Source organism: Patagioenas fasciata, chromosome 5 (genome assembly GCF_037038585.1).
Source record: "Patagioenas fasciata isolate bPatFas1 chromosome 5, bPatFas1.hap1, whole genome shotgun sequence".
Classification (NCBI taxonomy): Eukaryota; Metazoa; Chordata; class Aves; order Columbiformes; family Columbidae; genus Patagioenas; species Patagioenas fasciata.
The window spans coordinates 7,109,204-7,253,382 of record NC_092524.1 but is presented as its reverse complement, the minus strand read 5'-3'; the positions used below and the strand labels follow the sequence as shown (position 1 = coordinate 7,253,382).

General features: G+C 40.9%; 1 protein-coding gene and 1 long non-coding RNA gene across 4 annotated transcripts; both read left to right on the top strand.

Annotated features, from left to right (window-relative positions):
* Positions 1-24,181: 24,181 nt before the first annotated feature.
* Positions 24,182-30,646, top strand: LOC139828002 (uncharacterized). Its single transcript, XR_011739158.1, has 3 exons — positions 24,182-24,250; positions 28,295-28,396; positions 30,532-30,646. It is a non-coding gene; the product is annotated as an uncharacterized lncRNA (long non-coding RNA).
* Positions 30,647-32,010: 1,364 nt separating this feature from the next.
* On the top strand, positions 32,011-138,804 carry MPPED2 (metallophosphoesterase domain containing 2). 3 transcript variants are annotated; one of them, XM_065839244.2, is made up of 7 exons: positions 32,011-32,315; positions 37,121-37,364; positions 71,647-71,828; positions 92,184-92,409; positions 132,548-132,663; positions 135,264-135,377; positions 138,587-138,804. In XM_065839244.2, the coding sequence occupies exons 2-7, from the start codon at positions 37,237-37,239 to the stop codon at positions 138,703-138,705; spliced, it is 885 nt and encodes a 294-aa protein (XP_065695316.1). In that variant the 5' UTR covers positions 32,011-32,315; positions 37,121-37,236; the 3' UTR covers positions 138,706-138,804. The 3 variants fall into 3 exon arrangements, with proteins under 3 accessions (XP_065695316.1, XP_065695317.1, XP_065695318.1); XM_065839245.2 differs by lacking the exon at positions 32,011-32,315 and adding an exon at positions 33,320-33,455; XM_065839246.2 differs by lacking the exon at positions 32,011-32,315 and adding an exon at positions 33,739-34,480.
* Positions 138,805-144,179: the final 5,375 nt, after the last annotated feature.

The following is a 144,179-nucleotide window of genomic DNA, read 5'->3' as shown; positions in this document are numbered from 1 at the left end:
AATAGGTATTAATTGGGATTCCAGTGCGAATTTCTGATTGATGCTTTTGTTTGTGGTGCATGTTGAACTGCATTTTGTCAAGAGCAAAACTGTACTTCCAGAGAAACCACCTAAAATCACACAATCTATAGGAATTCTTTTCATTAAATACTTGTTTCATCTCATCTAAAGATTTTGGTCAAAGCTGTATTAGCAGTTTACACCTATTCAGATCAGTGCATGCAGGGGGATGACAATACTCCTTTGGATTGCAGGGATATGCAACAACCTAAGTTTTCAATGTGATCTGGATTTAGCTATTCATCTCAAATTCTTTCATATTTTGGTTACTTGCAGGAAGTAGCGTAACTAATGACACTTGATATCATATTGTAGAGTTAAGGCAATATTTCATTTGGAGAACACATTCTGGGAGCTTTCATGAATGTTTTGAAGAGAATTTATTCTTTTCTGTGCCTGCAGGTTCTATGAGGGTGCCCCCCTAGCCCATGGGGGTGGAAGGTTTGCATTGCATTTTTTTGCTCAGTACAGGTATTCTGCTAAATTAAAACCTTCTCTTCTTAGTGCTTCTCTCTCATTCTGACAAGATGTTAACTTTCAGAAAATGACTATTACTGAAAAACTACACCAATAGTATCTTCTATAAATTGTAGTAACTCTCTCAGGGTCAAGCTTCTTTAACTTTCAAACAATTCTCAGACAAAGAATAATAGAAAATAAACCACCCTCAGTGGATGTTCAATAAAAAAGTTTACTGTCCTCAGCCAGTCTGGGTCTCTTTGTGCTCAATTTTTATATGTGCAAATATGGGCATTAGAGAGGGAGCATATTACACTTGGAATAAATATTTAGGATTCTGAAAGGGATTCACATAGAGGAAAGTCTGACACATGCAATTCCTTCATATCTGTGACCACTTATAAGCAAATGAGACATCTCTGCTCTACCAGTCAAGCCCTGGTATCTGCAGTGTGGTGCTGCTACGTTGGAATAACACTGTCAGAAAATTCATCAGTACCCTAAAAATGACAGTGGTAGACACTGAGCATCACACTAAAGCACAACTTTTCTGAGATAATAACAAAACCAGCAATATGGGCTGAAGAAGGTAGTGTAAGCAATCTTCTGGCCATTTAGCACAATGCAATGAATTTTAGGAATGCATTCCAGAACCTGACTCTTCCTGATGGAAAAATAATCCCTTCTGCTGCTGGGAAGGGAGAGGGCAGCAAAGCATTTTAACACAATGTTTTGGGGAGGCAGCAACCATATTTCTTCAACATATTTTATTTGCTACAGGCTTGCAGTGGTGTTTTCAATCTATGGCATCTTGGTTCTATACAGCTAATGTGAGACATGACATTAAATGCAAAATAGGTAGGAAGACTTGCAACTGCTTGCAGATGAGATATGTATCCATGTATAATCACACTAAGTCAGTATTACCAGGGCTTTGGCTAGCATTTCAGACCCCTTGGTGTTTTGATTTTCTTTTTTCCCTATTGCCAGGTGGTTCCTGCTCCCTAATTGCATTTACATGTACTGTGTTCTTATGTGACCTACCAGGCAGCCTCTATTGATGGTCAGGATTGAGCGTATTTCCCATTGCACTGCAAAGGGAATAATTTTACACTCAGGGTGTTGTCTTATGAATGAGGCTTAAAGCTGACCAGAGCTTTAAGTCCAGACCTATATTCTTTCTGTATTACTTAATTTCTTTTTTGGGGCAACTAGATTCTTTTTCATTTCTCTCTGCAGTTTCAGAGAGCTGTTTGTCAAACAATTACTCTTCTAAGCTGCAGAAAATGTGAGCAATGGGTGAAATTATATCTGTGTGCTTTTGAAAGTGTATATAGTAATCCATAGAGACAGAAGACTCTTTATAGAACAGAAATTAGAATTTAAAATCAACCTTTGAAATAATGCAGAATTTTTAATTACTCTTAATTTAATTCTCTTATTTTCATTACTTGTCAAATGTTACCTTAATTTCTGTCAGGTAGCCTTTTTGATGTAGGTTGGAGTCAGCTAGAAATACAGTGGGGTCAGAGCAGAACAAAGCAGGAAGCTGCTGTGTCTCTTCCCACGCTTTTTTGTGTGTAGGTTTTGTACATGAGGATGAACACCTGTCACATGGCAGAACTGTAAATATCGCAGACTTTTCTCTCTTAAATCTGAATGGTTTCAAATATATTATTTTGTTTGAGAAGGTGAAGGATAAGAGGACTATGTCTTTCTAATGAGACTTCCTTTTAACACCTCTGCTCATCTCCAGAAACACTAGTCCCAAAGTAGCAGATTTTATTTTGTTTTTAATCTGGAGATACAATAGCTTCCTCAAAGGCGTGCAGCCTGCAATTAACTTTTTTCTTTACCTTTTTTTTTTTGAAGAATCAAACTTTCTAATATACTCTTGACAGCCTGAGTCATTTGATGGGGTCCTTCAAGGTAAAAGGGTCATGAAACATCACAGAAAAAAAGGAGACTTCTTCAAAAACCCCAGCCCTTAGCCTTTGCTATAACTGTACTTCTTTTACTTCCCAAAAAGAAACACTGTGTTTCAAAATGAAGTATTTCTATCATATAGTAATAAACTAGTGTTGAATAGGGAACAGGTATATAATTGCTCATCAGTTCTGTTCTTTTTTATATTAACGTCTGCATTGGGATAGATGATTAGTATAAGAGCTGTAACAAAAAATTATTTATTTATTTTCCATACCCTATTCTTTGGCCCAGTCTCTTCTTCGCAAATCAATTTTATGAGACACTATTTGGGACTTCTGTTTAAGTAATATCCACAATACCAAGAGAATTTGCAAAAGTGGACTTCATAGTACGATTATTAGGATCCACCAGATGCCAACCGAACTCATAATAATGCGTTTGATCTCCAACATCAAACCTGGCAATAAGTCTAATGCTCAACTGTACCGCCAGTGGGAATGGAATCTTGACGCCATTGCCATGAGCGGGGATCGAGTGCATTGCTGTCAATGCTCAGACTCCGAGCTGATCATTATTAGCCATACTGTCTGCTTTTTTCAAGCAAGAGAGTGACAATTATAGAAGTTCTTTTATTAAAAGAGAAATGATATAAAGAAAATCTCTATGACAACTGTGGCAGCTTACCTGAGTGTGCTAATATAGATATAAAGAACTATTGATAATTGTGTAAAATAATTTTACCCTTTAAATGGAAACTAAGGACATGAAAAGTATACTAATCTATCATTAAAAGAAAATGAAACTTCAGAAGAATTTATGACAATTTCCCTGGCTCACTGTAGCCCTGTGGCACTTGTTATGAACATTAATCAGGAAAGGGGCATTGGTGATAACAGCAGTCAGGTGTGTGGCGAGGTCATTGAGGGAACCGTCTCATCTGATTAGAAAACTGGCAGATGCCACGAGGAACATTTGAAATGTTTATGGGCTGAGCAATGCCAAGGACCTCGACAGCAAGATGAATGGACAAACTTAACCTGGGGTGGACACCAAACGCTAGGGAGAGTCTGAAAGCAAAGGTGGGTAAATGGTGGTGTCTGAAACACGAAAAATAGAAATTAAACTAATAATTCATCAATTAGTTAATTAATCCTTAATTAATGAAATCAGTAGAAATTAAATGTTCTGTGCTAACAAATCTGTAAAGTAATACAAAATAACAGAAAAACTAAAACAAGAGGCTTGGAACTAAAATGGTTCAGTGTCAGCTGAACAATGATCTAACGGAAAAGTATCAGCAGAGAGCTATGCGCTACCAGAATAAGTTTTGGTTGTGAGTAAAGAACTTTGTTTGACAGAGCACTGTGAGAACTGCGTTGTGGTGAAAAGGTTTGATGTTTCACATAAAAATGGGTGATAAATTGAGAAATAGGTGGTGGGAACCAATTTTAATTCAGTGTGGGAGTTATGAGGTTTTTTTATCAAGTTGTTACAGGAGAAATAAAAGGTGATACTATGCTGTGGTAAGCAGTGAGTACGTAACAAGAAGCTGTTCACAGAGAAAAGTCTTAGCTTCGTTGATCCTTTGATTAATTTCAAATTAAGCAGAGAGATAGCTCAGACTGTTTTTGAAGAAATGACTTAAAGAAATCAAAGAAAAAATCTATGCAGTGGAGTCACTTGGACTGTGGAACTCAGGACCTGGAATTCCTCTCTACTTTTTGTTTAAAAAAAAGTTTGAAATTTGCATCCTAAGCAAGAGACAATAAACTTGCAAGGAAGGTTTTGAGGTCCAGTTTTGTGATGTTAAGCTGGGTAACCATCTAAAAGATTATTAAGAGTGAAAATCCTACTAGAAATTAGGAAAGAAGCTGATGAACAGAGGAAGAGATCTGGCATGGGTAGGAAAACTGTTTAGTAAGTATGATATGACAAATGGTAAAGTCAAGATGTCTTGGTCTTGGGAAAGAAATTGAATGTAAATCAATGGTAAATAGTTCCTCATCTATATTTTTAAAGAAAAGAGGGTGGTGAGAGAAAGCGAGACTTGCATTTAATGTAAAAGAGGTGTAGACAGAAGGTAATCTGGTTTTGGCTGAACTAGTTGGATTGGGGGCATGGAGTGTATCAAGGACACAACATCTTCCTAATGAGAATACAAAGTATGAAAACACAATATTAGTAAAGCCAAAATAAAATGAAAACTTGGAAAGTGTAATATACAAATTTGGGATGGAGAAGGTAGGAGAGAAAAAAAATTTAATAACTCTTACCAAAAAAGTAGAATGTGAAACTGTGGTTTCTGCAGTTCCTTTTTACTTTTAAAAGATTGGTAAAATCATATATGGTGCCAAAAAATAGGCAAATAAAAGTTTTGTTTAAGTGTATGCATGGTGGTGAGGATGGTCCTTCATAAATGTCTTTTGTTCTAGTTTTAATAACATGCAGAATTTTGGAGAAGTTAAAATAAGATAAACCAGAAAGTTCTGGAAATTGTTTTAAAATGGAATAGCACACACTGGATTTACCAAAGATAAATTATACCACATCTCTCTTTGATAAATTAAATTCTTCATGGAAAGGATTTTTTGATTAATCCTGGCTTCAATAAACTGTCCTGTATGGATCATGTGGGAAAAAACATGAAGGATGGGGTAGAGGGAAATAAGAGAAAAACTGTAAGGTAGCTGAAAAACTCTACAAAAATCTGTTCTAAAAATAGAAAATTTTGAATGAATGGAATTTTTTTTAAAGGTCACCTTTGAATCATTGTTGTATAATGACATTGGAATAAAAAGCAGGTACAGAATAATTAAATTATTGCAAAGCCCCAAATTATGAAGTCATTGTTATTGAGAAATGAACTCCATAAAGGAAGAATTTGGAGACTGAGAATAATGGAAATAGGGAGCCATTTAATACTACAAAGGATGATGCTATGCTTTTGAAAACTAGTCATGAGGCTTTCTTTTGCAAGATCTGAGCTAATCAATTGGAAATGACAATAAAAAGAAGAACTTAAATATATTAGCAGATTACAGGATGAGGATGAGCTACCCATTGTGATGTGGGTTGTTGAAAAAAGAAATCATTTGACACCCCTGGAGAAGTGTCCCCAGAAGGCACAGCAAACTGCTAAGGTCATATATGTAACAGTGTTCAATGTAATTTAAATTATTGCATGCTGTTCTTGCCCCTGTTTCAGTAACATGGTTCCAATTGAAACAGGTGTAGGAAAAGGCTGCAGGGATTATTGGTGGGATGGAGAACGTCTCTACTGAGAGGAGACTCAAATAGCCTGGCTTTTTTAGCCTAGCGAAGTGAAGCTGTAAAAGAGCTTGCTTGCTCGTTATAAGTATGTTAAAGCAGCAAACGCCAGACAAAACAGCTGCTTAGGAGAAGGGAAAATATTGGCACAAGAACAAATTGTGTATCGCCTGGTCTTAGAAGCGCAGTTCTGGACTGGAAATGAGGAGATCTCTAAGGAATGGAGAAGGGAGATTTCAGAAATGCTGCCTGACAGTGGAAATGGGAGAAGGATGCCAAGGTACTGTTAAGATGAAGGATGATTAATTTATAAACCAGATTGTAGGATGATGTGACTTGTGATAGCAGGCAATTAATTTTGATTTAGGAGGTTCGTTCCTGCCCTGTGTTTGGTATTCATTAAACGGTCTTCCCACCTGCCTCAGAGCGCACGTTGAGCGCGATGGCACAGCACCGAGGAACACCAACCGTGTCATTTTCAACTCTGTCAGAAAATCAGTGGATAAACCAGTTGAGATTGTTAAAGATCCTGTGATGGTTTTCTTGAATGCTTTCTTACTGTTTATGACCTTGCTAGTTTGCCATTTTCGTACCTACCTTCTGTCTCCTGCAGTTTTGTTGGTCCAATATCGGTCAGAATATTTGGCCAGTTCTAGACTTCCATGTGAAGCACTGAAGGGCAAGGAAGAAACCAGACTTAACCAAGGGGTAGGTCTGAATTCCCCAGCTCTGTTCAGGTTCTGGGTTGCATCCTACAACCCTCGAAATGCCTCTGGCACTGCAGGAGTGGACGTGGGAGTCAGAGGGCCATGACCAAAGTGCCTTTGAGCTTCACTGGTCAATGCAAGGTGGGGCACCCCTTTTGGGAACCACAGCCAGGCAGGTCTCTGGCTCCTTCTGAGCCGTGCTCGGACTCAAGTTTACCATGAAAACTGCTCCCAGAATCAAAAAACTGTTGTGTTTCTGATTCCTTTCCATGGTTTTCTCCCGGTAAGCCTTTGGTTTTTCTGCATTTGCTGCACAATAGGAACCTGGCAAAGCAATAATTCACTTTGTTGTTGTCCATTAGTAAGCCGTGGCTGCATCCCTCTTCTGAAATATATACACTTCGATGAATTAAATTACATTTATACATAAACTGAGAAAAGTATAAATTAATATATCTGAAATAAATTACATTATATTTTTTATTGCATTTAGTAAATTAAAAATGTTTATGCTGATGGTAGGTTGTTAACACAGTGCTTCAGCCTCAAGAAACAGAAAACACAGAAATGAGGTATGAAGAATAATCTGGTTTGGCTTTGTTTGTTTGTTGGCTTTTTTTGTTTATTGTTTCGTTGGGGTTGTGTTGTTTTGTTTTTAGGAGGTAAAATATTAATCATAAGAATTGGATTTACAATGGGATTTGTGAGGTAGGGTAAGAGCTGGATATTGCCTGAAAAAAACATGCAGCTGGACTGTTTACCAACGTATCTTTGTAAGAAATCTTTAAAATAAGGAACCTATCTCCCAGAAAGTCTTTTCATGTTTTTTTCCACTAAATTGTCATGAAGCTTTGACTCTAGATAAGAGAATTATAATGAAATAAAGGAAACATTGTTTAGTTGTCAAAACGAATTTGAAGTGTGACATGTGTGGGAAGAAAGAAACCACAGAAAATTGGATATTGGCTCCTTGAAATTTACGTATGTAATGTGATGACTGTGGATTATCTGAAAAAATCTAGCCCTTCATGGTTGGTAGAATCAACTGTTTTATTGACCTTTCTGTTTTTATGTTTTAAAGAGTATTGATATTAATGACATGTAAACAAATACTGAAAAAAAAACTCAAGAAGTATTTATTTGTAATCAACTTGATATCCACTGTCTGCTTTTTGCAAGTTTTATTATCACGCTTGTTTGAATTCCCTAGTAAATGAAATAGTAGATTTTAACTGAACGTTGTAGAGTGTCCATGAAACAAACCATTTTTTGCATCCTAAACAGAATATTAGGGTTACTTAGATGATTGAGATTTGCTTTTATACAAATAAGAACTAGTTACATGCCCTGCCTGTGAATAAGAAATCAAATATGTTGGTGTAAAGCTATTTCTCCTAATTACAGATCAATAACTTTCACAAGGCAGAATGCAAAAGTATATTCTGCCTCTTTTATGTATGAGGAGAGTCAAATGATGAATGAGCATGTTTTAAAATACAGATACAAATTTAAGGCATTGTGCTTATTTTCTTGTAGCCAACTATTTGCATAATCAACTTCAAAAGACACGTACGGAATCCTGAATTCATCCTTGACATCTATAGTGCAGGGAGCTACCACGGCCTTTTGTTTTTGATGTGCCTTTATGGAGAATACTAGAGTATGCGATAATGAGCCTGCAAATGAGCCGCTGTAAGACAACTTGTTCTCTCAATAATATTAACAATATTTTTCAGTTCTGTATAAACCATCAGGAAATTTTAAAGTTTCTTTAGGCTTCTCTACGGTCTTTATAAAATGGCTCAGGAATATGCATATGATATGTTTATGTTGACAAGGCTAAGAATTTACAGTGAGGTGGGTGAGGGTCTGTGTTATCACAGCACAGAGATGGCACTGCAGACCTGAAGACAACACTACTTGACGCTTGTTTTTCTACCATTTTATGCTCAAAAATTGCTCTTGAAAACTAAGACTAGCAGTCCTTTCCTTTACTAGTTGGAAGTAAAATTTTCCTTTTCCAAAAGAGTTTAGAGGAAAAAATTATGAATATCAACCAATCAGTCTTGGAGGTGGGGGGAAGCCCTGAGTAGTTGGTGATGAGTGATACATCACTAGTTAGAAACTGCTGGTAGCGACTGAAGTATTAATAGTTATTCTATGACGGCTCTTTGATAATTGTGTAAACCATGTTCATGCTTCATTCAACTCTTAGTTGAGAAACGCCTTGAATTTCAGAAACTACTGTGGTGGTTATCACCAACTGCAATGCCTTTCTCAGTAGTTTTGCACTGAAATTCAGGAATGAATGAACTAGAGAGACTTAGATGTTCCTTTGCTACTAAAGGTGCAGTGGCCCTCCTCCCTGCAACTGAAAGAGTCCATATGGATTTGTAAAGACTCGGGGTGGTCGAGCCTTAGCTTGGCTAGGATTATGGCAGTGTCTCTCCCTTTATGCTTGTCTGTGCAATTTTCTTTCTTGTGTTTTATGAATGTAGGCTTCCTGGCCAAAAGGAGACTCTCCATGAGACTCCATGTGGTTGCAGCAGCAGGACCCCAAGCGAGGTATGGGTCAGGCTGGCAGAAGACACTGCCCCCAGCCATGGTCCCAAGGAAGAAGGTCTTTTCCTCTGCTGGACTTACTCGTGGAATATTCTGCTGCTCCCTTAGTAGTCACAGGACCCACCACACGCACATCTTCTCCCTCTGCTGTGAGGTAACTGAAATGTTGAGGAAAAGCTTAAACTCATTGCTTCCAACCAGCCCTGTGCCTTATTTGCATGAGGAAGTGTGAAATTGCGACTGTAATTCCCTCTCTCCAGGTGTGCATTCACACAAAATGAGATGATGATATTCAAGTGCATGGCCTCCGTTGGGGAAGTGTGGGGAACCAACCAGAAAAGAAACAACAGTGTCCTCACAGAAATAACAGAGCACTTACAGTAATACCGCGTGAAATATTTCAGCAGCAGCTATTTGATATTGAAACAACAGTTTACAAAGTCAGTTCAGCAAACCAAAACTCAGTGAAAGGAGGGGTTTAATTAAAAAAAAAAAAAAGCATGATATTTTGAGACAATTTAAACTAATTTGGAACAGAATGTGTTACCAGTGATTGAAGTCTGTTCAGGAAGAACCTATAGTTGCAGTTAGCCAGTGGGTTTGTTTCCCAACACGGCCTTTCACACACCCCATCTTTTACCCCTTCCACTTCCTATGTCTGGATGCAAGACGTGATTTCAGCCCAGGGTGAGACCGGCAGAGGTGCCACTTCTGCTCCTTCTACAAGCTAAAGTAGTTCCACATACTTTAATGGTGTCAATCCTGATTTACTGTGGCACAACTGAGCCTGTAATCTGGCTCTGGAATAACAAATTGATGCACACTTGAGGGGAAAACGATCTTAATATAAAATCGGGAAGATGCTTTTGTTAGAGCAGGACTGTGAGGTTTGGTTTTTTTTTTTTAATCTTTGGTAAATAATTTTTTTCTCAGGCTAGTGTGTTACATCTATATGAAGAATATAGAGTAAATAATACTTTGGGGCTTTGTGGAGCTAAATGCAAACAGTGTGTTGTCGGTATCAGTGAAATCCGTGTCTTTTTCAACATGTCAGGGCACTTCTGATACACTTGTGTTGGCATCATTATACTGTGGCAGGAGGAAGTCATTTATTTATTCCCTTTTGGCATCTGTAGGATTTAGCGATGAGACATTGCCCTTCCAGATACATAATCCAATTCCGATGCTTTTGTTTTTTCCAGTAAAACATCAATAATTTGATATGTTTCTATTGTCTAAAGCAGTTTTGTCTTGATGAAAGACATTTTAAGTGTTTTGGAACAAAATTTCTCTTATGTGGCTTGTCATTATGTGTATAGTATGTAACTAAATCTTATCTATTAAATTAATGAGAATGTAGGGAGAAGGAAATATTTTTGATCAGCGGTAACCAAACTCTGAGAACAGGGAGGAAAAAACACAAGATGGGCAAAAAGCTTCAAAATACAGCACGGCATTGTTTGCAAAAAAGCCTGCTGTTTCCTTTATGTCTAACTGATCCGTGCCAGAAGCCCTCTTGAATTTCTACAAGAATAGAGCTTCAGATCATCTGCATTCAGTGCCAGAGTCATGGCCCTGGAACCGATAATTGCCTCTGACAGGATTTAATTACCTTCTCCAGGACCTTTTCTCTGTTTGATTGGAGACCACCCCCTGCCTCCGATCAAATCAGACAGTAATAACAGGCCGCGGCGCCGGAGCCAACGCTGAGGCCGGCCCGCGCGGTGACCTTGCTGGGCTGGGGGAGGCCGCTGGTGGTGGTGGCCATGGCACAGCAGACCCTCGCCCAAGTGGCCTCGCTGGCGGCCACCGCAGATCAGAGACCAGCAGCGTTAATGCTGATGGGCCCTGTCAGCACGCCAGGGGGTACGGGCAGGCACAAGAGCTGCAGGGCCATCATGGACCCCGGGTACCCCGGTTGCCGTTAGCACAGTCGTTCTCAGGGCACAATCCTCCTGCGCTCCCCTCCCGAAACAAGAGGGGTGGATTTCCCGGGGTGAAACCCACCGGTGTTTTGTTACGTAGATGGAGAACGTTGCTACTTGGTATGCATCACGCAGCCCCTGTTTGTAATATTAACTTGACGCGTGCAGTCACTGTATTATTTATGGTCGTTTTAATGCAGAGTCTAAATGTACCCTCGGCTTTTTAAACTGCATTCATATAGCAGTCAGCTTTTGGAGACCTAATGTTTTAAGGTGAAATAGCAGAATTAAAGTGAGGTGCTTTTCAGCAAGTATTTTCTCCTTCTCAGAAATTAAGCAAAATCTTTCGCCCGCACCTCATTTAGCAGCTGGGTGTCTTGACAGCATTACGGCCTTGAGAGTTTAATTGGCCGGACTTCAACCGTGAGGTGTGCGTAGCAGCCAGGAGTCAACGGATATTCTTTTGTTTTTCTTCAAAGTTATATTGATCTTGGTGCAGGTAAAGGGCTTGTCCCTGCTCCAGCGGAGCCGATGGCTGAGCTCCAGGTCGAGCAGGGGAAGGTCCAGGCTTATTTCATGTCCTATCTGTTGCTTCATCCATTTTCACCTCGAAGGGAGATGCAAATGCCATGTAGTGAGATGGAGGGAGGGGGTGATTTGATGTCATGGTAACTTCTCCAGCTATCTATACAGCTGTACGTAAAATCCAGAGCTGCTGGAGGCAATGCGTCTTGCAGCACCCCAGACAGCAGCGGGGGATGCTGATGCGATTCTTTCCCTTGCGGCTCCACTAAGAAGAGCAGCAGATACCCCGGTGAATGCCTTGCATCCCAGTACTGCCCCTTCAGATTCAAACAACCTACCGGTACAAACAGCAAAACAGATCCCAAACAGGAAAATGGATCACAAATAAGAAAATGGATCACAAACGGTGCTGCAGAAGCAGCGTTACTCAAAGAAGCAAAAGCACAAAGAGGGTTGGGAAGGTGGGAAGCTTGATCAGTTCTGCGTTATCTAATCCGGTCCTTTGTGTAAATGCCCTCTCTTCATTTTGCCAGTGACTCTGTTTTTCCCTTTTCTTCAGTTTCCCTATAAACGAAGATCCAAGATTTTTCCAAATGCTCTAGACAGGAATTACAGGACTGCAGGGCTCTCCTATCTGAAGGCTAAGAAACTTCCATAGGAAAGTATTGTTCGGTAAAAATAAGTTGTGTTTCTACAAGGCATCAGATAACCATGTATGTGTGGCTCTGGTCTGACCAAATGCCAGTTTAGTGGGGAGTTATTTCAGCCTTTGGTGGGTGGTCTGGCAACACAACGGTCTTCTGAGGTGAAGACATGTTAGAAAGAAAAAGATGCTTTTCTTTTTCCTTTTCCTTTCAAGCCTCTGCTAGCATATAGCAAAGTATACAGACTGCTGGTATGGACTGACACCGCACAAACGCTCGTAACTGCGGTGCAAAAGCTCTTGCCTTTTCTCAAAGCGAAGTACTGACAGATCAAATACACAACGAACCATTCTGAGCGCAGGTCCCTCTGCAAACATGGAGGGAAAATCCACTAGCCCTGACTCTGTAGAATGGATTAAACCACTCATTTTCTTCTTATTTCATTTCAAATAGTAACAGAATAAAACAGAGAATGTGTGTGTTGGGGGAGGGCGGGTGGAATCTGAGGCAAGTAGCATTTTATTTCTTTTTCATTTGCCTAGACAGATTCCACTGCGAACATGTAATGGTTTTTACTGAGGCACTGTGTTATTTTAAGGTAAATCTGCTGACTTCAGAATGCATAATCAGTTTCATGATCGTAATAAATTATATCACAGCCGTCTCTGGTGGGAAAATGGAAGGAAACACACAAAGCAAGAGCACTAGGACAGCTTGCTGGTTAGAATGCTAGCCTAGAACCATTTCTTTGTTGCTTTTTAAGCAAATAATTTTGAAAGCATCTGGGTCAATTGAAAGCTCATTTTGAAAGCACTCAGAATTCAAGTCTCTCTGAAAGATATTTTTGAAAATGTTGCTTTGGTTCAGTTCCATGGCTGTAAATTGGGAATTGTGGCACTTCTTGCAAAGGTGATGTGTGAAGTAATATATTTGAAAGAAATTGGGACAAAACAGCAGCTCTCTAAGGACCTAGGAGAGACAGACAGGCTACATAGGCTGTGGTACTGAGGGCATTTATTCTCTAGCAGCAGTCATAGCTTAAGCAGCTCAGGCATCGATCCCCCTCCTGGCACGTTGTTCCCAGCTCTTGGGTTTGTTGCCACAACTGTTTGCACAGCAGCACAGCGAACTTGATCAAAGAATAGATCCAGCTGGTGAAAGACAAAATATATGCTGACTACATGGCAACACAAATGTCTGTGCCAGCCCAAACACTAGTTGGCACATGGGGTGGAATGAAGGTTGGGAGGAAGGAGGATGGGAGATACTTAAGCACCCTGTCACCAAACGCAAAATCACAGTCTATTCTTATTTTTCAAAGTATATTAAACTAGAACAGTAAAGGTTCTATTCTTATGTGCACAAAGGATTGACCGTGGTCTGATGAGAAAGCTTGGAGATTTTTGTCACTGGTTTCTATACAAGCAAAACTGGCTTTCTGATTTATATATTAAAAAACATAAGTAAAATAAACCACAATTTATTAACAATGGCAGTAGCCCATGAAAGAGATGATTTAGGAGACATACTGTCAAGTGTTATCTTTTGATTTTTCTGAAGGATTTAATAGAAAACACACAAATGGAACACTGCCTTTAAAAAAGACAGCTGTAATTTTTTATAACTTTTCTTAGAAGCTGGTATTGTATGTCTGCTACAGTATTACTTTTTTAATTATTATTGCCTAATTGTGAGATAAATCATTGTTGCATTACCCTTTCATATTTGAGATACGGATACTCATACTTCAGGTTTGTCTTTCCAGGCTTCAGTGGCGGTATACGAAAGATGAATTTCATCTATTCCATGTGACACAGGTTGTTTAACAGGAAAATGTTTTGATTAGAAGAGCTGGGTTAAGGGTCCATCTGGAACCAATTGAATTCTCTAATGGCATAACCTCCTATTTCTGGAGGGAGAGAGGAGAAAAAGCAGCGAGGAAATTCAGGCTGAGTGTAGTTCTGCAATGCGAATTTAAGAACTTTCCTCCTCTGCTCTCTCCAGCCTCTTGTTCCCGCTCTCTTGCTGCAATTTGCCACGTCCTCTGCTGTGTATGTACAGCTACTTCTATGACTTGCTGCAAATTATACTGTTCAAATATCTGCTGTTAAAAGTCATCATCAAAAAAGGATGGAGGAGAGCACTTAAATAGGACAAATGAGGAAAGAGCAATGAGCATGGGTCTGTGAGGGAAGCCCAGGAGCTCCTCAAGCCTTTCCACTGGAGATGCTCATCACGAAAGCCCACGTGCCAAATCACAACAGACTTCAATGACCAACAGCCCACTTTAGATCACCAGGGGATCACTGTGCACCCCCCAGGACTGCGTGCAAAGGCCTTATCAATATAGGAAGTACTAGAAAAATGGAAGGCTCCATATTGCAGCCTGATTCAGTGATGATCCCTGGTGTCTTCCTGTTATTCCCAGTGGCTTTGGCCAGTACCTGTGTGTAGTATTCCCACATTAGACGGGAGGAATTCTGCCCATCGTGCTATGAATCAGGCTGACCTAAAAAAATAATAATAATAAAAAAATATTTGCAGTAATATATCTTTGAAGGACTTTTTCAGATCAAAAAGACATTGAGGCAGCACTTGTCCTCATATTATGTTGTTCAGAAACCCAGAATTTACCTAGCTCCCCCTTTTGTAAACTTATTCTCACAGTCAGGCACAATATTAGGCAATTTCTTTCTCAAATGCAGACAGCCTGTAAGACAGCAGGTGATTGCTGCTTGTCCAGGATGAAAAGGGCTGCAGTACATACATTAATATATGCCATGGGATTCTGAACTTCTTTATTGCATTGCTTGTTTACTTTCAAAGCAGTGTGTAAGAGTCATTATTGATATATCACTGTATTTGTCGCTGCTATTTTAGTAGCATAAAATAAGGTCTCTGCCCCAATCACCTTAAAATCTTGTTAGTAAGCGATAGAGGAAAAAATTCTCCAAAAAGACAATGTTTTCCCTTTTTGAAGTGGACCATTGAAAACATTTTATTTCTAAGTCATGTTGTATCATTAACTCATATCAGGGTGGACAGATAGCAAAATGTAGAAAAATAATATTTTTGCTGTTAATAGGTAAAAAACACCGTAGCTGTGAAGTCTGAAGCTGTGAATTTTGTGTGGCTTGTGTTCCTTAGCACCACACGAATGAATGTAAAAGATGTTGATTGTAAAAGACGTTGATTGTAAAATATTGGTGAATGCATTTGTGCATGTGTTTGGAGAGGAGACAACTGTGCAGTTCACTCCTAACCCCATCTGCTTAAGTGCACCGCACAGTTATTTGAAAAACCTTATAAAAAAAGATAAAATCCTGACTGCAAAGAGCCTAAAAATGCATCTATATTGAGAAACTGTAGCCAATTGATTATTCAGCTGGCAAAATGGAAATTTCAAGTTGCATAGACAGCTAATTGTGGCCTGCCTATAGAATGACAGGTCTATAATTTTTAGTTTTGTGCACATTCAAAGCCAGTCACCTTGACACTTAACAGTCCATTATCTGCCGGCCACCGACCATATGATGATATTCAAAGAGTGACAGGTCTTTTCCATTACAGAATGATAAAACGCGCTATGCTTTATTTGGATAAAGCTGTCTTCACAGACAGAACAAACCAGGTGCGTATCTGATCTTTGCATGCAACAATGACATTGGGACACCTTTTGCTCCACGGGACCAATCTGTCGTTGTTGCTGTTGTTGTTCTTTTGGGATAAAGATGAGTGAAATGAGTGAAATTGGTATCCCAGGGATTGTTTTCTAGAAGAACAGGTAAGCTGGCATTCATATCTATAATTTCTTTTAAGTATTAAATAAGATGGATTGCAGGAAGCATTGAGACCCAGGTCATGCAACAACAAACCACCACAAATCAAGCTGAGGCCTAGCGTTGAATTGGGACTTAGAGGAGAGGCTGAATCCAGCCATGGAGGTGGGAAATGTGTTTGTGGCTCCATCCCTGGGCTGCAGCAGGAACACGAGGCTGGTGACCATCTCTCTTTGTAGGGAAAACACAGCTTGAAGAGGAGCCGGTGCTCGGAGCTGGTTCTTTAGATCAGGGCATCAATTCAGGGATCGTGTAACCCACGGAGCGGTGCTGCTGTAACAAAACTTCAAGTCAAAGTGGATAGAGGGATTCTCTCCCTCGTAATTTGCTGTGCAGGGAAAGCCGAACTTTTGAGCACTACAAACAATTTGAGAACAGGAGCTTGTGGTTTTCAGGAACCTAATGGGAGATGTGCCCGCGCCAAAGTCATAAACACCATTTTGGCCTCAGCACTAGTTTCTCTGCCAAATTGTTCTCAGTGAATTCTATTTATTCATTTCTAGATGTGCAATTTTAGCTGGGAATTCTGAATGTGCCTTTAGAATAACCATTTTTAAATTATTTCTGAAGTTTTAACAAGAGTCAGTATTTTTCTTTGCCAGCAGGGCCTGTTTTGGGTCCCAGTGACATTAGCACAAAGATACTGATTCGTTGCATATTGGAGCAAGCGCTATGTGAGTAACCAAGCAGAACTTCTCAAGAAATAAATTCCATCAACAGTTCATTTTGAAATGATCGTAAAATGATAAAAATCCTGTGAATTACAAATTTACAAAGCAATGTTCTTGAGCATTTAGAGTTAGGAAAAGTAACCTTTGCCACTGGAAAAGGTGATTCGTGGATTTTCCAAATGATACAGAGCTGCCATTTCAGCGTTAAATATTATTCTTTTAGTTCCTTGCTTATTCAGTAATTACCTACAATACTTTCGTGACTTTTTTTTCTATAAGAAACATACTTCATATGCAAACATTCAGTCTCATATGTTGTCATATGTACAGTATATTGCGTGTATTTATAGCTGTGGAGAAAAGGCTAATGAAGAGAGCACACTCTGAAGAGAACAGTCATGAGACTTCATTTTGTTCCCTACATGCTGCAATAATACTAATACACCTTTTACTCTACAGAACGGCTTGTACTTGGGGAATTGTGTTTCATCCAATTTTCTTGCAAATAATGAACAAGTTCCCCCAGGTTTATTGGCACTATCTTGTGCACACTTTTTTGGTGTAAATTATTTATTCTACTAATTTAACTGCAAACAGCCTGGGATAGTGAGCTTAGTGAGGCAATTTCATACATATTGGTTGTAGGTTAATTATTTAGGGGTTGAGATATCTCTGGTAATGCCAAATAAGTACAGACCTAATCAGAGAAAGCAATTGAATGCATCTAGGTTTTCCAAATCTCAGATCATGCAACCATTATTTGATGGTCATTAAGTTTGGTGTGTTATTGCAAAAGAACACAAATGTGTTTGGAGGTAGCCCAGAAGTTAACCCTTATAGTTCCCATCATTTCCCAGGCGATCGACACTTTGTTCACTATGAGCCAACTAACCAGAATGTTCAGATCCACATATTCTATTGTTCTGGAAATGGAGACGGTTAAGGATGTTTTTCGGATATGCATCTCATGGGATAGCTGAACAGTTTCAAAGCTGTTGAAATATGAATGCTGAACAATCAACAGATAAATCATATTTAGAATTAAAATAAACATCCTCTGCTGATTCTTTCAAAGGCGGTGTGCAGTCATACAGAGGCAATAGTTTAACTGTTAGAATTGTCACTATTTTTACATAGAGATTTTGATGCTGATCATTGGAAAAACATGAAACATCTCAAGCCCTATGTAGCATCACTCTCCACCGTCAGTTTAGTGGGAATGGGTATTGTGTATTTTTTTTAATTCAACGAGGAAAAAATTATTCTTAACTTGTATGAATCTTTTTCAGATGACATGAGTTGGGGAATTCATTGAGGAGAAGTGTAAGTAAGTGCAGAGCAGAGCCTGGGAAGACAGTCAATGAAAAGCAGTGTAGGGAGAAATCTGTAAGCAATGCTCAGGCAGAGTTGTTTTCATTCTGCCACCTTTATTTCTACAACAAAAATACTTCTCTATGCTGTGCTTGATTCCTTAAATGGCACTCAAATCAGTCTTTTGGAAAAGCTAGAAACTCTCTATCTTATGTCCATGTCCATTCAATAGTGGCTGGCAGCAGGGATGCTTTATTTTTTGAAGATCCCCAGTGGCATAATCTGTTCTGTTTTCTTTTTTGGTAGGTTTTTTTTTTTTTTTTTTTTAATTTTCCCTTTCTGTTTGTTTGTTTTAAATATACATGTGGATTCCTTTCTAATGTTAAATTTACAGCAAGTTCCTAAAATGTGCCTTGAAGTTGGAGCAGATGGTGGGGAAGATTGGAGATGATCCTTTTTTTCAAAGGCAGTTCATTCCAGAGTTTAGGTCAGCCTCCACAGAAGTGCTTGCTCCCTTCCAGATGAGCCTGACCTTCTTGCTTAAGAATCTGTTTTGCCAGAGGAGTAGGTCATCGCAAAGCTTTAGGATTCACAGGCTTTCCAGTGTAGAGCGTAGAGGATATGATGATGAAAACAGGATAGTTTGCATCGTCGAGGGGATGTACTGAAGCATTCTGCACTAATTGGATTTTTTTAGCACACAAGCTTTGGTGCCAGATGTGTTGCACTGGTAAGAGAGATGAATAACTGAAGCCAGATCATTAACAAGCAGGACAGGATGGAGTGACTTAGCGGCAGATTGAAGGAACCCCCGTTCATTGCCACATTCTGCTAGCAAGGATTTCAAGAGTACAACTAAATATGTTTCCCATTTCATATTCAACTGATCTGGGATGGATCATGACAATATATTATTTTTCTCTATTTCACTACGTAAAAATAAATGCAGTCCTTCAATGAGGATGAAAAGCTCTCATACACCAACTGTTCTCTGGTAGGAAGACGCACTCATCTACTAAATTCTCCTGTTGCTGTGGGGTTTTTGCATTTCTAAGGAAAGTGCTAATAAAACTCAGTATTGGTGGAATAAGATAAGAGAACCTCGGGTAGTGCTTTAATGATGAAGTGCTTGAGGGAAGCAAGGAGGAGACCTGGGGCTTGAGTCTAATGGCCAGCTTCTGAAAAGAAGCCCAAAAAGGTGGGTGGTAAAGTCTGTCCAAAGTTCTATGTAGCTATAGGGTGGAATAAAGAGGTACTTCCAGCCATGAGCTTAGAGATCATTCAGCAACTTATGTTTTATGGAACCATGGAAACTGAAAATTAAAAACATGAAAGGAAGACTGTAATAGTTGGAAGAGTATATGAGGAATCTTGGCAAAAGTATGAAATAAAATATATACAGCTGTGTAAAGAAAAATATTTAACTCAATTTTAAATGTCATGAGTCATCAGGATGTGTTAAGAGGCAAAAAGCAGCATGGTATGGTTTTCCAGCAGAAATGAAGAAGGAAAGCTGCATCTCACTTAATTGTAAAATGTTTTAATTACAGGAGCGTGCTGCACTTCTGTTTAGGTGCAGTCCCTGTGCTCTTAAATCCACCTGCTTAGTATTGTGCAATTACAGGTGGAAATGGGAACACAGATAAGCAAAGGCTTCAGGGCTAATATAGGAAGGATTGAACGGGTTATGTGGAGGATTTGGAGTGATTGGACACGTGCTAGTTCTTGTTATTTTAGAATCTTATTTTGTTAAGACAAGGTGCCAATGACAAGGAAGAAAAATGACTCTTTCATAATTCAAGAATTATACGACCTGGCAGGCTGGAAGAAAAGAAAGAATCTCTTAATATTTGGCTGCTGTGCACCATTCATGTAGTACAGCTATTTTTCCTACAAAGTTGAGAACGTGTGAGAAATTGAGCTGTGTGGTGTAATTAGAATTGAGGAATAGTGCATCTAATTTGGTGATTCTAGTTGGGACAGTGAAAGAAAGCAACAAATGAGAGTCACAACTTCATAAGAGGAATGAGATGAATAAGATGAATGGCTGATAAACCACTTGTTCATTCAGTACAAGGAAGAAAAATGGATATGGACTTAGCAGTGATGGACCAGTCTTTAAAAGCCTCCTACTTTAGGGGAAAAACTTAAATATTTATTGTACTAACCTAGATGAGGACACTTTAGCTAGTCCAGTGTTTAAGGTTATGCCTGTGTTACACATCTTAGAGTTCTGTAAAGAGCTACCTGAACTAGAGGTAAAGGAGCACGCCAGGTACTGGAAACAATCTGATTTCTAAAAGTAGGGAGATCAACAAGCTCTATTTTATCCTGTTTAAGAAAACACTGGCTTTAAGTTCCTCAGTTTTTCTTTCCTGCTTATACATTTTAAATCCTCAGCACAGGATGCAGTCAAATTAACAGGCTATGAAGTTGTAATTTTTTTGGTTGCACTACTTCCTCTGGATGAGTACTCGGTAAGAAAACTCTGGGTCCCTCTCTGCCAGGTTCCTTGCTTTGGCTTTGCTGATCTGAGCCCAGACACGGTTGCCGTAATATGACATGAGATCCAGCACGGTGTTTCTAGTGACAGATTTCCTTGAGTTCCCCCTTCTCTTCGTGACATTGACTTGAAATTTTGCAGAGAGGATATTGTAGACGGGCACAGCAGTAAGGATTTTCAGTCCTTTTCATAACAAAACTCAATGAAAATCTGCAGAAACTCAGCACACCTTGTCTGCTCGGCTTTGTGCACTAGTTGCTTTTTTATTTCTGCTGAGAAGCAGTTCTTGAACAGAGAGGAATGACTGTACAAAAGGTGCGATGCTTTCCATTGTGTTACTGAGCTGCTTCCCAGTTTACTCCCTGGCATCCCTGCTGGCATGGAGACAAAGCTCACAGCCTGTCGACATGAAAAGGAGGGCACAGGCCTGATTTGGATACAGCCAAACTGATCAGGGAGACTTGGAATAAGAACACCTGACAGATTCAGGGGTTTCTGGGCGGAATACAGCCTTTAAAAGTCTCAGGAGAATAACACGTTGCCTTTCAATGACATGTCTTTCAATGAGCCCTCTCATTTTCACATTGTTCTTTACTATGAAATGTTAAATGGAGACTCCACCTGCCTGTTCCACAAGTAGGTCAGCATTTGATAACTGCATTAAAATTGGCATTTCCTAAATCCTCTCTCTCTCTGTAATCCTTCCTGTCCCTCTCAATTTTCCTATGTTCTAATACTCCATTATGGAGAAAATGTTGAGTCTTTTTTTTCAGATTATTTTCAAACTGTCACCCACAATAGGGCTGTTTTGGGTTTGGTTTGGATTACATTTTTCCCCCAAAAGCTTTCAATGATAGACATCGCAGATATGATGCCACATGGGAAAGAACTTTTTTTATGCTTGTGCAAATTTCTGTATCTTTTTCTATTCTCCTGAAAAACAAAACAAAACAAAGATCCAAAAAAAACTGTTTGGGGCTTGTGAAAATGTCTTAAAGAATATATTCAGAATATTTAAATATATTTTGTAATTTAATTCTCAAGCCTAACACCCAGTTCATTTTCAACGTGGCCTATCACTTCTGGTGTGACATTACTGAAAACCTTCTGATTAAAGCCAGCTCTCTTATGCATACTTTGCCTCTGTGACCTATGAGTAGCTTGAAACCATTTGAACTCCATCTAAATTGGATCCCCCTGGTTGTAAGTGTTACTGCATGTCAGTTCTATGTCAGTTGGATGGAAATCTTGCTGCAGAGGATGAAAGTTCACAGCTCAGTATTAATCTACTGGGCAAGCTACATCTAACGCCTCCAGTTTTCTTGAAATACAGCTTCTGATGACCTCTGACAGGTAAAATATAATATAGGATTTTCTAATATTCATTTTTAGTGTAGATATTTTAAATGTAGCATGTATTGTCCTTCTGTACCAAACAGATGCTATGAGAGACAAAATTTAAACGGTGACAAGTGGGTTATTGGATGTGGAGACTTTTGTTAATAAAACACGTCTAGGTCCACTATTTCACAATTGTCTTGTTCTCAAACCAGAAAATGCAAATCCTGGTGTCAGAAAAGGAGGCTGTGTACAGGTGAACTGCTGGCTGGGATTCCCTTGATATCTGTTGGATGAGGCATTCAACATGGGTCTGAAGAGGAGTTTAACAATAAGTTCCTGAAGTTGCACGGACTCGAGAGTGGGCAACATAAATCAGTCAATGCTGGTAGAGTCTGTCTTTAACTCATGAAGCACTTCAGATTTAGCACCAGCTACTGTTTAAAAGAGAATCTGTGTAGATTGGTGTGGCCTAGATGACACCATTATCAGCATCCTCTGTTCCTGAGTGGCACCTTTCCTCTGGTCTGTTGGTGTTGGGGAGTCTTAAATTGCAAATACATTACATTTGGGTTTGCTTTTAAAGGGACACATAACATTCCAAGCTAAATAAATAAATGAAGTCTAACAGGTGCAGGTTTTCAATGTGCAACTTCATCTCACTTCTGTTTAATGAGATAAAACTCAGACTTCTTTCAGTAGGAGCAAGACTGGCTTTAAAAAACTGACCCTACGTTCCTTGCAAATCTGAAATTGTCTCTGAAAACTTCAGCCTATAGGTTGTGTACCTATTAGAGTTGACAGTATCTTTTGAGCCCTTACAACTCCTCTTATTCCGTAACTGCAGTTCGTCATTACAAAACGTTGCCATTTCATAAGTCAGATGAAATATCTGATGACTCTCACCCTGTCATTCCTCTCAGGGAAGTACAAAACAATAGTAATAAATCAGTATTGGTATGGCCAGAGGTATTTTAAGACAGTGGCTATTCAATCAGTTCTTGGACAGTTCAGCAGCATATTTTCCTGTTGTTTCAATTTTTAAACCCAGATTTCTAAAATCCTATGAATCATACAAAGAAATAAATTTTAGATTACAACACGTTCAGAACCAGAGTCCAAAACCTTGGAGTTCTCTTCTGTCACAGGCCCCAACACCTCTTATCCAAGATATATATGCATATATAGATATATATAAAGTCAGTTAGGGGTCCCTGCAGGTGCAATGTTCAGATCTCCCTGATCTCTGGGAGACAGGAACTCGTTCAGCAGCAATACCACAATTTTCTATAAGCACACATGCTGTATGTACACACATTCTAATATGAATACAGAACAAAAGCATAGGGATTCTTACAACAGTGTAACAAGAATAAAGTATTAAAAAGAAAAAAATCAAGCAACTTGCAGACTACGGCAATCCTGTGGCTTGCGGGCTTTAATAATTGATTTTTGCTTGGTTAATTTGGCTGTATTGAACATAGGTAACTGTAGCGTTCTGATGCAACAAATATGTGCAAAAGAGCAAACTGATGAAAATCAATCAGAAGATAAATGAATGATTCAAAGTAACATGAGTGTGCATAGTCAGATTCTGAACTGAAAGTACTAAAGCGTGGACTGACAGCTGTGATCTCTTCCTTTACTGTATGTTGGCTCAGACTATTTGTTTTAATAGAGACCCCCAGATATGGAGAAGTTTTCTTTTTAAGCTTACAGAGTGCTTTGCGATAGACTGAACTTGAAAGAATAGAAAGAAATAAAAAGCAATGGATGAAATAGTATGGTTTAATAGTTCTTGCAAATGAAATAGCTGCTAAAAATCATGTATACTTCAAAAAAAAAAAAAGGAAAAACAGCTATTATATCAACAGCTAATGTCTTATCTCAAATATAAGGATCTGATCTCAAGGCAGAGCAGAATATCTGTTCTTTTCAATTTTATCAGTTTAGGTAGAAATGAAGCCGAGGATTTCAGCGGGATGAAGGTGATTCTGTAGTTTCTGCTCTCTGACCCAACAACATAAAGTGTAGCCTTTAGTCTGAAGCCTGGGCAGAAGCTTAAATATACATTTGTCCAGGTTTAGTCTAGATTTTGACCTTTGTAAGTTTAACAGCATGTTCTAAGTGTGAGTCATTGTCAAACTGTTAGTTTGTCTTGCATCTGGGTAGAGACCTCAGCTAATCTGCAGGAGCTTTGCGTCTGGATTTGGTTTAGAAGCTTTAAGCTTTGTAGGCACACTGGATATGCCACTGGGCCCGTGGAAAGTTGGGAATCTGAACCCCTACTTTTTCCTTTGTCTTTTGCGTTGCCATTTTTGTAATGGTTTTTTTCCCCTTTTCACTTCTCCTTTCCAGAGGTGAGGGATCTCAATGGATGGGTCACCGTGACAATGAGGGTGTTGCAAACAGACACCGTCACTCTGCTCCTCTCTGCTCCGGTCAAAGGCTGCGCTGTGTGTGAACGTGAAGCACAACAGGAATCCACGGGAGCCCCATGTACCTGAAAGGTACCCTGGTTAAATTCAAACTGAGATTCACAAACTGATTTGCTTTTAAAAGGTGGTTGTTTGTTTGTTTGCAATAAGATCACCATTTTGAGCTTGTAATAACATCACAAAAGACGGAATAGTGGTCAGTAGGTCTGATAGGGGCAGAGAAACACTGATTAAGGAAGACCCCTCAAGTGCATAGTTTAGGTTCAGGATAACAGACAGAGAAAATGACTTTTTAACACATAGGGTTTGAAACCACCTCATGGGAAAAGATGATACCAAAACCCATGGAAATCATGGCTAGATTAGTTTAAAAACTTGAATGTATTATCAGAAAATCCTCTCAAGATTCCACTTACCCTTTTTCTACTAAGCCTCCTATCTGTTTATTCCCTAATAGAAAGAAGTCTTCTAGATATTTGTTAGCACAACTTTCTAATTAGGCTTATTGATAATTAATCTGGATAATTCCATGTGCAGAAATTTCTCATTATCATTCTTTTAAAGCATTAGACAGGACCTTCAAGAGATGTTTGTTTATAGATATTTTCCATTTAATGCTTGCCGCTATGTGCTCGCCATGCTGAGATTGTGGGTATAGTTCAGTTAAATTTCCAAATCAGACTAGACTTTAAAGAAATTAATGCTTAGTATCCACTGCTTGATCTTGATTGCCTTTTGTATGTGAAAATGTTGATGTGACTGTAATAAATATCCGGACATAAATATTTTCAGTTACAATAGCACGCTTCCTAAAATTTCTGTGTCTTTTTGTTTGGTTTTGCTTTTGGCTGGTTGGTTGTTTCTTTCTGGTTTTTGGGGATTTTTTGTTACTTCCCGGTTCTTGTTCAGCGCTACAAACACACAGCTAAGTGGCAGGAGGAATAACATATAGCTTGCAGTCCATCATCTGCATTCCCTTTGCATTAGGTGTAACACTGGCATGAAAATCGGAGCCCCTGCTCCAATTTTTCCAGCTGTCTCAGTCTCCCTGTGATCTTTTAGTACAAATTTTCTGGCAAGTCTTTGATTATGCAAGCTTATATTCCTTATATACACATGTTGCTATATCAAAACAGGAGTATAACTGAATAGAATCATTAACGGGGTTTTTTTTGGAGTAATTTGAGTGTGTTTACTGATGCAGGCAAATCCTTAAAACATACAATATCTTCTTCCTTTGTCCTCTTGCTCTCAGATCTCTATGTGAGTTTGTTTTGTTTTCATTCAAAATGTATGAATAAAGCAATATCAGGATCTTTTCACTGCCATCTTCAGGTCTTATTTATAGAGTACTTTTACAGCTTCAGGAATTGTTAACTTTTAGGCAATAAGTGCCATCTTGCTTCTGAGGTTGCATTTGTTTTATTTTCCTCAGCAATATTATTGCTTTAAAACCGTAATATGTTTTCTATTTGGGTCTTTTTCTATTGCCCCGGGGGACCTGAGCTCTAACTGGGATTTGCATTGGCCACGGTGCTGATCTTATTCTGCACATGGTCATGGGTAGACAGGCACGAGTGCCAGGGCCAAACGTGGTATTCTATGGGGAGAGCTCGTGCCAAGATTCGGGCTTGAACAATTTGAAGGAGACATGATGTCACTGTCTCCGTAAAGCGAATTTGGACAGCAACGTTGTATTGTACGTTGGGCATGTGTTTCAAAAATAGCGATTAAAATAGTATCTTGTGTGTTTCCTTATTTTTTGCGTTTCCTCTCTGGTTTCACAGCCCTCGCCCTGCATTTCTCGTGTCCTGGTAGTATTTCTGTTTCATTATTTTTCAAGCAGAGTTTGATGACACTGATTTAGCAGTTTCTCACAGTTCACTGCTTCAGTTTTCATCAAATTATACTTCCAGTTATACTAGACGCTTTCATCATCAATTTCCATATGCCTCAAAGACATGCAAGGACCAGTTTGCCAACACTGAACTCAAATGCTAGACAATAACTGGAATACAGGATTTTTTTCCTAGGGTGTCTGAGACAAAGAGTGTAGAATCCTTCGGTTCTTAGCAAGTGTTTTCAGCCTGGATGCATTAAAAGTCTAGACAATAACTGCAACGGAATATTGATTTCAAAACGTCAAAGCAAGGGATAAAAATTAACATTATCCAGAAATTATACCGTAAGATCTCATCCATTTCTTTCCAGAAGCCTTACAGTAGAGAGCAATGCATGTGAATTGGAGCTTCGTTCTTTTGCCACAAAATGATAGGATTCATAAGCATCCTGAACTATATTTTCTGTACAACACAGTTTGATAATTATGATAGTTAACACATAATAAAGGTTTTGGCTTCAGGCTCTAGGTTCACATGTACGTTCAGATCAGCAGTGTCACTGGGAACATTCAAAGTGACAAGATTCCTGAGAATGACTGTGAAAGCCTTTTCCTTTCTTTAGGGAGTCTTGTTCTTAACTTCACGCTCAAATTGGAGAGATCACCATGTTGGAATGCCTGACCCTTTTAAAGGCTTTTCATTATGTTCACCTTACAATTCCCTACAATTTTCTATAAAGGGACCACACTCCTGACCCAAAGGTAATTTGGGACTGGGCGTAGATAAGCCGGAGACCATGGTTCTTACGTCTGTCAAAAGTGGAAAGTTAATTATGCAAGGCATGAAGTGAAGCTCTGGTGTCTATTTGTTTAGATGTAAAGAGGTTAACTGAGTAACTGTTGACAACGGTCATCATCATCAGATGAATTTGCTGTTAAATCTGCAACCTTCAAAAAAAAATATTTCAGCTAGCATAGAAGGAATATTCTCTCTTCTGCACCGCCATGTAAATTGCTTTACTTGCGCTGTGTGCTAAGGTCCATTTCAGTTATGCAATTTGCTTTTCATGTGGAATTTTGGCTGATGTTGAGTATTTCATATGTAACTTTCAGTGCAATAGAGGCCTTGTCTCAAGAATAGAGAGAAGAATTTTTCTCCCTGCGCAGAAATTCCCGTTTGTGGAGTCTGCCATTTGCAGGATGTACTCAATGTGATATAAGCCCACTTCACAGAATCTTCTTGCCAAGGTCAGAAGGACATGGGTAGAGGGAAAGCATAGACGGGAAACTGTCTGATATCACTGTGACTTCTCAAAACTCATGGGGACACAGTTCATCTTACGTCCAGGAGCAGAAATGTGGCGTGGACAGAGTCTGCCACAGGATGAGATAATCTATGTGATGAAGAGGGAAGGGAGTTGTTGGATAAGTTAAAGGTCAAGGAGAAGAGAGGTTTGTAATATTCTCTACTGTAGTATTAAATGCCTGTTTCCTGACAGAACTTGAAGTTTGGGATTATTTGGTACAATGAGCTTTGAGCATCAGAGCTGCAGCTGAATTAAACGGAGGTTTTTCTCATGCGTTGGCTTTAATTCAGTGCATTGTAGACCGCTTAAGTGATAAAATGATCACTTAAGAAAAAGGCATCCACCTTCTCCTAAACAGGTAAACTGATACGCAATAAATAGGATGTTCAAGCACCTCGCATTACTTCCACAGTTCTGTATTCCCTGCCACAGCTCATTGACTGCACGGTGACCACCAAAAACCTTTTGTGCCCTGGGCCTTCAGTATCTGGGGGTTCCTACACTAATGTATTTGCAATAACTGGTGCATCAAACAAACCTTGCATCATTATGTACATACAAAACTGAAGTCACTGCCTGCTCTAATATGAAGGAATAAATCTCCCATATGTCATTCTCAGCTTTGAAAAAAATAATGTTTGGTGGAATGCTCAAAACCAAATAAAATTAATAGGCATGGTTGCCTCTCTAGGTACCTCGATGAGCGGTTACACTGGGAGTTTTTAGAAGGGCAAATAATACAACTACAGCTTTTTGCATCTCTCTTTATTTCTACAGAGAGCAAGTAGGAAAGTTCCAATCAAATACTTAATTCCATTTAATAGGAGCAGGGCAGTAGACAACCACTATCCTGTGACAATATTCTGGTCCAACAAATATAAATAGAAGGCCTAGAGGACAACTAGTGATATTTTCTTTGCTAGTCTGATGCTGCATCAGCATTATAATGATGTTCTCCTCTGCCCACAGATTCTGACAGAAGGCTGGAGTTTCACTTGCTTTTGAGAAGCTTCTATGGAGAGGCCATGGATTCTTTGTGAAGATGTAGGGTTTGCCAGAGTGTTGAACCAGGTTAGTGTATGGGCTCATGAGAGAAAAAGTCAGATAAAAATTCGTAATGGTAGAGCTTACAGAAAATAAAAGCCAAGAGGCATTTTTTTTTAAAGTCAGTTTTTAGGACTTAATTAGCTGCTAGTTCCAGTCTGTGATTTTCTTAAGGGAACGAAGCTTTAAGAGCTAAAAAAAAACATTTAGTGTCTTCAAAAATTGAATCCTGTTTATTTCCTGGTTTGGTTTTATGTCTAATACTACGCTTCTCTGTTTTTTTCATGTTGTTGGCCAGCATGCACGCCAAAGGCTCTGTGACTTATGGGATAGTTTTAATCTATTCAACTATATTCTGCAAATTTGGAATGCAGTATCTGCTCAGTGGGGCATGAAGCCTAAACTAAGAGTCTTCTCTGGTTGCCTTCTGTTCCACAGTTACTGCAGAATTTCTACTTTAATGAGGGCAACAAGCCTGTTAAGATAGAGTTTTCGGCAGAATCACAGTGGTCTGTATTGAAATCTGGAGAGTCTGGTGACTTTCAGAGTGAATTGCTACCAGTGGATACCCACTGATATCCAACTCTACTTTGTTAACACATTAACAGTACCTCCTGACCAGGCAGGACCTGTGTCAGGACAGTAACCACAGACCAATGTCATGATAGTTTCAACATTGTGTTTTATTTTTTTCTTTATTATTATTATTTTTATTGTTTTCTATGTAAAAGATCACTCAAAAAATCTTATTATTAAGGAACGAGGCCTCAGAGGTGGATTTTAAATTATACCTTTCTTGCATTGCTCCATAGATACTTAGGGAAGATGCTTCCCAAAGCAAAGAGCAAAGTAAGATGGGTGTCCACGGTTCACTCTGGACCACCCTACGTGTGTCTGAAAAGGTGTGAGCTCTTTCGTGTGCTTGGCAAAAACTGGAGATGGTGATACCTACGAAGTGTATTAGAGATGACATAATAGATTTTGAAGAATCTGTATGCTTTTTGTCATCCTGTAGTGTTTTGTAATTTCTGACACTTGTCTGCTGCATCTGTACATTAGATGATACTCACTTTGGGTAATCCAGAGCAAACTCTGAAGATGACTAAGGTTCCATGCATAACATACACTTTTAACATTATGAATAGGAAATATTAAAGTGAACAAAAGCTGCTTATTCACTGGTTTGCATTTCATCCAACTAGCAAAAGCCGCCCTGCGACACTGTAAACAGTTTGCTTACTTTTTAAATTTTTCTCTGAGATCCTCTTGTCAAGTGTGTATTAGTAGATAACATGTTCCAGCCAAAATAAAGGAGTTTTCTGTACTTACAGGCTTGCATTTTGATGCTGCTCTTGTGAATTTGAGAAGGAAGGCAAGAAAATGAAACTCTTTTCCTCAGAAAACCCTTTAATCAACTTCAGGAAAATGTTTTTTTAGGAACCTCAGGGCCAACATGTTTCTAGAAGTACATCTAGAGTACCAGTTTCTAGAAGTACATCTTTGGAAAGCATATAGTTCTCGAGGAAACAGAAAACAAGTAGTTTGTTAAAAGGAAGAGGTTTGTTATGTGCTCTTGACAGAAAATGCTTCAGAGTTTTCAAGTCATACATTAGAAACAAGGCCCCCAATGACTGTATTACAGCTTTGTGTTGCTGCTGAACACATATAGTGAGAAAGATGTGGCCTTAGAATCAGGTCCCACTCTGGATTCATATGAGCAAAACCCACATACCGCCAGCTTTCAGGCCACATGCCTTGCTTTTTATGAGGAATGGTGAAGTAGGTAAATGCTTATTTTGGCACTAGGACACTGAGTTGCTGTGGTCATGTCTGATTTGTCTGTCACAATACAAGGAATCAGAGAGAAGATCTTTGGATTTTCTAATTCCCAGACCAGTCACCCACCCAGGCTCCTACCCTGTCTCTCCCCCTGTGCTAGAAGCTCATTTTCGCAGTGCTGGGGGCTCCAGATGTGGTATGAGGACACAAATACAGGAAAAGTCCTTCTGCTGCAGCTGCAGAGAAAGGGATGCAGCAGGTTCAGGATAAAACCCTCTCTTCACCCCCCATGTGTTTATATTTAAGCTGGCAGCGGTACCAGTGAAGCTCTCCTGTCCTTTTTGTGTCCCCAGTTGCTCATCCTGCTCCCTGTCTTGTTCCAGCAGGAGCCTTTGTGGAGTTATGGAGCGGATTGGATGGGGAGCCAGACCCACACCAGAACAAACTGCTTTTCCCTGCTGCAAACCCGATCAGTTTCCCGGGTGGGGTTCCCTGTTCTTACACCAGGACTATGCAGGGACAGAATGGGGTAAGTAAGTGGGCTGAATGCTGGATTGCTTATTTTACAGCAGCGCCAGAGTAAGTCAGCTAAAAATATTTGTGCAACTATGGCCTCAGACTCCATTCCAGGCAAAGATTCCCCGGAAATGTTGCTTTGATTTAGTGTGGAGGACGACTCATCTGTGGGCCATTCTGTCTGAAACAGGAATTTGCTGTTGGTAGTTCACAGCGCTTACTTCTATTAAAAGGGAAAATTACAGTAGTAAAAAAATCAGACTGAAAGGTCTAATATCAAATTTGGAAAAAACTTACACTGTTTAGTCTTTTTTCAGTTTTTTTTTTTTTTTTTAAATATTTATTATTTGCCAAGCTTCTAAACGGGACAATCCATCCTAGTGGATTTCTCCTGGTGGATTTCAATCTGGCAATACTGTGGACCCTTCTCATTGTTTTCAACAACAAAGAGAAACCTGCCTGGTTGCCACGCATATCTGAAGGTTGGCCAGAGTCGAAATTACTTATTTAAAATATGTAGGACACTACTTACACTTAGAGGCCTGTTAGAAGCTTTTATTTTCTGTAAGCTCGATTACTGCAAATTATTTAGAATTTTTTCCTTTTTTTCCTTTTTTCCCTCCCCATTGTAAGTGTATGACTGTGGAAGTCTCCCCTTCCGTTTGCAGTCTTGAAAGTAAAAGAACAAACACCTCTAATCTTTACTTTGTTACTGTTCCGGCTGTTGACACAATTGCTGTGGATTTTGGAAAAAGAAAGAAAAGAGAAAAAAAAAACAACAAACAACACAGCAAAAAAAGACAAACAGCAACCTCCCTGATTCCACCTCTCCATAGGAAAGCCCCAATTACCCTAAGATGGTGTTCAGCCTCAAAGGCTGACCCTACAGTAGTGCTCCTTTATGTTTTCTTCTGGTTGCTGCGGTTAGCTTATCTACAGGAGCAGAGCACCGCATTAATACCTAATGATGAAAGGTGCGGGAGATGTGAAATCCTGTTTCGAGGATTTTTTTTGTAATGTTGTTGTTATTTATTTATTATTTATCTAGGCAGAGGAAGCGCCGAGCAGCGATGCGCGGTGCCGGGCTGTGTGTAAGCGCTGCGACCCGGGCGCTGCCCCGCGGCGGCGGGGGGGTCCCGGCGGGTTCCCGGTGCTGCCCTCCCCGCTCCCCCGGGGCTGTGGCAGCCGGTACCCCACCCTGACCCCGGCTGGGCGGCAGAGCCGCTGCTCCTGCCGGCCTTTCCTACCGGCTCGGGGGGGGGGAGGCTGTGCCGCACTTGGGAAATGCAGCAGCGATCGCTCCCTCCCTCCCTGCCCGGGGGGGTGAAGTGCGAGGCAGCGGGAGGAGCTGTGCGTGTGTCTGTGTGTGTGTGTGTGTGTATGTGTGTGTGTGCGCGAACAGCGCTCCGTGGCCGCCGTGTTTCCTGGTGCCTGCTCCCTGACCCCAGTGGCAGTCCCGCTCATTGCACCGCGCCCGCCCTTGCCGCCGCCCCAGACCCGGACCCGGACCCGCACCCAGGCCGCCGGGCACCGCCGCGGGGTCGGGCGCAGGCTCTGCCCCGGCCGCGCCCCCGCAGCCCCATGGAGCAGCCCCGCTGCCCGCGCTGAACGCATCCCCGACCCGCCCGCAGCGGCAGCCGGCGGGGGGAAGGTGAGCGGCCCCGGGTCGGTGTCTGTGTGCCGGGGGAGGGGCGCGGCGGGGGGCAGCGGCGCACAAAGCGGCGGGTTAGAGGTGCCGTGTCATGGACGAGAGCGGAGGGGGGGGGTGCGGGCAGGAGCTCCGGCGGCGGCGCCGGGGCCAGCCTCCTGCGAACAATAATGAGGATAAAACTGGCCGCCTGCTCTCCCTGCCTCCTCCGGCGCGACCGCCCCGAGCCCGCTGGGTCGGGTCGGGTCGCTGCGGCGGCGCTTCCCCGCAGCCGAGGCGGCTTTTTCGGCGGCGCTAAGCCAGCCCGCCCTGCCCTCCTCCCCCAGGCCGTGCCCCCGCTGCCCTCCGCCGCCCTGCTCCCCGGCCGGGGTGGAGGCGGGGGGGGGTTGCAGCTCTGGAAGTGGCCGGGGGGCGGCTCGGGGTCGGGGCGGGGGGCGCCGCGGCGGGGCCGGGAGGGTAGGCCGGGGAGCATTGTGCTGGCTGGGGCCAGCGGCAGCCCCGGCGGGCGCAGCGCCGAGCGGCCGGTGGGGGACGGAGCTCCCGGAGCGGAGGGACCCGGGGTTGGGGTGGAGGGGGGGGGCACTGCAAAAGTAAGGAGGGTAAAGCGCTTTGCTTTGCTTTTCCCCGGCGGAGTTTCCCTTCTCCGTTTCACCGGCGGGAGAACCCGCTTTGAAACCCTGATCCTGGAGGCCTCAAGCACTTGGAAACCTTCCGGGGGTGGGGGCGAGATGCGGGGGACGGCGCGGTTGGCACTGCCGGAATAAAAAGCGGCGGGCATCCCCCCCCGCGGCTCGCCGTGGAGTTTATTGCATCCCTCCCCCGAGCATCCTCCCTTCCCCCAGGAAAAATCATTTCGGTTCTGTGGCAGTTGTGCGTGCGGTGGGGTGATGTGAACTTTGTGCGCCGTGGCACGTACCGCACAGAAATTACAGAAATGCCCCCCTGGGTGGGAAGCCGGGGGGGGGCAGGGCAGGGGGTGCGGGGCGGGGGCTGCGGCACACGCCGGGACGGGGCCGCGCCGGAGCCATTGGCCACCCGGAGCCATCAATCACCGGGGGGGCGAGCCCGGCGCCCCGCGGGGCCGCGGCCGGGGCGGCCCGGGAGCCGGCGGCGGGCGGAGGTGGGGAGCGGCCGGGAGCCCAGGTATGGGGGGGCCGGCGGCGGGGGGAGTCGGGGTCCGGCTCCCCGGTGCCTCCGCCGGGGACTCGGTGGGCAGGCTGGAGCCCGGACTTGTCCGCAAACTGCGGCGCAGCATCGCGGGGGCAGCTGTTAAATGATCCCCGCGGCGCGGGGTGGTGACCTGTGACAAACTGGGGGTGCGGGGGGGCCCCGGCTAACGCGGGGCTGTTGCAGCGGCCGGTGCCCGCGCCCCGGGTGGGTGTAACGTGTTTTGTTGCTGTAGCAGTGTCGGGATAGTGGATGTACCAACAGAAGGTGTTGACACGGAATTAACCCTTTCCCTCTCCTGCCGCTCACAATTTTCTTTGACACCGCGAGAGCAGCCAGAAGGCAGAGCTCTGAAATTCAGATGAGGAAGGCGTAAATATTTTATTTGGGGGAAATGGGTTTTTCGCGTGCCTGTGTGTGCATGTGGAGCTCTCCGTGAAATGTAACGCTGCGTTTTCAAATTACTTATCCGCGCTTACTCCGTGGCAGTTTTTTTGGCACGGCAGTAGCGTGCTGATTTAAAATGAGCTGCGCCTAAGTTTGTGTCAGCCCTTTGAGCGAAAAGTGCCGGTTTGTACCTGTAAAACCGAGCAGATGTGTACAATAGCACATCTGTCTCGCTGTCGGTGCGTATCCACGTGGGAAAAGGATTGTTGCTCCCAGGATAACGGCTGTATTTGGGATGCTAAAAGAAAGAAAGAAAATCTTCATTTAGGTTTTTAATATAGTAATTTTTACTTAAAAATACCACATAAGGTGTGGAAGATATTGTGCATTGTTTTACTTGACAGATGTGAAAAATAACGCAACTTTTGTTCTTCTGGACTCATCTCCTGTGTGTGATCTTCAAAGAGTGATTGTAGTTGGAGAAAGAAGAATTGTAGTGATTCAGAGTAGCTTTTGGTTTTTTTTAATCTTGGGCCTGAAATAAATGTTTTTAAAGTTTTGAAGTGTTCAGCTCCTGTTTGATATTTTTTTCAGAGAAGTTCACAGTAAAGCAGGTAATAATTAGCTACGCCTGGTAGGTGAGCTGTAGTAGTCTACAGAGCACTAAATGGAAATAAGAGGACACGCCAGCTTCGAATGTAATGTTTTTCCAGTCCAGCATTTGTTGTTGAATTTCATTTTAGAAGGATGCTTTGTTCGGCTTTCTCTTAATTTAAGCGTGGAGATTTATTCTTAAGATTAAAGATGGGAACAATGGGAAGCAATTGCAGCTTATATGCTTATAATCTTACTGAAAGTCAACTTTTATGTATTTAATACAGCTATTCGAGTATCCTCTTATAATTTGTTTTATGGTAGTTGTAATTTCTTTCTGTAACATGGATAGTTATAAACCTTGTAAAAAATGCTTATTATCTTTATGTATAATTCACTCTTATGAACAAATTGGATTTTTTTCCATGAGTGAACTATAATACGAAATTTAATGTTCTGACCTTCCTTACTGAAAATAGCATGATTTAGCTTTTCGGAAAACCCAAATGTATTTTTGTTGTTTGTTTAACGTGTTGTTTTATATTGTAGCTTTTAATTACGAAAAAATAACATTAGACATGTAATTTTCACACTGTTTAATTTATGCAGACGCTAAAGTTCTTGCTGTGTAGAAGAAAAACTTAGTTTTTTTCCCTGGGAGCTGTGATGGGTAGCATTCCTGTTAATGACAGTCATTTCTCTAACAGGAAGATGTTTTAATTTGTATTTACTTTTCAGTGCAGGGCAATTATGCTGCTCTGTGTTTCACGCTCTTTCCCAGCTCCCATCTCAAAAGAATTACAGTACTTGGAACAGGACTGCAATTTGAAGCAGGTGTTGTGTTTTACTGTTATGCAAAATAACCCTAAAATATAATTGTAAGGGAAATTAAGGAAACAGCTGCAAACTTGGTCTGGTAACCACTACATTACGATTCGTGAGGAGTTGTTGCACATTTGTGAGGAGTTGTTGCATGTGTCTTACTTCTAACGCAGCAAGGTTTTGGTTTAATCAAGCTCACCTTGCTGATTTTTTACTCCTGAAACTTGCGCTTTTTCTTACAATAGGGGATTAGTGCGAAGACCAGGGTGTTACCGTAGCTATGGAGGTGTGCTGGCTCACTAGTGAGTCAGTTTTAAATAGGAACTTAAGGGGTTAGTTTCATCTTCATTCCTTTTTTCCCCTCCAATAATAAAGAATATGAAGGATAGAATACAATTACTGGAATGAAGGTTGCAGAATGTCTTAACCCAACTAACATATGGAAGCCTACATAGGCCCGAGGTTGTAAAATAGTAAAATAAATGGCCTATAGCAGGCCATCTGCCATTTGCAGGGCATTTTTATCGTGCTTCATGCCAAACTGGAAATTAGTCTTTGTATTAAAAATATATTTTGAATACAAATCAAAGATTCCAAATGTTTAACATTACACATGGCAAACACATTTCTGTCTGGGAGCTAAGAAAAGTCCAGGAATATCACACTAGGAAAATATTGCTAGTTTGATGCTTGGGGCTGAAGTCATTCTCTTTCCTGTCTCTTTGTCTTCCTAGTAAGCGCTGGTTTACTTTTGTAAAGTACACACCAGATATGACAAATCCACTATTGTGTGTGACAGCTAAAGGGGAGGATCAACTGATGCAAAGTGTCGTGATTTCGTGTAAGTCCTTGCAGCTGGGATGGCGTGCCCAGCCGAGGATCTACCTCATAAATAGTGCTTGTAGAGAGTTGCTCATCTCGAAAGTATTCTTCGAGCATCAGCTGATCAATTTTCACAAAGTCCCTCTGAAAGGAAGGCAGGTGAAGTATCCTCAGTGTATTGATTGAAGGAATTGAAGCTCAGATTCTGTGCAGGGAGCTCAGCAGAGATCAGGTTTGGGAAGTTTCTGGCTATTGGGGTTGTGCTCATCTAGAGTGCTTCTGGTCTTAATGCAAAATATGTTTAAGAGCACTTTAAAGAAGTGAAAGATAGCGATGCGGAGAGGGAAGAGCATATTTCTTTCACCTTATGCAGAAATATTTATGTGTAAAATCGCACTTGAACCTGTCAGATAAATCATTACTGTCTGGTAATGCATCCAAACCAGTTTCATTGCTAGTGCACTATAACATGGATATTTTGTTAACATTGTCTAGATTATATTCTCGCCTTTCTCTGCACAGATAAAAACTTGTGTTCAAAGATATTTGGCCATACCTTTTGCCGTGCAATTGTATATTTCCCTGGTTTGCATCAGCTTCTCATAAATCTCTCAGAGGTAGCTTACTTTGTGAAGCTAAAACAAGGCCTTGAAAACAAGCATGTGTATTTGCGGAGAGCCATTTGTCCTTCAGGAAACTGGGTCCACTTGTTAATTTTCTTGGTTGCAATTAGCACGAGATGTTATGTGAAATAAAGACTGGTAAACGTCGAGTATATTTTCCCGAAGAGAAAGCCTTACATTAAGCATTCATGCCTTGGATGTATTTATTGATGTTGGTGTTAAATGATGAGGTAATTAAAAAAATTGTGAATAGCAATGCTTAGAGAGTTAGGTGATGGGTTCATCGAAAAATATAGTTGAATGGAAATGAGGAGAGGATAGAGTGATATGTCTGTGTACATTTCCATCTCCTTTGAGTTCACAGCCAGGTGTGCTGTCTTTCTGTCCTGGCAGAGGCCCGCGGAGTTGATGAGGAGCTGCTTGGCGTCGGGAGCTGCCGGGAACACGATGCCCAACCGCGCTCCTGGCCTTGGGAAGCTGTGAGCTGCTCATGTCCATAAGGAGGAAGGATGGCTCATGGAATTCCTTCACAAGGCAAAGTTACCATCACGGTGGACGAATACAGCTCCAACCCCACGCAGGCGTTCACTCACTACAACATCAATCAGAGCAGGTTCCAGCCTCCGCATGTGCACATGTGAGTATTCCCCGCGTTGCCTTTGTGTGTGTCTGCCTGGAGCTGAGAACTGCTGTGGAAGGAATGGGTTGAAAGCTGGAAAAATTGGTTAGTCGCATTAGCTACTAGGGAAAATGGTTATCATGTTTCTTGCATGTTTGAGAAACCCTGCTCCGTCATCTCCTGGAGGAAACTCCTTCCCGAGGCTCGCTGGGCTTTGGGAAACTTGCCCCAGCCATGACTAATAGGTACATTTTCTGAAACTTGTGTCGCTTGAGGGACCCATTGCTTGATAATCTAAGCTCCCTTCCCCCAGCCCTTAACAATTCGGCTGAGAAATAGGCCTAATTGGGACTAATTGTGCCCCCTGATCACTGACTCCTTTGTCCCGGTGTGTGCTGCGTGCTGCACTCCACTGCACAAAGGGACTGCCCATCACCTCCTCCCAAGTAATACAAATTCTGCCATAAAACCACGTCCCTGGGCTGAACTTAAACCAAGCAAAGCTTGGGCAGCGTGGAGCTGAAGGCTCCTCACCTCACCTCACCTTATTATTCCTGGGGATCCTGTGACCCGCAGGATCATTCTGCTGCCCAGTACCGAGGGACAATGGTTTGTGTTAAGAGCTAAGTACCAGTTTTAACTCTGAACTTCCTTCCCATTGTTTAGTTAGGTTTGATCTTTATCACTTATTTCTGTAAAGGTTCTTTTTTTTTTTTTTCTTTTAACATTACTAGGCTAAAAAGCACGTGAAACTAAAACAAAGACGACATCTCTTGACCTCCTGCCTGCCATTGTTAGTCAGGGTTTTGAACGATGCCACACTATTGAATTTGATAAGGATTTTGCATAATAAGGGGGGAGAAGTTGTATGGTGCTTCATCGCATTTTTGTTATGTAGAACCCTGCCGGAAGAGTCACAATGTAGGAGTTCAGCACCTTCTAATAGGATTTCATGTGGTTACAATCTTAAAAGCAACTTTAGGAAGGATGCTGGACAAGGATGCTGGAGAGTGTCTGTCGTGCATGTGACTTGTCAAGGTGGAAAAAGCTTTCATTAATTACATTTAATTTGTTATTACAACGATCACATAACTCTTCTCATAGAAATATTTCCATTTCTTGAGTCGCTTTTCAGACCTTTTGTCAGCAAATTTCCGTTGCATGTTTTGCACTCCAGGCTGCACTTTTTAGTACTGGTTTGATGCAGAGACTGATTCAGAACAAAGAAATTTAGAAAACAGTTTCAAAGAACCCCTTCTTATTGACATTGATGTCAGTGAGCACTGATTTTAGGACCAACTAGGTGTGGCGTTCTACATTGTAAAAATTACTCAGGCTTTGTTTTGTAAGCATTTTATACAGCTACATCCCTAATAATTTGTGTATGTCTTAAGAAGATATTGACGTGACAGATGTCTTAGAAGGTATTGTTTAGAGAAATTGTATAATTGAAATAAATACTGAAACTGTAAAGTCCAATATAGGGATAGTGTTTTAAAGAATTTTTAATGGAAATACTACGGCTTTCTTAATTTGGTCCTAAGGAAGGGTGTGGTGTACTGAAGGGGAGATCAACATTTAGGAAAAAATGGAAGGGGTTTAGTCTCAGATTTAGGATGGAAGCAAAGAAAGCAATGTTGCAATGCAGGAGGTGAGTTTAGGTGTAGGTCTGGATAGCGAATGATGCGTTTAGAAAACCGGTTGAGAAAAAGAATGACAGGATCCTACCAGGTATCTGGAGTTGTGAATAGAGGAGGGCAAAGAACTGGAGATGGACAATGGCTCTGGGTTTGTGTGATGGGAAGCAATGCAGAGTTATTTCTGAGTAGGAGAGACTAGAGTGTGTAGTAGCTTCTGAGGGGCTCCTTACTTGTCTTGCCGGCGTTTTGTAATGGAAGGAATTTCTGAAAGACGATGTCATCTAGCAAGAAACCTGAGTAGAAAATTGGTCAAAGCAGTATTAACAAAGAAACTGTCATCTTTTTTTACCCTGTTGTATTTTTGCTAGTGCCATATTGCTGCAACTGCCAGGATCATTTGATTTGATATTGCAGTCTGCTTTTCTTTTTTGCTATCTTAATGCATGCTTTTTTTTTTTTTATTGAAAGGGAGCTTGAGGAGGTTTTATTCTCTTGTGAAAAATGTATTTAAAAAAATAGTGGGATGATGAAAAATGAGTAAAGCAACACAGGAACTGAGCATTATGACACGTATGTGAATAGCAGGGCGATATATTGCTACAGGGTCCTGCTGCATGCCATAAATCAGCGGCTGGGTGCAGCTTAAGGACGATGTTCTTTCCTAAAGGAAATTCTTTTAAAGTGCTTTCTTTATGGATGTGCGTTTTCGTGTGCAACGATGAGAGCTGGATTCTTGGTGTGTACTGAGATGTTTCTGGTTCTGGTGTCGTCTGGGCTCGACTCTCAGAGTAAACAGACAGTCAGTGGAACATCCCCAGTGTACACCTGGTTAAGGCACCACTGATGTTGGTGCCTTTCGTGGGACACGTGTCCTGCGCTTTTTCGCCCGCTTTAATTTTGTGCCTTTCACGTGACAGCGTCATATAGTTCAGTCAGCAGGGGTACAGTTCTGTTTCGTCGTCTTTATATGTATTTTTACCCAGCATTTTTGAGTGAATCGATTTACATGTACTATCAGGTAAATAACCATGTGTTAAAGCTCTCTTTGCTTGGGCTGGCTGTGACAGCAGTTTTGTCTGTCTGTTACTTAGGTATGGTATGAATTTTGAGTCAGTTTGTCCAGTCTGCATGTTTTATTTCTCTACTAATTAATGTTTGAACAGGTGTTCTAAAGACAATTTTTACTGCACGGTTATTCTGGATAGAAGGATATCATGTTAAATGAGTCATCTTGGAGCCATGCTCCCCTCACGGCTTTCACTTATTTTCTGGAGATGTTATAAAATGTTTGTATTTGGGTGCTAAGCCACGTTTACTTTCACTCAGTTTTAATTAACTTCATCACCTTAGTTCCCTGCTTTAAAGGGCAGCTGCAAAATAATAACAATTATAATGTGCCTGTCTTTTTTAAGAAAAAGACACTTGTAAGGCTGTTTAGACCCTCGAGATGTGTGTTGTTTGAGACTGTGGTCAGTGATGCCCAGGACAGCGGTGACAGCAGCAGCAGCACCAGGGATGGGAACAGACAGGAGGAGCTGTCGGCTCCAGGGGCTCCATCCTGCGAAACTGCAGCCTCTGAGTAGAGAGGGTAAAAAAGATTTCTCCTGTTGCAAGCAAACAGTAGGAAAAAAGTATAAATTGCTAAAGATAATTGAATTAATCATTTGATTAGGGTGTTCTCCCTTTTTTTGTTAGGCTTTTATATATCTATATATCTACATAGAGAGAGAGAGAGATATATTTATTTATTTATATATTTATTTTATCTCTTCAGCTTTACAGCAGCTACCACAGTGGATCTTTAAACCATTTTAATTTAAATAAGACTCTGTTTTGGGGAGCCTTCCCATCTCACGTGTTCTTTTTCCTCAGTCCAATGGAAAGGAACCGGAAAGAAAATGGAACATTATTTACTTACGTTTGGGTACAACACGTCATTCACTTTCACAGGGTAAAAAAAAGGGGAGAGTGAAATAAACTTTGTGTATTTGTTGTGGAAAATGCCGGTTTGGACAGGCCCAGCTGGTGAGGGAGTTTTGTGGAGGTAAAACTACCTGTACCCTGGGTGGCTGCGGGCTGAGCCTCTTAGAGTTCATTAACTCTCCTCTGGTCTCACCAGAATGACTTGGTGGATTTATTTCCTTTAAGAATACTTGGAGCACACGGTAAAACTTTGGTATGGTTTAAATTCCATAGTAGGGGAGTAAGAAAGGTACAGGTTTCTGTGCCAGAGCAAAAGTCTTCTAAATGAGTTTATGCATACCTGGAGATACATTGAACAATCTGTAACTGTATAATTTTACTGCCTTTCCTGTACTGGAGTAATTCCCCATGTGAATATTCTTATTTTAAAACAGAGTATAAACAGTGTTTTATATTAATAGAACTATATATGTATAGTTGGCTAAAGTATTTAAATGTATGACTATGTGTAAACGTGTATATATAATAATAGTAATATAAGAATATAGCTATATAATCATAGAAGAAAAATCTTTAAACTGTGATGAAACCTTAAATTGTTAAAACCTAGAGATCTTATTAGACTACTAACCTTGAAAAACAGAATCTTACTTTTTTTTTCTTTGCGAAACCATCTTGCGTTTAATAGGTTTTATAAAATCCCACTGAGATTAGTTGGAAATCATGCATTTGATTTGTAAAAATCTAAACTTTTGTTTCATAGAAGATGTGTGATAAATACTTAAGGGGAGGGGGAAGGGAGTTGGCATTAGTAGAATACAAACTCATTTGACGTTTACAGAATGGTGGGGCTTGTATATGTAATAATATTGGTTGAGAGAATAGAGAGATTCAGTCTTAAGCTAGTCAGCTGTACCTGGTGTGGCTGGGCAGGTTGTTTCACTTGATACTGATGTGACAGGCGCCCATAGTTTTGGTGGAAATTGTTGCTCTGTCCGTTAATAACACTTATAAAAGCATACATAGCTCATGAGCACCTAAGTTTGATATTTATTTTTCTAAATTAATTGAAAAAAACAGCACTCCTTGAAACAATCAAGTCACATTTGAGCTCTAGTAGTGAAAACATGAGTACATTGAACAAGCCCCGTTGAAACTCGAGTCCTGCCTTTGGACACGGGGTCTTTTGCTGAGGTCCGGGCTCACGGTGGGTCAGCTCGCAGAGCTCATGCAGGTTTGGTCTCCTGTCCCTCAGTGACACGGGTGGCTACAGAAACACAGCACTTCCCAAACCGGCGGTGAAGTAGAACAAACCAGTTTTTCTGAAGCTCCTGAGCAGCTGCCCCGGAGCAGCTGAGCTCTCCCTGCAGCATCCTGGGGATTCCAGCAGAAAGGAGCTGAGGAGACAGCTGGAGGTGAGAATCCTTACAGCTGTCCCAAATTAAACACAGGGCCATTAACTGATTGTGTTCGCTCGTCCTTCTGATACAAAACAGTGGAAGCTGAGCTGCAAAGGTGCTGGTTTTAGTCTTCCTTAAGAAAACTCCTTTACTGCTGTGCATGTGGCTGTGTGACTTAAGAGCTCTACCAATCTTAATGATTTTCTGTTAAAAGTTACTTATTTTGCAAATATCTAAGCATAAGTTCTAAACTTAATTTTTGCATGTAAAATGAGAGTAAAGACTTTTCCACGAGGATACATTTAGATTTAAAGGCTTTTGAGATGCTGGATTGGAGTATGGTGAAAGTGTTGGTATGGTGGTAATATAAGGCTTTTGGGGTTTGCAGTTTTGTAATTAAAACTCAAATTTAGGCCTCTTGTATTGTGTGTATGCATTGTAGTCATAATATGCTAAACCCTTTGGGAAAATTTATTAAGGTTCTGACCTCTCTTTTTGTCATTGGAAAAAGGAATAATGTCAGCCTACCTTTAAAAAAATGTAGTGATATCTGTGGAAGGCTGATGCTGTAAAACTGCTAATATTATTGTTATTATTATAAATGTAGGACAGGCTTAAAATAATTTCTTGTCACGGTCACCCTATTAGCTACTGTATTTCCAGATTGCCCTGTCCTGAGGTGGAAGGCAGGTCTGGTTTAAATTGGTGATAAACCCCTTTGCCTCTAGTGCTGGTGGGAACAGGCTGCCAGAGCAGTCTCAGTTCCTATCAAAATCAATCTGTCGATCAACCTCACTGTGAGTTACCGGCCTCGTGTGATTACCAGGGGCTGTCTGCATGGAAAGCGGTGCCTGTAGGTTACTCGCAGGGCTGGGAGGGAGGGGGGAAGTTCTGGATGGACAGGCCGACTTTCAGCACCAAACGCGCTGCTCCCCAGCTCCCCGATCCTCTGCCACATGCTTTGCCACCTCCTCAGTAGCGTTGGCTGAGGCTGTGAGGCTGCTGTATTGATCGTACCACTGATGTGCTCTGAGTTTTATGTCCGTTTAGTGGTGTTTTTTTTCCCCAATGAGCTACTTTTGGTGACCTCTTTGTTGTAGCCTCACCAGTGGTGGGTGACAGGGGTGGGCTTATGGACCAGCCAATGGCCAAGGGTAGGAGGAGATGGACATTTCTTTACCTTCTTCATGGATGAAATCATGCTGTTAAAGCAGCACCTTGGAGAGTCAGTCTGGCCCCCGTGGTAAATCCTGACAGGGAGAAAGAAAGAAAACAGGTTGTTTTTTATGCGTCTGCATGTTAATGTTCTTTTATGCTGTGTTAATCATACAAAGACGACTTCAGTTGTAAAGGCCTGTTTCAGTAGCTGAGCTCTGTAAATGGAAATTTTCATTACATGATCTGATTCTGTGTTATAGTATTACCTATGTGTTCCTCTCCTGATCAGTCACCCCAAGGGACACAGGGCTTAGGGTTTAGTGTCTATGTACAATACGCGGTGTGTTCGTATCTTCTGGGAGGTGTGTGGTGGGATCTGACCAGCAATGTTTTCTGCAGCAGTAGTTTGGCCAAAAAAGATGGATACACCTTACAATCAGGATGTTGTACTGTCACTGAAAGATTGTCTTTTTTTTTTTTTGGTATCAGGGTAGTAGAGACATTCTTGTGGAAGCAGCAGATTCTTGCTTTCATGTAATGCTTGAAGGGTGAGAGTGCAATGTATCCTGTGGAACAACTTCTAGAGCACAGATACCCAAACGTGGAGTTAACTCTTTACAAAATTTGCAGGCCCCACACTGGGAATGTCATCGTAGAGTTTTTGGCTTGTGGTTTTCTCTGAGTAGCAGAATGAGGCTGTTCCTCCATGCCAGCAGTGATGAGAGCGTGTTCTTTGGGACGGATGGCTATTCCAAACCCAAGCAAAGTGCTACACCTACCCACCACACATTTTCTCATCTTAATTTACAAATCTTTGTTAGAATATCTTGTTGGACAAATAAGCAAAAGGAAAGCCTTGTAAACAATGCAGATTTTAGGGGTCTATGTTATATGTTAAGCTACTATATGCAACTTATGTTTGATGCAGAACTATTTCAGAAGTGCTGGTGATGAACATTGATTTTGTACTGAATATTGCAGGGTAACTTACTTAGTTTACATTTCTAATCTTGAACTACCAGAGGTGGCTTAATTTCCTAGTCAGTTGTCTAGCATGGATATCCATGGAAAAATGTAGAAATGGAGATCCAGCATGTCTCCTTCCCAGAAGAGCATCTGATAGGTTTTGGCTTTCAATTCTTAAAATGTCCTGGCATAACTTGAGAAAACAAATGTGCTTAGGTGTAACAGAAATACAGCAAGGCAGTGGATTGGGAAGTCTCCTCAGTCGTGCATGATAAAATCATTCACCTCTTAGTTCATGCCAGGTTTTTCCCAGTCCTTATAAGGGATTCCAGCAAGTTGTGAGTTTTTGTCCTTGAAGCGTTGCCTGATTGTTTCCAATGGTTTGAATCATACTTGGCGTCTGTGTTGTAGTTCAATGGAATTCATCATGGTTGTTCCTGCTTGCAAAAGGCCTCATACTGACCTTCTGATTTTTTTCCTGTAATGTTTGCATGCAGATAAGTGGGAAAAATAGAGGAGGGAGGTAACCGTGCTTGCATATAAGTCGTAGAAGATATTTCAGGGGATATAAAGAAGTTGTTCTTTGCTGGGGTTTGGAAATTCAGGTCTTGCCCATTTACTTTTGGTTTTGATGTGGGCCATTATGATTGGAATTTCTAGGTCTTACATTGCAGAGGGTGGGTTTTGTGATATTGTGTGTGATTGATTTTAATTATAAAATGAGGAGGCTGTGGCCAAAATGTGTGTGTTTAAAACACTGAAATCAAAACAATTCTATCCTGTAGTAAATGTGACTAGACTTCATTAAATTATCATTTCAATGCCTTTTTCAAACAAGAAGACAGTGTATTATAATCTTATACTGGTAACAGTACTAAGTGGTTAGAGCAGAAAACGACGAGCCGGAATTCCAAACAATAAATTTTAGGTACCTGGTATTGCAGTCGCTTTATTTATCTCATGAAGAGTTGACCATGAAGCTTGACCTTAACCTCCATACACCTGGAGATTTCTCGCCGTGCCGTATTGTCCTGCAGGGTCTGCTGCGTGAAGGTTGCCTGGAACAAGGTGCTGGTGGATCAGTGTTGCATCTCCCAGCTGGAGCTTTCGGGGTGGGGGCAGAGGAGATGGTTAGAGAGCAGGTCAGCCTGTAGTCCCCAAATACAGTCGTCCTCTTCATCGCTCTGATGGATCAAGTCCATGTTATTTTTTCCCATGTCTTGTAGATCAGAATGCTGTCAACAAGACTTTGCCTGTGTACGCTCCACTGACAGCAAAACGCTTACCCCTGTTTTTATACATCCTATTTTATAATGGGCGTGTTGTCTAAATTTAAATCATCACATTGAGGGGAGAGACAAATAGGAAAATCCCAACTTTTTACCAGAATATTTTTTTAATGGTTATGGTATGTGGTGTCTTGCAAGATTTGTTTTTGTCCCAGGTTGTATTTTGTATTTCCAGACCCTCTCTTCCTTGCATGCTGCTTGGTAGTGGGGCTGCTGAGATTCCACTGGACATAGACAAGGAAAAAACAATACCGGAGGCTTCCTCGCAGCAGAGTCCTCACTTACTATACTGGGCATTAACTTATATCCAGCACATTAGACTTAAAAGCACAAAGCCATTAAGTGTAGCGCTCCCTTCCCAGGAGGGCAGCAGATGGAGGGAGAATGGGGGAGGGCAGGAGAAAGGAGTGTGATAGAGGGACTTCATCTGATGTATTTGTGAGCCAGGAAACTCGCTATTTACCACGTTTACAATTTCTCTGGTGTAAGGAATTGAATGTAGTGACTGTGAGCATCAGGGTCAGCACATTACTCCTAAATGTTTAGCTATTTTATCAGTTTACGGGAAGGAAAAGGCACTAGGCCAGTGTATCTTCCCTCGTGCTCCTTTCATATAGGGAGCACAAAGAAAAAAGTCATTACTTTTTAATTACTCTAGGCTTCTTTGTTTCTTAAAGCGCGTTCACTTTTGGCCAGCAGTGAGAATTACCCAAGGGTTATTTTCTTTCCCATTAACAGTGGGACCGTCGTTTTGGGGAAAAACCATTGTTTAGAATTAAAATTTCATGTGATCCAACATATTTAATAAATAGGAGCCTTGTCCTGTACTTGTTAAATGCAGTGATCAGTGACACACTTACTGGTTCCACTGGGACAGGACCAGTCGCTTAGAGATGCCAGATTAAGTGGCTCCCTCAGTTTTATCTACTATGATTCTTTCAGGGACTCCCATTCTCTGGTTGTTAACAATGTATGTGCAAGATTATGACAATTAACAGATATTAAAGAAGAGGGAAATTTCATCTTTATGGCTTTTTTATTTTGCAGATTTCATGTCAGCCAAGCATTTATGTTTCCCTACTGGTGGAAAGGAGAAAATAAATTAAAACTCTGTAAATACACAATTATAAATTAAAATAGATATAGATAGATAGATATAGATAGATATATATGTAGAGAGCTTGGATGTAATAGTTTAAATTCCTTGAAAGTTTTTAAATAAATTGTTTTCATTTTATTTATTTTGACATTAGTTTGATTTTTTCCATCATCCTTTGTTTTTAAACAATGATCTTTGCCACTTTGAAAGGAAGGCATGTTTATAAGAACAAATAATTTTATTCTGTCATTATTACTCTATACCTTGAAAGTTTCCACTTTGCAAACTGCCTTTGGGCTACTGAGGGGAACTTAGGAGTCGCTGCAACTTCTTAGATCTTTTGGAGATTATTTTAGCTGTTTGCACAGAATTCTTAGTTTTTCTGCTAGAAACATTGCCCATATAATGGGGCTGCACAGACCTAATGCTGTAATATGTGCCTCTTTGAGAGTGCTGCTGTGTTAATGGAAGGATCACACGTACTGTTCCTCTCAGAACCTGATACATCATCTTGGCAACAGAATGAAGACCTTTAACTCTTGGAGTTTTCATCATTTGTTGTTAGTTGTCCATTACCATAAATTTTATGCCTTCAAGAAAACAAGTCATTTTTTAAATGTATTTAAGTAGAGTAGAGCCTTAATTTTCTCTGAGTCAGAGGAGAAAGGAAGTCCTGGTATTGGTTTCAAAGAGTTTAAATGGTCTGTGTTTGGGGGTTTTTGTTTTGTTTTCAGGCTCATTCATTTTAGATGTTATTAATACAGAGCATATTTTCCTGAAAAGGGTCTTTGCATTTGGTCGAGATTGCCAATATTAATTTAAGATGAAAATTAACTTTAGATCTCCTGTCTTCATCGATAGTCTGTTCGTTCCATCATTTAATACTGTGATGTGCAAGAGTCACTGTTTTCAGTCAGTATTTCTCTGGGAAGGTTTTAAAACTGCATCCTACAGAATGGGAAAGACCTTTTATGAATCATTTTATTCAGTGCTATAGAGTTAGAAGTTGTAAACTGAAACACATAGAGTCAGGAAGTTGGTAGATGTTTTTTCTTTAATTAGTTAGTTCAAATTAAATGGGGACCTATAAAATATTTGATACAAGAAGTGGCAATTTTCTGGCTGTCTAGTTATAAAAAGGCAATACAATTTCTTTAGGGTCCAGACACTTGTCCAATAAATGTGAGAGGAATGTGTTGGAGGTGACTTATACAGAATAAATGGAAGATGAAAAAGGGATAAATGATCTCAAATGCCCAGAAATAACCAGAGATAAGATGTTGGCCTGAAGTACAGTTCTTAACACACCTTGCACCCGCAGCTGTATTTCACTTGTTAAGATCCTACCATCTGCATGTGCGTTTAAAGGCAAATCTCGCTCTAGCATGCAGCGTAGCAGGAATACATGGCACATCATTGCTGCAGCAGTAGTATCGGAGTCTGTCTTTTGGGTTTGTATGTGTTTTATTATTTCCCTAACAAAAGCTCTTTTAGATTTTGAGCTTGCAGGCTTGTGCCTTGTAGTTGTCCACCAGGGAATCGGGCAATGCTGACCAAGAGGCTGCACGTTAACGTACCGAGGCAAGGTCATCTGAACCTCTCAGTGCTGTGCCCAGAACCCAGCGCTTAAAAGGCGCTTTTTTTCCTCTTTTTTTTCCCCATTCTTTACAATTTTTTCTTCTTTTGGGCTTAGTGTGCTTGCGAGCAGTGTCAGACAGTGCGCTGGGAACAAATCCTTTCTCCACGTGTGCACGCAGAGCTATTGTAGTTACTGTCAGAGCTTCCCTCATAAGTTCCCACAAATGACTCTCGTCTCTTACCTGTGGGGACTTCAGGTGGAAGCGGGAGGGTCGATTAGTCTCTGCCACCATTCAAACCGAGTTTCTTCAGAGAGCACCAGTTGTAGTGGTCTTTGTTACATTAACGTCTTTATAGCAACTAAAGCAGAGTCCTTTGTGGTTTTTTTAAGGCACTAAACAGCTGTCAAAGGGTAGAATTTCTGTTTGTTTAGGGACAGATTAGACAATGAGCTCTAAATGAAATATCAGGTGTCCTGCTATCTACCCGAAGTCATCTAATCTTAAACAATATACTGTGTGTTCATAGGGCATGAACAGTGCTGGCGAGTATGTTCAAAGAATTTATGGACTTTCTTCATCTCTATTTTCCAAGCAGAAAAAGGCAGAGAACTAAGTTAAAATGTTGACTCACTAGTGGTGTAACTTAAGTATATATGATATATTAGCTACAACATATGGCTGCTGAGGTTGCCATCCCCAACGCTGTTGTTTTTGCACCCTCCTGAAGGCTCTTGTCCTGCAGAGGGGCAGTTGAATGGTGCATGAAAACGTTCCTGAACTGCTGTAATTTTCATGTCGGTGTATTAATCTAAATGGAAATCGACTCTAGTTTACTTGAATACTTTTGACTTGAAACAGGTGATAATCAAGAACCATGTTATGCAGGTTGCTATGTATGGGGAGAAGTATTTCTTCCCAGAAAGGGTTAACAGGCTGCCCAGGTAAATGGTGGAGTCATCATCCCTGGAGGGGTTTAAAAGATGTTCAGATGAGATTCTTAGGGACATGGTTTAGTATCAGAGTTAGGTTATGGTTGGACCTGATGATCTTGAGGGTCTCTTCCAACTGAGATGATTCTATGATTTTAAATGTTTATGTAACTTTTGTGGTCATTTTTGGTCCAGTACTCTGGAAGGCTTGTGTTACTGTACATGTGACTACAGATGTGTCCACCTGTGTTCTTCGAGCATGATGGAGCTGAGGTCTGTTCTCCGTGGACATCATCTGTTTCACCCATTGTCCATTTGCAGCAGTTGTACGACAGGATCTCCAAGTTGTAGCAGGCATTGTGATGACTGCATTAGCTGCAACATGAGATTTCAGTGATGTTGGTTCAATGGTTCTTGCGGATCTCATAACTGGCTTTTAAAAACAAGTGGGTATGGTGTTAAAGCAGTGACTATGTAGGCCATAGGAAAAAAACATTCTGATGGTGTTACTGATGCTCCTGCCTGTGTTTTTGAAATAAAGTCTTCTGATCTGTTATACAGCTACACTTCTTTTTCCTCTGAGCCTCGGACATGTCTTCTGCAATGTGCGATACAGCTGCCAGTGACCTGCTTAATCAAGTTACGAGTTCAACTGTACAAATTAAAGAGAAACCTTATTCATTAACACCCATGTGTCTTTTGGTAATTAGTAAAGGTGGTATGGGTAATTACAAAAAAACACTTCAAGGTAAATTGAGACATTTTAGTAGGTTTTTTTCTCCACTGTGAGAAGCTGACTTTGCAATGGCATGGGCGGACACCAGCCCACATGTGCAATTTAAATAGGTCTGGATTCTGCATTATAAGTATGCACTGGATGCAAGGGAGAAAACCAGCACACTCTCTCAGGATGCTGTTAGGGCCAAGCAGAATCTCATTAGGGACAACTTCAAAGATCAGTTCCTCAAGTCCATAAAAACAAGTGTAAATTATCTTCTGTGAGCCTGCTGTTGGCAGTTGCACTGTTACATTATGCATGATTCCAGACTGCACGTGGTATGAACAAACTGCGCTATGTTAGTGTGTTTCATTTTTATGCAAAACCTGGCAACTTTGCTATTTATTGGTGGTGTTTTGGCTAATATACTATTTGACTTAGAATTTCCTATTAGCTGTTGGTAGTGACACAAGGTCTGAAAAGGACTTCTGAGGTTCTACAGTGCTTATGTTTCTACAGAGGAACAGCATGCAGACAACTCCCTGCATTGACAGCTTGACTTGCTTTCTCATTCTTTTGCTCCCTGCACTTAATAAGAAAGTGTCTGATTCTGACCCTCCTGGAGTGAATCTTGAAGGAGCTTTCTGTGATGCTGCTCTGCTGCACTTGACCTAAATGTTTATGAAAATACTAAGAGGGTAGAACTTGTGTTTTCCGTGAGCTACTTACCCCATCATATACATATATAAGGCCCGTTTGTAATTGTGACCGGGGAAGTGTTTTGAAATAGCCAAGTGCAACCTCTGTGCACGGAAGCTTTGTCACAAGTTTCAGTGGCATCAGGATTTTCGACTGTCTCTTCATTATCCTTGCAGAAGGAGTAAGGTGCTGAGGAGTATTTTCCAAAACTGACCTATATTGCTAAAAAGGGCAAATTATCTTTTAAATTTTTTTTTCTTTTCCCTTGTGGTGTTTCTGCCTTTTTAATTTGGCTTAATCACTGATGTAGCCGAGAGAAGAAAACATTTGCTTGTCCACCTAGCCAAGGTTGACCACAGCCTACAGGTGTGATGTTAAACTCCGGAACGGGTCAGCAATCTGATTTGCACTGTGGTTTCACAAAGAGCTGCAACCTGGGGCTGCTCTAAGCTGCTCGAACTAACATCCCTTCAAACATCCACTGTGGTTTGAGAACTGGTTTAAGCCACTGCTTGTTAAGTTCATCATGACAATGAGTGCGTGAAGCTGTGGTTATATGAGGACTGTTATGCTCTGTTTGTTTTATTTTGGTTTATTTTTTTGCGGAGGGGTGGTGCACTGCCAGTTTGAATAGGCTCTGCTCTTCTGCTCTCCCACATGTATCTGTGTTGTGTATGTGACATATTGGGAATTCAGAATAAACCCTTGGAGTGAGAGGAAGAGAAACTGTAGCCCAGTTTAGTTCTCCAGGCTTTCTGACCATCTGTCCCTGCAGACAGTTGTACTGGCACAACTGGGAGACGGGAACCAGCGACGAGAGGGGACTGGGAGCAGCAGAGGTTGGCACTGGTGCTGAAAGCGAGGTTATCAAACCGTGTACCTGCACTGATTAGTAATGACCTTGTGTTTAATGTATGGCTGACTCTGAAGTTTGTTTGGAGAAGTACTTCACAACACAGATATGAAATTGTTGGTTTATGTGTCTCGTGGTGTCGAATGGTTTAGAGTTCAGTGTTCAGGTGAACTGCAAAGGTAAAATGAACGCACATGGGACTTTTGTGTTATTTCCAAACAAGACTTAAGCAATTTCCCAACATTGTTCAAAGCTGCAAGAATAATCTGAGAGGATTTCTACATCCTGAAGGGCCTGAGTGCATCTGTGACCATCAGTGGGGATTTGACTTTCTGCAGGGCCAGAGTAATGCTTTAGATCCTGGAGGGTGCTGAGCCGCCGACTGTCCTGATCTCTGGACCTTCCCTGATGTGCTGGTTTGGCTGAAAATTAGTTGATTTTCTTCATGCAGTTAGAAACCTTTCTTTTCATAGCTAGCATGGTCATTATTTGGACTTAGTTTGAGAACAAGAGACAACCAACACCCCAGCACAGAGTTAATGTTTTTAATGGCTCTGGTCTGAGAGCCAAAGATGTTCTGCGCTCTACCCACAGGTGTGAGGCATCAGGAAAGGGGGTCATGGATGGGGCAGAGCTTGACTGACATCCAGACTGATCAATGAGAGTGTTCCATCCCATTAGCATCATGCTTCATATTTAAGGAGAGTCAGGATCTTCTAATCTCTCGCTTCTTGCTTTATTCGCTCTTTTTGTTGGAGCTGGGGGAGTTCTGTTTGTGACGTTTAGTTCAGCTTTTTGCCATTTTGCAGAGGCCTCTGGGCCTTTCTGCCTTTTTTAATCCTTTTTTCTCTCTCTGGGATCAGCTGTTCAGGACCAGGTGCTGCTTCCTGAGCAGCCAGTCCCAGTGTGAATGGAGTTTGTGTATAGTCTATTTCTATTATATATATACATATATATGTATATTTACTAGTAGTGTATTAGTAATCTATTATTTTATCAAACTGCGTTTATCCCAATCCAAATTTCTCCCTTCCCTTTTGATTCTCTCCCCTATTTGAGGGGTGGGGAGGGGGTGAGCGAGTGGCTATTGTGGTTGTATTGCCAGCTCGGGTTAAACCACGACACCTGGTCCTGAGGCCCCTGGGAGCCGCGGACAGCCCGCATGGTCCCACTCCATCTGCACTCACGGGCCGGGATGGATGAAGGATGCTCTTTGCCACGTGGAGCCTTGGACAAGATGTTCTGCCCTTGAAACCCCTTAATCCTCATTTAGAGCTCCTACCTGTGGCTCCCCTGGAAGAAAGGGCAGTTAGGCTGAACACAGGCCAAGTCTATTTTAGTGAAGTTTGCTAGTGTAGTTTTAATGTTAATCATGTTAACAGATCCACCTAATGAGGACACAGATTATGCTGGTAAAAAAGGTTATGCTCTTTGACAGCACACAGCCAGATGGAGAACAACTATGGAAGATAAAGTCTTGCTCCTTCCTGGGTTTGGGTTTTTTGTGTTGTTTCATACATACCAGGTCTATTACTGTTACAAAAACATGGCAAAACTAATTTTCTCTAACTGACATCACTTTCTGGTGCAGAGTTGTCTGAATTTTAATGAAATTAAAAAATGTTAAGTTCTTTACTCTGGAAAACTCCCAGCCACTTCAGCTGCCTTTTAAAATCTAATGAGCCAAAAAGCCTACTTTAATTTTTTTTACTGTGTTTAAAAAATGAAGGAATCAAAAAACCCACATGACATATATTAGTTTCTACATGTGTGTATGTATGTACATACGTATAGAGTCGATGCTTACCTGTTGCCCACAGGGGATGTTTACATGCAGTAATAGCTTTACCATTCCCTGGAAGCTTTTGACATTCTTTTGACTTCGATTTCAAAGCCTTTGAAACCCCGACACGGTCTGTTTTCTCACTAAGGAGTGATCAGTGGCATTAGTAGTTCAAGACTGCGTTGGGAGGAAACCTTCGTTTGACATCATTGTTTAGGTCTGGCTCTTTGTCTGACCACAGCGGAGGATGTTTGAAATGGCGATAAGAAGTGGCAGCGATAGCCGTGCTGCAGGGTTACTGGGAGGGCATGGAACAGCGTCTGGCCATTGGGCTTGAGGGGTCTGGTTCGCAGTTGTAATGGGTGATTGAAACCTTCTTCTCGTGGAGTTGGCAGCTAACGTGGCATTCGTGTCAGCCTGTGTCCCTGGGGAAAACACGAAGTGGTTGTAGGAAAACAAAAAAACAGAAGCAAAGTCTGTAAAACTGAGCAGAGCATAACTCTGTTTTTCATATGCTGCGTGGTCACTTGCTGCTTTTAAAGTTCAAGTGAAGGCGTGAGGCCGTGGAAGGCTACAGTTTTGCATATAAAAGTGGAGGAAAAAGCGTGTCTGGTTGGGACTTGAGATGCTGGGAAGGAAAGGTGTGAAGAAGGTTGTGGAATATAGTCCTTTAGCACAATAAAGAAGCTCCAGTCAGGGCTCTTGTGATCTTAATATATTAAGTTAATTGCTTTTCCATTTTTCTTTATTAGTTTTGTTTGTTTGCTTTTAATTTGTATGTTTAGGAAGTCTGTTTCCCAGCCAAGCCTAATACTGTCTCTAACAAAAGCAGTCCTCTAGAAGTCAAAACATACGATGCAAGATCAGACTGTGTCTGGAAATAGAGAAAACTCTCGTTAGACCAAGGAGTTTCTCATTTTTCACTTGCACTGGTGAGCTGAATCTGCCCGTGGAGGGGCCACACAACAGGCAGGGCTAGTCCAGATCAGCACAGGAGAGCAGCTGGGTCTAGGTCTAGGTCTGCATGGCCGTCCTGTGAATGTTCCCTTCTAGGTCGTGATGCCTGAATTGGACGTCTCGAGTTGTAGTACTGGCTCAAGGCGGTTGTTAGCGCAGTTGTGCTGTGAATGGGATTGGGAAGATGTTTGACTGAAAATACACGGGAGAGGAGGAGTGGTTGGGAGTGGCTGTGACCAGCCAAGTGTTTGTAGGCTCCCAGTAGAGGTTCTGGGTTAGTGGGGAGGAAGAAGGCCTCTTCTCCTTTTATTCCTTTTTCCTGATGAGTACCCATTAAATGGCTCATTGCTCACATTTTACACTCTGACTTTTAAGGAGGGCTAAGTCCCTGTTGGTGTATTTTACACTCTTAGCCTACAAGAGTGGCCTTTAACAGATCTGTGAATGGGATGGATGGTAAAGGCAATTGTCTTCATAGTCTTCCTGATACAAGGTGTGATCTCCAGTGGGTCGGAGCTTGGTGTGACACTCATGAAAAAGAGATTCACAGGCTGGACACCATCAGGGAAAATCCAGGAGAGAACAGGTCTTCATGGTTAACAGTTTCCCCTGTTTGCTTAGTGGTATGAAAAATCACAGTGTACTTTATGCAGTCAGCAGCACTTCCCTGCACTGAGTTCAAAACAGAAGAGCGGCCGTACATTGAATTATCGTCAGGGTGCAGCTTTGACATCTCGTTAAACTGCTGGCAGGCCATACTTCATGTCCCAGGGCTGAATTCCCTTTTTACCGTGCCGCGGTTGTCCCTCCACGTAGGACACACTTGGACTGGAATTGCATTTTTGCCGTCGAGTCAGAGACCTTGTTAAATTCCTGGGAGGTTAGATTCCCTTCGGACAGCCGGCTTGTCCCCGGCAAGCACAGCCAGGCCTGGGGCTGCCGTACCGACACCTGGCAGGTCGCCTCGGACCGAGAAATAGTTCAGTGGCAAGTCTGTAATTCAGACTATTCCCTGGACATGGTTATTGAGCAAAGGTCAAGGGCAGAGCGACTCACTGGATTGTGTTTGGGGGGGTGTGTGTGCACAGAGGGAGAGTAGCTTGTAAGGAAGGGTATCGTGACACGGTGAATGTCATTGATCTACGTGGAAAAGTGATTGTCAGCCACTTTAATTAGCTGATGTACACCTGTGCTTGTTCAGCTACATTTTATCTACTGCTGTCTTGGTGACACACTAAAGGATGTGCAGGTATCAAATCATAGCAACAGCAAGGTGAGGAATGGTCTTTGGGGAGATTGTGACGTTTCAGACAAAATGTCATTTGTGTGGGTGAGGTAAGCATAGCACTTTGGAACTGCATGATTTTCTCTTTGTGACTTAATGATCATCATTATTTTAAAAAAAAATCTAACATATTACTTGACAAGGAGAGAAATAGATGTGATCTTTGCTACTATAGGTAATACCAGTGGGAAAAAAGGCAAGATCTAGAGATTTCTTATGCAAAAGTAGATGCCACTGGAAAGACTCTGAGTGTGTTGCCATATGGTTTCTACAGCTGCCTGCAGACAGAGCCATTCCTGAGGACAAGTTTAGAGCAGTTGACTTTCCAGAAGGCAGACTGACCAGAACCCTTTAATTCTAGAAAAAGCCACTTCTGCCCTTTAAAGGGGTGTAGTTAGTCTCAAGTCTTCCCAGTCTGCAGAAGATAAAGGAGCTCCAGGTTTTCTAGGCCAAAGTAAACCAGCAGAGTAGAACTAGATGGAATAATCAATTGCAGGAGGGATTTCTGGCACAGACTGAAGGATCTTGCCAGTTTTGCCCTTTAGGGCAGTATTAGTTATGAAACAGTCTGTAAGCCTGTTCTTGATTGCCAGAAAGTTTGGAGGGAGGAAGGAGGGGAAAGGTTGCAGGAAATTAGTCACTTTAGCCAAAGAGCTGAGAATCTTAACTGCTAATTTTGTTTAATGTAGATGACTGTTTGTCGAGGGTTTTGATTGCAGGGTGACAATAAAACCCTGGCAGATGTATTGTTAACCTCCTCTCCTCCTCCCTCTCCCCCTTTCCCACTAAGGACAGGAGATCGGGAGGGAAAGAAGGACAGAGAGAAGAGAGGTGGAAAAATTAGAAATGTTTTACTAATGCTACTAATAAGAATAGAGAAAATAATACAAAATATACAAAACCAATCTTGAAAGTCTCAGCAACTGCAGAGCCGGCACCCAAAGTCCTGGATTGGACTCTGCAGCCAACCGGAGCTGGATTCAGTCTCGCTCTAGGCCTCAGTTGGCAGGGATGACCAGCAGGGTCCTCTCCTAATGTCGGCCATAAGCAAAAGGGAAAAAAGGGATGAAATCCTCATAATCTCCCACTTTTATATGAAGTATTCATGTGAATGGAATGTTATACACAGTTGATCAGTTTCTTGGTCACCTGTTTCTCGTTGCCCCTCTCGCGAGATGCGAATCTGTCCTTATCAATAACTTTGCATTCCATTGCTATGTTTACCAAAACATGTATCTGGTTCTCCAGGAAAATGCAGCTAATATGAAGCTTTAGCTGACAGGCAAATTCACTAAAAGAGAAACTTGGTTTTTAACAAAACCAGAACACTGTTAAAGAATCGATGTGAACAAACTCGTTTCACTCAGCTCACGTTCCTGGATGCGAAATCCTGGAGATTTCAGTGGCAATGCCAGAATGCAAAAATGGAAAGAAAACCTAAAAACAAATGGATCCAGACGTAAAGGAGAAAAATGGTTAGGACAGCTGTTCCTAGGTTTTACAAGTTGTGGTGTTTTTTTTTGGTCTCCTGGAGCAACTTACTGATTTCGCCTGTTTCCTTCCTTAGAAAATACCCTCATGCTTCCAAGTCTGCCAAAGATGCTGTGAAGTTTTAGTTAATACCTCTTACAGAATGTTTAGTAGTGATTTTTTGTTTTTCTGAAAACTCATAGAAATATATATTTTTTTAAAAAATTGCAGTTCCCCATAGCGTTGCTGAGCTGTTGTGGAATTCCGTTGTTCTCTGTACCTGGAAGGTGTCTTTTCATGCTCCGTAGTGACAGGGAAAAGAACTGGCAGTCCATTTGCATGCTGAGAAAAATTGCAGTGGATGGGTAGGTGGGTGCAATTTTGCACGTTTTCTTAGTCAAAGCAAAAATGGTTTTGATTGTTTAAAAAAAACCCGACAACCCACCCAAGTTAGTATAGCTGAGGGTGAGTGCACCCTGATATTCCATATATTTTGGTTTTGCCAGTTGGTCCGTTTTACTGTGAATTTTGAAGTAGCTGAAGCTTTCCTTAAGTTTTTATTATTGGAATACATACTAAAAGCCTTAAAGTTTCTTTTCCTTTTATGTACTAAGAGGAGTATGAAGATGAAAACCAAGTGTATCCATATAGGGAAAGCACTTCAGTTAGTTCCTGTAGAAAAGGCTGTTGTGCAGCTGCTGCTCTGCAATTCCTCCTGGCGTAGACACTCGTATCCAGAGGAAAAGTGCTTAAACTAAATCAGAAAACAGGACTGTGTCTAATAAATAGACTCCTGGGGGAGTCATAGGAAAACCTATGGTACTTTTAATTCACGCAGCCTGGCTTACTTCAGAGGAACCTCCTCGTATTCTCAGGCTTGAAGAAAACAGAAGATAAATAAATACAATGCAGAATATTATTTTGCATTTAAAAAAGGTGTGGAGTTGTGGGGTTTTTTAAGCGTTGTTTGTTTTTAGTTGTTTAGGTTTTGTGTGTTTTTTTTTTTTTTTAAATTATAGTTCAGGGGAACTGTAGTATGATTAACTTAGTAATGGCAGGTTTTGTGGAATGAATCTCTGTGCATGACACCTTGCGTACTGTTGACTTTAAATACCGCGTTATTCAGTTTGTGCCTTACCAGCACCCACCACAACAGGGTGAATTTCACCCACCTTGATTATTCCCATCTAAATGTAAAATGATGGTTTCTATTTGTTCTGCTGCAGATAGATGTTTCAAAATTTTTACATGTCTAATGCATTGGTTGGAGTAATGAAATTCTGTCTTTCATTTTGAAGTGTAATCAGCGAGATTGCATTTGCATCGCTTGTAACTGAATCACGTAAGTGAAATTACATTGCCCACATCTCATTTTGTATCGTAAAATGTTATGTGCCGCCGCTTATTTTCCTCCTTCCTGGAGCTTTTCAGGGCGATATTCTTTCTCTGAATTTCAAAGCTATAAAACATTTGCTTTTTGGTACTTGGCTTTGCCGTTACTTTCTGCAGTGCCCTTCTACATCTGCCACGTGAACCAGATTTTGATGGTGTGCAACATACGGCTTTGGAAAACAGCTAGTTTTCAAAGCTCTCGAGGTCTTGGGTTCTGTTGCATATTAAGTGATTACTAAGTAGGTTCGTACAATTAGCAACAGCCTCTGAGTCATATGTGATAATACCTTACGGCTGTTCACGTGTACAAACTGCATCTTGAGGGGTTTCAGCTTATTTGGCTTTGGAATTGACTTGTAGATAATACTGAAATCAAAATGATTCTGTTGTTCTTCCGTCTTTTCTCCTGCCTTTGTTACTGGCATAGAAGCGAAAGTAAAAGCATTTTTAAATTGAATTTTCTAAAAGTATCCCTGAGGTAGATTTCTATCTCGACTATAATTCATTTTTGGATTTATTTGATTTTTGAGGATATGTATTTGGAAATAAATGGTTTAACACAGTAAGAATAATTGCTAACTGCAGAAGTCAGTAACAATTCTCATAAATATGAATGTCCCAGATATTCCCACTGAGGACTTTTAAGTCATTAATTTTTATGATAGAAGTATAAACAAAACAAAAATGTTCTTAGATAACCTATAACACTGTGGTTGCCCACAAACCCTCTGCCTATTAACTACATTATTGATAAAACCTCTTGGTCGTATATGCAGCAGTGTTTCTCGTAATATTTTCTGAATGTGATGTGTGTCAACTGCCATAGACAAGTTGTAGTGATGGTGCAGTAAAAGTATTCAGTGCTGGTTTTTATCCGTAAGATTTTTATTATTATTTTCTATAAGAGGGCATTGGTGCTGAGTTCAGCAGTCTCTATCATGTAAATACTCTTTGCTTAGGAGAAAGTTATGAGAGCACCAAATCATGAACAAAACTCAGAGAAGAAAATAAAGGGGGAAAGAAAACAAGCCAGAATGAATTGTGCATTTCTAAAGAGTGTCTCCAGCTGAAGCTACATTCATCCAGTGTTCTGCTAGTGCAGATGTGAGATTTTATTCCCCTCCCTGCTATAGCTTCATCTACCAAGCTTTTTCTCCCTCGAACTAGTGTTTGTATCTTGAAATATTGTGGAATGTATACAATCTGACCTGCGGTTTCCTCGTCGTAAGTTGTTTAATACTGGAGAGAGAGAAAAGAGGGAGAAGGCTATCTGATATAATCTTTTTAGCTAGGAATGTATTTGGCACAATCTTTTACAAATAAAAGCACCTGCTTTCAGTGTCTAAGGTACAGTGCTCCATGGCCCCCTCCAACCCGGTCACTGAGCAATTGCAGCATGTTGTCCATTGAATCCAGTTCTGACTGCAGCTGGGTTTCCTGTTAGGTATGTGTGTCAGGGAGACGACGTTGGCTGTAATTAAGACAATTGCACTGGAAGGATAAAAGATAGAAAGATTAAAGTGCAAAATTTTGTCCAGTAGATGCTCAGAGTCATCTTTAATGTTTCTGTGTCTCCAGCAAACCTGTGTCTCCAAACCAGCCTGTGAAGGGTTGAGAGTGTATCTGAGAACAGAGCTTGATTCTGGTAGTTTTTTTCCCCTACTTCAAAGTAAAATATACAAATACATATTTTTCTGTATATCTGGAGACTGATTCAGATCTCTCACCAGTCTAAATCTAGGATTCAAGTTGAGTTTAAGAGGACTGGTGTCAAAATTTGTGGCAATGGAATTACTAGAGTATAGAATATTAGGCTAGCTGTGTGACTATGTGACATGAAAGCTTACATCATTTCAGTCAACCATTTTAATGTACAGAGCTTTTCAGTAACCTGAGTGCTGGTAGGAACCTGTATTTTGGTGTTGATAGAAGCTACTTAATAATCTCACACAATCACAGAGTGGTTGTGGTTGGAAGGGACCTCTGGAGATCACCCAGTCCAACCCACCTGCTAAAGCAGGTTCACCAGAGCAGATCACAAAGGAAGGTGTCCAGGTGGGTTTGAATGTCTCCAGAGAAGGAGACTCCACAACCTCTCCGGGCAGCCTGGTCCAAGCTCAGGGTAAAGAAGTTTCTCCTCATATTCAGATGGAACCTCCTGTGCTTCAGTCTATGCCTGTTGCCCCTCATCTTGTCATTGGACACCATTGAAGAGAGTCTGGTCCATCCTCTTGACACCCACCCTTTGAGATATTTATGAACGTTGATGAGATTGCCTCTCAACCTGTTCCCGTTAAAAACAAAGACTTAACTTTAAAAGGAGAGCTAAATTGCTGTCTCCATTTTATCATCTTCCCTGCAGAAAGTTTCCTAAACCTTAAGATGGGCTGAAGGCTGAAGCCTTTGACAAGGGCTGATATAATTACTATACATGAGGCTGAGTAGCAAATTGTCTTTTAAGACAGCATAGCTATTATGAAGATTTTAGTGTTAAATGTCTGAATTCCGATGGGAACCGTTTTACTACTAATATCTTCAAAAAGTTTGTTAGAGCTTAGATGCAGTAGAGAATATACATCCTAACAAAGATGGGGTTTGGTACTGGTTCAGATCCACAAATGGATTTTGTAGGTAACATACCGTGTCTGCCCATTTCCTTTCTTAAAAACAATATCTGATGCTGCATGGATGCTAGGAAGTTCCTTTTCGTTTGAGTTCTATGTTCCGCTCAGTTTGTTCACCAATCTTCTAACAGCAGTGACGATTTCACAGGCGTGTTGATGGCACTCTGTGCCCTTAGGAACTTAAAAATGGGAACTGGTGGTGTTTGCCCAGCGTGAATCATCCTTCCTTTGAACAGGGTTTTTGGACTCAATTCCATCACCCCTGTGGAAGTCAAACCATAAGGTAGAGCAGCAGAGATACAGGATTAGCGCTCTGGTTAGGAGAGGGCTGACGCTTTGCTTGCATGGAGATTGAATCGCCCTCATCCCTGGAGAGCGTGGTGCATTCAGGTCAGAAAGCAGAATGATTGAGAAGGCAAAGTGCAGAGTTTCTTACTTGCACTGTATAGTTAACTTGTGGATTAAAGAAGAACACTTATATTTCCTGAGCTGCGAGTCAGTGAAATTTCAAGTAATTACTATGCTTTGGACCAAGTATATATTGGGGGGGAAGAAGAAAAAATCAGAACCAACCTCAGGTGTTTCTCAGCAAACACTCCAGGCTCAGTCCTGTAGGTGTTTGAACACTATTTGTTTCTGAAACATGAAGATAGATTTTAGATCTCATTGCAAATTCTGCAAGATAATCAGTTATCTTCAAAATTTTGTACGACTTCAAGTCCAGTTGCCGTACTATATATCAGTTGTTTATTGCTGAATTTATCACCTCCAAGAAAAAGTATTGAGTTATGCTTATGAATTGTGTACATTTTAGGACACTCCAGATTTCACTCTTAATACAAATGTGCATGAGAAATGGAGTACATTATCTTATAAAATTACTTTTTGACAGAACCCTGTGATTATAAATCCTCTCATTAGTTTGCTGCATCTGTCCCTCTGATCAGAAGTGTCCTGTATTCTGAGAAAGATGGCAGTTTTGATGTGTCAAGTTAGAGTAAAAATAATTACATTTAATATGTCCTGGAGATCTGCTTCTATTTGGTTTGGGTGGGTTGGTGGTTGGTTTGTTTGGGATTTTTTTGTGCGTTTTTGGTTGGGGTTTTTTTTTGTGTGTGTTTGGGAGGGGAGTGTTGTGTGATGTGGTGTGGTTTTTGTTGTTTTGGGGTTTTTTTTGCATTACCATTTGAAAAACTGTTTTACTATTGAAGCAAGAGCTAAAGCTTTCTCTGTGGTTTCCACCCTAGAAATCAGTACCCCCTCTGTTTTCTGACCTGTGAAATTGAAATAATTGGAGGGATACTACACATTAATTTAGCCTCACTCCTGCTGAAATCTAAAAATGTGAATTTTTCAAATCTCATTTTCTTATATTAAAATTGGATCTAAATTATCTTCTCTTTGGGGTTTTGGATGCCAGATCATATTTTGAGTATGTTGAATGAGTAGGTGCTTGTAGAGCTTATAGTAGGGAAATGCAAACGTGCCTTTGGTGTGGAGACCCTATTGACGTACCTTCCTAGTAGGTGCAGTTTCTTCAGCAAATGAGTTCTTTTGGAATGGAAGGAAAGTGAAATTTATAGCAGTCCCCCAAGGACAACACGGAAAGAATGTGGGAAAAGTGCTTCTTAATGACTTTTAATGGAAACCATACCAGCACAAAAAATGGTGATTTGCTGTTTTGTTTAAAGCAGAAACTTGTGCCTGGACCTTAGAGTGATGCTGATACTGGTGTTCGATACTGTTTTCAGTTCTGTTTTGCTTCGCTAACCTTTGAAAAACCACTTAGACCTGAATTTCAGAAGGTATTTCATTGGCTAAGAAGAAGTTTCATCTGCAAAAGGATAATTAATAGGATTTTTGAAAGTGCCCAAGCAATTCAGTTTCTGAATTCCCATTAATATCAAAGGAGGTTGGGAACTGCACAAAAAAAGACCAAGTGACTACTTGCCCCCAAAGAACACCATCGGAAATGTGGATTTTACCTCCTCCTGGTTGTATTACTGACCAGAATCTGGGATTAAGAAAGTTCGGACTCTTAATTAGTTGAGGTTTATATTGGGCTGAGAGGATGTATTATTATAAATTCCTTATAAAGGAGGGTTTTCTTAAGTTTGCTCAGATGATGACAGTGGATAATGTGGGTCTTTTCTGTTTAATCTCATAAATCTCACTGGAAGTAAAACAGCTCCAAAACCTGTAATAAAAAGATCCATCATTTCCCTGCAGCTATAACTGTTGGAAATGTTCTCAGTAAGCTGCTGAATGGCGCATTGAATCCTCCTGTGGGTTTGTAAATGTGATTTTTTGTTTTCATATTGCACCAAGACACAATTAATGCAATTTCTGAAGTAAATATCAGACCTCTGTATTACAGTTTCCAGAACTCCCTCCAAGGTTGTGATGGGTGACACATGTACATGGGGGATCCCAGAAGAAGTGTGGCTTTCTAGCTAATTTGGGATAGTCTGTTCGTAGACACGTGTGCTTGCATAAATAAGATCTACCAGTGGGAGTGTTGAAAGCGATTTGCATCCCTTTAGTCAGAGAAGAAACCAGATGTTTTCTTGGTGTTTGACTGTACTGGAAGATGGAGTCAAGTTAACAAAAGCACTAATATGTATGATTTAAACAATTAATGGCTGGCTGCGGCCAACTAAAGCAGTGCTATGTTTTGACATTCATTGTGTTTATTGAGAGGAAATGAGTATTTGGCTCTGTGTCATTTGGCATGTGTTGTATCACAGAATCAGCTCTGTGCGTGTATACATTTTTCTGGCTGGAGACATCTTGGTATCTACATGTTGCGCTGAATTCATGCTGTAAGAAGTTGCAGACAGTCCACCTTTCATTGGAGGGTACAACATGGTCAGATAATCTGTCTGTCCCCTTCATCCAAGTTTTTATAGTTTCCGTTTCAGAATCAGGAGATCAGTTATGACTAAGAGTAGTTACCTATTTGCCAAACCATTTTATAAAATAGTCACTACAGCTTCAAAAATATTTATAAAAGGCCTGCTCTGTTGGCAGTTTTAAAATTGAAGTTATGGAGTGATGATAGTTCCACCTAGAGGGGGCCACCATGAGGTCTCTGATACAGAACCACAGAATGTCAGGGATTGGAAGGGACCTCGAAAGCTCATCCAGTCCAATCCCCCTGCCGGAGCAGGAACACCCAGATGAGGTTACACAGGAAGGTGTCCAGGTGGGTTTGAATGTCTGCAGAGAAGGAGACTCCACAGCCCCCCTGGGCAGCCTGGGCCAGTGTCTGTCACCCTCACTGAGAAGAAGTTTCTTCTCAAATTTAAGTGGAACCTCCTGTGTTCCAGTTTGAACCCATTACCCCTTGTCCTATCATTGGTTGTCACCGAGAAGAGCCTGGTTCCATGCTCGTGACACTCGCCCTTTATATATTTGTAAACATTAATGAGGTCACCCCTCAGTCTCTTCCAAGCTGTAGAGCCCCAGCTCCCTCAGCCTTTCCTCACACGGGAGATGCTCCACTCCCTTCATCGTCTTTGTTTCCCTGCACTGGACTCTCTCCAGCAGTTCCCTGTCCTTCTGGAACTGAGGGGCCCAGAACTGGACATAATATTCCAGATGTGGAATATTCCACATATGAGGCAGGTGTGCCAAAGGAGCTCCTGGAAGGGCCGTCAGAGGTACCCAGGTGGCCATGTGGACATCATTGCCCTGTGGTCATGGCTGGGTTTTCCTCTCCTCCCCGATGGCGGGTGTTGGGCCACAGCAGCCATTACCACCACTGTGATGTGCTGCTGCTGGAGCATTTGCTCTGCTGGCTTTCCTTCCAGTCCTACCACCCCATGGCTTTTTCCCCAGTTTGGGTGCTGCCCTGTTGGCTGAGGAAAGCCATGGTAAGCTCTGGTGTCTAGCATTACTCATGGGTAGTAGTATTTCACGCAAGAAAATGAAACAGGTGACGGGCATCTGGGTGTGGTATTCTCCTTCACCTCCTCCATCCTTTTCCAGACACACACTTTTTAATTTTGATCAGTTTCTATCACTGGGCGCTCATGTAGAGTCATTTAGGATTGGGAGCTACAGCTCTGCTTGGGAAACCGGCATCTACCCTGTGTTGAAGGACAACCATGGTGAGGTGTCTAGAGATGAGGATGCGAGGCCTGTTGTACTCAGGGAGCAAAGACAGCTGGTGGGAGCACTGGGGAGACACAGCCATCCATGCTGGAGCCATGTTGATCCCAGTGTGGGTGGCTGAGCCTGTGGTGAAGGAGAGAGTGCTGGGCAAAGCACATGGGACCTGGCGAGTCCTTGGAGAAAAGCCAGGGTCTTGGTCACCATCCCAACAGTCTTATAGCCTCCTATAGTATCATTCGCCTGTTTTCTGGATTCTTGTCATGCGAGAGCCTTGGTCTTGACTGTGTGCTGTTGGGTGTGGTGTATGATGGCCCTTTAGGGGTGTTTTGTTGTGGTGAACAAGGATACGTGTTCTGTCACAGCTGGGCAGCATCTGTGCGAGGGCTGTCCTCACACCTGCATCCTGCAGCTGGGGCACCTGGGCAAGGGGAGATGTTGGGTGTGGAGATGGGTGCTGTCATGGTCATAAATGAAAGAAATAAGTGTGCTTAGGTAGAGGAAGAAAGAAAGTGCCTGGGTCTTCCAAGACTCCTTACAGATTTGGAGAACCGCATCCAGAGCCGCTGTGGGAGGTGGAGTTGCAGAGCAACATAGGCATAGAAACTTGGGCCCTGGTAGCTCTGGAGGACCAAGGCAGCTCAAAATATTTTGAGTAAGTTCTAATGAAGAACAAGAGCACTGTGTTCGCTCTGCACTTGATACTGGAGTTTTACTTTTATTCTGATAGTGTATGAAGTCTTTAGTATCGTCTCACATCAGCCTGCTCAAATAAACTAAATGACTCTACATTTTAAAACTTACGTTGACATTATGAGGTGAAGATTTTAAATTCAGGTGTTAAATTTTTGTTACAAAATGTAGACGCACAGTTTGATTTTGATATAGTCCCTCTGGTCTGTTGCATTGATTCTAAAATTATGAATTTCGCCCAGTATTCCTGAGATTTTTTTTTTTTAAGTAAGAACAACTACACATCTTTTATTTTAATTCAATTTTTTCAACATCTGCAGGGCATACAGATGCTTTTCATGCTTTTATCTTCAACTAAGCACCCCGTTGATATATTTTGACAGAAATAATCAAGCCACAGGTCTCACATGATCACCCAATTCCAGGGCTTGGGACTGGCTCTAAGTGGATTAAAAAGTATCACAATATAACAAAGCTGCGAGATTTGGCCGCAGTAACAAATACTTGAAGTACCATAGCAAGGAGTTTTCACAGAAATTCCCATTATTCTCTTCTGTTAAACTTCCCATGCCTGAGGGAGCACGTGTAGAGATATGAATTCTATGAGAGGAAAAAAAACGTATAGAAAATACATTGCTGTTGTTTTCCGGTTTCAACAAAATTGTCTTTTGTTGTCTTAGCTGAGTAGAGGGAACTAACAGCACTCAGAAATAAGCTTTTAAAAGTGTTTTTGAAGAAAAAGTTTGTCTGTTAATCCTAAAATAAATATACCAAGCTAATTGTCTCTTTAAAAGAGTATTTGGTTTACAAATTTTGAAAAAAGGAGTAGCAGGAAGAGTGAAGATTTTGCAAGAGGAAGCTGTAAATAGACTGTAAATAAATACAACTATGACTATCCATAGCAAGTGTGAGTAGGTGTTTTTGTAAAAGCTACTAATATAGATACGCTTTTAATTTAGAATAGTTACTAGATAGGATGTCTCCAAATGACTTGCAAAACAGTAGAGTAAGTGCAACAACACATACAGATTTTATGTGGTACAGAGACTTGAAGTCTGTGCTTAAGTCAGTCTATAGTGGATGGTAATTTAGATGTCATAAAAAGCAAACCCACAAATTCAGTCACAGATACAACCCAATAGAGAAGTTATTAGGAAACGAAAGGACAGCATACGACGTGACAGAAAGCTGGAAAGGACATGGGCCCATATGCCATGGGTCTGTTCAAGTTCACCTGTAGCAGAGCCAACAGAACCAGCTTACAAAGGAGGGGACTGTAAGCAGTAACAGTGCTGGTTGGAGCTGTAGGGTTTTGAGGGGTTAGGAGGGATTTTTAGCATCTGTAAATGTTTTGTCAGGCATAGGTGCTGCATTCGTCTGAGTGATTTATTCGACTTCAGGAACTGGAAATTCTTCCTGGCTTAATGCTTAAGATTTTTATTCCATCTTCATGGATGAATTGGTTTCTTGGGAATTGTCCTGTAAGGGGGGATTTGGGGTCTGCATATCTCAAAACCCAGGAGAGCAGGCAGGTGGGTTCAGCTCTGCAAGCACAAGCGTTCCTGGGGACCGGCTGACCCAGAGCCCTGAGTTTTCAGCATTTGTACTCACCCGTGCAGAATTGTCCTTTGGAATCAAAACTTGTTTTCTTTCAGAAAAATGGTGCTTGTGTCTTCTCTAAATTTTCTTTGAAAACAAAATCCCGGTGTAATTCTGCCTGCAGCGGAGTCTCTTGGAGGACCGCACTGCCCTTTCTGTCTCGGAGGTACCTTCGAACACTGCTGATTTATAAGACATCGCTATGAGTAACTAGCGTAAGTTTGGGCCAAAATACACAGCTAACCTGTCTGTTCATGGTGTGATATCCAAAATCAAGGGCTCCATGCACCTGAGAGGCCCCACATTTTCCTCCTCTGCGGGTTGCTGAATTCAGCCCTCCTACCTTGCTGTCAGAATCCCTTTGATAACGTCTGTATTGCCGATTGTTGTTTTATTTAATCTCAGCTTTTAAAACGTAAAGCCATGACGAAATTTGTGGTCTGATTAGTGAGAGCTGACCAAGGCAAATCAGAGCCTGGTTTATGTTGTTTGATTCAGCTGCAGCAACGTGTGAGGAACTGTGAATGTGAGATTTGTACTTGAGGGACTCTAAATGAGAACAGCTGGTGGTAAGGGCAGTTTAGTAAAGCCAAGTAATAATCTCATTAACAAGGTCCTTATAGAAGTGTATCGAGATAACTTTGTCCCTCCTGACTCCTAAACCCTTGTCATAACTGCATTAAATGTGACAGGTCTTACATTATTGTCATGGTGTTGGAAAGCAGTCATTGCTCAACTGCCTGACGGGATTTCATTCTGGGTCTTACATAAACTTTTGAAGAAACGCCTCAGTGCCTTATTTTCTAAGGTGCACGATATCTTAGGAGAGATAAGTACCTGCTAACAGCTCTCTGGAAAGGAAGTTAAATGCACAAAATCATTTATTAACTAATTTGTCTTGATACTTGGCTATTTTGTTAAGTTGTTTTCCATTTCCTGATTACTATATTAATCCTAATGTATGAATGTTTAAAGTACTCTGGAATAACGTTTATTGCGTCTTTCCATGGTATGCTTTTCCAAATGCAGCGATCACATAATCGGTGAAGTGTTTCAGTCTGCCAGCTCAAGAATAGCGTATTGGTGTTGATGGGGAGTGTTGAAGTGGATGCGCGGTGTTTGCAGCACATGGTGCAGAATATATTGAATTTCTTAGGTATGGGCTCTGATTCAGCAGACACCGGTGGTGGGCTGGGTTGGAATAATTTTGCCCTAGCCTGCGAAAGGGTCGCGCTTCACCTCAGCTGATCTCACAGGGTCGGAGGCCAATCCTCTCGTGATGTAGTGAAAAGGAAAAGCCTTGGATTGCTGTTTGCCATACTGTAGCTGTGGATGAAAAGAAAACTTGAGCCTTTAGGACTGGCGATAACACCACTTTTATTAAGTTTCTGTCAAAGGCCTATTTTGAGTAAGATAAATTGATGGGCTGAACACAATCACCTTCAGTATCTCACTTTCAAATACTTAGTAGGCGAGTGCTACTGAATAAGTGAAGAAATTAAGCTAAGATGTAGGAAAAAGGTTACTTGGCAACATCATAGTGTTTGTAAAGAGGAGAAAGGAGGGTCAGGAACTTAATGAATTTTTATTATAGACTTTTCTGTAAGTAAGTTATTGCGTGAATAGAAAAATCCTAAAGCAGATTTTGGTGTCACACTTTTGATAGGGATTGCCCAAAGCAAAACAGGGTTTGTTTGGAGACAGACTGCAGAGAATATCCAAAACGTAGCTGCTGTGTGTGAAAATTGGACTCCCCAGAGGCAGGTAGTGCTGGCCACGGCTCATGCAGAGACGGTCTGAACAAGGGATGTGGTAGCAGTGTAAGCTGGTGTTCATTTTTTGTGTTGTCTAGAGAGGAAATGTTAATTTGGAAACCCCAGCGTTTCCTGTGTGACATGTTCCTAAGAAGTTTCGATTTATCTTCCGTAACTGGGAGGAAGACACAAAATACAAAAGCACTGTGGCCTGACATTATGGTTCTGCCCAGCTTGCCAGTGTGATTTGAATGGTTAAGTGAGTTTTCCTCTGTAATAATAGCCTTTTTAATTTCTTACCCTTGCAGAGAAGGAAGATCCATTAATTGCTGGCATGCAGGTTTTTGCAGTGGTAGTAGTAACCAGTTTTATGGCTCAACTAATAGTACCTGGTGTTCGTGGTGGAATAGGAGGTGCAATACCAAAACCAATGTCCCTTCCCGTCCTGTCCAGTCTGCAGTAAAATCTGGTTTGAAAGTAAAGACCATATTAAAGTAAACACCATTTTGTAGGGCCTGAATTTTGCAAATTGATTCAGTGGACCATGCCAAACAAACGTGGTACACCTATGGTAAATAGAGTTTGATTGGAAATACTTTGTTATGGTACTGAGGAAAATGCTGTCTAACAAATAATATATCTCCCCCCCACCCCTGTGCTAAAACTTGAGCTTTTAGTAAATATTCTACCCAGTCTAAAAGACTCAGTAAAATATTGCTCTAAGTGTGTTCATGTGGATATAGTTCCATTGCAGACCAGTACATATAGAGTTTGATTTCTGGAGCCACTATAAATTCCCCAGTGTAGGGAGCTGAATTGCTCTCTGAAAGATGCTTTTCATCTTTCTTACCTGTGTTAGGGAGCTGGATTTAAGACACTGGTAGAAGTTTACACACAGTTCAGTGTATAGTAAATACTAATTTAGTTTACTAGAAACAGTAAATACAGTTCAGTAAATGAAGGACTACTTTAAAAGTATATTTTCTTAGGATTTTTGCTTTATTTTATATTACTGGTCTTAAATCCTCATAGTTTTAAGGAGATGTATGAAAAACAGGTTAATAGTGATTTGGCTAGTTACTTGGTTTTCTTTTAATTCAGTATGGAGGGTAAAGCTAATAAAACCTGTTTAATTTTCTTCTTACTTTCAGGCACTGATTTGTGAATGTCTGCTGTTATGCAAGTTTTTCCCATTAAGTCTTAGAACAGCATCATTTTGTGTGTTTTAAAATACTTAGAGCCTGGTTTCACTGCTCTGATGATTTGAGATGTGAGGGGACCATTATTGTGAACATAACTCCTACACACCTCAGGTTTTCTAGCTGAAGCGAAGATCTAACCGTGATCAAAGTGGCACCTCAGTGGAATGGGCTGAAGTTTTGTGGAGTTGGGATGGGATTTTCTGTGGTGTTAATCCAGATGCTGTGCTATTAAAATGCTGAGCAAATCAAATTACGGTAACTCTGCAGAGAAATAATTCCTGTTACAAAGTAGGCCATCGATTGCCTTGTGTGTTTTAAGTTATTCTGTGACAAATTAGAAATTCTAACCACTGAGTATGCGCAAAGCGCTTCCCTTTTCTTTGTTGTGCTTAAATTAAGAAACCAAAAACCAAAACAGGTCAAAACCAAACTTCGCATGTAGTTGATAAGATCAAACTAACAAACGTAGCTTGCAAGGAACCAGTTGAACTACATTTTTAACATCATTGCCTATAGAAAAAAATGTTTTATCTGTAGTTGCTTAGTGGTCTACCACATCAGTTCCTGGCTTGATAGACTTTTGGGAAGATGAGCTCAGGATTTTGTAGGAGAGCAAGAAGTAGTCGTTAGGCTCAGTTTTGTGATTTCCAGGCTTCATTAAAGCGCTCTTGAATGCACCTGATTGTGTGTAAACAAATATTCCTGCTGGGATCTGTAGGTGTGTCTGTGCCCTTGAATGAAATAGATGCTAAGCTGCTCAGCTCACGTGAGAGCGTGTTGCTGGCTCCCCTGCGAGACCTGTTATTAATGGCCCTTGTACCTGTTCATGTAAAAGCAGATGATGGAAAAAAATACATCTGAATTCAAAGTCTCTCAAATCTGTTTTTTTCTGATGTTTAAATTAATTTTGATATCATAAACTGGCCGTATCTTGTGTATTTTTTTTTTTTAATATTCCTTCCTTACCAGGTAAGTATTTAAGAAGCACTGTGGTCCCTTCTGGATTTTTGGCAGTGTTGCATTAGAGTCGTTTCTTTCAGCATGGTGTGTGCAAATGTGTGTGTGTGTGTGCGTGCATGCGCATGTAGAGATGGATCTGTGTTGATGTCTGAAATAATAGACGTGAGGGTTTTAACCTTGTAACTGTTACGAGATCTTTATGTGTCTGCTTTAGGGTCGACCCTATCCCATATGACACTCCAAAACCAGCGGGCCACACGCGATTTGTCTGCGTCTCAGACACACACTCCAGAACAGATGGCATCCAGATGCCTTATGGGGACATCCTTCTCCACACGGGCGATTTCACCGAACTGGGACTGCCCTCAGAGGTTAAGAAGTTTAATGACTGGTTAGGTAAGGAATTACTGCGTTTTGGTGACCCCAATTAACCTCTCCTGTCCAAGTGTCAGTCACTGCCTCCTAATTCAATTAGAGCACTTGAAAATCCCCCCCCCCTACCCTTGCTTCACTTGTCCTCATGTGACGTGCTGTTTCTAGCCTCAGTATGATTCTGTTAATTAAGACAAATGTAGAGACTTTGCTGTATTTCCACATTATCTTGGGTGAATAGACCCCGTAATTTCACAGCATGGACTGTGTAGCCTTCTGTGTGTGCACTGGGGGGTGGTGGAACCTCATACGAACACACACGGCATCCTGTTTGTTGGTGCTGAGGGATTTTATGTCCACAGCCAAAAGTATCACTCACGTATTTTGGGCTTACCATAATTGAAAGCAGAACTGAAAGCTACAACATATTTGGAGACGAGAAAAGTCCTTCTTCCCACAGTATAGGATGGCAAAATCAATACTGTTTGGAAGAGGATAATTTTTTGGGGGTGGTATTCACGTGATTTGAATTAGGGTACTGGCAGTTTAACTTTGAGTGCACGCACTCAACACCTCTTTGGTAGAACACCTTCTGTATTCTGCTGTATTTGACAGCAGTGCCTTGATAGCGTGTTGCCACAGTTGAGGGCAATGAAATTGCAACAGCAGGAAACCAAAATGAAGGAGGGGGACTTGTGTAGGATGCTCCTGATATAAATGTCACTGGTAGGCTGGCTGTGTGCTACCAGGTCACCATTTGCACTTGAAATGCTCCGAGATGAGGGTGTCTCATGCAGGTGATCTTCAAGAAACGTTAGAATGAATTTACAGCATTGTTTAAAAGCCTTTGAAAGCAAGCACTGCTCTCTCCTGCCTGCTGTATGATGGCCACATCTTTACATGCCTTTAATAGCATCATTTTATTCCATTGGAGTTCCTTGGCTTGACCCTTCAAGAGATAAGTGAAGAACATTTGGATTTACAAAAGGATTTTTTTAATACAAGAACTTCCAGATTCTGTGCCTTTTCACCCTCCTTTGCATTTTCTCCGTACTGTTGTTTTATCTTCTGTCTGACCCCCTCTGATTTCCATAGCCCACTGCTAAAGATTGTTTTTCCTTATTATTGCTGGGCATGTGGGATTTGAGCTTCCACATACTGCCATATTACTGTAATTTAGGTTTATCGTTCTTATTTCTAGAAAGCTGTACTAGATTTTATGGGCTCAAAACTAACCTTTCTCTAGGAATAGAGTTGCAGGAGTGAGAAATAAGACGTGGTATGAGAAGTAGATGGGTATGTAGATAGGTTGAGGGAAGAGACACTGTAGGATTCATCTTCCTCAACTTTTGTGTGTTCTTTGTGATAACGTGTAGATGTTTTTGTTGTGGAGGAGGAGCAGGAGCAACCAACAAGGGCAGCGTGAGGCTGCACAGCTCCACTGAGAGTGGGCAGCGTGGTCCTGCCTACCTCAGTCCTGCTCTTCGACCAAGTTCAGTTCTTAGCGGTGCCAGGCAGCTCCAGGAAAGGAGTTGCTTTCTGGAGAGCGTAGACATCCAAAGCCTACCCTGAATACACTGCTAAAAGCGGGTCTGGTTGCCAGATTTCCTCTTTGGACCTTGGGTCATCCCACAAGTATTGTTTTGATACAACCAGAGCTCATGCCCAGTGCTTGGCATTTGAAAACGCTAACTCTGTACTGCTGAAAACCAAAGCAAATAAACTGCTATTGGATTTTCACCCTTTCACAGGGAATCTTGCAGTATCGGCAGCCACTTGGCATTCCTTGTATTTAACAGGTGTTTCATGATGATCTTTAATCACATAGATCCTTGGTTTAATATTCTCAACAGAAGAATTATAACCCTTGGAACAGGTTTTGTTCCAGCCTCAATAATTTACCATGGGGCTTTCTTAGCATATATATAATTCTTGTAGGAGTCAGTGTGGTATTTATTTCAGAAAGCAGATTTTGTGTTCTTTGGCAGTCAGTGTCGTTGAAACTGGAAGCTTTGACTGTGAAGACCTACTGGCATTGGCCTCAGGCCTTTACATTTCAGGTACAAAGAAAATGACTTTTTGTTATTGCATTTTATTTATTTTTTACATGCACAGAGACCACTTGCATTCTCATGTATATGACAATACCCATTATTAGGTTTCTGCCATAAGGTGAAGCAGCAAATTGATTCCCCAGCAGAATCTTGTTGTGTTGGTGAACACTTGCTCTGGTGCTGTCCTCTCCTCATCTGGAATCAAAATGCTGTGAAGTCAGGCGTGCCCTCTTACCACTTTTTTTCAGGCTCTTATCTGCAATTGGGAGTGATCGTGCTTTACTATTTATTATGTATATTCTGCAGATAATAACCTTCAAGGTTTTGAGGTGATGGCGTGTAATTGTTAAAAAAATTTGTACCAGCGGCAGGCAGGATCAAGCAGGATTCCTTCTTCTTCTGCCATATAGTGGGGGGCATCTTTTTTTCATCGTAGTTGGTAGGAACCTTGTTCCAAAGCAGTGCACTGACAACTCCCATCCAATACAACACCATCCTTATGGAAAGGGGTTTCATATCTTGTGTGTGCATGGTTTTCTCCACTGGCAGTCGTGCTGGAAAGCAGTAATGAAGATAAGGCACCTTTATCATTTGTACCTTGAGGGAGAGGAGTGAGATCAAGGCAGGTTTTGTTCTACAGCTTATTTTACCTACCCTGTGGTAAAAAAAAAAAAAAACAGGGCGTCATCTCCACTATGATTAGATAATGGGATAACTAAGACACAATAACTGTCCATAATTTTCTTGGCAGTAAAAAGCCAAGGGAAAAGTTAAAAAATGACTATTCTGAACATCTGCCTCACTTGTCCTTTGCTGTTTGCTACGTATGCCAGAGTTATAGTTACACAGGACTGAAAGCACTTCTGTCAACCCTACAATTTCATATTTATGGATCACGCATCCCTTTGCAACTCTTTGGGTACCTCACCTGAGAAAAACGTTCAGCATTTAGTCCGTCCATTTCATTAACAGTTAGCCTTCCTCCTTGTCTCTGCAGCCGCATCACGGAACTTGCGTTCTACACCCTCGTTCCTGCTCCTCCTGGTGCTCAGCCCTTCTTGCAACTTTTACTGATTCCTATGGTTTTTTTCCCTTTGGCTGATAAATTTTCATGATTGGTTTTGCCTGAAAGTTGTCTGGGCTCATACATTGAATAACCTCTGTGGTCACTTAGTGATTACATACACTGGCTGAGGCAATTTATTCACTTTGTTTTGGTGTGAACATGTCCCTTGGGTCTTGTAACTGCTGTAATCACTTGACCTTAGTGACTGTTAAATGCTTTAAACACAGTTATTTTAAATTTATAATTGTTTTCATTAAAAATCTCTTATAGTAACTTAACTGACCTTGCAGTAAACACAGCATTTTATGCAGAGGAAGAATTAAGACGTTATTCCAGCCCAGTGTATTTCCTACTGAATGTTTCAACATACTGTTATTATCACTGTTCATATTTTTCTCATCCATTCTCCTTCAGTCATATATGGGAAATGAAATACAGCAATATCTAATTATAGGTCTGTCTTCATAGTGCAATATTTCCTTTCCTGCATGATGGGAAGTGATTGAATAACTCATAAGAGCTGAAGAGAAGGCAAAGATAAATTGGGGCAGATAGATCTTTAATGAGTGCCGATGTGTTTGTTATACTCAATTAGTATGGGTCTGATTGCGCATATTCTTACTTGTGTGAAAAATTCGCATCTGGTTTTGTAATTTTTGTCAAATAGCCAGTTTTTTCCTTTTGTGTCCAGTGTGTATCTCTCACTGTGTTTTGTTTTCTTTTCTTCTGTGTAGTATTTCTAATATAAGGCATATTACTGGGTGAGCTAGGCAAAATTCTGTAGTGATAGATACAAATAAATCCAGGAGGTGAAATTACTGCTGGTTAATGTCTGTGGAGCTGAGAGTAGAATTTGGCTAGGTTTTTCCTGAGTTATTCTGGAATTTAGTGACTTGACTGTTTCATGTTTTTTCTTTCATGCCTTGCTTTTGTTTTGAATGCATGTTTCTTTTTATTTCAGTGGGAAAATGACTTGGACTTTGTGAATGGTTTAGTGGCCAAACACACATGGGTTTGTACTGGAGGAAGTATTTGTTTACCTGTAACGTATGTCCTTGCCATCAAGTTACTTAAAGTGAAAAGAACAATTCTACTGTTCTGACATGGAGGTTTTCTCGTTACACCCTGCATATATGGACGTGGTCCTGAGAAATGTATTGTCGGTTCTTTTAAAGTTCATTTTTGTGTGAAAGTTTAGTTACTGAAAATAGCAGCTTCAGCTTGGAATTTCTGGCTGTGACATGGAATGTGTAACGAAATGGGAAGAGCGCTGGAAATGTGGGGTTGCCCTTGGAGGTATGGACAGATACTTGGTTCCAGTCTACACTGAGATTTCTGCATTCGTACTGTAGAAACTTGCAGTTATATCCAAAACTGTAAGCCAGACACCTGCCAAAATAGTGTTTGATCTTGAAGATAGCATAATTTAGTCTGAAGGAAAAAAATGAGCTGTAACAAAATAGTATAATAGTGAGATCGAGCTCTTATCAGTGTTCAAAAATTCAGGGTCGCATTCCTCTTGTATCCTTTCTCAGTCTCTCTGGTCTGGCTCAGCTATTCCTTCATTTTATCTGGGTTTCCTCTCCTTTCCAGGCGTATTTCATATTTCATTTAGGGTTTTATGTAAGTGTGCTCCTTTTGCTGCTGTGCACTGAAAACAGCTTCATTGTGATGAAATAAATATTTCTTGAGGACTTGGGCTCCTTAAAAATGTTTCTGATGTGAAGTATTTTAGCATCTAATAGAAACAAACCAGGAAGCTCTAAATTTCTTCAAATTCAGAGTGACATTAGCTCAAACTATTCTGAACTAATTTAGAACGAGGAGGGAGCTTATGCATATTTTAAAGTAAAATTATGGTAATAAAAACAAATCTCTTCCTGTTTTTATAAATGGATGTAGTTCTGATTTGTGCTTTTACCATCTGGAGCGTATTTTGAACCCTATATTGCTTCACTTGCTATAACCAGAATGAATAATTGACTAAACATAAAATAACATTTTGATGAACAAAACTCGTAGCACTTGAAAAAAAAAAACAGTTCATTGCAAGTGAAAGAAAATGCTGAGGTGGCTCTAATCCTGTAACATCTGAGTTTTGCACAGCTGTTCTGGGGGAGAAAAAAGCAACTCCCTGGAAAACCCATTAGTCTCATTTTGAAAACAGCTCTTTCGTCTGTCTGGAGCTGCTTTAGGCTTCAGACCCTGCAATGGGGCACGCTGATTTTCACTAAGAGTGAGGTGGAGAGAGGTGACTTCTGGTGGTGCTGGAGTCCTGTCCTGTGGCACCTTTAGGAGTTTGGAGTGATGTGCAGCATCCAGGGCACGTTGGCCGCGTCCTTCAGAGCTGCTCTGAACTGGAGAGCGATGGAGACCTGCAGGTGCACTGACAAGATTGTACAGACAGTTTCATTGTGTCTGCTTATTAATACTAGTTGCTAATAGATGCTGAAGGAATATTATGAGTTTGGAATGTGTTGATGCAATTTATTGAAAAAAGCTCCGCATTTAGCATGATGAAATCTGAGTCATCTTCAAATTTTTTGGTTTAGTGTGGGGTGGTTTTACTTATTTAGTTCTCTGGGATATGTATCTCACTCCATCTTTATGGTAATAAAGTTTTAACAAACTTCTTTCAAGTTTATTTAGATCTTATTGCAATATCACTAGTTAAGAGTATTTCCTTTTGTTCTAACTAGAACTGTGTTTAATGTCGCTATTAAATTTTCATTTGTACTTAGTTTTAAATTCCCATATGGCTTGAGTAAATTAATCATCAGTGCTCAGCTTTTATTTGCATACAACTTTTTTAGTTACATTAATACTAATTTTATTTTTTTTTCTTCTCAGAGGAATACAAAAATAATTTGAATGTTGCATTTTTTTTTGCATTTACAAAATAATGAGAAGGTAGAGCCATGTGGATTTTTGGCAATAAGCTGCATAATCATATTTTCCTGATGTAGCAATTTACAGTGAAATGTGAAAACAAAGGTGAAAAAAAAGTGCAAAGTTCTACTTTGGTGCTATGGTTTTTATAGCTGCTGCTTTGTATTTTTCCTCTGGTCTCAGTCAGATATTGGATGCTTTGTTGAAAAAAGAACCCTAGAAGTCTAACTTGTAAAATAGAAAAGATCGTATAGAAATGAGTGTCAAGATTGTGAGTATAAAATGGGTGTTAAATTTCCACTGGCCGAAGTGGAGCTTGTGCATGAGGAGCAGTGTAAGTTTATTCATACCTGATCTGTTGTTTCTTGTTTTATTCTTGTTCTTCCTGGCAACTTTTCATAACGAAATTTCAAAAGAAGCTACATTTTCTCTCTGATAATGACATACAGAGAAACTGAGGTTTTTTTCCTAAACTGTAGTCACTTACTAGAGATACACTGTAAAATTCTCTGTACAGGTTGTGTACTACCTGTGATGACCAAACCAAACATTAAGGTGTTATTTGACAGCCTTAGAAAACTCGGCTCAGGTGAAATGTGCTTTGGAAGAGAATAATGTTCTGGATTGAGTGGCTCTTCGTATGTTTCAACCCAATGTCTTCATTTGGTAATTTTCAATGAAAGAGAGGAGCCAGTGAGCACTGGAAAGTATTGCTCAGTTCTTGGGCAGGACTTTCCATCATGGTAATTGCTCAGTCATTTCTTGGATCTGCTTTCCTGGACTGCAGTTGTCTTAAAATGGGAAGGATGATCAGGCTTCAAATAATAAACCATAACCAAACCAGATTTATAAAATAACCAAAATAATTCTTCCTTTCAATTCCCTCTTTCCCGCAAATCCACTTTAAAACAGAACGAAGATTTATGGTTGTTGTATTGACCAGGCATGAAACAAGTGATGCCACCCAAATAGGAAGTTTTATAGACGTTGTCAGCAAATTCTTCTTCCAGCTTTGCTGCTACAGCCGGCTGTCGTAATGTGAGAATTATTTCAGTGGAAAGCAAAGTATGTATTTTTTGTACACCTGCAATTTATTTGCCACTTGCAATTTAAGTATTGTATCAAAAATACAAAGTGCAAAAATGCCTTTCTCCTAAGTTTTCACATCATGCACACCGTATTAACACTAATCAATAGAAGTTGTTTTTCTGTTAGAGCATTGCATTCCTGCTTATAAAGAACAATGGTTCGGGATGAAGGAGTTGCTTGGACCAGAGAGAGCTGGGGCTGGGGGGAGAAAGCACTGCAGATTTTAGTATAATGTGTAGTGTTCGAAGAAATTTTATTTCATCATAAAGATTAGCAGGCTGTGTAATTCAATTTAAAGCTGGTTGGCAGTGTCCTGTCTATTACAAAGCTTTTTTTTTTCAAATCGCCACTGTTTTTTTTATGCTGCAGAACTACAGAACCTAGAGACAGCAGGAAGTGTCTTCGGTTTTGTGCTTCCCACCCCTTTCCTCTTTTCAGTTCTGCGTGTTAGGAAATTTGTGAGATTACCTTAAACTGAGCTACAAAACGGTATCTCAGTGAAGTGCCATCCTGCATTTTTTTTTGATTGTATAAAACAAATTTTTTTAATGTCCAAACAGCCACTGAGAGTGAAGATTGCTAAAAACATTAGACTGGGGGGGTGGAATCAAGCTTAAAACTCAACCGTTAGCATTTATTCACCCTGTTGCGGATGTTACTATGCTGTAGAAAAGCAACATGCAGCAATTTATGTTAATGTAAGGCTCGCAGACCTTTATCTTGCAGTAATTGCCTATACTAGGGGGTTAATAAATGTTCTGAGAATTACTGACTTAATTTTTTGTTAAAGAAAAATAGATTGTTGTTTCTTGCTGGCTATAACCAGCCTGCATGGCTTGTTCATTAACCCTCTTGCTGCAGTGGGCTGAAGCTGAGTATTGGAGTGTGTTTTATTTATCAGAATGATGAGTTTTGGCACAAAAGGGCTGTGAAAGAAAGACTTGTGCAACTCCACCTCTCCCATCCACCTCCATCATGCCTGGTAGAAGAACCTGAAATCTTTATTGACTATATTTGGAGAGTATATTGATTTCAGAGGATGGGTGCTATATTCGTGGGCAATTCAGTGTCGCTGGTGGGGGAAAAAAGAAGAGAAGGCCTTTTCCCTGAGCTAAAGGAATTTGTGCTTTCAGTGTGAATAACAGTGCTTGCTCTGTAGCGTGCTGCAAGACCCACAGGCAGCGTCTTCTCTTGGTGGCCGCGGTGCAGGGCTGGGAGGACTCGCTCTGCTGCTGGGTCCCCTGGTGCCAGGCTGCTCTCAAGGTTTGGCTCACGTGTGGGGACCCTTCCACAGCTTTGGGAATGGAGTTTCTCAGGACTTGAGATCGTGTGTTCAAGACAAGTTCCAGAAGGACAGGGAACTGCTGGAGAGAGTCCAGCACAAGGCAACAAAGATGATGAAGGGAGTGGAGCATCTCCCATGTGAGGAAAGGCTGAGGGAGCTGGGGCTCTTTAGCTTGGAGGAAACAGAGGGGTGATCTTATTAATGTTTACAATGTATATAAAGGGTGAGTGACAGGAGGATGGAGCCAGGCTCTTCTCGGTGACAACCAATGACAGGACAAGGGGTAATGGGTATGAACTGGAACACATGAGGTTCCACTTAAATTTGAGAATAAACTTCTTCTCAGTGAGGGTGACAGACACTGGCCCAGGCTGCCCAGGGGGGTTGTGGAGTCTCCTTCTCTGCAGACATTCAAACCCGCCTGGACACCTTCCTGTGGAACCTCATCTGGGTGTTCCTGCTCCGGCGGGGGGATTGGACTGGATGAGCTTTTGAGGTCCCTTCCAATCCCTGACGTTCTGTGATTCTGTGTGGAGGCTCAGACCAGGTCACTTCAGTGCCTCACTTCTGGAGGGAGTGCAGTGGCGGGCTGTGGAGATGATTGGGGGCCTAGAGCAGCTTTCTTATGAGGAGAGAGCAGGGTCTGTTCAGCCTGGAGAAGTTGATAAAGAAGTTTATAAATATTTGAAGTGTGGATGTCAAGAGGATGGGACCAGACTCTTTTCAGTGGTGCCCAACAATAAGATGAGGGGCAACGGGCACAGACTGAAAAGTAGGAGGAGAAACTTCTTTACTCTGAGGGTGCCAGAGTCCTGGACCAGGCTGCCCAGAGAGGCTGTGGAGTCTCCTTCTCTGGAGACATTCAAACCCACCTGGACACCTTCCTGTGTGATCTGCTCTGGTGAACCTGCTTTAGCCAGTGGGTTGGACTGGGTGATCTCCAGAGGTCCCTTCCAACTCCAACCATTCTGCGATGCCCTGAGCTGGTCTGGTCTGTCTTTTCGCATCCTGCCCCCCTGCTGTGAGGTGATGGTTACCAAACCCTCACTTGCTATTGATGGTACATTTAGTAGAGAAGGAACTAAGCAGCACAACAGGGGACAGCAATCTAAGGAATGAGGCAAAAAAGATGCAAAGCCAACACAGAAGAGAGCAAAATAGCATCAAACTAGGGGAGGGATGGAGCCCACAAAGAAGAGGGAGACAAATGAGAGCACAGGGATGCAAAGTAGTGGAGATGCACCTGCTTTTTCCAGAGCTTCATTTCTTCCCAAGTTAATAAAATTAAAAAATGAGAGCTCAGGAGCACTCTGTACTTTAAATTTCCTGTAACTGTTGATAAGTGAACCTTAAAGACCTCAGAATTATGTACATCTTTTCTAACAAACCAGAATCTTTAGTATTACAGACCAGGCTGGTATCAGAGTGCAATAGCTACTTTTCTCCTGAATGTTGCCATTAATTTTTTTTTTTTTTAATGTGACCAGCCACAGAAACATGGAGAGTTTCAGTTTAAAACAGCTGCGAATGGCAAAAAATTACCCACATTTTCTTACTTACTGAGCCGCTCTCTCTCACACATTACTCTTCAGGCTCCTCGCTCCCTAAGCAGCATTTGGCTTTGCCTTCCCTACTGAGAGATGAGCAGAACGGCTGCAAGGCAACCGTGAGGTTTCCTGCAGTTTTTTTGCAGCAGGTTTCTCCTGAGCCTTGTGGGGAAGGTGTTTGTTCCTTCTGCTTTCCTCTGTCCCTGTTGCAAGCTTTGGTGGTTGTAATTTACCTGGAGTCATACTCATGGTTCTGAGAGTAAAGGTCCCGGACTAACATCCCCTCATAAAATCCCATGCGAAATAATTCCCAGACTAGCGCTGTGAGGAAAGCCATTCGCCATTTCCAGTCTCCTGGCTGTAAATGATAATCCTGTGCCATTAGCTGGAGTGTGAAAGCAGGGAGGGACTGGATGGCTGAGGGGATGCCTGGCCAAGGGGCTGCCCTGGTGCCACCATTGTCCCCAGTCCCCCGGGACAGAGGGAAGGAAGATCCATGGCTCTGGTGACTGGCAGCTCGGGAAATCTGTGTTAAAATGGGTCCCTGCATTTCTGTGAGTTGCTGGAGAGGATGTGCATGTGGTTATAGTGGAAGCAATATAGCCATTCATAAACAAATGCTTCTGTGAAGCCAGCTGTAAAAACAATGGTGCTTGCCTTTGGGGTGAAAGGGCAAAACCTTAGCAGAAAGGAGTATAAATAAGAAATAAATTGTTACCTTTGTATAAGTGACTGAAATAGCTGTTCTCTTAGTACCTTGTCTTAATGACTAGCTCTGATTAACTATAGTTGTTTCTTTATTCAGCAAAACTTCAGGTCTGCATATCATACCTTTTTATGGCGGTTTTTCATTCTTTTTTTTTTTTTAAGTCAGGAAATGATGGCTAAAACGGGTAAATCAAGAGACCCTACTCTGCAGAACGCACACCGATGAAAAATTGCAAGTGCTTCATGCCCCAACAGTTAATGATTGCATTTAATTACACAGAAATATTTATTCATCTACCAGAATCCTCGGTGTGCTTCTGCACACAAAAGGGAACTACAGATGCTGCATCATACAGATTTTGCAACACCTTGTGAAAATGTTACTGTAAATTCAAATGCACACATACAAATACCATAAATCCCACATATCCATTTAACTTGATCTAAAAACATTTCAGTACCTTAGTAGGTGAGGTGTTTACTGTTGTCCGTATTATAGGGCAGAGATGGCAGCAGCAGAGTGCTTGTAGTAACCGGGATTGGAAAGATAAGAGTTTCATCTGAATTCCATCACAAATACTCAAACTCTTTATATTGCAGAATGGAATTTACATAAGATACAGTGTGTTCTGTTCTTCCTGCTCTGGAAGACCAGTTAGGAGGTATTTCAGCACACAGGTTTGCCCACTGAAATTCAAAGAACAGCGCCCTGGAGTTTTAAAACCCTTCAGTCTGAACTGTGTGTCCTGAGGTCCTGGGATGCTGTAACATAAATTATTTGGTAATTGAAGTTCTGCAAAGCCAGAAGAGAGGAGGTGGCAAGAAATAGTATCGGGGTGAGATTTGGAACTCAGAAATCACAGGCACCAATTTCCATCATTACTGCTCTAGACCTTTATCGGGCTTAAAATTCATTCTCTCTGCATTTTTTTTTGTATTTGGGGTTACTATATATGCTTGAACTTACAAGGTATCTGAGGCTACGTGCCATTCTGCTCAGGCAATTCTAGATTGCAAGGAAAAAAAACCTGCGTAAGAGGAATTTGGTTCCTTGTAATAACATGATAGAGCCAGAGTGATTTGGTTGTCTCCTTTAGTAGCTAAGAAACCTTTCTATGGGCTGTGTTATTAAAGGGAATTTCTGTACAGGGCTCAGGAGATTCCTGATATCCAAGTTCATCTTGAAAGACTATATTGGAATGCTTGGGCTTATTTAGAATAATAAATTTAAACGTGAGATTCAGAAAATAATACCGTAGGTTCAGAAAGTCCTGCCTGAGTGTTTTTAGCTGACTGTAACTTCTGTTTATGTTCTCTGTGTACTTTGGTTTTTATTCTCTCTCAAAATTTCAGGACAGGACCATGAAGGTGGTTCTGAAATACAGTACATAGTGCAGTCAAATGAATATCAGGCTGCATCTAGAAGTGGAGTTCAGGTCAGGTTTTAGATTTCTCTTCTTCCAACTTTGAAAAGGAAGAAATAATTCCCAACAAACATCAACATCCAAAAGTGTGTTTAAAAACACCTTTGAATGTCAGCGTTGCTTCCTATACTTAAATGTTCACAAGTAAAACCACGAAAGGTGATCACAAGGTAAAATTTCAAAAGCAGCTCATTGCTTTAGCACACTGAGTAGTGTTACATGCTCAGAGTTATTTAAAAGCTGATGTCCTGCTTTTAGATGGCAGTCCATGCTTTTAAAATCTTTGGGATATTTTTAAAAAATTATTTCTACTTTTTCCTTTTGGTTTTATTTTCTTCGTTATTATTTTTACTGTCCCTACTTATTACTTTTTCCCTTATCATTATAGGAATTTATCCATGTTACCTTAGTCCTGGTAGTCAGTTAAGTCTGAGCCCTGGTATATTTTGTAGCTTACCAACAATGTACACAAAAATTATGGTTTGGAAATGAAGGATTTCAGTTCCATGTATGAAAATTGAGAAGTTATGTGAAATATACTGTATTATAGGAAGAAAATTAATAGTTATCAGAAGCTTCTTGTTTAGGTATTCAAGACTTTTCATTTTATAAGAAACACTCTGATCACTTTCCTGGGATAGATTAAAAATGAGGCATTTAGAGGGATTTCTTTTCAGAAATAGTGACGAGGATATGAGGTAAAGGGAGGCACCTGCCTCCTGTTTTCTGCATTTCTAAGTCTCAAAGACTTTCATTTAAAAATGAGAAAACAAATAATGGGAACAAGTTCAGAGAGGAGGGAAACAGGAGAATGTTTTTGGTGGTTATATGTGTTTCCTGGTGGATTTGTGTATTTATCTTAAGGTAGGTAGATATTGGAAGTATCCTGGCAGAGGTGTGTTTTTCAGTCCTGTGGACGGACAGAAAAGGAGGTTATCACATAATGGTCCCTGGCAATAAGACAGAAGAATTTGGGGCAGAATCTAGATCTCTGGGTCCCGTGTTCATAATTCTCATTCTCTTGAGTAAGTTTTCATTCAGTAAGTGGTGCAGAATTGATATCCAGACTTGTTCCTCTTTTAAATAAAGAATTTGCTTTGTCTGGAAAATCTTGTCCTTAGCATTCGGTGGCCTTTTGCAGTGTGAAAATATATGTACGTGAAAATACCAAGACATTGTCTCTGATAATTATGATTAGCTTAATTACTTTCTGTGTAATTGTTTCTCAGGATGACCTTCTTTTTGATGGCTTTTATTCGTTTATTGTAGAAAAAAAGACTTAATTGGAATTGTAAATTACAGAGACAAAGGGTATGTTATGGGAAGGAGGTCCAGATCTGTTTGTGTCAGACCGTGACTGTTGGTTTTTATATTCTTAAGAGTCATAGAGAAAAATGGTTTAAATTGATACAGTATGTGCGTGCACAAGGTAATATCAACAACCAATATATTATTTCAAAATCTGGTGAGTTTCTTCAGAAAGGATTAGGTTATATAGTGGAGGGACTCCGAAAAGAAAATAGAATTGTGTATTGATGCCTTTAGAAATATTATTTGAGGGCAATAAAATGTTCCCTGAAATTCCCTCCTGAGTGGAGAAAATGGAGTTTGTTTGCAGTAATTGCATTTTCTAGCGTTTGCTTTCGCACTTTCCAATATGAGTTAAGCCAATTGGAACCTATGATTTCGTTTTGCTTATTGGCGAAAGTACCATGTAAATTGATCTGTGATGCATTTATAGAGAATGCTTTGAAAAATTTGAAATAGAGATGGTTTTTTCTTATTAGATTTAGATAGTATTAGGGTTCATTTCTATATTTTAGCCTAATGTAATAGTAACCAAAAATGTTCTTTTTCAATTTAGTCTTAATCAAGTTCCAGGAGAACATTTCTACTTAGCCCCACTGGCACTCGGAAGGCAGAGTTTATGTTCCAATTCTCAGCCTTGGTATTCAGAATTCAAGATCCGAGTCATTTGAAACCACCCCGAGCTGAAATCGATCTAACACTTGTCAGCCCTGGTACATTAAGATCTTGATCACAAGAGAAAATGTAAAATTTAAAATACAGCATATTTCTATGTGTTTGCAGTAGACGTGCACAATAGACCTTAAAGTATGGGGGCCTATATGCAAATCTCATTGTAAGTGTAAATATAGGATAATTCTATATAGAGGAACACCCTTCACCTCTACCAGACAAAAGATGTTCTTGCCTGAAAACCTTCTATGTTTTCCCAAGTGAGTGCTATTTCACTTAAAGGATCTTTGAGAGCATGGATGTAGCATGGGTGCAGCGGTGTCAGTTCTTCATCTATTGCTCTGCTATGGGGAAGGAGCTACCATTTCTGCAAGAAACATTTTGAAAAATGAAGGGGAAAAAATAAGGCTGTTGTGATTTGCAGGGAGGGTGTTGTTTTCAGAATTTTCTAAATTTAAAGGGAAACTTCTTAGCTGTCAGCTTTTTAAAATTAGGTGGGTTTTTTTTTCTTGAAAACTCCATCTTTTAGGTTAAGTAATTAAGCCTGAAAAAAAGCCTTTCCAGCCACTAACAAGCAGAGAAAACTGTGCTGCTTCTGTTTCAAATTTCATCATTTTAAAGTCAATTTGCGGGGGACTTTTTCCACCTAAAGTTGGCAGAGCTGTGAGCTGCAAAATCCGGAGGCTTTTTTGATTAGAGGTTAGACCAAACAGAAACCTCGCATTCTATCTGTTTCAAAACAAATAAATCTTATGTATTAATTTGCAAAACTTCAGTGAAGCTCTTTATGTTTCAAGAACAAAATGTTAACAGTAGCTCAGTGAAACTCAAAACACCTTAGAGATGAAAACCCAATGTATGTAATGCCAGAGTAATGCTGAGGAAGACACGGAACACCGAAGTGAAACGAAAGATGGTCGTTCATGTTGTGCTACATTTTTTTCCTTTTGTCAGAGAGGAGAAGGATATTAATCACAAACAGTTACATTAGAATAATGTTATGGTTGAGACATAAATACATAAAAGCAAGGAATTGTTACCAGCGTCAGAGCATCGTTAAATCAGACTCATAATTAACTAGGTTCTGCTACACATGGTTCGTACTGCGCTTGGCGATGTTACGGCCTGGTTTTGCACCAAATTCACTGTGTTTACCTGTGAGGGAGAGAATGAGTGGCAATACTTGGTGATTCTGCAGGATGAGACGCTCCTGGGTGCCCACAGAGGTTCAGTAGCTCCTGTACCTGTGGTCACTCGCACGGAGGTGTCTGCTGCCATACCTTGTCACCACACAGCCGGGTGACAGCCGCCGAGGCGAGATTCCCTCGATACTTCCTTGCTTTCATGGGTTTATGGCTCACCCTTGGCATTATTGTAACGTAGTTTTTTGTGTTTAATGTTTCTTAGACTTGGTTTTCCATTGCCAGCATGGAAGAAATCCTAATGCATGAGTTTCAGAGGAGAAGGTAGCAGTCTGAACCTGCTGTGTGGCTCGATCCGCAAGTGTGAGTATTAACGCTAGAGCTGTCAGGCCTTGTGAAAATTAATGAAGCCTGACGGTTACAGAGTGAAAGGTCAGAGGCAGAGCTTGCACTTACCTAACATTGCTGTTTTGTTGTGTCTAACAGCGTTTTCAACAAAGAGGAGCTTTAATGTACAAGCTTTAGATTTATCACAGGAATTCAGGGGTCTCAGCCTTTGCTTCTCCCTGTGCTGTGGTCTCATGTTTTCTTTGCATAAAGGCAAAACAGTTAAACTTTGATTCATCTACTCCTCTTGCTGTGTTGCCCATGTGTGTTTTGCTTCTGTTTTTCCTCCTACAGAATTTTCTTTTGGAGGGAAAAAAAAGCAAGCGGCATTGGAACTGACTATAGTTTAAAAAGCTGCTGGAATACTTTTCATCAAGAAGGTTTTGAGAGATATTGTGCTTCAGTTCTTTGTACTTCCTTAGAAGCATGTTCTGGCTTTGTGCATGTTCTCTTTTATTTGCCCACTTTTTTGTTTTTTAATTCTTTCTTTCTGTAGATTCACAGAGAGGTAAAATGCATAGAAATTCATGGGTTATGTTTTCAGCTCGTGTATTGGTTGACATTAATTTTAGGTATTGCATTGAGGACATAATGTGAAGGCTGTTTGATTAAAACAGCCAGGATACTTTTCACAGTCAGTTGATCAGTCTCATCCTAGAACAGATGTTTGTTTTTCATTCCTAGTTTTGGATCTCAGTAGCTGCAGAGAAGTCCAGTTTATTATTTGAAAGCTTGAGTCTATATAGCTGTACTTACACAGTCTAACTCATTTGTTGCTGCCGAAGGAGAACTCAGAGCTTTTGAGATACTGTGTCTTTCTTTTAAAAAGCCGAAAGCAGCCTGTGTGTTTTGTGATGGTGCCGTAAATGCTGGGAAGAGAGAGTAACCATGGCCCTGAGGTATGGTGGGCTTTCCAGGAGAAACCCTATGGAGTGTTGGTACAGAGCTGCTCACCAGGACCAGGGTCTGCTGCTCACTTGCTGCCCGTCAATGGGCAACTGACAGCAACTCGTGCTTCTGCGGGGACTGGAAGTCCACAGGAATTACACAAAATCTGCTCCTTCAGTGTTTATCTCTGGACGTGGACATGGGCTTGGTTATAGGTGAATGCTCCATGAGCAGTTTTACACATTTGAAACATATATGATATACCATAAATTGGAGATGATTCACTTGCACAGGTGTCTTGCTTCTACAGATTTGCGTCTTTTTGGAGGGGCTGTGGTTTGTACTTCAAGGTTTCTTAGCCCATTTCTCAACATATGGCCAAAGGGTCTATGAGGCTATGAAATGGGCATGAAAACACTTCACATTGCCTGGAAGTCTTATGTGAATAGTTAATGCATGCGTATGCATATTCAGAGCTTCACATTAAAAGCACTTCCATAGCGTTTGTTTGTATATACATGTTTCCACCATTATATAGACAGATAGTGTCACATTATTTCTTATTCCCCTACTTCCCTGTGAGCTTTGTAGGTAACAGTAGTCAAAAAATAATGCGATTTTCTGTTTTTATAGGGACTCAGCAAGTTAACATTCATTGCCAGTCAGACTCCTTTTCATGTCTGGCAGCTCTGCAGAACCCGGGTTGTGTGACTAAATTGTACTCGTATGAAGCATGCCATTAAAACGGGAACGGTTGTTCCACAGATTAAGGACTCCTAGGATCAAGTACTTAAGGTGAACTTAAAAAAGCACTGGAACACCTACTTATATAGGTTAAAAAAAGCCCAACAGTTCTCCCAGCTTCCCCCCCTTGTCCTGTGTAATAGGTGTATTAAAAGTGTTGTTCAGCTGATGCTTTAAAGTGATGTAAGTGTTTGCAGCCAGCAACAACACAACAGTGCATCGGAGGCAACATTGCACCAACCAGGACTCTCTGATTCCCACACGTAAGTTCATAGAATCGTTTCGGTTGGAAGAGACCCTCAGGATCATAGAGTCCAACCATAACCTAACTCTGGCATTAACCCATGTCCATAAGAACCTCATCTAAACGCCTTTTAAACTGCTCCAACGATGGTGACTCCACCACTGCCCTGGGCAGCCTGTTCCAATGCCCCACAATTCCTAATATCCAATCTAAACCTCCCCTGGTGCAACTTGAGGCCTTATGTTCCTACCACTTGCTACCTGGGAGAAGAGACCAACACCCTCCATGCTCCAGCCTCCTTTCAGGTAGCTGTAGACAGCGATAAGGTCTCCCCTCAGCCTTCTTTCTCTCCAGGCTGAACAGCCCCAGCTCCCTCAGCTGTTCCTCATCAGACTTGTGCTCCAGCCCCCTCACCAGCTTTGTCGCCTCCTGCACTCTCTCTAGCATTTCAAGTTGACTGATCAACTGGAGAGCCAAGGAGGAATGTGTAAAAGTCGCTCACCCTTTGACAATTCCGTATGGAAGTCTGATGGCAATTGGAGACTAAGGGTAGACCAGCCTGAATGAGGCGACGCTGCCATTAGGTGCTGCCGTGCCGGACATGCTAGAACTGCAATCCCAGTTGGAATCAAAGGCAGCCAAGCGATATGCCACAATAGATATCACTAATCCCATTTTTCTCAGTCCCTCTGGCATCCAGTACACCTGGAACCGACTGCCCCGGGGTAGAATCACAGCCCTGCCCTCTGCCATGGGCTGGTCCAGACTGCGCTGGAACAGGGTGAAGCTGTGAAACATCTGTGATACGTTAATGACATCATCATATGGGGTGACACTGATTTTGCAAATCTATCAAAATACATGGGAGAAAGTAGAAAACCTGAACATTTATCCAGTAAGATGAGAAGTTTTCTCTGCTAAGACTGGCAAATGTTGATAACTTGGCAGAAACCTGAATTTAACTTCTCCATCCTACTTCTCTGAGAATTTAATCACATCTAGCTTGTTTGGGGGGATTGATAGTTATGACAAGTGTATCAAATTTCATGCCAGTGCTATCTTTTATGTTTCCTGAGAGAGGAGAAAATAGCAATTTTACCTTATGCCCAGGAGTCACAGAGAGCAGGAATTGTAGGTACCTGCCACATTGAGTTTTTAAATAAAAATGAATTGTAGAGCAGCATGTAGCAGGGGTGGAGAAGGGGAGGGAAGAGGGAAAAGAGTGAGGCATAAACTGTAGAGGAACATTTATTGCATTCCCCCAACTTTTAATCTAATACAGCACTGTGGAGAGTTATGAATATGTATGATCTGCACTTTGTTCAGATGTGAAGTGTCTGTGGAGATGTCTGCTTGTTTTTTTCCAGGGGATTTATAGCTTTTTGTTTTTCTATCCAGAATTAACTAATTTTGCGAAGATGATGTTCATATACATATCTTGTGTAATTCCTGTTTCCTTGCTGTAAATATTAAAAAGCGGAGGGTTTTGACTGGTTCCCTGTAAGTCTTATTTAGGCAAAAGTTAATCTTGTTGTAAATACTTAGTGCTTTACTTTGAAACTTCAAAAAAAAAAACAAACCCACAAACCCAAACAGTTTTGAAAGTTGAAAGGCAAGTTTCAAATTAGCAAAGCCACATTTGTTTAGGGGAACTGTATTCACAAGAAATATATAGCATCTGGTTCTGTGTTCCTTGGGACAGATGTTGGGGGTACCAGATGTGGAAGATGGACCCCTAGATTTCCACATACATTTTGACGCCTTTATGGGGGAACAGGGGAAAACAATCACAAAAAACAATCAACCAAAACCACCCACACAGCAAAACCAACCTTTTCTAAATGGTTATTAGGAATAAACACTAAAGTGAATGATTTGGTATAAGACTAGGTAATCAGGCTTATGGTGAAGATGGTAGAAATCAGCTTTGATGCAAAGTCACGTGTGATTTCTGACAAGTCACAGTGGGCCAGATTTTGTAAAAGAACCTAACTCCTGTGAAGACAACACGGTATGTGACCATGTTTTCTAAGGGAGCTCAGCACCCAGTATGTTTAGTGTGTATTTGGAAGATCTGGCACTTTTTTGTACCAAGTGCTTGAAAAATCTGTCCCTGAACTGCAAAAATCTGGCTCCATGGGCCAGATCCATGTCTTGTTCCAAACAAGGGGAATAGTTGCTCTGAATTGGGGTGATCCAGCTTATGATCTTTGTCTCTGACCCTCACGGTAAATGAATTAACCACGCTGCCTTTTTCCTGCCTTCTGTCTTATTTGCCTGAGTTACGTGTGTACTTCTTACAGAGATGAGATACTGCCAGAAACGAAATAGTAATGATAAAGTGAAAGTCCATTGTGAGTAAATTGGAGCTTTGGAGAATAGGCTAGATCTGGAATAAATGCCACTCGAATGCAAATTAATCCAAATAACGGCATAATTTAAAAATAACCAACAGCACCAGCAACCTAATTCAGTACCCAGGCCTGGTACCCTCACGACAGTTGTGTACCGGGGTGTGTGACACCCTCACTGCAGGTTCCTCCTGTGGATTAGGACTGGGGCTGCTGACTGTCAATGAACTGGTAGGACTCAGTGTCACATCTTCTGCTGATCTAAATTGAAGTGTTGTCAGCTGAAAGCAGGGGAGCGGTGGTGCTTTATGCCACCTTTGGAGCTGCTCTGGTACCTACCGGCTTGTTTTGTTTAACTCTGCAGTGAACGCTTTTCATTTTTTTATTTATTATTGCTTCACGTGATGCTGCTTTACATTTTAACACAGTTTCACTCAATGGAAGAGAAGCAGTATTAATAACTTTTGCTCACGGATCTCGGGTGTTTCATTCTGTCACTGCTAGCTGTCTACTTATTGTGCCGGCAATGCTGGCGTGGGAGGAAAATGTGCTAATTAAGTCCTCTTTTTTTGTTATTTCAGGAAACCTACCGTATGAATATAAAATAGTGATTGCTGGGAATCATGAACTGACATTTGATAAGGAATTCATGGCAGACCTTGTTAAACAAGATTACTACCGCTTTCCCTCTGTGTCCAAATTGAAACCAGAGGACTTTGACAATGTTCAGTCACTCCTGACAAATAGTATTTACTTACAAGATTCAGAGGTAACAGTTAAAGGATTCCGAATATACGGTGCCCCGTGGTAAGTCTCCATTTAACTTTCTTTGCTATTTATTACTTGAACCACGACAGGAATCATTCCTGTTGCAAATGCATGAAGCTTCTTTGTTGCATTGCCCTGCAGAACAGTATCACACTGAGCTGTAAACCACTCTGAAACAGTGGCCACATTTTTCTGTGGATAAATAGGTTATATTTGGCCATGTGTGTGAAATAAGGGAAAAAGAATTGTAATAATTTCTGTTCTGGCTACTGAACGCATTTAAAAAATAGAGGGGTCAATATCCACTCTGTGCTCATGGGTTAGCTGCAGTGGCATCTTAGTATGCATTAGGGAAAGAAGCTCCGTTATATGGTATGTTGTTTAGGTAATTATGTCTGCTGTGCTAATAGATTAGCGTGGTAGCATTTAACACCCACACAGTACAAGGTTCAAGGCAGCAGGTGCTTTAAGCGCTATTTCGGATCAGTTCTAGGCATTGTTTTCTTTTGCTTGTGAAGTTGTGATAATGAAATTTCGAGCCAGTTTTGATCTCATTCCACCCCCTGTGCCAAGCACGAGCAGGAAAAATTGCTGTTGAGTTTTGTAGTAAGGAGAGTCTTCCTTGTTTTTTCTACGTGTTGTTTAATTGTGACGGGTGATACCTCTGGAGTCTTGGGTAGCACTTGCTTTAAATTCTCATGCTTACAACAGCCATAGTCCTTTCAGGCTCTACCAGAAACCTGAACTTCAGTGGTGGTGATAATCATTACACTACTTGGCATTCTCAGTTGCCAGCTGAAGTACTCAGATGCTAATTTATGCATACCTATAAGAAGGGTTTATTATAAGCTAATAGCTCATATTTTTGATGTCAAGCTTGCTTCAAAGATGAAAGTAGGAGAGGAAGAGGGAATGGCAGGGATTGAACCAAAGAATGGGGCAAACCTGTACAGAGATCAGAAATTTTCCTCCTCATCTCTATTAATTGAAGGCCTTGGTGATTAATACACCACCACAAAAAGTGATGCTTCTGACAGTGGTTTTATTTGTCAGGTTGTGTACATTAGTGCTGGCTAGAAAACTGTGTTCCAGCTCTGCGTCTTGGATTCTTGACTTAAGCTACTGGGGTTTATTTTAATTTAAGTCATAGCCTTTAGCTAGTAGTTTAAATCAGCCTGACATCGCTTACCTAAAAAACCAACCAACCAAAGAAAAAAAAAACACAAAACACCTCTAAATCCTGCAGTATCAGCTAATTGGGGGAGATAGTCTTAATTCCAGTTAGGAATCACCTGTTAAAGACATTTCAAAGGTGTTTGTTTGTCTGTTTAATTAGTACTAGAAGCATATGACACTCAGAAGACAGGGTACACGAGGCCCTGGGTAGTGTAAAGTGGATTTGAGACTTGCTGCAAGTGAGCAGCTGTGTGAGCTGGAAGGTTTGTGACTGAGGTTAAGATTGTGTTCAGCTTTTTCCATACGTACGTCTCGGACTCAGAGGGCTTGTATTCTGCAGGCATTCAGTGAGTGCAAAGCGAAGACGTCTTCTCAGATTTATTTGGGGCAGATTCACCCAGACTCTCTTTACTATAGAGCTGTTGCGGAGATCTGGAGAACACAGAGTGAAAGTCTGGGGAAGAGAGAGCTTGGTATTCTGAAATGGAGAATTGTGTCGTATGCCTTTACGTTTATGTTTATATGTACTGGCAAAATGTAGTGATCTTTTTTCCCCCTCTTTTGGTTCTCGAATCCATAATGACAATCTGTTACCCTTTTGCGTTTTGCAGGTGGATTTAAAATGTTTGTTCTGAAATATTAAGGGATGCTACCTCAAGGACATGAGTTGTATGAACTGTAATACATGTATGATATGTATTCTGACCTAGTCAGGGAAGACAAATCTTCATTATTCCTCCCTATAATCCACTGATAGCTGGATTTTTCCAGTTAGGGTTCAATGGGAAGTAAAGCTAAATTGCTAGAAAGGCACACTGAGCTCCAAACAAGTGCAGACTTCTCATGAATGATGTTTCATTTGTGTTCAGCTGTGAAAAAATGATGTCAAAGCATGTTTTGAACAACCGTTGATGTGGATTTAGGGCTGTCATTTTGAATATAACTTTTTAGGTCAGCTGGTTTGTGTTTGGAACATAGAGATGTGGTATCATTTTTCTTTGTCTCTCTATTTTTTTTTTTTAAATATAATGACAGTTCCTGGAAAATGTGATAATTCAGCTGGTTTCCTGCATTTCAGTTGGTCTTTGAGAAGAGGGTAAAGTCACATCAGATACACGAAAAATCTGTTCCAAATCTGTTCTGTGCCTGGAAACTGAGACAGAATGATCAGACAATCCTGTTAGCACTTAAATTTTTCCTCCTTCCCCTCCAATCACATCTTGCTCAACTACTATAAATCTTCAGATTACCCCAAAGGAAGAGAATTTGTGGGGGTTTTGTGTGTATTTATGGGCTCCTTCCCCCAATTAGTTTTGTCACAGAAGTGGAACACTGGTCATTAACCCAGAAGATGCTCCAACCCTAAAATGAGATAAGTTGGCATGTTCAATTTATGTGCATTTTTGTAAGTATTTCCAGAGGGAAAAAAATTCTCATTTGCTGATAAAGCTACTGGTTTTAATTTAAAAAGAGGGATCAAACCAAGAATAACAGCTGTGATTCTGGAGGGTTTCAACCTGTCATGGGTTTCTAAGAAGTAATTGCCAGAAGACTCAGAAAACTGGCTATAAGTCATCTATCTATTTAGAAAATGTAAATTGCCAACTCAGTGTAACTACAGGAAAGAAATATCAGTCCATATTCATTACATGTTATTACTCATGGTACATCTGAAAGCTTTCTAAAGACCTGAGAGAATTCAAGTAGTGCCTCCTAACTTACAATTTAGTAGAATTTGTATGTAGAAAATAACTTACAATACACGGGAGCATTCATGTGTATTTGCAATTGGAATGTGCGGTGGTGCATATCAACAGCCTCTAAGGAGCAGAAAATTTGAATTTAGCCTGATGGTTCTTAGCGTATTAAATGGCATTAGCTGGAGGGGAGCTGAAAACAGAGTATCAGCCCCTAGAAGAGAAAAGAGCAAGGGTGGGATGTGAATCACGCTCCTCTCATTTGCAGAGGTGGAGAATGTAAGTGGCATTTTCACACCTTAAATAGGAGATGTTTTGATGTACCTTGAAGGAGCAGAATGGCTGAAGGTTTTCCGTTTGATGTGTAGATAACAATCCACAAAAACATTTCCCTCCTTTCTCGTCCTTATTTTGCCCCATGAACCTGGCTTGTTTGGTGGGAAAATAATTGATAGTTTGTACTTTATGCAGTGAAAACTCTTAAAGATTCCAATGGAAACATTTTCTCCTTTGGAAATTTGAGATTGAGGCTACTTATTGAGCAGGACAAAAATATATAGACAGTAATGGGCATATGAATTTTTAAGTCTTAAAACTCCCTTTGTGAATTGTATGTGAGTATAACTCATATTTGATGTATCTGTAAAAGCGTAGGAGAGACAGTCTGGTTTTACTGCAGCTTTGGGTGCTGAATACATATCAGTGAATATATATATGTTTTCTTTAAATTTGAATGTTGTTATTTTAAAATACCTCTAGTCTTTGAGGTATTTGGAATTGTTCATCCGTGCTAAGGACTGAATTTAATGTTATGGAGGTTTGATTGCAAGTATTCTAGCAATGTCTGTTTCTAATGAAGCTTTAAAAACATTAAAACCACCAGAGAACGGCGGTAAACTGGAACCAGGATTTGTCTAAACCACGTTTTGATGGAAACAATTGTTCAGAGAGAATGTTTTCCTCTCTTTTATTTTGTTCTGCTGTTCAGCTCTACAGGTAGCTCTTTTAGGTTGTTTGAAATACAAAAATAGTTGAAATGAAAAGGTATTCTGATAAACTTTATTTTGTGTGCATAGAAATTTATGGCAGTTAATTTCGTGAATAACGAGGCAATAGGCTTATTTATGGATTTTAAATTCTGTTCTCCATAAAAATTCCACAAAAAATGTCACAAGCCGTAAGTATGAAATAGTCTAATAAAGCAACCATTTGCATTATTTTTAACTATTAAGATTATGGGCAAATTGCACCCATATCTAGCAGAATAAAATAAAACTGTAGACCCAAGACTTTCAACATATATATTTTATTAGATAACTATAGATAAATCTTTCTGAGAGCAGAAGATGTTTAATATAAAAGCCAACTCAATATAAATCAATGCATTTTAATGGCTAATGGAATCAACTTGATGAAGATAACTGAAAAGCACAAACATAAAAGATTAAAATTGATTATTTAAATAATTACTGAAATCTACAATTTGCATCATTGTGATGAAAATCACTGAATCCTGAATGAAGCTCTTCCCTTGGTCAGGAACAGGAGCGTTGTTCTGCAATATCCTGCACGTTCATCAAGCCGTGGCTGCTTCAGGCCTCAAGAACAGAAGCACAAAGCAGCCTCCCAGTTGCTTTTAATGAATACAAGTGGGTTTTTCGTATGTCCAAGAATTTGATCTGTAGGGTGATCCCGAGGTCAGGAACAGACGTCGCGCTATCGCTCACCAGGGCTTTCATGGGCTTTTTTTAGTAACTCCAGAGGAAGGGCCTTAACTCCTTTTCAGAAGCAAAATTTTAATTGGCATAGGTAATGCAGCCTTAAGAAAGCATAGACAGGTTCAATCATCTCCTTTAAAAATAATGTTTTGTACGATTTTCTTTTCACCCAGAGGAGAATTCAGGGGCTTCATCAAATGGTTTTCCTTAAGTTTGAACTTATTTCTATCATTCTCATTTCTTTCGCAGCTTCGTTTGCAATCGTATTTTAATACAAGTAGCTCTGAGTTAGTACATCTCCCTTCTCCTGCTCAGTCTTTTCAGACTTTGTGTTTATCCTGTCAGAAAAGCACCAGTTGTTTGTTGTTCTTCCTTTTCAATTATAAGTTTTGTAATGCATCACGGATTTTGCTGACAGTCTTCAAGTTCTTGAAATAGCGAGCAAATTAACAGCAGATATTGAGCGTGAGGACTGGAAAGCCAATTGGCAACTCACGTGATCGCGTTCAGATATACTGATGGCTTGGAATAGATCTCATTTCTTTTATTTTCATAGCCTTAGTTGGCAATTAGCTTGCGCCTGGAGAAGGGAGGAATAGAAACGGCGACTACTCAGCAATAAAGTTCTTCATTGCTATTTAGCAGTGAGGAAACCAGGGGGAGACTGGACAAGGCTGCTGGTTGTACCAGTTTTTCAGGAATTCTGTATTTATACAGTCGGAGTCAGCAACTGAGGAAAGTATTGGCAAAGACTGGAGTCCTCTGTCTGCGTGTTAAACAAACACAGCACCACTGTGGCGTGGTTGTGTTTAGAGGTGCAGGCTTCTGTTTCGTTTTTCTTGGCATCGGTCCTTCAAGTCTCTCGTTTTAGGATCGACTAATGTATTCCCCCCGGTCTAGAATTGCCGCCGTTTGTTTACATTTTTTGCCTTGTTAGGAATGTCGCTGGTTTTTCTTCTGTGTCCATATCAGGTTCACTTGTAAGTAAAAAATTGTCCTGTTTCCTTTAAAAACTTACCTTTTATTTTTTTAAATAAATAGTGGAATGTTTGTAATTTTTAATACTGCGATGCTAACTTGTCCTAGCTGATTCTTTGGAAAGCTCTGTATCCTGGTGGTGGGGCAGATCATATGAAGTCCTCACCTTTCCTTCAGGCTTGACTTCAGCAGGAATAAGAATTTTACAGTATTTGTTACTAACCTAACATGCAATCTGTGTCTTTCTGTGGGTGGAAGCCTAGACATTTAAAACAGACATAAATTGGTGGCTCTCCCAACTCTTTTGAATCTTTCCTAGTGTGGAAGCAGCGGTTTGAATTCCTTCAGAGCCATACCAAACAGATGATGGTGGGAATCTGCTCTGTGTCTCTAATTCCTGCCCCATTTTCCTGGAGTTCAGTAGGTGCTGTACAAAAAAGCAAAGAGCCAGAATGAACATGAGCCGTGCTGCCGGGGGGCTAATTCCTTACGGTGGTCTCCTGGTTGTGGCTTGAAATGTCATTTTGATGTACAAGTCGTGCATGCAAAACCCACAAGTTGTGCTTGTGTTTGCAAGTTGCCTTTGTTTTGGCGGTTTTTCACTTGCCAGCTGTGCAGGAACAAGAAGTTTGCTTTCCTTGTGGCGGTCACTGGAATAACACAGCGGTGAATGTGGCGTTTGTGTGCACTGGGTAGGCTGAAAGCACTTGTACCCAGCGAGGAGTTAGGAAGAGTAGGGATTAACTAGAATACTATGGAACTCCTGACATTGTCAGCTCAGCTGCTACAAACTTCATCTTGGAAGGAGATCTGAACCCCCTTAAAGAGTAGGAGCTGGGGAAGGAGGAGGGGAGGGAAGGAAAGAGTTAACGCGTGTGGAGATATACGGTTCCTTATAGGGTTGGACTCAGTGTTGTGTGGTGATACTTGCTTGAGTAAATTGTTCCGTGCAGCTTTTGCACTCCAGGGCTCCTGCTTTACCATTTTCTTCTGCCTGTGTGTGCCGTACCTCTTTGTGCTGGGCTGCTGCAGAAGGCAAGAAAGACAAAACTGCACATACCGTGCTGTGAAGGTTAAGTGTAAAATGATTTCACTCGAGGACAACCACCTTCACAGTAGGAGACTGGAGAAGTAAGAGAGGGGCTTGAGCTTTGAACTGACATCAGAACAGATTTTTGTGTTGGATTATGGTCTTCCAACCTCGTTACGTTCTTCTTTCGTGGTCCCCGTGTGATATACCCAGAGCAGGACAAAGTAGGAGGCAGCTGGATGCTCTGAGTGACAGGCAAAGAGGCTGTTGGAGGATGTGTGGGCTCGGCTGCTGGAGCACACGGCAGGAACAGGTTCAGGGCTGTCTGGAGGAGCTGGTGACCTGGAGAAACCAGGACTCCAGTGAGGAACGAAGTGGGAGATCAAGACTTTGCTGTAGAGGTAGGTGGAATCCGGAATATTGTGTCCAGTTCTGGGCCCCTCAGTTCCAGAAGGACAGGGAACTGCTGGAGAAAGTCCAGCACAGGGCAACAAAGATGATGGAGTGGAGCACCTCCCGTGTGAGGAAAGGCTGAGGGAGCTGGGGCTCTTTGGCTTGGAGGAGACTGAGAAGTGACCTCATTAATGTTTATAAATATGTAAAGGATGAGTGTCACAAGGATGAAGCCAGGCTCTTCTTGGTGACAACCAATGATAAGACAAGTGGCAATGGGTATGAACTGGAACACAAAAGGTTCCACTTAAATATGAGAATAAACTTCTTCTCAGTGAGGGTTAACAGACACCGGACCAGGCTGCCCAGGGGGGTTGTGGAGTCTCCTTCTCTGCAGACATTCAAACCCGCCTGGACACCTTCCTGTGGAACCTCATCTGGGTGTTCCTGCTCCGGCAGGGGGATTGCACTGGATGAGCTTTCGAGGTCCCTTCCAATCCCTGACATTCTGTGATTCTGTGAAAACATGAGGGCCATATCACTGGAAGGGTGAGACCCATCCAGCCCAATGTGCATGAATGTGTGTATGTGTGTGTATTCATTATATAATTATCACTTAAATAGCAATATACATAGTAAGAGCTTTGCTGAATTAAGCTGTAATTGTAAAAATAGGGATACTTTCAAGTGTCTTTAGAAAATGCGTGAAATGAATTAGATGGGGGGTGACGTGGGAGAAGATAGGTCTTGTCCTGTGCGCTGTCAGGATTGTGAAACAGGTGGAGTCTACAGGTGGTTTGCTTCATTTATCTGCTCAGGAGAAACAGGAGAAGAATTGTAGGAATTTACGTTGCTTCAGGTGGAGCTGGCGATAAAGCTCACATGATAAGATGCAATAGAAATGGAAGAGAAATAGTGTTTGAAAGACTGTACTTGGTTTTAATACAAAAGTAAGTCAAGTAGCAGGCGACTAGATTTTGTTAGCTCCCAGTAAGGGTAAGATTTCTCATGGCTGTCTTCAAGATGATTTGGGTCTATTTTTTCAACCTGGATGATTCTGTGATTCTATATTTATCTAATACTTATTGATCAGAATGCTAACTTCACCATGACATGTGTATAAAATGCTTAAAGTAATTCACAGACACTATGAAATAAAGCAGAAATTGCATAAGCACTTTGAATAAGAGAACACTGATCATGACTCTGAGCATAGACAGAAAGGTCAAGAGTGACAGCTGCATTCATCAGATTTTCCTGAGAGTCTGTTGAGTAGAATAGATCTGGCACCTTATTTGAGATGTGGTCAACCCTCATGGATTCATTTGAAAATCAATGACACTGCTGGGTGTTCATAACCATCTCTAAGATGTTTCGGTGCTAGTCTGTATTATGGTTTGTGTGCATCTGAAGTATGAGAATTGCTGACATTTCTGACTCTATTAGTTAAATATCAAAATCTTAGTATGGCTGAGAGCGATCTTTGTATATGTGCACACAGAAGGCTTAAGCAGTGGTTTACAAGCAGCTTATAGTCGTGCCCTCATAGCTGTGGCTGAGTTGCACACACGTGTGAATACAGAGGCCTCACAAGTTGTGGTTCCCTACTACCACCTCAGTGAGTGATCTGGGTTATCCCAGTGCATGTGATGTAGCCCCAAAAGGTGAGCTCTACCTGCTTATCAACTCCATGTGTGCATGAACACCTATAATTTGACCAGTCTTTCTAGAACATAGTCTTCTTTTAATGTACAGTCAGTGGCATTAATATAAAACTTATATCCCAAATAAAGTTTGCCCTGGGTTTGTTGTCTGCCTGTCCTCTGGATGGCATGGAATGAAAATAGTTACGGGGATAAGTTGCTATAATTTTGTACAAATAAGGACTTTGGTTTATGGTCCGCTTGTATGATGTACCTGGGAAAAAGTTGTTGCCACCTATTAACTCCATTCAGTGTTCCTCCTCTTTAGCATTTTGTATAAAACCTTCTCTGTAAACAACTTGGTATCCTTTGGTATATGTGCTTAGCTGTTTGCGTTACATACTGACAGACATGTCATGCCTGTGCCTATGGCTACTTGGCAAAAAAAATAAGGCTTCCTAGAAAATAAGCTCATGTTGATTTGAAATCATCTGACAAGTTTGTCATCATATTTCTTTTGCTAGTAATGTTGTGAGTGTTTGAGTATTGTATCTGCAGATCTAACAACTTGTCTGTCCTCTGATTCTGGGGAGCTCTCGCCTTTTGATGCTTCAGCATGGATGGGTAGGACTGACAAGAAAGTTGTATGGTCTGGTTCCTCAGAAAGCCCTTTTGTTTCTCTGTGTATGTGAATCAGCGTATCTTACCAACAAAAGTTGATATTTGCAGCTGCTGCGTTGCATTCTTGAGTAGGTTTTATGAGTTTGTACCCTGCGAATATACTTATGGATTTTGTATCACCTCAAACTTTATATAACAAAGCTTTATATAAGGAGGAAGGATGAACCTTTCCATCTCCTTTTCCTGGCACAGATTTTAATGCATCTCGTTTCCAAAACTGGGAATGTAATGAAAAGAAGTGCAAGAAAGGTGTTCTCCATAACACCTCTTGGTGTTCCATCTGGGCTGCTTGGGACACTTCCATGTCTTGCATCGCAGGAAAATGGAAGAGAAAGGCAAACTGAGTGCTAGGCTGAAAGCTCTAGTCCTTATGTGTTCCCATTTTCAATATGGGATGCCCAGTACACTGTAATCTCTGGGGTTATGGGCACCTGAATTTGATTTTTCAGTTCTTAGTAAGTTTGTCTCCCTCTTCTGTTTGTGAATATAACACAGATTTTATAGTTGTTGAGAAACCTGGAAAATACAATTTTAAGAAAGAATGTCTTCCATTGCCTAACCTGAAGATCCTTTTTCATAAACTAGATTTATAAGGTTCAAGAACGGCATTGCTCGTATTCTTGTGTGTGTAGCACTGGAAGAGACTGAGCTTTTGGGAAAGCTCAGAAAATACAGAAAAACGTCAGGTATAAATCACTTTGATAGAATCCAGTATATTGTCTGATCTTTCTGTAGATAAGGATGTATTCTGAAATACAAAGGATGAAATCCATCCTCCCTGGAGTCAGAAGGGCTTTTTTTGTTTCATTCAGGATTTTGGGCAGCTGTTCCCCTGTGCTCAGTACCACTGGCTGTCAGTGGTACCCGCGCTACTCCGGAGCTCTGACGGAGGCACAGATGCAGCATTTTGTGTTGCTGTTGCCTTCACTACAAGCATCTTCTAAGCCTTCACTACATTTGGTATAGCCACTTAAATTGAATACTTTCAGAAGCAGAGAAATAGTTTACCTCAGAGGCATGAATTCCTTTGAAACTAAATGCGAGATGACGCACATTTTTTCATTCCTTGACGTTTTGCTAATGTTCAGCACCGATTAGAAGTCACGCATGAGCTACGTGGAGTGAGAAGTATAGTTCTTGCAAATTTTAGCATCACCTAATCTCAATAGCAATTTAAGTCATGCTTTAAGTGTGAGAGGAAAGTATGCTTTGTTTCAGAGAATTTTGTTGTTGTTTCATAAACTTTGGAGTTAAAATACAGATAAAATAGTTAGAGACGCAGAGGCTGATCGTCCATCTGGAAGTGAGCCACTTTGGCACAGAGCAGCAAGATCTCCCCGTAAGGATGTGCCTTTAGCCGATAATTACTAGCAGTCAAGCTACCTAGAGCGTACACCTTTTCTTATTTATATTCCAGTCCTGTAACCTCCCCTATTCTCTTGTGCCTTTGTTCTATTAATCTACAAAACAGGGCTCGACTTGTGATTAGTCCTTAGAGGTTGTTTCTATTAATCAGGCTGCAAAACAGGTCCACTTGGATGTTCTGTTGCAAGTGCTTAATGTGCTTTCCTCATCAGTCTGTGGTATAGAGCTGCCAGGGTTGGCTTAAATGGCAATGAAATCAGTGATGTGTCTGCTACACTTCCTTTGTGTTTACGTCTTGATTGTGTTGCTGTAGGATGGGGAAAATAGAAAGAGGAAAATAATTGCAGTCCTGTAGAAAATTGCTTAAGTTAGTGACATTCGTGGCTACGTGATGCTAGAGAGCAGCTGCAGGACGGATCCTGTCACAGCAGAACCGCTCGTTAGGTGCGTTTTGAATGAGAAGAGCCTGCCCCATCTTTAAATGCAAGAATTAAAATTGAAGCTTTGGTCACAGGTAGAGGGCTGCGTTTTAAACTCTGATGGAGTTCTAAAGGTAAATCTATCCCCGTAACTTTTGGAGGGCCATTTAAGATAGTGCAGGTTTTTCTGCTCTAGGTAGAAAGCCAGACAGATTTCTGCTGAGATATATATATATATATATATATAATATATATAAATGATCTGAGTTGGTGGAATAGAAACAAAAAAAAAACCCTAAAGTGAACTGTTCTATAACACTTCCATTATTAAACCTTATTTTAAAATTTGGACAATAAACAGCATATGTAATGAGAAACTAATCTAGTTTCACCATAGTAGATATTACTAACTATAGAAGTGTAATGATTTATACTTCCAATTAAATACAGTATTTCCTCCCTGTAGGAGGAAAGTTATCTATTTTTAAAATGTATCAGAAGAAAGAAACCAGACCCCTAGTTATTTTTTCTAAACCGTTCCTTTGATTTTATTTTGAGAAGTTTTTGTTATGTTGATTACGTATTTCTTTGCCAGCTCAATAAAGCCTGTCGCTGAAATAAAGAACTTGAGCTGCTCTCTGCAAAAAAACCCAGGCCCTGAGGCACAGGGTTTGTTTCAGCTGCAGTGCCTGGTTTTTTCTGTATGTGCCTCAATTTTCTCATGCACAAGCTTAAATTAGTGGCCTTTGCAAAACTCGGCCACTCTTGACTTCCAGTGAAGTCCAACCCTGAATTCTTGCTGGTGGTGCTGAGAGCTGGTCCCCCACCTCTTTATGGCATCACTTACTGGTCCCTCACCCCTATATGGCGTCACTTACTGGTCCCTCACCCCTTCATGGCAGCACTTACTGGTCCCTCACCTCTTTATGGCATCACTTACTGTTCCCTTACCTCTTTATGGCATCTCTTACTGGTCCCTCACCTCTTCATGGCAGCACTTACTGGTCCCTCACCTCTTTATGGCAGCACTTACTGGTCCCTCACCTCTTTATGGCAGCACTTACCTGGTCCCTTACCTCTTTATGACAGCACTTACTGGTCTCTTACTTCTTTATGGCATCTCTTACTGGTCCCTCACCTCTTCATGGCATCATTGAACTGCTCATTTAAAAGGCTTTGTGCTGCATCACCCCCAGCTACAAAAAGCGTAATTATGCTGGGCTTTGTCCAGTTTTTGCAGCCTGAAGCACAGAGGTGAATGCCCAGGTGACAGCCCCATCCCTCAGCTGACGCAGTGCAGATGTGGTGCAGATGTTGTGCCTTATCCTGACACGAGCAGCCGAGCGAGCAGCTCACGTGCACCCAGGCGAGCTGTTCCACAGCCACTGAGCAGAAGGGCTTCCCGAGCGTATTGTGCCTTGCAAATTCATCACACCTGCTCTTGGTATTGCTGGCAGAGTTGGAGCTGGGATTCGTGGTGACCAAGCCCAGGTGCTGGCCTGTTGAAGGTGCGCTGTAGTAAAGCTGTTTTTGAGAGATTGTAGACTAGTAGTAATCGTCACTTAAATTAGTAATAGTTTATACTGTCCAAGGTGAATTTCTTTCCAATATTAGCTGACTTTGGCTAATGCTATTTCAAAGCCACCACAGTGAAATTATATATATCGTGTTCTTATGCACCCTAACATGGTTTTCTCTATTTCAGTTTTGGTCAATATAATTTTCACTAGCTATTTCTACTGGTTTTCTTTCTTCTTTTTCCTCCCTCCTTACATTTTCCTGGTTATCAGGGAAATCACTCTTCTTGCATTGATTCATTTCAACCAGAGTCTGGAAGGCACAGAGAATCAAATTAACTAATATTTTACTTTTGCATGTGATTAATGCTAATGCTCACAGAGAAGAAAATACTTTACTGTGATTTAATTTTCATTCTCTGGTTGATTCTCAGTGATTTGATTTTGCAGAGGGTTGTGTCTGCTTATTGTCTCTTATGGAATCATTGGAGTTAAAGATGGAAAAGACCCATTAAGGCATTCTGCTATTGCAGATTTGTCTCCTACACTGTATTTTTGAATGTTTTGCTCAGTTGTAATGAATGGAAAAAAGGAGTTTTGGTTAATTCCTTTTGAGATATTTCCTTGGTGCAGTGGGTGTTACTAATGGGAACTAATATTCTGCTTACACTCTTGCTATGTTCATTTCATTAAAAAAAAAATCCATGTTGTACCATACTGGATGAGCCTAAAGGTTTCTTATACCTTTAGTGATGTTTATATTCTTGTACCTTTCACACCATGTGTCAGTAACATTTATACAGTCAGTCGTAATCCTTCCAGATATTTGTCTTTTGCTCTTTCTTATTTCTGGTGAAGCTTTTTTTATATTCCTGGATGTTGGTTGGCTATTAAATAATAAAAGAGTAGAGATACTGAGTTAATTGCAATACTCCTGTAGTATGGTGACCGTATGTTCCATGGCCTCTGCAGTGTCCAGACATGTGTCACGGTGTCTTTTTGATGTCTTGCGATATCTCCGTGCGTGTAGCCCAGATAACTTTATTCTTTTTCCCGCTTGTGTTGCAAGCTCAGACATCATTTGATGTCAGCTGCTGCCCTTAGGTCTTTTGTTTTAGTTTAATGGCTTCTGGGTTTCTTCCTCTCACTGATTATTTACATTTTTTAATTCTTCTCAGATGTATTAGCCTGCATTTTTCTTCAGAAGGAAACCCGTTTTCTCCTCTCATAACCTCCTTTTGCATAATTTCTTTCCCCACTGTCGTGTTTATAACACCTCTCACTATATCAAAATCTGTGAATGTAATTAATGTAGTGTTTGCCCATTCTTCCAGATCATTAATAAAGATGTTAAATAAAACTGATCCTAATACCGATCCCTGTGGCAACCCACTAGCACCTCCCTTGTGCTGCTGCAGTCTGTTTGTTTATAGCCCTTTAGCCACTGTTGAGCCCTGTGATAGTCCTCCCGGGCAAGGCAATTTCAAGATTCCAAAAAGCGGTTGTATCACATTTTGCTGAAGTCTGGGATGATACAATCTACTGTATTATTTCAATCTACTGACTTGCCTGAATTTAATAAATTTACAGAAATTAAATATCATGAAATAGAGCTTTGGTTTTGGAGCACTTTTAAATCTTAGCAGCTGAGTAGCTATAATTCTCCGTTCTTATAACAATTACACCTCCTCCACCCACCCCCACCCCAATTACACCGTATTTTTATTCTGTGCTGCATTTAGACTTACTAGGAGATAATTCTTAGTGTCAGTCCTTAATTCGCTGTGTGCATATCAGCACCACGTTTCTCACTGCTTCTCCAGTGTCTGATTTTAGAAACTAAAGTGCTCCAGATAGAATTCTTCTGTTAACACTTTAAGCTTTGAATGGTCTGTTGCTTGTTTGTCACCAGTCATCATGGGCAGAGCTTTATTTTGTGATTTACACACATATATATATGTCTGTTTGAAATGTCATTGATCTTTTTGCGAAAGCAACAGCAAACTCTTGCCTTAATTTTAAGTGCACGCTTTCATCCTTGCGAAATTTGTAAGATTTATGTGTTTGCTTAATTTCCACATGGGCTTAAGTGTTTTCTTCTTGTGCCACTTGGGAGTTTGCATCATTTGGTTAGTAGCCCACTGAATTTATATTTCATTCAAATTCAAAGGTATTTTAAATTGCGAAAAGAAAAATCCTTTCCTTCATGACTTTTTCCATTTACATTGTGTGCGTCGGTATGAACTTGAATAAGTTCTGTCGTCAGCAGATGAATAAAAACAATCTTGGGAAATTTCAGGTTTTTTATGTATGTTTAGCTTGATTTTACAAGCTCCGTGCAAAAAAATGGATTTTTACATTATAAAGAGTTGTGGGGAGAGTTTATTTGTCACAGCTTGGTTGGAATGGCATGCTGTTCAAATCACAGCTGAACCCTCATAACTGGGAAAAGAAAAGGTATGAAAATACGGGTCACAGCCCTGATTTATGACTCCGCTAATCCAGAGCTGTGGTAATGTAAAACCAGAGCACGTGTTGTTACCTTTTGGTTGGAGTGGGCTGGGGAGCGACCTCTCTGAGCCGGTATCTCTTGCTTTCCCCTTGCTGAATGGGGACAAGTGCTACAGTGACACTAAGCAGCGAGGTGCTGTATTAAGTGACTTAAAACACAGTGATTTTGATGTCACCCTGCAAGCATTTAAATCCCACTGAATTGGGGAAGGGCTGGGACACAACATAATCTCAGTTCCACAGTCAATAATACCCAGTCTGAGCTCTGCCATATTACCCATTAATACAGATTTCCTCCGAGTTGCTGGGTTTCTGAGAACACGGAGTGTGTGCTGGGGGGGACATGGTTGCTCCTGCATTTATGCTCTAGATTTTGAGCTGAATTTATACTGGGTTAATGTTCTGCATCTTGTTGCCGCAGTGCTTTGGTTTGAAGTTTGGGGGTTTGATGGAGTTTTGACCTAGTGCTAGGTGTGCTAAAATGGGATTTACTGTCTTATTGAAGTTATTAGTTCTGCTAATAATGAATAGTGAGAGGTGGGAGTGACAGGTTTGGTGTGTGTCTGTACTTCTGTAAACATAAGGATGTCCTGTTTGAAGTAAAGTGCTTTCTGTGTAAAGCAGGTAATGGAAATTGGCCAGCATATATTTTTAAACAATGTTACTTAGCTGGTGTATTTTTTTTTAAGTGTGTAGAACCCTTGGGGAGAAGTCCATTAAGAAGTTACTATACCCTCCCATCAGAAAGCCACATGATTTGCACTTTTGCATGTATGTGAAAGGTAATTTCACACAGGTGACTGCTGTGAAATAATTTGAATTCATACATATTTCAGAAGGATAAGCGGGTAAGAGGGACAATATGATAAATTCATTAGTTTCCTCAGGAGCTGAACTGTTGGGTCGTGGCTTCTTGCTGTAGAGGACAGAGAGCACTCTAGAAGGTGTCCATGGTTTGTGAAAGCTGTTTGCAGAAATGGCTTTGAAATTAATAGTTAGCACAGTTACTACACGACTAGAACAACACGTATCTTCAAGGGGATCTGCTCCTTTGCTTCTTGAATTATACTGTGCTTGTGTACATCACAGTTTAATGATACGACTACTCTTATCTATATTAATTGCTGCAGACTGTACTAATTGGTGGAACTGAATTTTTGAGGTTTGTTTGCAGACTGCTGGGGTGGTGCTTCCAGTTTGAGAGCCCGGAGGTGTCAGAAGGATGGAGGGTTTGGTGGGGAGCACGGAAGGGGAGCCCCAGCTCTGATACCGTCTCACTGTACAAGGAGCAGCAAGTAACTTGTTTCTGTCCCTTAATTTCTTCATTTACAAAATGAGGCTCATAATACTTAGATGCTTTCCTCACTGCTTGCCATTTGGACAGTAGTTTCAGCACGTGAAGCGCTGTGAGAGTGCCAGGTATGACTGCTCATTTATTTTTAGCAGGATGATCCAGCACAAGGTACTGAGCAGATGCAGACTGAGCTTCCATGAATGATTTCAAAGGAGCCGGCGGGACCGTTTGCCTGCCTGAAGTTTGTGTACTTGCTGAAGTACTTGGCTGGATCATAAGCTAAGTAGGTGTCTATTTTTTGCAGGATAAGAAAGGGCGTATTTGAGATACTGTTGAAGTGGAATAGAGGGCTCTGTTACTTGGGGTAGGAGCTGATAACGTGTGATTTCAGGACACTTGAAGTGTCCAAAAAGAGGAGGGATAATAAAAACTGCGCTGAGTTTACTTCCTGAAATTTCTGTTTGGGATGGTAAATGCATCACTCATTGATAATTAGTTTATTAAGAAAGATTAAAAGAATGCAGACGGGCTTCAATCTGTACCACAGTACAACAGAGTCAAGGATAATAAACGGAATTTTTTTGCTGGAAACACTGTGCTCTCTTACTGCCATCCGAACCCAGCAACACGCTGGCTAATGTGCCATTAATATAGAAGCCATTCCCAGACCAAGGCTGTACCCAAATGCATGTTGAGAACTTCTTCCCAATGACACGATGAGTTGTGTAAGACCTGGCCATCCCAGCCCTCCTCTCCCCACCCCAAACTCCGAGTCCAGCCCATTTGTTTTCCACGGAGCTGTTAGGATGTTGCTTATTTTTCCAGTAGACCCACCTTGGCATTCAGTGTCTGTGGGGAAGGTAATTAGACTTGAAAGGAATTTAGGCCTTCATTTGAACTTGGGGGTGGGCGACACATAAGCACCTGTGGGAAGAAATGCACCTTTGTACCTCGCAAAATAATCCTAATATTCATTCCTACCTCCTAATAACCACCTCCTGCTCTTTATTTAAAACCAGACTAAAAGTAGAAGATCCAATCTTCAATCAAAGGGACTTGCTGGGTATTTGAGAAGAGAGTCCTGAAGTCCAGGCGGTGAAAACCGACACTACTTCTTACCTTCTATCAGAAGCAGTGTTGAAATGTAGGGTCTGTTATTGTATATTTATTCAGGCATCAATCACAATCAAACCTCCTGCGAGTTCATCTGTAAGGGCATTGTAATGCTATTTTTATCAGTTCCTTCCTGTACAACAGACAGTTAAAATAGCATGAGTAAGGGTCAGAAATATCTTAATGGCTTCGGTTCCCAGAGATATCGGTGACCGGAGGAAGAGTTTTGCCGAAATTTCTTCCTGAGCTGATAAGGTGGATAAACAGGGTTGAGGTGCAGAGTGAGGACACACGGTAGGGAGCGGAGCATTGGGAGGCACTGAAAAGGAGCTGCGGAAAGATTGGACAGACAGGATTTTTATGGAAAAAAACCTCTGGAGCAGATGGAAAATAAACGTTACTGTTTGTCAAGTTGCCCATTTGCAGCAGAAAATGTTTAATATCTTTTCGGGGTGAGCTGTTAACTTTGGATGGTATGCTTCAGACTAACATTACATTTTTATTTTACATTTTTATGGTTTATATTTTTGGTGTATGCATTTAAATTTTTTGTGGTTACAAGCCAATGAACTATGCTTTTTAAACCCTTTTTTGTCAGTAATTCAAGCTGCCTTTGGATACGTGTTATTAGAATTAATTTATGAATGAACACAGAGAATGGTTTAAAATTTCTTCTTTTACCAGAATGAAACTGCCTTAGAACTTCTAAATACACAAAGAGAAAGTTCATTACAGCAAATTTTATCTTGTAAGACCAACTATTACCTTTGTCTCAGTTTTTAAACTGGGCTTTTGTTCCTGGTCAAGCTGGTCTTTCAAGATAGCAGAGATAATGGACCTAGTCTTTCGTACTTAGTTTTAGTCAAAAATTGCAGGTGACACCTTTGCTTTTCCAATTCCAAGTCTTATTTATTTTTTCATTTCAATTAAATACTAATATAGACTACTTGTATGAGCTCATATATATATATATATATATATATATATATATATATATGTATCTTCTCCAAGAGACTTAATCCTTTCAGCAAACTGATTCTCAGAGCTTATTTGGTGACTTCTACCAGTTCGGTGGCTTGACTTTTAACTTCAGGAGCAATTAAACATTGATGATTTGGATATATTATTGTAAGCGTAGCCTTCATGTGGGTAGTTACAGATTGAGGGTAAATATTAAAAATAATTAGCTGTCCAAAATAGTAATAATGTGATCCATATAAAGTAGCATTCATTATGTAAAAACCTCAGACAAAAATCCATGTTAATTAAATCAGAAATATAAGTTTGACTCCCTACCGCCATTAGTTATGAATCTTAGAAATTTCTGCTGCAAGTCTGGAATAAACTTGTTGAAGAGAACAGAAAAGCCACACTTCAAGCTACTTTTGTACTTATAGTATTTTTCTCCCTATTGTGCTAGGGGTTGCAGCTGCTTATGACACTTAGTTTCATTGTAGTTACACCATATGAGAAGTTTATACTAACAGTGTGCTGAAGATTTTTGAATGGCATTCCACCATGGTTTTATTTGATTTGTTAATTATCCTAATCGTGTATTCTGAAATATCCTTTCCCATGGATACTTACTTAAAATAAATTACACAAGAAAGCAAATTGCTAAAGACAATAGTTTTGGAGACTGAATGCCTTTTGCAAACAAGACTGAAGGTGTTAGGGTTCCTCCATCACCAACAGTGAAAATAACAAGTAATAAGAAACCATCCCACTCATTGCAAAATAAAACTGTACAGATACTAAGCTAAATTTCGGTATTTCTGTACTTGTGGAGTTGCGTGGTGCTTTCTGGAACGCACGTTGAGATCAATATGGTGACCTTGATGCTCCTCACCAAGCCTGGAGAAGCTCCTGGGATGGGTGGTGCTGGGTTCCATCCCTTGGGGCTGCGGGTGAGTCTTCCCCAGGGATCTCTCACAGGTCTCGTTTGCCTTTTTTGTGTCTGTAATGGGAGTTCCCCGTGTTTTTCAGCCTACCTGTCTAAGGCACTGATCTTTCATACAGAAGTGCCATGCATTAAAAATCTTAAATAATCATTTTGTAACAGCTGCCTGTACAACATGAGAATTAAATCTTACTGTTTGAGGAACAAGCTGTGGTCCAAGAAAAAATCCTGCACGCTTAGAATAACTTTTTCATTGCTGTTCTTACTGTTCTTTCGAGAAGTATTAATCATTTTCTGGAGGCATGGTATGGAAGTTAATTTAAAAGTTGGGCTGGCTTATTTTCTCTTTAAATGACAACAAGGTAAATATTGGTGCGAGCAAAGGATGTTATTCTGGGTCGAATAAACAGTGGGCACGGAGGAAGTTGTGACTTTCCTATGACAGTTTTCATGCAATACTTGTGATTCTAATTATCCTGCACTTCCCTCTCACCCTGCTCCAGTGGTCATATTTTTGGTGAATTGGTTTTACTCCAGCAAAAGCTGACAAGCAAGGGCAAAATTGGTAAAGGCATAGAAGATGTTTCTTCTCGATATTCTGTCCCAGAAAGTAGTTTTTGTCATTAGCATGGTGGTTCTTTACAACAGCTGCCCTGGGGGTGGCCGAGTAGCACAGGAAGCTCCCCAGGCTCCATACAGAAAATCCCTCCCGTGCTGCTGCTGCTTCACTCCCAGCTCTTCAGGATTGAAAAGCTGCCGTGAAAACTTGAAGCAAATAAGTTCACAGGCTGTACTTTCTATGCTTCGTTTCTCAAATACGCGATGAGGAGCCCCACTAAATTCCAGTGTGAGAAATTTCATTTTCTGTGGGCGAATCCTCTGAATACGTGTCAGTAATTGTGTCTGTGGAAACATCGTCTGACTTCCTTTCCTGCTTCCTCACTGTGTTTTCGCCATTCGCCTCTACTATTTTAGATTTGGTTCGGTGGGGATTTTGTATAAGTAATCAGTAACGTGCCTCTAATCCTTTGTGTAAAATTTTACTAGCTCTAAAGATGGTGCTTTGTAGGGAAGGAATGATCCAGACCCCGCTTCATCTTGGATATTAGGAAAAAATTCTTCACAGAAAGGTTTGTCAGGCATTGGAACAGACTGCCCAGGGCAGTGGTGGAGTCACCATCCCTGGAGGGGTTTAAAAGGCATTTAGATGAGGTTTTTAGGGCCATGGTTTAGTGCCGGACTTAGGTTATGGTTGGACTCGGTGATCCTGAGGGTCTATTCCAACCAAAGCGATTCTATGATTCTGTGATCTTTCCTGTGACTTCAGTGAGCATTTGGTCTGGTCCTTCTGACAATACTTTTGTGGATTTTTCCAACCTTTTAGTATAATTATCATTAATGAAACGTGTTTCGCAATAACTCCGTACAAAAATGTCTTGCTGATAGTCATCTGGAATTAAATCTTGGTACAATTTAGATCAATGGGCTCCTCATTTCAATGTGAAATGGAGTTCCATCCCTGTAAATGACTGTCAAATCTAGGATGAGAAGACAGAGCACGTTGTTCCCCCAAGAGAGACAGGGGCTGTGTTTTGATACATTCTGCACTCAAGCAGAAGGTGCTGTACAAACCTTGCATTGTATGCCTGGTATTCTCCAGCTAAAACTAGACATTTTGCTTGTAGACACTTTGGTAAGCATATGTTTAAAGGTTAAATGGTAGATTATTAAACAAAGAAAATGGCAAATCATGTTTACCTGTGTGCATACATGGCTCTTGTAAGAAAGCAGACAGACCTGAGTGGCTTTGGACAAGGGAATGGATTGCAGAGAGAAGTGTGTCTGGATTTTAACAAGACCGGACTAACAGGTTGCAGTGATTTTTCAGTGTGCTAATGCCAAAGAAGACTGACTTGGCTATGAAGTAGCATCTGATTTTGGTACCATGTTATAAAACGTGGCTCTTATTATATATACTGTAGTCATCATAATGAACGCTCAAATAATTATCTCTGATCTTTAAATACGTTAAAAAAGTATATGTGTTTCCATGAATAGTGTGAGCAAAAGGCCTCGATAACTAAGTTATTTTCTCTTTAATAAGAATAGAATTGCCATCTAAAACATTTGTAGGAAATTATCTCAGTGACCATTTACTATATCAAGTCCAGTTTGGAATCACCATTTCCTACAGGTTGAGTTCAACAGGAGTTAAAATATCTTTGCATAACACGAGTAGAAGTTACAAGTGTTAGTAGTGCCTATTTCGTCCTGAAGTTCTGTTGTCAAGGTCAAAGTGCCCAAAGGAGACCATCATTGCAGCTGTATTTGGAAAAGTTAAATGGATGCTGTGCTTTCCACAGTGTAGATGTTTTCCACTATTTCATTTTATTATTTTAAGGACTTCCTTATATTGAGCAGATATTGGTTCATTATGCAGTTAAAAATAAAAGATTAGGGATGAAAGCCAGTTCTCTCTGAAATCAGTTCTATAAAGCCAAGATTTCATTTCAAAAGTTAGTTCAGAAGACAAAAGCCTTCCCAATAAAAGGCATGGCCAATATCATTTCATACTAGAGCACTAAAATAGGGAACCCTTACAATTCCAGTTGCTTTTTAGCTTTACTGTACGTGTTGGAGATGTAAACATAACTATTTGAAACTGTGTGAAATTCTTCCAAATTGCTTTAAAAGCATTAAAACTTTCACTAAATAATTTTAATTCTAAAAATAAATTGGTTTCCGTTTGTGTTTGTGATACAGTCCAATACTATCACACTTTAGAAAGGCAGATGGGAAGGATAAGGGGAAAGCATCTAATCTGCACACCACCTTTAGAATAACCCTTTTTATAGTGTGGGCTGAAGATGGAGAGCTTTTTAAGTTAAATTGTGTGGACTTGAAAGCATCAATGCTGAATATTTTATGTGAAGCTTGTCAAGGGCCTTTACTAAAATAGCTTAAAAGCAGTATCACAGTTGCCTCCTTATAAGCATTGCACACTTTCAAAGAAGAAACATGCTGAAGGGTTTTCAATATTGCCAGAAGTTGGTATATATATTTTTTAGGTGTCAGATTTTATATGCTGTATATATACATTCATGCTCATGTCAACAAACACCTTTACAGAAGCTGTATTTTATATAATGCATGATGTTCCTTAAGGTGTAATAAACGTGGATTTTGTTGGTTGGTGGGGTTTGATTCATTGGGTTTGGGCTTTTTGTTGGGTTGGTTTGGTTGAGGGGTCGTGTTTGTTTTCGGGGGGTTGGAGGCTTGAGATGCTTTTCAAAAAATATTTAGAAGTTCAGAGTTCAAGCTAAGCTAAGTTCAAGCTAAGCTAATTTCATGCTAAGCTAAGTTCAGCTCCCTTTTTAGTTAAGAGGAATAGAAAGCAGCCCCTGGAATCTCAGCTGCTTTAAACATCAGCCTGTGAATTGTCTAAGTTGAATTACCCTCTGCAAGTGCTTTTCTCTCTCCATTGCCCATAAAGGAGCCCAGCAAACCAGCCTGTACCAAACATTTGACTTCTGAATGGCTAAATTTAGCTGACAAGGCCTCTAGTATTGATAAACTTGGATTCACTGTACCTAATAATAACAGGTCATGTTTATTCCTGCTGCACTGTGTGAAGGGATAGACTTGATTCAGTGAGGGTATCGTGACAGTGATTTAGACACTGAAACGTGTAAAGCGTTGTAGAAAACTTATTCCTGATGACAGCTTGTATTCTAAACTTTGCTAATTCATCTATCTGGATACAAGTTGCAGTAAAGCAATTAGTTGTTGAAACAGAAAGTTAAACACTACTCTCCCTTTTAAAAATTCATCTTTACAAACAGAACTTGAACTGCTGTAACATTTGATGAGCCGAGTTTGATAAGGACTCATATGTTTTGATATGCACGTGTGTCAAACTTACATTTCAAATAATGCTCATTTTCTATGCACTTTTAAAGAATTGATCATAATTATGTAGCACGTAATATAGCATATCTTGTTTATATATATATATATATATATCTGGAATATATTATGCGTATATGTGTGTGCATGCATAGACCTACTGGCCTTGCTTGCAGGGGATGGTGAGGCCATTCCTCTAGTTTTTTGTTTGTTTTTTAAAGAGTGTTTAATTCGTGCCTCCTGGATGAAGAGGGGTTTCTGGGGAGCTTTTTTAACCACCAGAGTATTGAATAAACTGAAGTCACCACCCGCAGTCTTGTGCTTCCCGTCCCCATCTTTTCCCCAGCAGCAGCAAAGGGAGGGTAAGCGATGGAAAGGGCTGGGGCTTGTGGGTCTCCTGGGGCAGGTGATCTCCTGGATCCCTGGAAGAAGGAGCTTTCAGATGTATCCCCACTATTGAGCTCTGAAAATATATCCCCAAAACATGGTATATCTCACTTGTATTGTCTCAGTTGTGGAAGACTCTGAGCATTTGGGGCCTCAGTTCTGGACCTTTAAAGAAGGTAGTTGTTTTTTTACATCTTCAGGGGAATCTAGTCAAAATGGGGTGCAGAACCCTGTTTTTACCCTCCCTCTGCTACTCAAAAGTTCATTTCTAATCCTTAAAAGAGAGACAATGATGACTACTTTTTTTTTTTTCTTTACAGAGAGGGTATTGTGATAGTCAAAATGGATTCTTCTGAGGATAAAGGCTGAATAACAGCTTATATCCGAGAAAGGATGGCAGCAGGGCCTTATAACGAGGGTAGAATGTGAAGTTTTGAAGTGGATGTTACTAATAGAAATGCACCTTTCCATGCCTTCTGCGCTCTCAGAAGCAAAGCAATATCAAAGAGCAGAACAACGAGAGATGACTTATTGGAAAATAAATCATGGGTGAAATTTTGAACATTGACTTCAATGAGACCGGGATTTCGCAGGCGCTGATACGGGTGCTGGGTGTCTCTAGGTGGAGGTTGCTGCATACAAATGCTCGCTGCTCCTTTTTTAGCGTTGCTCGGAAAATTATTGCGGTGAGTGGCAGGTCTTCATGTCTCATCAAGGTAAGGTAAACAGGAGTGTTATTCAGAGTGAGCAGTTGCCTGAATAAAAGAGAGTAAGCGATATTTAGGTGTTAATTGATACTATAAACCCATCTATTTTTCTACTAGTGGTTACCAGCTGTATGACAGGAGTAAGCCTATATAAAGAAGTAGCTTTTTAAAGGCAGTTGATTATTATTTCATTACAGTGAGAAAAAGAGATTTAGGAAAGAGAAACCCAAGGTCAGAGCTTGATCTCGAAGTTGTCCTTAGGACAATTCATTGCAGTTAATAGAAATATAAGAGTAATGATCAATGTCTTCTCCCCACTGTCACTGAAAGGATTCTGAAATCCCAGTGAGCAGGAGCCATCACCTCTTAAGCAAAAGTTTTCTGAAGAATGCTTGCTTTATTTTTTTATCAATACCATCCAAGCCTCAGTCTGTTAATCCACATAAAATCTGTATTATGGCCACATGGCTTGCAGGGGTTTTGTTGTTGTCAGTCTCTCACTACCCTCAGGGAGATAACCTGTGGTAGTAAAATAAAAACTACTTGCAAGATTTGTTTCTTGCTGGTGTTTTTTAATAGTGTGTGTATGTATATACACATACATGCATGCATACAAAGTTTTCTTAACTCATGCTCTATATTTCAGCCTGCATGAAATCACATAGCAGAGCTTACCCCTGTTTCCATTCATACCTGGGAGTGGACCTGGAGCCAGGGGCAAAAGTAAATGCTCACATTCGCCAGGCATGGTTCATTGCAGAAACCAGCTCTGTTGTTTTCTTGTGCCTTTGCTCATCTGTCATTGTGGCAATACATAGTGACATTTCAAACTGCTAGCATGGAAATAAGATAAAAAGTGTTTGGGACAACTGGGAAATTTCATTTAGACAGAATGTCAGAGCCTAGTCTCCAGTGAAAATACTGTAGGTTTACCATGTCCAGCTTTGCGATATCATTTGATGTGAAATTAAATCAGAGGCCAGCCGCGAACAGGAGAGCAGTTGAGCCTGTTCCGTTTTAGTTTGTTGTACAATTCTGGTACTCCCGATCTCCATTTCTTGCAGAAGTTACAATATCTAAACATTTATAAAGATGTTTTGAAAGCATGATTCCCACAGAAATGTCTTTTAATTCCTTACATTACCTTGAAGTTTGAAAAGTTTAAGTCTCTAAAAACCTTTCTCTGGGCTTCATTGTTCCTGTGGGTCGAGTTCACACTGGCTACCAGTTATTTTGCTTTGCACAGTAACCTAACACTGATATTTCAGGCCAAATAGGCACCAGCGTGGCTCCTGAATTGGGTGAGTTACATGTATTCATAAGCCGTTCCATTCATTTCTCTGACACAGAAAAAAGGGTAGGGCTGCTTTCATCCTGCTGCCAACCCTTTTATCTCTAAAGAATCAAATTTCAGGAAACCTTTCTGCCTAGGTCAAAATTTCAAAGCTATGCTGTAATATTTAAAAAGTTTAGCATCTTAATTCTCATCATTTTAAGGGGAATGTTTCTTTTCCCGCTGTGAAGACAAAACAAAGCAGCCTCCCCAAAACAAAACAGAAAGCAATGAGAAAAACTGAAGCAAAATGCAGATTTGGAGAGTGGGGGTTAGTAAAAATGTGTTTAGTGTTACTTCACTTCCTACTATTCAGGGCAGCACATTGTTAGAACTGATGCAGTGTTTATACACATTGTGGTTGTGGCTGTAGTCAGGGCTATTGTTGAAGGATGTTATACGGACATTTATCATAGTGTGTCAGTAAACCCATTGTAAAAATGTCCCAGCAGTTAAATGAGTCTTAGATTTAATGAGGCTGTAAGAAAGGACCTGGTTTTTTTTTACCATACTGTAAATAAGGTTCCTATAGCAATGTCATTGGGATTAACATGTAGATTTTTCTTTTGTTTCAAAATAAGAGCACTATCTCCATGAAGTTAGGCAGGCGATTTAAAGAATACACTTCTACAAAGCCTTGGAAGAAATAGTTCCTTGGTCATACTCCAAGTGCGTAATGATACCAAATGAAGGTTTGACATTATAAAAAATTCAAACCTCCCCCCCTCAATAAACTAATAGTACAACCTAGGTAATAAAATCCTAACACTAATAAAATACATTATTAATGGCTAAGTGATACATTGTCAATGGCAGAAAAACCTTCTTAAATACTTTTTAAAGAGATACTGACTTAACATAGTTCCAAATTTGTGTGTTACTTCGTATGCTGGATTGGCTTTAATACATGTTTTTAACACTGCTGCCACTGAGAAATGTGAAAACAAGGCTCATAACCGTTATTAAGATTTTACCCACCAACATTTATTTTTCTTGTAGCTGTGAAAGAGCCATTTAAAGCTCCAAAAGGTAGACATTTGGGCCGCATTTTAGCCTTCTGTATTTATTTTCAATCTGACATGTTTCCTGTGAAGTTTAAGGGGGCGTGCCTTATGTTTAAAGTAGAAAGTATGAAACTGGGGGCGCAGGGGGAAATAAATGTAATTTCAGCCATTGGAAAGAACGTTGTCAACAGCCAGAAAGTAACGAAGGGAAGAGTCTCTTAATTATTCTTCGTATGTTTCTTTTAGAGGAGGGATGAAGTTTTATCTGTAAAGCTGTAGTTTTGACGGTAAAGCTTTAAGTGAGTTCTCCCATCAGAGAAGCAGGTCCTGCCCTTAATGACCAGTTCTGATCCCAGCGCTACCGTTCTCAGTCCCCTATTATTTGTCTTCTTGAGGATTTGAATCCTGTAAAACCAAACAACTTGGAAATATAGTTTTCTTGGACATGGGCGATGTCAATGATCCCATCTCGTACTCACCAGTACCCCCAGGAGGGAGCACAGAGGAGCAGGGAAGGCTCAGGAGCGGGTATTGCCGGCTTTAAGAGGAAGATCCAGAGAGCGGAGGATTCTCAAGGTAAAAAATAAGAAGAAAAAGATAATTCAGGATGAGGATATTTGCATCCATGGCAGCAGCCATCAACACAGCAGCTTTTTTCTTCCACCAAGAAAGATTTTGACCTGGCCAGGGACGTGCATGTCCCATTGGTGTCCCAGGTTCCCCTTTGGCAGCACATTTCCCTTTGGCTGCGACATTTGCTGCTTAAACCTTTCCGGGGGCGTTGCTGGGGACGTGATTCTGAGCGCGTTATCCTATGAGAGTAGATTCCTGCAGCTCTCGATTTAGAAGGCTATTTAATGTTAGCTCTCTATTCATTTGGAAATAATGGTGTTGGGGGAAAAAAAATTAATTAAAATGGCTTCAGAAAGTAGTTAATTATAAAGCCTACCATGGCCCGAAGTATAAAATACATTGCAGACTGAGAAATCACGTAGGGGTGCATTACTAAAATAATTAATTTAAAATTTTACATATATCACCCACACAGCAAATGCCATGGCTGCTGCTAAAATGAGTCCAGTGCCCTTCAAAAACTGTGAGAATCTCTTCTTTCTCCCACTCACTCCCTTTTAGATGTGCTTGTTTTCCTCTTTACTATGGGCATGCTCCTCGTGTTAAGAACATCAATTTTGTGGAAAGACTTTGCATAAGAAATGAGGTCTTCACCACATTTATTTTAGCGTTATCATTGTGTTCTGTGGGGCTGGGGTTTAACTCGTTGAGTGCCTGATATAACACAGACCCAACTGCTACCTGAGCACCTGGTGCAGCCTCCGCATTGATCCGGATCAGTTAGTGTCAGCTCTTTAACTAGTCTTAGACCATTTACAGTCCTGCCAGGTCTCTGGAAGGATAACAGTGACATAGGGCCACATCACTGGCCTTATACCACCATGGGATCCCATCAAGGCAATCCTTTAACTTCAGCATTGTTGTACCCAATTGAGCGCTTTTCTGTGCTGGTGCCACCTGTGTTTGCCTATATATGCCAAATAGAAGTTAAATATTGCAAAGCCTCACCTTTAAGTGCAGGAAAATAGCTGGTGGGTTTTGGTATTTGGGGGCAAAGGGGGTGATTTGGGATTTGATGGGGGTTTTTTTGCTTTAGTTTTGAGGGAATGAGAATGTGTGCTGTGCAGGCTCCTGTTTTGTGCTCACATTTAAGCCGTACCTGCTCTCCAGTACCTATCAATATGCTGAGATTCTTGCCTCTTGTCAGTCTAATTTCTAGTTGGTGCGGGTTCTTGACATTCAGCGCTTTATCAAACATAGGCTGCTTGGCACCTATTACCACTGATCTCAGCATTGCTAATAAACAGCAACATCAAGGCCATATTTTCTGGTTCCTGTCAGACCAGTGCTTTCCTGGGTGAAATAAAAGTCCTATTAACATGCTCCTCCTCATTGGCTCTGACAGTTTGATTAATTAGGCCCCCTCTTTAGATGACCTCTGCACTGACACGACAAGGAGGTGAATATAAAATGAATAGTTTGCCCACATAATGGCCTACTGCAAGTTTCATGTTTTTATCAGATCAGGCTGGAGTCCGGGGCCTGTATTAAAACCTACAGTGTACAGCAATATATGGCTGTGGGTTATGAACCACAGGCTTTACAACATGGTTAAAGAATTAAAACCAAACCAGTCCTAGCCATTCTGATATATTGACTTCTTCTCTAAGAATTAATCTTGCCTTTTACTCTTTGGACCATACAATACAAATCTAATTCATTTACATTATCAAAGAAAATGACCTTTTGTTTTCAACATTTTTTTATTGCCAGAAAATACAGTGTGTTAACTCTGTGGTTATTCAGCCTCCCATAAAACACTAATGTAAGCCATTATTCTAGTGCCACTCTATTTAAATGTCAGTCTGCCTTTCTGTTATAAACCACCAGTTCATAGGCTTGTAACTCAGTAAAAAATTTGCTTTAGGTGAGAACTTGGAATGGGAGCTCACGTCTTTTCTTTGGAAGTGTGTTTTTTAAAAATAGGACTATATACAATCCCAGGGTGTGAACATGCAATTGTGAACCCGTAGAACAGTTATTTATGGCACCAGAAGCATCTGGTTGTGCCAGGACGTTGCCCACCCGATGTTGCCTCTGCCTGGGGCTGGTGCCCAAGTAGGAGGCAGCTCAGGCTTTTTGTAAAACCAGGAGTTTTGACCGATGGTCAATGAAAAAAATATCTTCCCTACCTCTTTTTTTTTGCTGCTGCTTGCTTGTGCTTAATTATGTTCTATGAACGCTCCCTTGAGGGCCATGAAGTGTTGGATGTTGCCTTGGAAAGATGTGGGGGCCAAAATCCTCTCTCCATCTGGGTGAGAACTTTAAGGAGCATGAACAGCATTTTGTTGATGGAGTGGAGTCACTGGTAGTGAAGTAAAATATGTTGGTTTCTAACTGATTTTTTCATGTTAGCTCTTTTCACCAGAAGAGTCAGGTTAGCTCTCATTCAGTCTGTGGCAGTCTGCATCTCCCACAAATCTCTTTGAAGGGACGATATGAAGGTGGATGAGCCTAGAATTAAATGTTGTGTAAACTGACCTGCATGTAATCTGAGTGCCTTGTTTAATGATCTTGAAGCCAACAAAAGCAAGTGACCCATGCTTAAACAGATCATTTTCAAATGAAAATAAAGCTCCTTTTACCTCTGTGAAGCCAAATGCTCTCTGCAGTCTTTTGAGCAGCTTCTACTTCGTCTATGACCCTCATTTGTTGTTTTTTTTCCTCAGTCTCTTCTGTCATTTTTTTTTCTTTGTGCTCATCTGTTGATCAAGTAACTGCATTACTTTAATTGATTTGCTAAATTGGTTCGTACATAAGACAGCTCCTCCAGGTAATAACCTGAAAATATTAGCTTATATTACTGAGATCGTGTTTGAGCGCTACAGCAGTTGGAGTTTTCATTGGTTTTGCGAGTGCATCGTCCTGCTTCTTCAAGTTGTTTGTCGGACTCCTGACAGAGCAACAGGAGATAAATATATTTTTAGACATATATATACATACACATGCATAAGTTGTATGCATGTAGTCTCAGGTATAGGATTTTTGTATGTGTGAACTTTGTTTGCATACGAGTCTCCTGAGGTCGCCTGAGCTGAGTGAGAAGGTGTGATGTGCATTTGATACCCATAACCCCCCCTTTTCCCAGATTACTTTTGTTTCTTAGTTTCTTCATTGGCAGAATTACAGAGTTTGACAAATTAAGTAGCAATAGTTTTGGATGAAGATTGGACAGGAGTTACTTTCCCTTCCTGCAGACCCCAAAGTAGGATCACAGTTTTGAGTAAAGGTGAAATTTTGGGTAGGCCAGATGTTAAATTTCTGCACAAAGCAAAGTCTTTAATAAATGAAGAAAATGAACCAAAACTGCATATATTTTAAATAAATGACATTTCCTAAAACTTATAATTAAACCGTAAACCAGTATTATTGCTTAAAGTCCAGACATGATATTATATACCATACCTAAATAAGCATCGATTGTGACTCTGGAAACTCTTTGATTGTTTTGGCTGTTTTCATCTGGTCAGCGAGGGTAGGTGACTTGACATGCAGCTCCAAGAATAAGCTGTAACGGAAGGTAGCGCAGACTTCAAACAAACAAGAAACGCTGGGAGCATCCTGTGGCCTAATTATAACTAACTGTTTCCATTCTCTTCTGTAAATTTTCAGAAGATTACGTTACAAGTTCCTACAATTAAATATCATGAGCTACATGTGCATGGAAGGCAAATACATGTGAACCTTGGTTTTCTTACCAGACATTCAGGAAAGTTTCAGTTTTGTTTTGAAGAATGCTAAGCTGTGCTTTGAGCAAAACATAACTTAAAATAGCAGTGGTATTTATAAATAAACAGCATCACCTGGCAATAAACAAATCTCAGTGTCTGATTTTAAATCATGGGAGTAGATAGAATTAATTGGCATATTGTTAAAGTCTAATAGTGAAAATCATGGCAGCATTCTGTGTCTACCACCCCATTCACTTTAAGGAACTCGCTTAGGCTTATGTTTAGGCAAATTGGTGTAGTCAGCCTAGTTCTCCGCAGTCCCTCTATAAACAGAGCTCTATCTCGATCATACTGAGGCCAATTAATTACTACTTGCACTGGAAAAGATTTTTCAAAAGCCTTGGAGTTCCTGTGATTGTGAGGCAGGTTTCTACTTAGTGGGGTTTTTTTGCTTGTTTTTCGCTTTTGAGAAACAACAAACTGCTTTGCTAACTCTGGAAATTAGACCGGGAAAAGCAAGGGGAACCCCGACATCCAGAACATAAGGACACAGAGACCAAAATCTTCTCATCTTGGTGCAAAATCTTTTCATCTTGGTGCTACGTGCTAGAGCATGGAGGTGTGTTACATGGAAAGCTCTAAAGCAGTACAAACCCAAGACTTAAGTTTAGCTCTGATGTAAACCTGCTGCTTGAGAGACTCTATAATTCGCCTTAATTTTGAGTCCTTTTTAGGTGCGTACTAACCATAGTGATTAAGAGAAACGGTGTTGGGTTTCATTCCCAAGGTGGCTCAAAGCATAGATGTGACATCTAGTTGGCATTCCTGTAAGCGTGAAGTGGGAAGAAGTCTGTTGTTTTCAGGGGGTTATTTTCAGAGAACAACAGAGTGAGAAAAATCAGTTTATTTCAGGTAGCCCCACTCTTGCTTTTCCCTCCATCATCTGTGGTTGGGGTTTGCGCCATGGCCTATCCAAGTAGTGATACCATCTGCTGTTCCCCTTCAGTTGTTAGTCAGGGTTGGAGCAGACGGCCTACAAGAACTGGAGCTGGTCCAAGGGCTGATGACGGGTGTTTTTGGGGGGGCCGTGGTCCCTCTGGGCAGCGCTGGCCTGCTAAATGGGCTCGGTGGCCAAAACTGATCCTCTGGGAGAAGAATCACCTTTCATGTTGATGTCAATAAGTTACACATATTAAGAGGTTGCAGATGTACAGTTACATAAAGGTGCTGAAACACTACATAAAGATATGTATCTGGGATTCCTCTGTTTTGTGGCGTTGGCGTTTATTAATGAATAAGTGATCATGTTGTTCTCTGACCAGCAAAGCCTTTTGGAGGAACTACAGAAACTCTCTCGTGATGCTAAAGAATTCTGTTTTAAGTAGCATTTGAAAACATGCGGTTTCTAGAGGCTGTTTCTTAGGAGCAAGAACCAAATTCACCAGTAGGGCAGGCAGGCATAACTTCTTTCAAGTGTTTTATTTGTTATGCTAACTTACACCTGGCAGCGTTTCTTTACAATGCTTTGAAATCTAGCTTGCTTGTTTTAAAGGGAGCTGTCTTTCAGTTAGTATTTTCCAAATGCTGCTTCTATAAATACATAAAATATTCAACAGAAATACACTGGATGTAATTACACCTGTAGAGATTTTGCTTTTTTACATGTTGAACACATGCATATGCTGGTGGATCAGAAATATGCCCACATACGTGTGTGTTGGATGAGAGGTCTTTCCTTCCTTTTTCCTTTTGCTTTACTTTGTGTTGTCGTTGTAGAAACAGAGCTACTAGTAAAACCCTCTGCCAGATCTACATGTGTTGGAAGCTTTATCAATTCACAGATCCTGCATGGATAAAAGAGCAATGTATAAAATTAATTCAAGATGCAATACAACTAGAGGATGCAGTGTGGGAATGAAGGGGAGAATATGCCCGCTCTAGAATGAGAAGCACTTCTGGCAGTCGGTCCAGTGTGGTACTTCATTGGCCTGAGCTGCTCCCATCACCATTTGTGGCAATGCATAGTGATGTCCATATTGTATGGACCCAGCTGGGGCTGGTGCTGCCTTAGACCAGGTCTGTCCTTCAGGCCATCCTGACCCATCCGCAGCACAGAAAGACGCGAGGTCTGATACTTCTCTTACTAGGCCTTTGTAGTTCTGTTCTTGTTAAAAGTAGAATGAAATTAGCCCTTGAGTCAAGTTTAAATTATTTTCATATTTTTGGGATATTAAAATATCTCCCAGATCTCATTAAGCAAAGCCCTAAATAAAATAATCGCAATACAGCTGGGGATTGGAAAACCTCTCAAGATTTGGAGGAAATTTCCTCTTTGATGAGCAATTCAGATACTTGAGCAAAGGTTGCCTGAGTCTTAAACTTTAAAAATTCATCTCCTCCATTCTTCTCCTTTCTAGTATGTGCTGGTTTCCTGGTGTTGTCCCCTCCTCTGCTTCACTGTATATTCTTTCCCTGTCCTCAGGGGCCCCTGTGCTTTGCATCCTGCTGTCCTCCGTGTCTGGTGATCTTCCAGGACATTGCTGGCATTTTAACCTCCTGCACGTCTGCTCCTTTGGCCTCAAGAGTCTGAAACCCTAGCATGTTTTTGTATGTGTCTTTATGCAACCTCCTTCTTTCATCTTGTTTTTTTTTAAAGTGTTCCCCACAGAAGACAAATTGTGGTGCTCTGGCGTTGTTAACTCAAAATACGTGAACTGAGCAGGTGTTTTATATTCCTCCTCCAAAATGCACCACTAACCATTCAAGACAGAAGATGCCAGTGGTTGGTATGGGCTGTCAGAGAAACCAAGCACTGAAAGGTATCCACAGAGGTCCTGTTAATTAGATTTGGGGACCAGAGCTCAGTTACCTGTCAATAAAACTTGAGCAAGCCTGGAAGCAGCAAGGAAAAGATGTGCAGAGAGCGTGAGAGGGAAGAACTGCAAGATGCGTAAGGGATTTCTTTTCACATACTGTTTTCCGGCTGTATGGATGGCTAAAGCTGCACTTCTGTATCTGCCCCTATTTCAGGTGATAATCCAGTCCAGACCAGCACATCCATGGAACGTGCTGGATGGCAGCAGCTCTTTCTTTTACACTTCTCAGAGATCAAGCACATTCAAAACTAAAACCTCTGTTGACCAGTTGGTACAATCTGAGGTAGCAACTGAGCACAGCTCAGTGCAAGGCCTGATCCAGGTCACACTAGCGTGTGTTCACATGGTTGTTGATGCCACTTTCCATCGTGAAGAAGGCTGCTTAGTGGAGAAAAGGCACCCTGTGTTCTCCTTCCCTCCAAACACACTGGGGATGGGGGGTTTGTTTCTCAGATATTTTGTCATTTAAACAATCGGAAAGTGTTTAGCCTGTAGTTGTAGTATGTAAGTTGAAAAAGACGTAAAACCTGCAAAAAACAAAACTAGCAGTCACTGTTGAGGCTTCAGGTTTTTGTAACATTGTAAAAATAGCAGAATTATGTTTTCGAGACTTCCTGAGTCCTGTGCGGGGCAGTAATAAGGAGATATATGCAGTAACACGGCTAACACAATCAGAGTACTGATAACGCACTTTTGTGAGAACTTTGAGTCTTTAAAGATGCAGGGTAAACAAAATCTCAAGGAACCAGACCCCGTGGCGCATCTTTTGGTTGTGTATTATTGACCCCACTTTCTAAATGGAACACTGAGACCCAGCAGGTGAATGCTGGTGGGAATGAAATGCAGCTCAAGGCACCTGACTGTGCCTTTTACTGATAGCACAACATTACATCTCATGGGCACATTTAGGAAATTATTTATTTACCCTTTAAGATTTCCTGGTTGTTGCAACATTATGAAAAAAAGTATTTGAATATTCACTATAATAAAGAGCTTAACAACAAAAAAAAGCTTTTGTAGCATGGAAAGCAAGTTTCAGAACCTCTGTAGGAGCTCTTCTATTATAAAATGTGCTTCCTTAATACATTGTGCGCTTGCTCTGCTCAGCCTTTTGTTTCTGTAATAGCACACGCTCTCCTCTGCCTCACACCATGCTCCCTGTCTGTGTATCCTCACTGTCTGTGTATCCCCACTGTCTATGTATCCTTATGGTCCCTGTCTGTGTATCCCCGTGGTCCCTGTCTGTGTATCCTCACTGTCCGTGTATCCCCACTGTCTATGTATCCCCATGGTCCCTGTCTGTGTATCCTCACTGTCCGTGTATCCCCACGGTCCCTGTCTGTGAGTTCCTACTGTCTGTGTATCCCCACGGTCCCTGTCTGTGTGTCCCCACAGTCCCTGTCTGTGTATCCCCACTGTCTCTGTGTCCCCATGATCCCTGTCTGTGTATCCCCACTGTCTCTGTGTCCCCATGATCCCTGTCTGTGTGTCCTCACTGTCTTTGTGTCCCCACAAGGCACGTTCTGCCCAGGGGTTGAATGGAGATGGGCACGTGTGGGCTGCTCTGCCCCTGCAAATGTTTGTTCATGGCAGAGGGAGGAGGACTGGAAGGCTTTATTTTCTGTGCACAAAGGTCACTGTTTTGGTTTGGTTTGGTTTGGTTTGGTTTCCCCCCTTTGCGGTTTGTTCTTTGCTGAAGCTTTCGTCTGGGGCTGTAATAGATACTTTGGGGATACGTCCTGTAACTGAACGAGTTGAGGAGCATGTATCCATGTCCTGTCCCACTGTTTTTGTTCTGTTAATGGAACTGTCTCCTGCGTGAACCAGCTCTGTGTGTTCAGTTTGAATGCTGACAAAAATAAAGAGCATTTCATTATTGTTACTAGTTGTGTAGAAGCGCTCCCTGCTGCGATGCCTTTTAGACACCCCCTTGGCTGTTGTCTTGTGCAAGGAAAGAGATTTTTGCCTCCTGTGCACTTTACTCATTGGATTAAAGATAAAATTGAAGCTTTCCTTAAAGACTTGGTAGCCTTAAAAATGAATGAATACATGAGATTAAAAACCCGTGAGGTAATTTATTTTTTCTAATCCTGTTTAGAAGTAACGATTGACAAAAATGGATTTACTGGTGAAAGTAAAGGAAAAACCTGAATCTAAAAGGTCTCATTGTACATTTTCCTTTTGAGTTGTTGAACTCTGAGGATCAAGTAATTAAATCCACAAACCAGAGAAGAGAACGAAGTAGTAGGAGATACCATCCTTAAAATATGTTAAAGTTCCAGAAGGAGTTTAAATGCCTGTATCACCTGGATGAATTTGGCCATGTCTCCTGTTTCCACGTGTGACTGTGTTGCTTCTGAGGTGCGGTTGTGCTTTTGTGTCACAAAACAATGCTCTGTCACTGTGCGCTTTTTTTTTTTTAATTAATAGTAAAATGGTAAAACCATACAAAGTTGCTTTGCAGAAGAGAGATCGGACCACGTGCTGAAGAGGCAGCTCTGCCTTTGCACGCAGACGGATTTGTGCATCTTGTCAGGGGGTTCTCCCCATACCCCTGCAAAGGGGGGTGAGTGTTGTTGGAAGCTCAAGATCCCCTCCTCCTTGGTATTATGTCAAGTGATGTCTGTGTCTCTTGCGGCACAGGGTGTGAAGATAATAACTCAGCCTACTGCTCAAGCATTCTTTTAGTCGCAGAAAATGTAACTTCCAAGACGCCAGGTGGAGCGGGATCTGTGGGGATTCCTGCGGAGAAATGAAGAACTGACGGGGCTAACGATGGGCCAGGTGTCTGCCTTTCAGGAGGATATTCCCTGTGTCACATCTGGTGCCAGCGTAGCTGCCAGCCCTAAATGATAAGTTAGCTTTGCTGTCAGGAGAGCCAGGGATCAGGAATTACCGTGGTGGTTTGGTGGCAGGTGAAGGATGCTGCGGCGTGCGGTTCTGATGAGCGGAGGCTCAGTTAGGTTCTCCTGGACACGGGCTGTCACGCCAGGCAAGCGGGACCTGCGTACGAGGGAGCGTTCTGCTCCGTCAAACGTAAAATGACAAAATCGTTTGTAATCCCTCATTACTAATCCCTGTGGGTTTTATGTGCATGCCTCCCATGTGGCATTATTCAACATTATTTTCTTGCCAGCTACTTAGAAATGAAGTATACTATTAATGTGCTTAGGAGTTAATGGGAGTCTTAAGCTCAGAACTTCATAGGAAGGAGAACTAGGTCAGATCTTAAATGTGGTTACTGATGACTAAGTAGCCTGTACTAATTATTTGCACCTGATTGGAGCTTACACAGGTGGATGCAGCCCAAGTTCATTAGAGATGTTTCTTCCTAGAGAGGAGGTGGTTTCTCCCAGTAAGTAACCAGCTCGAGAATGTATTGCAGAAGGCACGGAACTACATACACAGTTTTTTTCCTGTAAGTTATTTAGAAGTTGAGAACGACTCTATTTAACTCTTAAAAAGGGCACTAATAGGAGTAAAAAAATCCCTATCTGATATCCCCTGACAGGGTGCTGCCTGCCCAGGCTTTGTCTCTCCCGCACACATCTAAAGTTTGCTGGGGGTGAGCAGCTCCTCACCTGTCCCCTCCTGGGATTCACAGCACATCAACTCCGTTTTGTCTGCGTAGTGCAGACACGGGGTGACCTTCCCTGCGATCTCATCTAAACCTGAATCTGTGCCATAAAACTGCTTTTCTCTTCTCGGTAATGTTCTGAACATCTCTTTCCTCTTGGCGTTCAGGCAAGGCCTGAGCTGCCTCAGGGGGCCGGTGACTCTCAGTTTGCATTTTTGGGGCGCAGCGCTCTCATTAAACATGTAGAACAGGTTCATGTTTTAAATGCCTGAACCCTAAATCCATAATCCAGGCGTTCTTCCAGTCGCGCCATCTCTTCTCCCCAATTTATTCATTTTGTATGAAAATATTTGGTGTATTAAAGAAGTACTTGACCGTCTTTTCTGTGCACATGCTGTGTCACATGGAAGGTTTCTGGAAAGTGTTCTTACAAGTGGATTCCCATGTGGTGCCTGTTAGTCACAGCTAATTACAGAGGCTGGTGAATGAAGAATATATAGGAGATCAGGTTCCCCTCCTCCTCCCCCAGTGCTTCAGAAGAAAATAAAATAGAAAAACCTGCAGACAAATCCAAGTTTTTCTGTGGCTGTGGTCTCTGAAGAGCTCCAGAGACATCAGAGATGTGGTTTCACATTTCAGGTTTAACTATGGTGTAATAACTACAGTATTATCTGCAGGAGAAATGCAAGTGGGGAAAGAATCATTAATTGACAGTGAAAAGTTCAACCGATGTGCTGTGTGTTTGTTTTTTTAAGCAGCTGAATGTTTAGCCAAACCATTATTTTAACTTTTAACTGCAGCCCTAAAGGTTACGATTATCTTGATATGTTAAAACTTAGGAACATTATAGGGAAGGAAATCTAGATCTGTGTTTCAGAAAGGTCAGTCACAGAAAAGCAGAAACACATGTGATTTAGCTAAAGCTGAGACACATGGTTCAGTTTTAATTCGGTTGCCTACAAACCTGTGAGTTACGCTGACCTTACTTTACCACGTATTAACTTCTTTAAGTGTTTCAGTGGGTGCAGAATAAGCCAGCAGTGAGAGGTGGAATTTCATTGCTACGCACATGAGGAATCCAGAGTTCACATAAAAAGTTTAACTAACATTTAATTTTCCTGCCTTTTGCTAGCATTCATCTGACAAGTCTGCTAGGTTGAACAAGTTCTTATATATGTGTAGTGTAAGTACTAGCTCAGTAAGACTACATGGGATATGTCTATTATTTGTTACTAAGCACCAGTGACCTTCCTGCTCTTGTATTATCAGCGCCTGCTGTTTTCTCATGCTGCCGATGGTCAGGAATTCAGACCATACATATAATTGGGTATATACTCTTCAAATTATTATCTCCAGAAAACAAAATAATTTAATTACAAAAAATCAAACTCAGAGATGCAATCTCAGCAGGACATTTCCACTTAAATGTGTATTTCAGGCTAAAAGAATGCATAATTTAGAGGGTGCAGGAGGCACATTGCATAATGAAATTATGTAGGACTCCTAATGTCTCTCTTTTAACAAGTATGCTTTTCCTTAAGGTTGGTTTGTTGGTGTTTTTTGGCTTTTTTCTTCCTCCAATTTTAATCGTTTATTTTCAGAACTGCAGTACTCAGAAGACTGCAGGAGTACCTTGAACTCTCAGGAAGGTGGCACAAAATGATGAGGGCTAGGACAGGACTATCCTATCTGGAAAATGAAACAACCCAGTTTAAATCTGTTGCTTGAGCTCTAGGAAACACACACACACGGATTAAAACTCTTAAAATCAGTATAGTCCTAACAGCTGTATAAAAAGTTGTTAGTAAAAGGTGTGAATATTATATTATCTCATCAGAACAATTGGTCAGTGGACCTACCTGTTAAGGAAAGGTTTCTTATAATATACCTGCATTATAATGATTCAGTTTGGGTGTTATACATTGAAAAACTGCTCCTAGAAGGTCCACTTTTCATCGCCATGTGCTTGGGTTGATGGATAAACTGGTGTCTCAGAACAAGATGCAATGGTGAAGGAGGCTGAGGATCTCAGTTTTCCTTAAGAAATACTAAATGAGTTTTAAAGTATAAGGTCGCTCTAAAAAGTCATTGCAACACTAAATATTGTGTGATCACGACCTCTAGGAGGCTCAGGGGTTCAAAGCCAAGTTATGTGACACTGTTCTGATATTGAAAGTGCTAAGAAGGAGCAAGTCTGAGTTTACTGAAGTACCATAGTGTGGATGGTGGGTACATGGTGCAGCTTTCCTGTTGGACCGTAACCCACCAGCTGCCTTGTGCTGCCAGAAATTGTCTCTTGCCTCCGAAAAACTTAAGTGAATTTTGTTTGTTTTGGTAGGTAACACAAGGTGGGAATTCTTATATCTGAACATCCCCAAACTTTGGAAAAAAAATTTTAGATTTAGACTTTTTCCTCTGTTGGATAAACACTCCCCAGGGCCAAATACTCTTGAAAGAGCATAGACTATTAACCTAAATTCAAACACATATGCGTATATCCGAACCAGTTTGGTTTAGAGGCATCCTCTTCAAAAAGTCTGTCTGCAAGTAATCTCTGAAGCACGGAAAGTATTTTAATTCAGAAAAACTGGAGAAGGGAATGGATTTTTATTTTACACTGATGCAGTTAATCTTATTTTCCCCCAAAGGACACCGTGGTTTAATGGATGGGGCTTTAACCTACCCAGAGGTCAGTCTTTGCTAGACAAGTGGAACCTTATTCCCGAGGGAATTGATATACTAATGACACATGGACCTCCCCTTGGTAAGTGAAACAAAAGCTGTGTGTGATTTTTTGCATGAGAATTTTACTTTTAAACTAAGCAAAATTAATAATGCTATAAGCTATACTGTAATTGCAGCCTAACTCAAAACTTTTGGAAGAATTGTAAAGTGCCGATTAGGCTCAGCAGATATGTTGAGCTTCCTGGTATTTTTAAATAAAAGTTACATTTTTTTTCTGTAGCTCAAGCAAAGGAAGATCAAATATCTCATTCCATAGGCATTAGAGTTCTGCATTTTATTTAAGCACAGTATTCATCTGACAGTTTCCAGCCTCATATGATTTTTTCAGACACTGACTAAAACTTTTTAAAACCTTTTTCTGCTACAGTGACGTGTTTTCTTAAGGTTTCAGAGTGTGCACTCAGGAGTATGCAGTCACATATTCTCCTTGATAATTTCCTTGGAAACAGCATATGTAACAGTATTTTTAAATATATTAATTGGCTTGTAGCAAATTTGTGAATTGTTCTCAGTTAATTATTCCTTACTCTAATGACGGGTGAGCACAAGTATATGGACACATAACTTGTTTGTTCATTAATTAGTTGCAGTTTTTCATTTAGTTAAATTTTGCTTGCTTCATAAATGTGAGCAATTCACTGGTTACCATTTTAATTCTAAACTTTAAGTTCTAAACTAAGTTCTGATTATCTCAAAAAGACACTACCAGGATCATTCGGCAGAGGCAGGAGCACTCAGTTTGGGCATATCTAAAGTTATTGAAGCCTACACTAAAACCATTTGAAAATTCCTACTATGTACCCCACAAGATAGCATCACATACTGTTTACTGCTTTTCTCTAAGACACAGTGTGGCAAACGGTCTAGGGCCATATTTTAAATATTTCAGTTGGTTTTACAACAACTAAGCATCAACCTTTTATAAATATGGTTTGTCAGGATAAGAAAGTGTCAATCTTTTCTTCATTACTGTTACTGTTAGTAGACTGAGATTTTTTCCAGGATGTTGGTAAGCTCTTGAAATCCAGAGGGTCACATCAACACATGATCACATGAAATCACCGACTTTTGGGGTACTAGTGAATATAAAATCAATAAAAACGTCTCAGAATTGCAAGGTGCCATTATAACAAAGCATTTGGGTGCTGCCAGGCTGGCTCGGTGCTCTCATAGAGCTTCTCTGTGACCGTGCATGTTTGTGTTTCATATCACAATTAAGAGCCACCAATCTAAGCAGGGCAGGGGAAGTACAGAAAGTTTTTGACCAGCAATGTACTTACCACTCCTTTTATATCCTAGTTACTCTTTTCGTACTGCTTGGAGAATGTTATATGAGGATCTGCAGATTCTCTTTAATCTTAGTAGAGCGACCAGCATGCTGTGTTAAAAAAGCAGAGATGCACCATCCGCTGACAGCGAAGTGCACCAGATATTGAAAAACAACACTTTGAACAGCATTCTTTTAATCTGCTTGTTTTTCCCAAAGAAGCAAAAAACCCCACGAGCGTGGTTATAATGTTTCACGGGTGCTGTTTTAAATGGGTTGCTAATCCATCTGCTCTGAATCAGGTTCATATAGAAATACTGTGACATTGCAGACACTAATCAGTGCTTTAATTGAATAAAAGTACTTAAATTTTGGTTTTGATGGAGATAATGAAGTTCAGTTTCAAAAGGTTGGCTCTGTATTTTAACTGCAAACACGTATTAGGTGATAGTACTGTGCCTAAAAGGAGAGGGTCTAGCTCTCAGCCTGCATGGTAATATTGACAAAACACTGCTTTTAAGATTAGGTAAATATTAGTGGATGTAGAACTGTAACTGGACTCTTTTGTTCTCTCCAAAATTCAGTCAAGTTCATGTCACAATATGTTTTTACCACCTGGGATACACTTGGCACAGGGTGTAATTAGAGTCGGTAGAACGGTGCTGCAGTTGGATGTGGCTCCTGATTTCCCATTTATTCCTCCTCATTCCTCTTGCCCTGCTGATCCTTACCAGTGCTAGTCCAGGCAGTGGACTCCTAATAACTGATGTCAAGTTTTGTGCATCTTCCCATATTTTCTGTAGGACTGAGTGGCAACGTAGTCAATTAGCACTAGCTTGTGGAAAGCTATTTATCTACATTGCTTGTTGGTGACCAGAGACTCAGAAGTAACCTGACATTTGCAGACCGTGGCAATTTGTGGGAGACTGTGTTTTAAATCTTTGGGCTGACAGAGGTATCGAGTCATAGATAAGCTGGTGTTCCTGAAATGTTTTGTTTCTGGAGTGGCTATGGGAAGCTGACTGCTTTAAGAGCAAGGGGAAAGGGAAGAAAAATCAGCAGCAGTGCCGGGAATAAATGTCTCAGGGTTTCAAGGTGGAAGATGAGTTTAAACCTATAGTTTAAAAAACCAAATCACATCCAGCAAAATATTAATGCGGATGAGGAAGGAAATTTTAAGGAAGACAAAGTGACAGTGAAACATTTCTTAAAAGCCGTTGTGTGCTTTAATGGGGAGGTTACGACTAGAGATAATGTAATAAACCTTCCGTGATTTATGACTTCCTGAAAGACTCCGTGAAACCTTACCTGAATAGCGAAAATTAACCATATTGATTGCGTTTTGCCTTCAGGTTTTCGAGACTGGGTTCCAAAGGAGCTGCAGAGAGTGGGTTGTGTGGAACTGTTGAACACGGTGCAGAGGCGAGTACGGCCCAAACTCCATGTGTTTGGTGGGATTCATGAAGGTAAGGAGCAGCTGCTCCACTCTTCCAGCTCAGGCTGGTTTCAGAGAAGCGCCTTTCGATGGTGTGTTGCAAAGGATGGATAAGAGCATATCGGACTAAAGTAGGCAGAGATTTGAGGGGAGCAATGCACGCAACAGCACTTCGTAAATTTATGCCAGAATTTAAAAAGACTGTTTCAGGAGCATGTGCTACATTATCCACCTACATCTTTCACTGTGCAAAGGTCTTTCTATACAGGTTATTTGAAAGCAATTCAAATTTTGACAAACTTGGTTAGAGAAACAGATGAGATTCCCCACACTTGCATGCCAAAAGTGAAAATCATCCCCATTATTCCAAGCACAGGAGCCAAAAATGTGCTAGAAAAAAATCGAAGACAACTTACTGTCTCAGCTTACCTCCCATAAAATGAGAAAGGAGGGCATCTTGAGTCAGACATCAGGTGGAGAGACTGCCAGAACTCATTTTGCATACATTTCTAAAAGCATCCTGTAATATACAGTTCATACTGCGTATGTAACCTTCCAGCGGTCTCATCTTTTAGAAGAGATATTTCCCCACTGTCAGTACCAGAGCAGGCAGAGTGTGAAGCTTCAGAAATAAGCTCAGTTCGTGGCTGTAAAAGAGACAGAGAGATTAAATCCGTTTTGGAGATACTTAAATATTTAATACAATTTTGTAGCTTTCATGTGGCTAAGAGACAAACACTGGGAGTTCTGCCTGAGAGAGAGAGTGTAAGACTTTGTGACCCTAGAACTCAAAATTACACATTAAATGCTTTGTATTGTCTCCCCTGGAGGTTTCTCCATTGAGTCTAATTAGGTTCTCCATAGGCTTAAAGATTTGGAGGACTTCATAAAAGAAAAATAAAAAAAGGACAGCTTTCTCAACTCGTGGTGTTGGTTTTTCTGAAGCCCTTGTGACTTCATGTGATGAGGTTTTTGCCTGGTCCCTGTAAGTGAAGAGTTTATAATGGAAATATTGACATGACCTTAAGTATAGTGGCATGAATAGCAGTCTTTTTATGCACACAGGAAAAGAGTGGATATTTTGTATAAATATTAATCCTTGGATATTAAGCAAATATGGCCAAACATGTAAATAGTCTACAGCCTTTGTAGGCACGTTGGATGATGACACTTTTAGTTATAATAGTGTTAAGTAGCAGGAGAGGAAGGTATTTTAATATACAGGGTCATTATGATGAGAAAAGCATTGAGGAACCACATGCAGCACCTCTCATTTAAATCTCACAGGAAAGGTGGTTGCACATACTCAAAGTGAATGTTCAAATATATTCTTACAAGAATGCCAACAAAAAAGTTAAAATCCTGTTTAGTACTTATGCAGAAGGCACGAGAACGGCTTGTTTCAGTACAGAAAGAAATAGCCAAGTGTTAGGAGCATGATCAACACTGCAATTATTTCTCATCCAGCTCCAGCTGAGGTGAACACACACACCACATTCCATTAAACGGCGGCTATACACACATTTTGGTGATGCAGTTTTTTTTCCTGGTTGATAAGCAAGAACAACCGCCAACAAGGTTTTTCCCACCATGAGATGATCTAAATCAAAATTGCCAGTCTAAATAAATAAAGTAATACAGGCGGACAGTGCAGCAATTCTGAAGTGATTACTCTTTCTGATAGACACCGTGGGTAGCTGTATTTATCTTAGCTTTCAGACAGCAGTGATCTGTACTATATCATAATGGTTTAAAAGGAAAACATCTTTCCCCTGTGGGTTAGCGATGGGAAGTTCTCTTCCTCCATGAAACTCTGATTTTTTTTTAAATACATTTGGTGCCAAGTCCTTCCTAGATTTTTTTCTAGCTTTGTTAGCTTTCTGTGGATGTCAGCTGAAAACAATGGCAAAGCTTTCTCTCACCTTTTGCACTGGTGGAGCTGGAGCCCCTGCCTCCTGATCATTGAGAGAATTTCTGCAAGAGCAGAACTTCTGCCTTCTCGGTATCTCAGTAGTTTTTTTGTCATCCCTTTTCTCACATCGTGTTTGCTGATTGAAGGCTCAGGTGTGACTCGATTAATGGGTTGCTATAGTTTGTTCCACTTGCCCAAAAATCACTGGAGTGCCCAACCCTCTGTTATGTCCTATTCATTTGCGTTGCTGGCCAGCTGTTTAGAAGGTAGAGGACAGTATTCAGCATCCTGAAACTGGTGCCATAGTGTTGAGGAGTCAAGTCCTTGGCGTACTGAAAACCCTGTGATTAATATCCACTGTTTCTTGCCTTTTTATTTGGGAACGAGTTATTAAGATCCCTTTGTAATGAAAAGCAGTCACATGTTTAACCTTCACCTCCATTTTCTACTTAAGCTGAGGATCATCCATTGACCTCCAGTGCTCAGTTGTGTTTATAGCAGGAGATTCCTTTCCTCAGTTGTGATTTTCACTGGTAGATAACACATGTATATGTATAGATGTAAAGTAAATATGTGTGTGTGTATTTTGAATGTGCCAATGAGCTTGTGAGGCTTTGTAAGCCCGTGTGAACACCAGCTTGGCAGCCCAGCGATGAGGAACTGGACAAAAAGGGCCGGCATGGGTGAAGCTCTCTGGGTTCATTGCCCAGAGAGGGGTTTTTGTAGGTGCAACCAAAGTTACTTCTAAATAATTGAATGGTTTGGGTTGGAAGGGACCTTCAAAGCTCATCCAGTGCCACCCCTGCCATGAGCAGGGACATCTTCACCAGCTCAGGTTGCTCAGAGCCCCGTCCAGCCTGGCCTGGGATGTCTCCAGGGATGGGGCACCCACCACCTCTCTCGCCAACCTGGGCCAGGCTCTCACCACCCTCAGCATAACAAATTTCTTCCTCTTGTCAAATCTGGTCTTTTTCTTATGACAGAATTTACAGGCATGTAAATTGCAGCTCACTAATTAAGTAATTAGAAAAAGTACGTGTGTGGTTTTGTGGGTTTCTGCTGTATCCAATTGCAACAGAGGATTTTCCCCCCGGGTGGGGGAAGAAGTTTGTACATAAAACAAAAGCGTGAGTTCTTGTTTCAGATACACTACATTGTATATTTTCAACCAAGCCTTTGTGGCAGCTTTCAAAAGCTCATATCATTTTGAAGGGATTAATTTAATTGTATTCCCGAAGCGTTGATCCCCCAACAAGCTTCCGGTGCAGCTGCCCACGGGCAGGATCGTTTCTTTACGTTGCAGTAAGTGTGACACGTTCTCCCTGCAGGTTACGGCATCATGACAGACGGTTACACCACGTACATCAACGCTTCGACGTGTACAGTCAGCTTTCAACCAACCAACCCTCCCATTATATTTGACCTTCCAACCCCTCAAGGATCATGAAGCACTACTGCACATTTGGAACTGGGGAAGGTCTATAAACTGCCATTTTCTAATTATAAATCTTATATTCTGTTACATGTTTGTTTCTCAATTGGGGGGGAGGGGGGTGGTGGGGGAGAATTTGGGGGAACCACGGAGTTTCTGTTTTATGGTGGGTTTGGGGGTTTTTTGTTTGTTTTGGTTTCAATTGCTGGTACAAAACAAACAAGAAGCAAAGTTAGAGGTTGTGCTTTTTGGAAATGCAGCATTCATTTGAAATTGATAAAGCATCGTGAAATTGTAAAATGAATTTCGTTTTTCAATAAATTTGCCATTGTAAATTGTTATAGTGTTCTCAAAAGGACAGCCAAGCTTTCTTTTAATAAGTGAGAGACCTTATTTTAATATTGTATTATAAGCTAAAAGTAGGCAGCATTTAAAAACACCCAAATTTGCACAACTTATGTTATTGTCGCGGTTTTTTTAAGTGTCTTTTTTTTTTTCTCCCTAAGTCTAAAAGTTAGCTTTTCATCTCCGTTTATATCCATTGTTTTTAGTCGCACAAACAATATTTTGGGGTCCATTTACCTCTTGATACATGTGCATGTGCTGAAACTTGTTTCTATTCACAGTAGAATGCAGCAAGGGGGGAATAGACTTCTCAGTTGTTTGTCCCTCCCTCCTTTATACATTAAAGACTGATGTGGCCACGGCCTGTATGTCTTATCTACCTTTTATTGTTTGTTTTTAAATTATTTTAGCTTTAAAAGACTGGGGGTGAAAGCTGCAAAGAAGCAGGTATTTCATGCAGTAAAAAAAAAATAATAAAAAATGTAAATGCGGACTCCTTTTAAATATGAATTTATATATATATGTATTTTTTGTGCATTATAACTAAGCTAGGATTTAATATTGCCAGTATAGCATCTGCAAAATTATGCTGTACAGCACATCTAAATTATGAAGGATGTGACACATTTTCCAAGTGCTCAAGGCCTTCAAGAGCCCGAGTTAAATCTTTGTCGTAGTTCAGGCATGTATAGAGTCAAATGGATACAATCAAGCCTAACTAAAATAAGGCTTAGTTGTCCTTTATATTTAAATGTTCTTGTCTTTTTTATTTCCTTTTTCTTATTTTGCACTGTGTGTAAATGCAATCTCGCTAGCACAAAATATCGTTGCAGATAGTTATTTCTGTTCTGCCACTGTAAATGCTATTGAGCTTTGTTCTGTTTTATGTTACCTTATTAATGGAATTTAGAAAAGCAGTTGTTTCTTTAAATTTATTGTGATATTACATCTAGCGGCCTTTATATGCAAATAAAATTGCAAGATTTTTAAATACGCGTTTGAAGGGAATTTTGCATTTTTCTGTGGCGTTTACCATTTGGGAGGCAGTGAGAAAGGTGAGTAAGAACTTCTATATTTCTCAATACATTTTTATCGCTTACGATTCGTAGGATGTCAGTTGGGTCAATAAAGCACTCAGACTTCTCCTTCCGTTTCTCTGCCATCCATCTTTCCATTCCTTTTAGATAGAAGAGATTTTATCTTTGGACGTTATAATTCAGTGCAACCAAGTTTGTGCAGTTAAGCCTTGTAGGGGACTGTTCTCGACAACATGAGGAAAAATCGATGAGGCGGTAACCTTTGTACTTCTCACTGGTCATTCGTGCCGTGATTCGGGTGCCTTCTGCTCATCCACTGTGGGTTAAGAAATGAATAGTCATAGGTGAAATAAATCGCTTCTTATTTGGATCTCTTCTCTGTTTTGTGGCTCCAGCAGGATCCATCACTGGCAAGAGAACTGCAGGGGCTGTGATTTGGTGTATGCCGCCGGAATGGCAAACACGGCAGGACCTGCTGGTATTGCTGCAATACGGTTAAGTGTATAATGACAGAATCTGTTCAAAAATAGAAGTTATGGCTGCAAAAATGCTGTTTCAAACGTGAGGAGATAAGGCATTGTTTTCATGAATCTGCACCTGCAGAAACGTGAAACAAGACCTGACATTTTCAGATCTATGAGGCTGTCGTACCAAATTATTTTCTGGGAAAGAAGTTTCTGTAACTATAAACAGTGTTGTACATGGAATTTCTTGTCAGGTGTCCTTATGGAACAGACAGACACCTTCACTCTTTAATGGTATCTGTCCTGCTTTGCTTGCAGTGCTGGTTGTTTTGTCAATTGGGCCAAAGGGAAAAAAGTCACCAAACATCAGTCCTTCCTTTTGGATGTAGATGCAGGATCTGTCTTGTGGGCTTGTTTTCAACCAGTGATGGGAAGACTAGGGACATGGTTTTGGCAGCCACAGCTCTTCGCTATGTTTGAGATACCTGTCCTTCCCTACATGGTGTTTTCTTGAAGCACATGGAAATTGTATATATATGGTGCACATTAGATCATCCTCTTTCACTCGTGTTGCTTGTTGTCACTGCATAAGGAGGAAAGATCTGTCATCTGGGATGCTTTGTAGTGCCATGAACTTCCAGCAGAGAAGAGCCGCTCCATCTGGATCACTCTCCAGCCTTCTGAAGGACCTGACTCGACTCTAGGTATCTGTCTCTAGTGAAAAATGTGTTATTCCTAAAGCAAAACTTTTAAGCCAGCAGTTTTTTGGCCCAGGATTTGCCTGAGTCCAGCCAGGAGTCTGCCCTGGGTAAGGCTGGTAGTGAGACAATACCAGAAACGACACCTTGGAGAAGGAAAACCTGTACCAGACTCTGCAACAAACTATAAACTGGTGTGTGTAGCTGTAGATGTCCTAAAGGTCTCTGTCTTTTGGTTTCAGCTGTTTGCCATGTGGCTTTTGGGCTGTGTGGTGCAGCAGGGGTGGTTCTGCACTGGGATGTGGGAGCCTGGGTTTGTAACAACAGGCTGGGACTCGGTGCTTCCATTTAATCCAGGATCAGGCATGGTCGCTGCTTCGGCACCATCTGATGCTGGTGCTAAATAGAGCTGTTAATTTAGAGAAATACCTGATCTTCGGGGGTGCTTTCTAAGCGTGCATTTTCACTTGGGTGTTTTTTCTCTCTGGCTCTGTCAGCTGCCCCGTCCATGCTTCCATGCCCCTTCATGTTCAGCACTGAGCTTGTTCTTCTCTGTGGCAGGATCTTTTTGATTTTATTCCCTCTTTTTAATTTCATTCCCTCTTTTTAATTTCATTTTTTAATTTCATTCCCTAAATTTTTCTTTGTCCTTTCAGAAACTGATCTAGCTTTTTCTCTTCTGAGAAAGCTATCATTTTGGCTAGCGGCAGTTAGAAAAAACCCAGGAAAACGTGAGCAGTTTGGCATTTTTTCTTTGTGTAGTCTTTAGAGACTTTGAAATGTATACGTGTCTGCCTTTGCTGTCACAGTCAGGTAATTTTTCCCTTGCTGGATGTCAGCCATATCTGACAATCGGGGTAAATGGGACACAGTTTGGTTTGAAGACGTTTGATTTCACAGGGAGGCGAAAGTGTGATGAATCTGCTGCTTTTCAAGGATCCTTCACTCCTAAAAGTAGCTCAATATCTATATGCAGAATAAACCTTGGATAATAAGTCTTTCTCCGGGGTCTGATCCAAGCCCATTGAACTCACTGGGAGTCTTTCTATTGACTTCAGCTGGCTTTGGATCAGACACCTGGCATCTCTCTGGATGGGGTTTCTGTCTATTACTCATCCTTCCAACTGGAGGAGGTGCTCCCTGGTTAACATGCAAGAACCTCTTGGCAGGAAGAGGCACCCACCTATTCTAAGTGCTGCATCTTTCCAAGTGATTGATTAACAGCAGCGTAGTCGATTAACCTTTCTTCTTCTGAGAGCAGCTTTCATCTCGTCATCTCGCTGAGGCTGAAAGCAGTCAAGGCCTTTATCAGGGGAGGGCTGCAGAACAGGGTGTTCCCCAGAGGTGATTGGTTCCCAATTCTCTCTGCATAGTGAATTTAGTGAATTCAGCAGACCTCGAGGTCAAGCATTTATTAGGCTAAGAGACTGTCAAATCAATCTGGTCTACTGCAGGCAAGTTCTACCAGGAGAATGAGTTTTGCCAAGACTCTGTCTAAGTAATAGATTGATGAGTAACTCCTGGTTGAAGCTGCCTTTCTCTTTTCCATTTTCCGTGAATCAGATTTTTTCCCCTCACTGACACCAATATTTTCTCCCTGGATAAATTTTATTAAGGAAACTCCTGGAAACCATCTATAATTTAAGTTGCAGGGAGACTTCCAAAACCTGTAGCCCTTCCCTTTTGTGTTCAATTGACCCAAGGGTTTTCTTTGAGACCTTAGTTTTGATCATACCTGATTGAATTACGTTTCTGGAATGTTCACCACCCCATCTCCCACCTTAACTCCCCCCCTTTGTTTTTTTCCTTAACTTTATAATTTCCAGCAGTTATAGACTATCAGGGACCCTGATGTTCCCTGCCCAGCATGATAATTTCTTACTGGAAAGAGAAATGCATTGTAAAACTGCATGGAACAAAGCCTGCATCACAGCAGAGTATTTTGTCATCCCTCTATTTTGAGATATAGATCCCAGCTTGTAGAGTCAGTCCTCTTTTGCAGTAACGAGTCTTTCATGCACCATCATTGTTTCTAATTTACATTCACCCACTACTGAGATGAAATGGTGTTATGATCAGGCTTGGTGGCTGTGTCACTGTCAGCCCTTGCAGGACACCCTGTGCACTTCTGCAGAAGGTCCCGGCCATCAAAGCACCGACTGACCTACAGAAGCACGAAGAAAAGGACTCTAATAAATGAGTGCAGCCTAAGAGCACCAAAGAAGGCTGAAGCTGGGTTCTGACATTTTCACCTTCAGTTCCTGTCGACCTAATAAAGAGAAAATGCAAGAAGTCTCAGTTTTAGTGCACTGAATCAGTTTTCAGCCACCTGTATTGATTTATTTTTTCCCCATCTAGTTATTACTTTCCATACTTCTACCTCTGGCTTCAGCCAGCCAGTTTTGTAATGATTCAATTAAATATGGCTACGAGGACACATTTTGCTTTGTTTTACCACAAAGTTTTTCTGAGGAAGCTTTCCTCGGGCTCCATTTGGTTTTTGTTGGTTGTAGAATAGAATCACAAGGAGTCCTTCGTTTCTTCTACAGTTCTCATTACAGAATTTAGTCATTTATTTTGTGCCTACGGTTTACATTCGTGGGAGAGGGGCTGACAAAAACACGTCTCAGTTTAGGATAAATGAGTGAATGGTGTACATTCATTTCTTCCCCAAACAGTGGGTAATATTTCTTTAGGTAGAATGTTCAGTGGTACAACAGGACCCGTCATCTTCATGAACCAAGGAGTAAGGACTGCAAGAGTCCTTGTTTAGATCAGACTTCTAAACTACAAAATATTCAAAAGTTGTCTTGAAAATACAGATTTATAAAGCAAAAGACTTAATAAGCCTTCCTCAGACCCTGTTAAAATGTATTTTTGTACTACTGCTACTATTAATGTGGCTCGAGCGTGTCAGTCTGTTGCCCAGGGCTTTCAGTGATCCA

Excerpts from the sequence above, each read along its gene's own strand:
- MPPED2 (XM_065839244.2), top strand. The coding sequence starts at position 37,237 with ATGGCTCATGGAATTCCTTCACAAGGCAAAGTTACCATCACGGTGGAC. Across the intron at positions 37,365-71,646 it reads CAGCCTCCGCATGTGCACAT|GGTCGACCCTATCCCATATG; the intron begins GTGAGTATTCCC and ends TGTCTGCTTTAG. Across the intron at positions 132,664-135,263 it reads GACACATGGACCTCCCCTTG|GTTTTCGAGACTGGGTTCCA; the intron begins GTAAGTGAAACA and ends TTTTGCCTTCAG.